At 44.7% G+C, this 144,179-nt stretch overlaps 2 protein-coding genes and 1 non-coding gene across 8 annotated transcripts; 2 read left to right on the top strand and 1 right to left on the bottom strand.

Annotated features, from left to right (window-relative positions):
- Nucleotides 1–33,782: 33,782 nt before the first annotated feature.
- On the top strand, nt 33,783–94,040 carry LOC123759324 (uncharacterized). Of its 4 annotated transcripts, none has more exons than XM_069328991.1 (3): nt 33,783–33,933; nt 34,221–34,398; nt 90,744–94,040. In XM_069328991.1, exon 3 carries the CDS (start codon nt 90,777–90,779, stop codon nt 93,618–93,620), a length of 2,844 nt encoding a protein of 947 aa, XP_069185092.1. In that variant the 5' UTR covers nt 33,783–33,933; nt 34,221–34,398; nt 90,744–90,776; the 3' UTR covers nt 93,621–94,040. The 4 variants fall into 4 exon arrangements, with proteins under 4 accessions (XP_069185092.1, XP_069185091.1, XP_045600180.2 ...); XM_069328990.1 differs by having other exon boundaries at nt 34,221–34,428; XM_045744224.2 differs by lacking the exons at nt 33,783–33,933; nt 34,221–34,398 and adding an exon at nt 52,379–53,015.
- Nucleotides 85,393–85,465, top strand: TRNAF-GAA (transfer RNA phenylalanine (anticodon GAA)). The gene has a single exon. It is a non-coding gene; the product is annotated as a tRNA-Phe (tRNA).
- Nucleotides 94,041–94,968: 928 nt separating the features above from the next.
- Nucleotides 94,969–130,496, bottom strand: Tfb1 (transcription factor B1). Of its 3 annotated transcripts, none has more exons than XM_069328994.1 (12): nt 130,361–130,496; nt 125,740–125,894; nt 123,021–123,154; nt 119,560–119,781; nt 116,994–117,237; nt 116,181–116,331; nt 114,202–114,346; nt 113,842–113,985; nt 111,803–111,953; nt 110,018–110,196; nt 109,759–109,868; nt 94,969–95,875 (listed from the first exon to the last, which is right to left on the bottom strand). In XM_069328994.1, exons 2-12 carry the CDS (start codon nt 125,891–125,893, stop codon nt 95,731–95,733), a joined length of 1,779 nt encoding a protein of 592 aa, XP_069185095.1. In that variant the 5' UTR covers nt 125,894; nt 130,361–130,496; the 3' UTR covers nt 94,969–95,730. The 3 variants fall into 3 exon arrangements, with proteins under 3 accessions (XP_069185095.1, XP_045600201.2, XP_045600192.1); XM_045744245.2 differs by lacking the exon at nt 130,361–130,496 and adding an exon at nt 130,138–130,262; XM_045744236.2 differs by lacking the exon at nt 94,969–95,875 and having other exon boundaries at nt 106,979–109,868.
- Between the last annotated feature and the right edge of the window lie 13,683 nt (nt 130,497–144,179).

The raw sequence follows: 144,179 nt of genomic DNA, 5'->3' as shown, positions 1-144,179 counted from the left end.
ATAATTATTATTATTGATCATTATTGTTCTTAATATAACGAATAATTTGCAATCTAGTAGACCTCGCCAAGCTCTCACCTGGAGTGCTTATAGACAGGATAACATTACGAACACGCGCACATTCACCAACATTACGAAACTGAACTAGAAATAATTCCGCATATTAACTGCGTGTGACCAATGTGAGAACAGTGATGTATACAGCACCAGCATGGAACCCGGACTCCTTGTTGAACTGGATCTGTCCCTACGTACGCTCCTTGATGAAGTAGATCTTTTTAATATATGTGTTTACGTGTTTCTGTTCCGGTGTTTGTGTTGTGTTGCCTCGCTGCCTGAGCACCTTCTCGTGATTACTTGATGTTGCGTGCACAAAATGTTGCACAAGTCCAGGGATTAGCAGCGACACGGACCCGTGGATGAGAGATGAGTATCAGTATTGACCGCGTCACCTCACCAACCCGTCCTCCTAAGGTTTCCCATCTTCAAAAAAGCGGTCAATTTAAAGTGACCTCTCCTAACCAACCAGAGAACACTAAACAGAAAACAGAACAGTACGTCACTTTCGCGAGCCGCTTCCATTTTCTACTACTTTTTCTGTCTGTGTGCGTGCGTGCGATGTGTGATAAGAGTGAACTGGGGAGGGGGGGGGGGAGAGTGGCCGCTGCTGCAGACCCCCCAACCCCCCCTCCTGGCCATCAGTGCAATAGGGGAGACTATGGCTCGTTAAACAAGGAATGTCTTGAGGCAGAATAGGTCTGGCAGGACTGTCATTTAGAGCTGGTTTTCTCGGCCTTGTGTTTTTTGTGTGTGGTGAGGCGGTGGTCACCCTGAGTACATAGGGAGGTGGTGGTCACCCTACCATAGGGAGGTGGTGGTCACCCTACCATAGGGTGGTGGTGGTCACCCTACCATAGGGAGGTGGTGGTCACCCTGCCATAGGGAGGTGGTGGTCACCCTACCATAGGGAGGTGGTGGTCACCCTGCCATAGGGAGTTAGGGTGGTGGTGGTCACCCTACCATAGGGAGGTGGTGGTCACCCTACCATAGGGAGGTGGTGGTCACCCTACCATAGAGAGGTGGTGGTCACCCTACCATAGGGAGGTGGTGGTCACCCTACCATAGAGAGGTGGTGGTCACCCTGCCATAGGGAGTTAGGGTGGTGGTGGTCACCCTACCATAGGGAGGTGGTGGTCACCCTACCATAGGGTGGTGGTGGTCACCCTACCATAGGGTGGTGGTGGTCACCCTGCCATAGGGAGGTAGGGTGGTGGTGGTCACCCTACCATAGGGAGGTGGTGGTCACCCTGCCATAGGGAGGTAGGGTGGTGGTGGTCACCCTGCCATAGGGAGGTAGGGTGGTGGTGGTCACCCTACCATAGGGTGGTGGTGGTCACCCTACCATAGGGTGGTGGTGGTCACCCTGCCATAGGGAGGTAGGGTGGTGGTGGTCACCCTACCATAGGGTGGTGGTGGTCACCCTGCCATAGGGAGGTAGGGTGGTGGTGGTCACCCTACCATAGGGTGGTGGTGGTCACCCTGCCATAGGGAGGTAGGGTGGTGGTGGTCACCCTGCCATAGGGAGGTAGGGTGGTGGTGGTCACCCTGCCATAGGGAGGTAGGGTGGTGGTGGTCACCCTGCCATAGATAGGTAGGGTGGTGGTGGTCACCCTACCATAGGGAGGTGGTGGTCACCCTACCATAGGGTGGTGGTGGTCACCCTGCCATAGGGAGGTGGTGGTCACCCTACCATAGGGTGGTGGTGGTCACCCTACCATAGGGTGGTGGTGGTCACCCTGCCATAGGGTGGTGGTGGTCACCCAGCTCGCCCCACGCTGATGACGGGTCGTCATTGTCATTCACGTTCTCTGCCTCATTGCTTGCCGTTAGCGGCCCTTTATTTGCATGTCCGCGAGTAATGAGCTCTGGTATTGCTCGACGGACTCTTTTATGTTCACGGTTGACCATGGGTGGGTCCATCTACCATGGGTGGGTCCCTCTACCATGGGTGAGTCCCTCTACCATGGGTGGGGTCCCTCTACCATGGGTGGGTCCCTCTACCATGGGTGGGGTCCCTCTACCATGGGTGGGTCCATCTACCATGGGTGGGTCCCTCTACCATGGGTGGGTCCCTCTACCATGGATGGGTCCCTCTACCGTGGGTGGCTCCCCCTACCATGGGTGGGTCCCTCTACCATGGGTGGGTCCCTCTACCATGGGTGGGTCCATCTACCATGGGTGGGTCCCTCTACCATGGGTGTGCCTCTACCATGGTTGGGTCTCTACCATGAGTGGGTCCCTCTACCATGGGTGGGTCTCTACCATGGGTGGGTTCCTCTACTATGGGTGGGTCCCTCTACCATGGGTGGGTCCCTCTACCATGGGTGGGTCTCTACCATGGGTGGGTTCCTCTACCATGGGTGGGTCCCTCTACCATGGGTGTGTCCCTCTACCATGGCTGGCTCCCCCTACCATGGGTGGGTCCCTCTACCATGGATCAGTCTTCACCTGTGACCAGTCCTCCACCATGTTAGCCACTACACCAAGGTCCAGTTGAATGGGTGAAGGGTAGAATTTTGTGCCAGTACCAAGGACCACTGTCATAATAAGGTGGCCTTCACCATCAATCCTCTGCACACCAAAGTATTGAATCTATAGGATGGATTCTAGCGGTAACAAGGATCTTTGCACGCCCTCTTGGTCAGCAATTTCTCCCGCTCTGAATGGGGATGTTAGTGTGCAACAATATTCCACCCTAGAGAGCACTAGTGTCATAAAATGAATCACCATTGGTATGGCATTTCTTGTTTGGAAGGTCCTTTTTATACAACCTCTAATTTTTCTTGTAGTCGTGATTGGTGTTTCATAAAGGTAAGGTCTTCTGACATCATTACGCCTAGATCCTTTACATTGCTTTTTCTTTATATAGTGATTTGATTCCGTTTATGTATGGTTTCCGTTTTTATGTGTTTATAGTTACACTACAGAATAAAAATAAGTTTTTCGTGTTCTACACTCAGCACCTACACTCAAACATACTTGAACTTGAATGTATTTATTGTAACAAAGTAACCGAAGATGATATGTGCTAGTAAAGATAATATGTAAACTGTACACCATGACGACGGTGAAACTGAAGCGTCGACAACCAGAACCAGAAGCCTGACGTGAAGACGTACACAACCTGCACTACCACAGCCCCTTAATCATACAGCAGCAGCTATAAACATCACAGTGGTCAGCTCTTTGACGAAGCGGGAGGCTCAAGTTACTGGGATTGCCAGGAGGGCAGTTCGAGTGTGGCTTACGACGCCCCCTCTTCCAGCCCCTCGTCGGCTGGTACACTAATTCTTATTAACATACTTAGTTATATTCACGCAGCTGTCGTAGACTATGAGGGTTACATAGTTTGCGTCAAGAGCTCTCTATGTGATACTTAAATCCCCCATCTCACAGATTTTGGAAAGCTTATGCGCATATCCTCAAGAACACGAGAGTTGATAAAGTATTTTGCAAGGTTCCAACAACTGGGCATTCAGTGATCTAGTGGGCGAGATAATGTCCCAGTTCCTGATCACAAGAGTTTGCACCTGGAGTGCTCAGGATTGAAAGATCCGTCATCTGTAGCCACCTGCCACAGGTAATGGTAACCCAACCTGATCCTGGTAACCACTGTGTCGCACAGTCTGGTCGACGTTTTGTACTGCCCATATATATAGGTGATAGATCTGAAAAAATAATATTTATACAAGTACCTTCAGGCCTTGAGTATGGGTACCCTAGGGCTGCGGCTTTCTGAGGCAGCTCGTCTCTGTGGTGGAGGATAAAGGTAATATGGCCTCACTGAATCAATCGACTGGTCTAGGGTCAAGTGGACATTGGAGGGTCGGTAACCCTATCGGTCTCTGGGATGCCATTCAATCCCTCCAGTGGTTACCCAGGCATGCTTCTGAGTTACCCTAAGACCCTCTCAGGTGCTTGTTTTCCCTTTCTGGAATTCATGGTGAGTGGGTACACAGTAAAGTGAAAAGGAAGAGGATATTTGTAGAGGCTACCCCCCCCCCCATTCTTAGTTTTAAAAACTGAGGAACTGGGAGTCACTGCATACCTTGAGGTAGTTAAGGTACTTCAGAGGATCTGTTCTCACGGCCCAGTGTATAACCAGACCGCCTGGCTGGTGGTCTGGTCAACCAGGCTGTTAGCCGGCGGTGCTTGCATTCTGAGGCATGAATCACAGTCCGGTTGATCGGGTATACTTCGGAAGTGTTTATCAAGTTCCCTTCTGAACACCGTGAGAACACCGTGGCTACTTATGCCACTTATGTATAGAGGGAGGGTGTTTAAGTCTCTAATTGTTAACGGGACTATTCTGTACGTCCTGTCATGCCCCCTAGTCTTGTCTGCATTAGACGGCTGACAATTTGAACCAGAGACCCAAGAGTTGAAGCTTCATTCTGCTAATTATTATGTAAAAAAAACATTCGTTATCAATGTGCTTGTATATGAGGATAACCGAGTGAGAAGAATAAAGGCGGGATGACTGCTGGCCTGGACAAGCTCCAGGATTGGACTAGTGGAATTCAACTACAATAAATGCGAGTTGGAACCTGATAAAGGCGAACAAGTACAGTCTACTGAGCCTCAGGCGGCCGATGAGCTCCGAGGACCTAACCTGATTGTCAACACCACCACACCTCTCTCTCCGACGGCAGTTATATTTATTAATATTGACGTCCCATGCAAATTGGTTTACATGAGAACAGTATTCTGAATAAAAATGTATCAAGAGCAGCCAACACCAGCGAGGAACCCTCGCCTCGCAAAACATTCACAAAAGAGAAAGTCCAGTGAGTTCCCAGACGACTATCAGGCCTACACCATGCGACGATTATAATACATAGATATGCAGTATAGAAGTGTGTGGGTGACCGATAGCTGAGAGGCGGTCAGGCGGGACCCCGAGAACTGGAACCCATTTCCTAAAAGCACATTTAGGCAGGAACACACGCCAAAGTCGAAGGTCAATGTTAAAAAAGTACCTTTTTTTCCTATCTGTGTAAATGAACAGTTTTTCGAATATGTAAATTGTGTAGTTTTATGGAGAGCACCGTAGTGGAGACGCGCTCTGGGATATAGAAAACGTGGCTGGCCGCCATATATTTGACGGGAGACTTGCTTGATATTCTGAGGCGCTGAGACCATTAACACAACGCTGCCGGAGACAGTAGTATTAAAGAACATCCCTGGAGACACCCCGATGAAATCCAATCGACCAATAATTGATGGTGTGTGTTCAGTCAGCGGATGACGCACAGTGACTAATATTGGCAGTTGTTCACGGATCAGTACAAGACTTATCACAACTTACATTAGACAGTAAGCGTACCCTATGAAAACGCCTACATATTTAATTTTAATTAGCAATTTACATGAAATGGCTGTTATATATCATACTGAAATATGTAATACTGTTATAGTGTAATACTGTAATATGTTAAATGTAAATTTAACTGTATGTAAAAATATTGTCCATGGGAGAGGTGCGAGTATGACAGGTGCAGGTGTATACCTGGAACACACCTGTAGAGGGTTTCATGAGTTCCTCTACTGTCCGAGCCCGGCCTGAGGCCAGACTCGACTTGTGATACCTTGTTCCAACAGGCTGTTGCTTGGAGCGGCCTGACAGATGTGACTGGATCAGGCGTGACTGGGTGGAACATGTATAAAACATTTAGATACGCTGGGGAAGAGGCCTAGGGAAAATATTTATGGGTTTGGTTAACATTGATAAGTTTGGCCATTAGCAGATGGTTGTGGCCCCCCCCCCTTCACCTGCCCCCCCCCTCCACCAACCCCCCCCCCTCCACCAACCCCCCCCCCCCCTTCACCTGCCCCCCCCCCTCCACCAAACCCCCCCCTTCACCTGCCCCCCCCCTCCACCTGCCCCCCCTCCACCTGCCCCCCCTCCACCAGACCCCACCCTTCACCTGCCCCCCCCCCTCCACCAGACCCGACCCTTCACCTGCCCCCCCCCTCCACCAGACCCGACCCTTCACCTGCCCCCCCCCCTCCACCAAACCCCACCCTTCACCTGCCCCCCCCTCCACCAGACCCCCCCCTTTCACCTGCCCCCCCCTCCACCAGACCCCCCACCCTTCACCTGCCCCCCCTCCACCAGACCCCCCACCCCTCCACCAGACCCCACCCTTCACCTGCCCCTCCCCTCCACCAGACCCCACCACATGAACCCTTGGAACACAGTGCTCAGTTTATAGTCCATGTCGCCGGCACCTTTGAGCGCTCCGACACCAAATCCTCTTCGCTACGCTCTTCCTTCTGGCTTTGTGGTGGTGAGGCGGTGTTGTTGGTGTATCATTGGTTGTGGTGGTGAGGCGGTGTTGTTGGTGTATCATTGGTTGTGGTGGTGAGGCGGTGTTGTTGGTGTATCATTGGTTGTGGTGGTGAGGCGGTGTTGTTGGTGTATCATTGGTTGTGGTGGTGGGGCGGTGTTGTTGGTGTATCATTGGTTGTGGTGGTGAGGTGGTGTTGTTGGTGTATCATTGGTTGTGGTGGTGTTGTTGGTGTATCATTGGTTGTGGTGGTGTTGTTGGTGTATCATTGGTTGTGGTGGTGAGGCGGTGTTGTTGGTGTATCATTGGTTGTGGTGGTGGGGCGGTGTTGTTGGTGTATCATTGGTTGTGGTGGTGAGGTGGTGTTGTTGGTGTATCATTGGTTGTGGTGGTGTTGTTGGTGTATCATTGGTTGTGGTGGTGTTGTTGGTGTATCATTGGTTGTGGTGGTGTTGTTGGTGTATCATTGGTTGTGGTGGTGTTGTTGGTGTATCATTGGTTGTGGTGGTGGGGTGGTGTTGTTGGTGTATCATTGGTTGTGGTGGTGGGGTGGTGTTGTTGGTGTATCATTGGTTGTGGTGGTGGGGTGGTGTTGTTGGTGTATCATTGGTTGTGGTGGTGTTGTTGGTGTATCATTGGTTGTGGTGGTGGGGCGGTGTTGTTGGTGTATCATTGGTTGTGGTGGTGAGGCGGTGTTGTTGGTGTATCATTGGTTGTGGTGGTGGGGTGGTGTTGTTGGTGTATCATTGGTTGTGGTGGTGGGGCGGTGTTGTTGGTGTATCATTGGTTGTGGTGGTGAGGCGGTGTTGTTGGTGTATCATTGGTTGTGGTGGTGGGGTGGTGTTGTTGGTGTATCATTGGTTGTGGTGGTGTTGTTGGTGTATCATTGGTTGTGGTGGTGTTGTTGGTGAATCATTGGTTGTGGTGGTGTTGTTGGTGTATCATTGGTTGTGGTGGTGGTGTTGGTGTATCATTGGTTGTGGTGGTGGGGCGGTGTTGTTGGTGTATCATTGGTTGTGGTGGTGAGGCGGTGTTGTTGGTGTATCATTGGTTGTGGTGGTGGGGCGGTGTTGTTGGTGTATCATTGGTTGTGGTGGTGGGGTGGTGTTGTTGGTGTATCATTGGTTGTGGTGGTGTTGTTGGTGTATCATTGGTTGTGGTGGTGTTGTTGGTGTATCATTGGTTGTGGTGGTGAGGCGGTGTTGTTGGTGTATCATTGGTTGTGGTGGTGGTGTTGGTGTATCATTGGTTGTGGTTGTGGTGGTGTTGTTGGTGTATCATTGGTTGTGGTGGTGGGGCGGTGTTGTTGGTGTATCATTGGTTGTGGTGGTGAGGCGGTGTTGTTGGTGTATCATTGGTTGTGGTGTTGTTGGTGATGTATCATTGGTTGTGGTGGTGGGGCGGTGTTGTTGGTGTATCATTGGTTGTGGTGGTGGGGCGGTGTTGTTGGTGATGTATCATTGGTTGTGGTGTTGTTGGTGATGTATCATTGGTTGTTTTACTTACCTAATTACTCACCTAGTTATGCTTGCGGGGGTTGAGCTTCGACTCTTTGGTCCCGCCTCTCATCTGTCAATCAACTGGTGTACAGGGTCCGGAGCCTACTGGGCTCTATCATATCTACATTTGAAACTGTGTATGGAGTCAGCCTCCACCACATCACTGCCTAATGAATTCCATTTACTAACTACTGTGACCCTGACAAAGTTTTTTCTATGTCCCTGTGGCTCATTTGGGTACTCAGTTACCACCTGTGTCCCCTTGTGCGTGTTCCAGCCGTGTTTAATGTCTTTATCTACCCCCCCCCCCCTTCGTCCTGAACTTTAAGGCCAAAGTCAACCAAGAACGTTATGATAGTTCAATTATAATGAAACAGCTGTAGGTGATCACTCCCCCGTACTCACCCACCCCACCTCAGCCAGCACTCAGCCCCACCCCACACCCGCCAGCACTCAGCCCCACCCCACCTCAGCCCCACCCCACACCCGCCAGCACTCAGCCCCACCCCACACCCGCCAGCACTCAGCCCCACCCCACACCCGCCAGCACTCAGCCCCACCCCACACCCGCCAGCACTCAGCCCCACCCCACACCCGCCAGCACTCAGCCCCACCCCACACCCGCCAGCACTCAGCCCCACCCCACACCCGCCAGCACTCACCCCACATGCACAGAAAAGAACCATAACGAGGGTGAATGGTCATGTACAAAGAAAATGGGTAATGAGCAAGGTAATTGGTCCAAAGCCCCCCCCCCCTCCTCCTTTCCCCAATCCTCTGCATCTAATTCCCCCCCCCCCCCCCCCCTATTCTCTTTGTCGGCAGGCTGGCCAAGTGATCCATCGCCGCTCTGGGTGTGTTATATTGCCCGGACCTCTGTCTCGCCCCGTCGTCACGTCCCTGTAAAACACGCTGCTTCACGCACCTCCTCGTCTTCAGCTCCGTGTTAGGCCATCCAACTCGCCACGATGTTGTCTTCACGCTGAATCCACGCCATTTCCCGCTCGACGGCTCCATGTGGCGTGATGGTGTTTGAAGGCGTCCACTGTGACAGACAGACAGACAGCCACAGGTGGTGGAGGTGTGACTGGTCGTCCTTGGTGTGACGGCTCCTCCGCCATAAAACACGCAGCTTCCCTCCCTGTGGGACGCCGCGCCCCGCCTCTGTGTTAGCGCCTCTCAACCTGATATTGAATATCTGTACGGCAGGTTAGGGACAGGTCACGGCCAGGATAGGGCTAGGCGAGGTGGGTGATGGAACCATCCCACCACACAACCATGCCATCACACAACCATCCCATCACACAACCATGCCATCACACAACCATCCCACCACACAACCACGCCATCACACAACCATCCCACCACACAACCACGCCATCACACAACCATCCCATCACACAACCATCCCCCATAACACTTCCTCCCAGCCATGTGTTATGTCCGGAAAGTAACCCAAATCATCACAATTGTCCTTGTGCAGACGATGAGTCACGTTAACGTGGCTGAAGTTATGATGACCAAACCCATCGGAACATGTTCTTGCTGAACACCGACAACATGTTATCAGGCACCTACGCATTCAAGACATTAACCTTCAGTGGGTTACACAATATCAATATCTCGGAGTGTGGATAAATTCTAAAATAACATTCAACAAGCAAATTCAATATCTGAAGGCGAGAGCAAAATCACGACAGAAGTCAATGAAGTCAAATGAGAGCAATCACAGGGGCAATTTACGGGGCCTCGTAGCCTGGTGGATAGCGCGCAGGACTCGTAATTCTGTGGCGCGGGTTCGATTCCCGCACGAGGCAGAAACAAATGGGCAAAGTTTCTTTCACCCTAAGTGTCCCTGTTACCTAGCAGTAAATAGGTACCTGGGAGTTAGTCAGCTGTCACGGGCTGCTTCCTGGTGTGTGTGTGGTGTGAAAAAAAAAGTAGTTAGTAAACAGTTGAGAGGCGGGCCGAAAGAGCAAAGCTCAACCCCCGCAAAAACACAACTAGTAAACACAGGGACCCCATCTAGGAGCGGGACACAAAGTTGTTATTGTTTTAGATATGCTACTCAGAACGAAATGTCCATGTAGCACGGGCTATGGTGAGCCCGTAATTGAGTTCGGTTATTCGCGATGACCTTGTTACTGTGATAATATGACACAAAGTGTTAAGAGTGTTTTACATAAAGGCTGTTCGTTCCCTAGTTGATTATGCAGCGCCTGACTTACTCTTTCTCCTGACCAGTGGGCAAATGTTGAGGTTATTCAAAATGATGCAGTGAGAGTCATAACAGGGGCTCCCAAATGGACTAAAATACTGAGCCTAAGACTAGAAATCAAGCTAATGTTGACTGAAATAAGAGTAAAAGGGATTGCTGCATGCATGCTGACCAAGATATTGACTAGACCTAAAATCAGTTCATTTGAAAATATAATCAATGGAGCATTAACTTGGGAGAGAAGAGCCTCCAATTGCAACAGGTGAACCCATTGTGCAATAAACATCATCAATACATTCGATATAACAATTACAGTCACTGAGAAGGGTGTCGACGAGATACATGCAGACTTCGTTATGCAAGCCCCTTGGGAGTCGCTGCCAGCAGACTTTAAGATTATGGAGCTTGAAGGAAAATGAACCAGACTAATCCTCATCTGCTACGTAATATTGTACAGATGCATATAGAAGCAAACTTGGCATCTGACGGCTTCACATACTTCACAGATGGATCAGTAGACCAGCAGGGACAAGAAACCGGAGCTGCAGTTAAAGCAGGAAACTCTGTAAATAGTTGAAGACTCTCAAATGGGTGTTCAACTCTACAAACAGAGATGCTAGCTATTCAAAAGGTTTTGGAACATGCTCTTGCTGAACACCGACAACATGTTATCATACATACAGATTCGAGAACTGCCATTGAAACCTTGCAACAAGAACACACATGTGACAACATCCATCTGATCACAAATGTCATATCATTAATGCAAACACTCAAACGACAAAGCCGTCGAGTACTTATCAACAGGGTGCCAAGTCATGTGGGAATAATAGGAAATGACATTGCAGACGAAGCTGCAAAAGTTGCAACTAAGATAAGAAATTTAGACATTTACATACCACAGAGTCTATCACAGATTGAGAAAGTAATAGAAACAGCAATGCAAAAGATGTACAGTGACCACAACACAGCAGTTGCAACATCAGAATCTGCGGGTTGGTACAAGAATTCAAGCAACTACAAACCATTTATTTTGAAGAACGGGAGCAGTAGAACAACAGAAGTACACTTACATCGCATCAGGCTTGGATTCCCATGTGCATGGGAAATAGGCTTACAGGTTCCGGAAGATGAGAGGAAATGTCAGCACTGTGGAGAAATGCCCGACAGACCACTTGAACATTACCTAACACAGTGCACAGTTACAAACCCATTAAGATTTCAACTTAGATTCAACAGAGCAGAAGAAGTTGTTAAACACATGGGACAGAATCTTACTGAAGCGACCATACGAGTCATAAATACTTCAACTCTGCCTAAGTAAAACAAAAACAAGCAACACTTAGTGGGCCAGCCAGAGGCTTAGGTCCCGCGCAGGAATTTCCCTGCCAAAAAAAAAATAGTTATCATACATACAGATTCGAGAACTGCCATTTTATACATCAGAAAATGAAGAAGCGACGACGTGTCGGTCCGTCCAGGACGACTATTATCAAGTATGATAGAAGAGAAGAGACGGGCATATAACTATCGTAGATGTTCCTCCCTCACTTCTGTGTGTACTTTGGTCGTCATAATATTTGTCCTCGCTACGGAAGGTTGGGTGTAGTACCGCAGGTGGGGTGGGGGGGGGGGTCCTGTGAAGGTGGTAACGGGGGTGGAATGATTGAGGAGGAATGCCATAACTTCCTCATCCCTATACACACACATTCCTAGTTTTCTTCATTCCTTCCTGCCTCCCCCCACCTTCACTTCCTGGTGTCAGGAGCGGTGTGTGAGGGTGGTGGGGTGGGGAGGGGGGGCATGAGCAGCACAACGGGCCAGGCTGGAGGGGACGGCATCACCCTGACACTAAGAAGAGGAGGGGTGACAGTCTCCCCCTTACACCCACCCCTTACTTTCCACGCCCCTACATGTGCTCCTCCCCACCTTCCTCACCCCCACCACAACACTAGATGTGGTTAGTGGTGTGGTGGGGGGGTGTAGAAGTGTCTGGAATTTGGGTAGCGGGGGAGAGGTGGCAGGGAGACCACGACGTTTCGGTCCGTCCTGGACCATTCTCAAGTCGATTTGGGTCCAGGACGGACCGAACGTCGTCGTCTCATCACTTTCTAGTGTGCGGTTTGGTCAACATATTTCAGCCACATTATTGTGACTCCTCGTCTGCATGTGGCAGGGGAGAGGTGGCAGGGAGAGGAGGAAGTGGTGTTGGGAGGAAGACTCTGAGGGTTAGTGACCACCTCCCACCGCTCTCTTGTTCCTCTTTATCTCTCTTGCATTAACCTCTTCTTTTATTGCTTCTCTCCCCTTCCGTCCGTCCGTCCGTCCCCAGCACCAGCCTAACCTCCGCCCCCGTCTCCTGCCACCCCACACCTACACCCATCCACCTACACCCGCCCGACACCCACTCTTACACAGCCTACACCACCAAACTCCACACATACCCCTCTCCTCCCTCCCCCCCCCCCCACACACACACTTGTTGCAAATGCCGCATTTTTTGCAGCACGTGACCATTCTTACACGTCATCTGGTGACATGTGTCAAGTGTTTCCACGCGGTGTGCTACCGAGAACTGGTGTATTTGTGTCCTGGGTGTTGGCGCTCTTGTTTGGTCTGCACACAATGGTTGTTTGCAGAGTCGAGAAGGTGCAACTGGTTGACACCTGTAGCTATCGTCACCATGGGGGGTTGTCGTCGCAGGTGTTGCGTGTTGCTGGCTTAGTTGCTTCAGGGAGTGGACGGGCAGGCGCGCGTGTCCTCAGTGCTGGCAGTCTGAGAGCCTTACTGTTGTTGTGTAGGTGTGGCGGACCTGGCCTCATTGTGCCCTTGATGGTGTGTATTGTCTCCCTCACCCTGGCTGTGGCTGCCTGCCTCCCTCACCCTGGCTGTGGCTACCTGTCTCCCTCACCCTGGCTGTGGCTGCCTGCCTCCCTCACCCTGGCTGTGGCTGCCTCCCTCACCCTGTTTACAGGGACCTCCTCATCCACTCGCGCTTGACCCTCGTTATTGTTGTGTAAATTGCATTGTTGCAACGGCTCGCTTATTGTTCAGTAATCAGCAGCGTTGTTATGGAAGACAACGTGTTGTTACAACCACTGGCTTGTTGTGCTAGGTCCTGGAGCCTTGCGAGGTACTGGAGCCTTGCGAGGTACTGGAGCCTTGCGAGGTCCTGGAGCCTTGCTAGGTCCTGGTATCCCATCATGCCCAGGGTTCGACCCTGGGTAATCAGGTTAGAAAGGCGAGCGAGTGAGGACAATATAACCACCTTACCTCAGGGCTCTGACTTATTGTTGAATAATGAGTTGTTTTGTTGTAAGGTTGGGTGTGTCCCCCCCTCCCCTCGTGCCTGGGGCCCTGCACCAAGCTTGTGTTAAGACCATTTAAAAGTATCTTTCAGAAAGATAATTATATGAATTCCAGAAATCTGTAATTTACTTTTCAGCTCTATTTCTGAGAAGTCTTACAATTAATTGTAACGGATGGACTCAGAATTCCCTAAAAGGTTGTAAACACATTAAGCATTCAAAAGTCACACATTCTCTTGCATATTTCGTGAAATTGTATGAAATTGGCGATAATTCGAGGAGGTTTTGTGTTTCCCTGAGCGCCCCTGGGGCCCCCTGGGAGCCTGTAGAGTGTGCGGTCCCTGCCAGGGACACCCTCCCGCCCACCGTTTATGATCCTTCTGCTAAACAAAACAAAACTATTTCAAATTCCTTTAACCCTTTGAGCGGGTGACCGCAGCGCGGCCGTGCGCGCTCTTATGTAGATTTCCGGCACAATGAAGTGGGTGAGGGCGGGCTCGGGTATATGGCCCCCGGGCCTTACAACTTTTACTGCTTCCCGATGTGTTTGTGGTGTGCCAGCGCAAACCTGAGTCCGCCTTCACAGTGCTAACACACACACGTCTCTATGGCTCAGTTTTCCTCAGTGGATGCCTGGGTTTGTAGCCCTTACGAGGGGTTGTTTCATGTTATAAATATTTCCGAATTGACAAAGTTACGATCGGGATGCGAAAATGACCCCCTGGTTTCTTAAGCAAATTATCTCAAGTGTTCGCTGAAGGGTCTTGGTCCTTCTCTCCCACGCAAATAAATCTCCCCGCTCGTAATCCCTCGGAAAGGGAAAAAATGACACCAGCTTGACAAAGCCTTTTGCTTATGGTCGAAAATTTTTGCACTTTGTGGGTGTAGGTCGGCTTCCGTAGAGAGAGAGAGAGAGAACCCAGAACCGGTTGTATGCCATTGTTGGAGAGGTATAGGCCTCTCACTCCCCCCCGCACACCTCTCCTCCACCAGCTAATGTATTCCCACCGCTCTGGGCCCCTTTTATTTGTCCATAATGCTCCAGAGAATGGCACATCATCATTACATCCTCAGTAGTCCTCTTATTTTCATCAAGTAAAAGTATTCTTATACTCAATATGGTATAAAAGTACTCTTATACTCAATATGGAATGCAATTAGGGTGCATTCGGGTTATGTTGTCAACCTAGGTCAACCTAGTTGACATAGCTGTACAAACTATACGATTACACACACACACACACACACACACACACACACACATCTTACACAGTTTGAAGTGTAGATATGATAGAGCCCAATAGGCTCAGGAACCTGTACACCTGTTGATTGACGGTTGAGAGGCGGGACCAAAGAGCTAATGCTCAACCCCCGCAACCACAACTAGGTGAATACACACACACACACACTGCAGACCTGTCTACTGCAGCCCATATCAAGAGGATAACATCAGCGGCATATGCCAGGCTGGCCAACATACGAACGGCATTCAGAAACTTGTGTAAAGAATCATTCAGAACTTTGTATACCACATATGTCAGGCCAATCCTGGAGTATGCAGCCCCAGCATGGAGTCCATATCTAGTCAAGGATAAGACTAAACTGGAAAAGGTTCAAAGGTTTGCCACCAGACTAGTACCCGAGCTGAGAGGTATGAGCTACGAGGAGAGACTACGGGAATTAAACCTCACTTCGCTGGAAGACAGAAGAGTTAGGGACGACATGATCACCACATTCAAGATTCTCAAGGGAATTGATAGGGTAAATAAAGACAGGCTATTTAACACAAGGGGCACAGGCACAAGGGGACACAGGTGGAAACTGAGTGCCCAAATGAGCCACAGAGATATTAGAAAGAACTTAGAAAGAAAAGAACACACACACACGCTTGCGACGAGGCTCGCACCAGAATAGCGATGGATAGCGGTATGAAGAGCAACTGAAGGAGCTGAACCTGACGACGCTGGGAACAAGGAGGGAGCGAGGAGGTATGATAGAGACGTTTTAAATACTTAGGGGGATATTGACAGTGGTAATAGACGAAATGTTCACACTGAATACCAACAGAACAGTGGAACATGGGTGGATCCTGGAAACTTTAAAGTTTCTATGGGAAACTCCGAGATTCTAGAAGGTTTTCATTTAGCGTAAGAACAGTGGGAAAAATGTAATGAGCTAAAGGAGCATGTTGTGGAAGTAAACTCTTCATAATTTTAAAAGTAGATATGATAGGGAAATAGGGCAGGAGTCGTTGCTTTCAACAACCGGCGGCTAGAGAGGCGGGGCCCAAGAGCCAATGATCAATCCTGCAGTCACAAATAGGTAAGTGGACACACACACAACATAAGCGGGTGTAGGTTACCATGTTGTGAAGGATGGGTGGTGACGGAGGTAAGTGTTGTAGTGTACATCTGTGGCCAGGAGACGTCCACAGAATGTCGGCTCATTGTAGACCAGTCATGCATTTCCAATTCTGAAAGGAAGAGACGGCCAGCCGCCTCAACCCACCCCGTCTTAATCTTCAACCATCCCAAACCTCCACATCCCTAATCTGGCTGCATTATTGTCACTCGTCCCTCAGTACTCTGTGTTTTATATCAGCTGGAAGAGCTTGGTGTGGGCCAGGAGTCGGAGAGATCCAACGGTGAAGGGACAATACTCGGGCCGTGGCGGCGGGGAAGCCGGGCCCGCTACGCCTTCCCTCAACCTGGTTAGTTTTATGTAAGGTCAGTTGGAACTAACGCGCCGTAAAACAATAAGTTTGGGGAGGCGGTCCAGGCTCAGTGTTTGGGCCATTATCTCCTCTCGGGCCCCGGGGTGGTCATCACACCCAGCTCTCGGTCACCACCACCATAACCAGGCACCACGGTGTCACCACCACAACACAGTCACTTCATCTAACCCATTTCACATATTTTCACACCGTGGTGAGGTCCAGTTCCTTCAGTCTTTCCTCGTAGCTCATATCCCTCGGCTCAGGAACGAGCCTTGTTGCATACCTTACTACCTCGGTGTCTACCTGTGGGTAAACGTCAGGACTTCATTCTCATGAGTGAGTCTCACGAAGATTCTCTATGTGATCCGGAAAGTAATTTGTTTACATTTGTGAAGGTTACAAAGACATTGGTTAGTTTGGCAAATGCCATTGGCGTTATTCTGGTGATGTCTGCCACTGGTATTACAGTTGGTGGGAAAAAACATAATCTATGAGACTGTGTGAAAGTACCCAACTGTCTTCCTAAGAACGGGGAGAGGAAGGAGATATACATGAACCTGCACAAGGAAACTCCAACATCCTGCAGTGAGAGATACGGTAGAAACTAAAATAATCATGTGAAAAGTTGGGGATACCGGGAGGAAACTTAAAAAACACGGCGTGAACATTAGAGAGCCACAACTCTTCGTTCTCTTGTCAACAGATAGAGGAAATTTCACTGGAACAACAGTAGAAACTTTCAAGAGAAACTGCACAAGGTTCATGTTTCAGCAGGAGTTGACGGATCAGCCTGCCTGTGATGGCTACGTGACCCTGGGGGCTTCAAGACGGTCTCATAGACCAAGCAATTGTTAGGGAAGGTTTGCATTAAGTCAGGCTGCAAGAGGGTGCAAAAGCGCCAAGCCATTACGACTATATAGCACTGCAAGGGATCAGGATTAAGAATGGGACGGGGGGAAGGAATGGTGCTCAACCATTTGGATGGTCGGGGATTGAACGCCGACCTGCAAGTAGCGAGGCCGTCGCTCTACCGTCCAGCTCAAGTGGTTGTGCTGGACGGTAAGTTTGGGAGCACACACTCTAGCGTGTGTATGTATGTATACACTACATGCATATATTATATATATATGCACGTATATAATTGTGTGTATGTATGGAAAGCACATTTCATTACCATGGTTATCGTATCTTTGCTCTATCAACCAGGCTGTGATTCATACGTCAGGCTGCGAGCAGCCGCGTCCAACAGCCTGATTGACCAGTCCAGCAACGAGGAGGCCTGGTCGAAGACCGGGCCGCCAGGACGTTGAGCCCCGAAATCATGGCAAGGTAATGCTCTCTCCTAGCCGTTGATCTGCTCCATACGCTGAGTATAATGAATTCGTTTTGTCTGGGGACAGGTAGCCAGTGTATGTGTACACGTTAAGCTGATATCGAGGTCCCCCAACCGCCCAACCACTTGGGGCTGGACGGTAGAGCGCTTCATGCAGGTCGGCGTTCAATCCCCGATCGTCCAAGTGGTTGGACACCATTCCCTTTCCCCCTCCCCCCCCGTCCCATCCCAAAATCTTATCCTAACCTTTTCCCAGTGCTATATAATCATAATGGCGTGGCGTTTTCCCTTGATAATTCCCTCCCTCCCCGCCCCCCCTCCACCCCCGAAGGTCGAACTCCACAACAGTTGACTTAACTTCTGGTTACCTATTTTCTGCTAGGTGAACAGAGGCATTAGGTGAAAGTTAACGTGCCCAACAATTTCTGTTCCGGCCGGGATTCGAACCCAGGATTTCCGACTGTGAGACGAGAACGAACCCAACTGTACTTCCGATTACAGTTGTCATCCATCAGTCTCTGAAGACTACAGAGTTGCTCTCTGGTTGTACTTCAGATAAACTAAAACTTCAGGTGTATAAACTATCAATTCTAAACGTATACACCAACCACGTATCATCTTTATAAATACACAATTTAACTGTATACTGATTTTTATTAGACTCTTATGTGTGGGTAGAGTTGCTTCAGGTGATCTCTAGTCAATACGGGACAAGCGGGAGTGGCCGCCCTCACCCGCCTGGGTGACCGTCCAGGCTCGTGTCCGGAGGGTGACGATCACCCCCCATCATGAGACCAGCCGCCCAGGTAATTATGATGACCACCAAAGCCTTGTAAGTCTGCCGCAGGACTCATCAACCTCCTACCACCTCTACAGCTTTTCTCAAACTTTGGCGACTTGTGTTGACATTTGTTAAAGAGTTTACGAAGAAAACTTGTCAATCAGTTGTTCTTGTTATAAACATCCTCCTGGTGCACAGTAACCACACTAACGTGACTGCATCGGTGAGGAAATCCGTAGGAGCCGTCTCATTGATGCAGTCACGTTGGTATGGTTACTCTCTGTGTAGTGAAAGAGGAGCGCCAGAGGTGGAACAAGTCCTAGATGACAGAGCCACAGTGCATGGGGGAGGGGGGTGCCGTTGTGCGAAAATCCTGTTCTGGCTTCAGTAGAAGCCTCAGGAAATCATTGTGTGTTCAGTAGAACTCCAGGTTGCAATCCTTATTACCATGACGTGGAGTAGTCGCTAGCGCGTGTGCTTGGGAACACCCACGGCACAGGTTTCGAACCCTCATCACTGCTCCTACGGATTTTCTCAACCTCCTTGTGCTCATAAACTGTTTAATAAATGTAAACAAAGACGCGGAAGATTAAGAAAAGATCTACAGGTTCCTAAGTACAGGCGTGTTGACTCCTGACCCTGGCTCGGGGTGTCTGCTCTGCAAGACCCCAGCTCTATAACAGCCTGGTGGATCAAGCTCTCACAAATCAAGCCTGACCTCTGGCCAGGCTTGGGGAGTAGACCTCCCAGAACCCCATCAACCAGGTATACAACACGAACTGGCAAAATGGTGGTGTTTGGTAGCGGGGGAGTGGGGGGGTGGTGACGCCGCCCCCCCGCTGACGACGTCATTCTGGACATCACTCTCTGTCTTACCTTGAGGGGTTTTCGTCCCCGCAGCTCGGTCGTTGACCAGGCCCCCCCCCCCTCGTTGCTGGACTGGTCAACCAGGCTGTTGGACGGGGCTCCTCGCAGGCTGACGCATGAATCACAACCTGGTTGATCAGGTGCAGGACTGTTGTTGTTGTTGTGTTGATTTAGGGGCGACGACGATTGTGGGATCGGATGCGCCCCGGCTGCCCGATACCGGGAAATAGCGGAGGGATGGGGTCCCTATAGTCTCTTCAGGCCATAGACCCTACAATCTCCTCAGGCCACAAATTTTAGTCTCTTCAGGCCACGGACATGACGGATGAAGCGGAAAGTATGGCGAAGGATGTCATGACGGACGTCTTCGTCTCTCGCACCTGCCCTGTCAAGGAGAACGGGAACTGTGAGGCGGGGAATATTCAGCCTACGAACGGCACTCTGTGGTTTGACGCGAGCGCTATGAAATCGAGGGCAGTGAAGTAGGTGCTCCACTGTATCCTCCTGGGTCGGACACCACTGGCAGTATGGGGAATCTACCAGCCGTAGACGATGGAGATGTGCGGCCAGGCAAGTGTGCCCAATCCGGAGACGAGTGATGGCAGTGTCGAGGAGTCGAGAATGATGACGAGTCTATGGACGCGGGGTGGAATCAAAATTGCGTCTTCTTAAAAAGGGAGCGGGCATTCCAAAACACCACAGTATTCTCAGGATGGGGCGCCATTATTCCTGAAATACAACAGCTAACTTTTTGACCACCAGTGCACAGACGTCTCCAAAGGGGGAACCACTAGAAAAAGCCATAAAACCCTCATACAAAGTAAGTAAAATGTGTGGTATCAATGACTTCCAGTCCAGAGGATGTTGATCTATGCTTCTCTCTGCCTGACGGAAGCGGTGGTCGGCTCGCGAACTCTCTTGACGGCGTCTGCGACTGTTGGGAGCCTCACTCTGGGCCTCATGTTCCCCCGGTGTCACAATCCCTTGGGAAAGTGCCTGGGGGACCAGAGGATCATCAGGACTGTCTGTTGGAGCAGTACCTCCTGATCGATGGGTGTGTCGACGACGCCGGTGTTGGCTTCTTTGAGGAGAGGCAGGAGGGTGACGAGTGCTAGGCTCCGGCCGAGACTGAGCGTCCATGTCTGTATCCGTGGATGAGTTTCCGTCAGTGTCAAGGCTACCCAGGAGGGAAAATCGATTAGCAACCTGGGCGTATGAGGCATGTGACTGGGACAGGCAAGAGCGCCTGCTAGTTCCTACTTGTGAAGAGACCCGACCAGGGGGAACCTGGAGGCGAGAAGCGATAGGCTGATTGAGGGTGCGCAACTTCTGGAACAGCTCATGTCGAGGTGTCCCCGCTGTTTTATGATCGATGTCCAACTGGAGGGCCTCAAGATATACAGGGCAACTCTTAGACGTAACCTTATGATGGCCATGGCATAAAAAGCAGCGAGGTGCAGCAGAGCACCCACGTTATCTCTGTCTGAATGGCCTGTTTTGCCGCAGTTTGCACAATGTGCTGCATTACGGCAGGTCAGGCGACTGTGGCCCAATAGATGACAAGCGTAACATCGTAACACAGGGAAATTGTAGGGCTGAACCTGATACGAGGTCCTGTGTAGTGCCACTCGGTCAGGGAGGTGCCCATCGAACTTTACACGGACCATGGATGTCGGCCCTGCTGCTCCGCGAATCCTGGTAACTTCCAATAATCTCGCTGATGCACCCCCTAATACCTGCAGAGCGGCCTGGATGTCATCCACATCTACACTCTGGTCAATTGGGCCAATCTTCCCATACCGGGCTCGAGACTCCTCCTGCGACAATACCTGTCGGCACCTGACAGGCCAGTCCCCCAACTTAATAATGTCGGATACACGGATGTGTGATAGAGCCTCCTTTCTGATGTGTAGCTTCAGTGCTGCACCCCTACCCAGGGTACGTATGGTCTCAGGCAGGCAATGTGGCCACAATACGGAAGCCTTGATTGCTGCACCTAAGGTACGAGGATTTGCAAAGACGCACTGACCTGATTCTGACTGGATTAGGACTACCACAAACGAGGAACGGGGTACCACAAGACTAAGGTCTTCTGAAGGGGAAGACATCCTCTTAGCATCTCGCTCTGGGGCAGCATCAGCCGACTCATTTTCCAGCAGACGTTTTCCTCTCTGGGGCTTGCTGTCAACATCCATGGCGCCCCCGCTCGGGGAGGCGTCCATTATGGAGGCTCCGGCCTCCCCCGGTCCTGTGAACCCCTGGGTAGCTGCAGTGAGCGCACACTGGCATAAAAGAAGCCAGCTGAATTCAAAGATGAGTTCCAGGTAAGGTGTGGAAAGAACGTCCAGCCAGGAGCGTTCAATCCGCGCGCCAAGATGGCCGACCTTCGGGCGGGAACCCAGGTGCAGGACTGCAGGTCCTCCACCGGCAGTCTGCATCTCCCATTTTCTCCCCAAAAAATCTGTGTTATCCGGGTGTCTGCATCTCCCATTTTCTGTCAAATTTATGTTCCGAATATTCCATTTCTATTTCCTGACCAAAGGGATTGGTAACGATAGAGATGGGAAGGAGGCTGTGTGGGGAGGGGGAGGGGGGGGGAGAGGTGGTCAGGGATTCAGGGAATAGGGAAGGGAACTATCAGGGGTAAAGCGCTCCACAGTGGGAGGTAACCATGGCAACACTACCTGTTGACATCCTGCCGCTCGCTCCCTGATCGTCACTATAGACCTACCTCAGCCATTCCCTCCTCCCGTCCCGCCCCCTCTGGTGCACAATTGTTCCCTTCTGTCCATTGATTGTCTAACACACTGGAGCCCCCGGGGGGGGGGTGAGGAGCCCAGGGGGTGGTGGTGAGGAGCCACGGGGGTGGTGGTGAGGAGCCCCGGGGGTGGTGGTGAGGAGCCCCGGGGGTGGTGGTGAGGAGCCCTGGGGGTGGTGGTGAGGAGCCCCGGGGGTGGTGGTGAGGAGCCCCGAGGGGGTGGTGGTGAGGAGCCCCGGGTGGTGGTGGTGAGGAGCCCCGGGTGGTGGTGGTGAGGAGCCCCGGGTGGTGGTGGTGGTGAGGAGCCCCGGGTGGTGGTGGTGGTGAGGAGCCCCGGGTGGTGGTGGTGGTGAGGAGCCCCGGGGGGTGGTGGTGGTGAGGAGCCCCGGGGGGTGGTGGTGGTGCGGAGCCCCGGGTGGTGGTGGTGGTGAGGAGCCCCGGGTGGTGGTGGTGGTGAGGAGCCCCGGGTGGTGGTGGTGGTGATGAGCCCCGGGTGGTGGTGGTGGTGAGGAGCCCCGGGTGGTAGTGGTGGTGAGGAGCCCCGGGTGGTAGTGGTGGTGAGGAGCCCCGGGTGGTGGTGGTAGTGAGGAGCCCCGGGTGGTGCGAGGAGCCCCGGGTGGTGGTGGTGGTGAGGAGCCCCGGGTGGTGGTGGTGGTGAGGAGCCCCGGGTGGTGGTGGTGGTGAGGAGCCCCGGGTGGTGGTGGTGGTGAGGAGCGCCGGGGGTGGTGGTGGTGGTGAGGAGCCCCGGGTGGTGGTGGTGAGGAGCCCCGGGTGGTGGTGGTGGTGAAGAGCCCCGGGGGTGGTGGTGGTGAGGAGCCCCGGGTGGTGGTGGTGGTGGTGAGGAGCCCCAGGTGGTGGTGGTGAGGAGCCCCAGGTGGTGGTGGTGAGGAGCCCCGGGGGTGGTGGTGGTGAGGAGCCCCGGGTGGTGGTGGTGGTGGTGAGGAGCCCCGGGTGGTGGTGGTGGTGGTGAGGAGCCCCGGGGGTGGTGGTGGTGAGGAGCCCCGGGTGGTGGTGGTGGTGGTGAGGAGCCCCGGGTGGTGGTGGTGAGGAGCCCCGGGTGGTGGTGGTGAGGAGCCCCGGGGGTAGTGGTGAGGAGCCCCGGGTGGTGGTGGTGAGGAGCCCCGGGGGTGGTGGTGAGGAGCCCCGGGTGGTGGTGGTGGTGAGGAGCCCCGGGTGGTGGTGGTGGTGAGAAGCCCCGGGTGGTGGTGGTGGTGAGGAGCCCCGGGTGGTGGTGGTGAGGATCCCCGGGTGGTGGTGGTGGTGAGGAGCCCCGGGTGGTGATGGTGAGGAGCCCCGGGTGGTGGTGGTGGTGAGGAGCCCCGGGTGGTGGTGGTGGTGAGGAGCCCCGGGTGGTGGTGGTGGTGAGGAGCCCCGGGTGGTGGTGGTGGTGAGGAGCCCCGGGTGGTGGTGGTGGTGGTGAGGAGCCCCGGGTGGTGGTGGTGGTGGTGAGGAGCCCCGGGTGGTGGTGGTGGTGGTGAGGAGCCCCGGGTGGTGGTGAGGAGCCCCGGGTGGTGGTGGTGGTGGTGAGGAGCCCCGGGTGGTGGTGGTGGTGATGAGGAGCCCCGGGTGGTGGTGAGGAGCCCCGGGTGGTGGTGAGGAGCCCCGGGTGGTGGTGAGGAGCCCCGGGTGGTGGTGAGGAGCCCCGGGTGGTGGTGGTGAGGAGCCCCGGGTGGTGGTGGTGAGGAGCCCTGGGTGGTGGTGGTGAGGAGCCCCGGGTGGTGGTGGTGAGGAGCCCCGGGTGGTGGTGGTGAGGAGCCCCGGGTGGTGGTGGTGAGGAGCCCCGGGTGGTGGTGGTGAGGAGCCCCGGGTGGTGGTGGTGAGGAGCCCCGGGTGGTGGTGGTGAGGAGCCCCGGGTGGTGGTGGTGAGGAGCCCCGGGTGGTGGTGGTGAGGAGCTCCTGGGGGGGTATGAGGAACCCCCTGAGGGCGGTTAAGACGTCATAAGCTGTGTTAATTGGGCAGCAAATGGACCTCTCGGCTCATGTGGCGTCTTCCTGTCCCCATTATGGATGCTCTCAGACACGTCAACCTCACTTTGTCTCCCTCACACTGGCTATCCTTCCCAGAGGTCTCCCTCACACTGGCTATCCTTCCCAGTGGTCTCCCTCACACTGGCTATCCTTCCCAGTGGTCTCCCTCACACTGGCTATCCTTCCCAGTGGTCTCCCTCACACTGGCTATCCTTCCCAGAGGTCTCCCTCACACTGGCTATCCTTCCCAGTGGTCTCCCTCACACTGGCTATCCTTCCCAGTGGTCTCCCTCACACTGGCTATCCTTCCCAGAGGTCTCCCTCACACTGGCTATCCTTCCCAGTGGTCTCCCTCACACTGGCTATCCTTCCCAGTGGTCTCCCTCACACTGGCTATCCTTCCCAGTGGTCTCCCCCACACTGGCTATCCTTCCCAGTGGTCTCCCTCACACTGGCTATCCTTCCCAGTGGTCTCCCCCACACTGGCTATCCTTCCCAAAGGTCTCCCTCACACTGGCTATCCTTCCCAGAGGTCTCCCTCACACTGGCTATCCTTCCCAGTGGTCTCCCTCACACTGGCTATCCTTCCCAGTGGTCTCCCTCACACTGTCTATCCTTCCCAGAGGTCTCCCTCACACTGTCTATCCTTCCCAGAGGTCTCCCCCACACTGGCTATCCTTCCCAGAGGTCTCCCTCACACTGGCTATCCTTCCCAGAGGTCTCCCTCACACTGGCTATCCTTCCCAGAGGTCTGATTATCTCCCAGATGGATGCTGGCGATTATCTGTGTTAGAGTACACTTAGTGGGCCAGCCACAGGCTTAGGGACCCCGCAGGAATATCCCGCAAAATAAAAAGAAAAAAATTCTGTGTTAGCCGGGTGTGGGTGTTGGGGGCGGGGCGGCGTGAACACGGAGAGAGAGCCCGGCGCTCCTCACATCTCATATCTTACGTTATCAGATGTGAACCAGTGTAACAGTGTTACTTCACTTGTATACACCAGCTTTGGCGGCTGAGGTACCGAGCCGAACCTCGTTCATCGGGACTTGTTCATCACGACTCGTTCATCAGTACTCGTTCATCAGGCAATTGTTCACGAGGACGGGCATGGCCTGAGGATGGGTTGCGACCGAACACACGGACGACCGAACGAACACAGGGCGCGTCGATGACCACACAGAACACATTAGTATTCCCCCTCCCCCCCCCCCCCTCCTTGCTCTCCCCCATACCCCCCTCCCCCCCATCAGGAGGGAGGTCTTATTTGACCCATGTCACTAGTAATTATATTCTGTGTGTTCTCCAGCGGCGACTTCTCCAGACTCATTTCCTGGTGTATTCATCAGGCAAGCGGGAGTGACGCGCCTTCTGTTCCGTCCGTCACTGTCGTCAGCGGCGCGGGACTCTCCTCACCTCTCATCTTACCGCAAGTCTTCTACTTACACTCGGGAGGGCTGTGGGTGGGGCTGAGGTTACTGGGAGGGCTGTGGGCGGGGCTGAGATTACTGGGAGGGCTGTGGGTGGGTCCGTGGTTACTGGGAGAGGCTGTGGGAGGGGCTGAGATTACTGGGAGGGCTGTGGGAGGGGCTGAGGTTACTGGGAGGGCTGTGGGCGGGGCTGAGATTACTGGGAGGGCTGTAGGCGGGGCTGAGGTTACTGGGAGGGCTGTGGGCGGGGCTGAGGTTACTGGGAGAGGCTGTGGGCGGGGCTGAGATTACTGGGAGGGCTGTGGGAGGGGCTGAGGTTACTGGGAGGGCTGTGGGAGGGGCTGAGGTTACTGGGAGGGCTGTGGGCGGGGCTGAGATTACTGGGAGAGGCTGTGGGCGGGGCTGAGATTACTGGGAGGGCTGTGGGAGGGGCTGAGGTTACTGGGAGGGCTGTGGGAGGGGCTGAGATTACTGGGAGGGCTGTGGGAGGGGCTGAGGTTACTGGGAGGGCTGTGGGCGGGGCTGAGATTACTGGGAGGGCTGTGGGTGGGGCCGAGGTTACTGGGAGAGGCTGTGGGTGGGGCTGAGATTACTGGGAGGGCTGTGGGTGGGGCCGAGGTTACTGGGAGAGGCTGTGGGTGGAGCTGAGATTACTGGGAGGGCTGTGGGTGGGGCCGAGGTTACTGGGAGAGGCTGTGGGCGGGGCTGAGATTACTGGGAGGGCTGTGGGAGGGGCTGAGGTTACTGGGAGGGCTGTGGGAGGGGCTGAGGTTACTGGGAGGGCTGTGGGCGGGGCTGAGATTACTGGGAGAGGCTGTGGGCGGGGCTGAGATTACTGGGAGGGCTGTGGGAGGGGCTGAGGTTACTGGGAGGGCTGTGGGAGGGGCTGAGGTTACTGGGAGGGCTGTGGGCGGGGCTGAGATTACTGGGAGGGCTGTGGGTGGGGCCAAGGTTACTGGGAGGGCTGTGGGAGGGGCTGAGATTACTGGGAGAGGCTGTGGGCGGGGCTGAGATTACTGGGAGGGCTGTGGGAGGGGCTGAGGTTATTGGGAGGGCTGTGGGAGGGGCTGAGGTTACTGGGAGGGCTGTGGGCGGGGCTGAGATTACTGGGAGGGCTGTGGGTGGGGCCGAGGTTACTGGGAGAGGCTGTGGGTGGGGCTGAGATTACTGGGAGGGCTGTGGGTGGGGCCGAGGTTACTGGGAGAGGCTGTGGGCGGGGCTGAGATTACTGGGAGGACTGTGGGCGAGGCTGAGATTACTGGGAGGGCTGTGGGCGGGGCTGAGATTACTGGGAGGACTGTGGGCGAGGCTGAGATTACTGGGAGGACTGTGGGCGAGGCTGAGATTACTGGGAGGGCTGTGGGAGGGGCTGAGATTACTGGGAGAGGCTGTGGGCGGGGCTGAGATTACTGGGAGAGGCTGTGGGAGGGGCTGAGATTACTGGGAGGGCTGTGGGCGGGGCTGAGATTACTGAGAGGGCTGTGGGTGGGGCCGAGGTTACTGGGAGAGGCTGTGGGTGGGGCCGAGGTTACTGGGAGAGGCTGTGGGTGGGCTGAGATTACTGGGAGGGCTGTGGGTGGGGCCGAGGTTACTGGGAGGGCTGTGGGCGGGGCTGAGATTACTGGGAGAGGCTGTGGGTGGGGCTGAGATTACTGGGAGAGGCTGTGGGTGGGGCCGAGGTTACTGGGAGGGCTGTGGGCGGGGCTGAGATTACTGGGAGGGCTGTGGGCGGGGCTGAGATTACTGGGAGAGGCTGTGGGTGGGGCCGAGGTTACTGGGAGGGCTGTGGGCGGGGCTGAGATTACTGGGAGAGGCTGTGGGCAGGGCTGAGATTACTGGGAGAGGCTGTGGGTGGGGCTGAGATTACTGGGAGGGCTGTGGGCGGGGCTGAGATTACTGGGAGAGGCTGTGGGAGGGGCTGAGATTACTGGGAGAGGCTGTGGGAGGGGGCTGAAGTTGTTGTGAGGGCTGTGGGCGGGGCTGAGATTACTGGGAGAGGCTGTGGGAGGGGCTGAGGTTGTTGGGAGGGCTGTGGGCGGGGCTGAGAATCCTGGGAGGGGCTGGGATTACTGGGAGGGCTGTGGGAGGGGCTGAGATTACTGGGAGGGCTGTGGGCGGGGCCGAGGTTACTGGGAGGGCTGTGGGCGGGGCTGAGATTACTGGGAGGGCTGTGGGAGGGGCTGAGATTACTGGGAGGGCTGTGGGCGGGGCTGAGATTACTGGGAGGGCTGTGGGCGGGGCTGAGGTTACTGGGAGGGCTGTGGGCGGGGCTGAGGTTACTGGGAGGGCTGTGGGCGGGGCTGAGATTATTAGGAGGGCTGTGGGCGGGGCTGAGATTACTGGGAGGGCTGTGGGCGGGGCTGAGATTATTAGGAGGGCTGTGGGCGGGGCTGAGATTACTGGGAGGGCTGTGGGAGGGGCTGAGATTACTGGGAGGACTTTGGGAGGGGCTGAGACTCCCTTTCCCATGGGAGTTCAAACATAAGTTTGGGGATTTATTGGATGTTACAAACCGTATGTTACGGAACACTATCATAGGTGAGGTATGTGAAGCGATGCCTCACTTCTGTGGTGTATTTTTACGCAAAGTGTCATATGACAAAGAGTGCTGGGAAGACGGGACACCACGAGCGTAGCTCTCATCCTGTAACTATACGGGTAATTACACTTAGGTAAATGCTGCTTAGGTAGATGCTGTGATTCCATGTATTTTGTGATGTTACTGCCGAGCACTTGGTTAAGAAGAGTAATACTCCGAAACGTAAAATATGAATTTCGAAAACTATTTGAGTATCCCAGAAAACACTTGTATCAAAGAAAACGAGTTTACCATAGACTTTCTACATTTTAAGTCACTGATATACATGTGTGGCTGACCAAAGTAGGCAGCCAGATGCTTGCAGTCTGTCCTCAGGGTACAGTGACTAGCACCAGGCACCACCAGCCTTGTCATGTTGCCTGGATGGTTATCTGCATGTTTGTGATGGTCTGAAAGCATATTATGGTTCCAAAATTATTCTACTTGTAAACATGCAAGTGAACCTTTGTCCTGAACAGAGAATAATCTCAAGTTATAAGCGGTTTATATTGTAAATCAGTGATTTAAAATGTAGAAAGTCTATGGTAAACTCGTTTTCTTTGATACAAGTGTTTTCTGGGGATACGCAAATAGTTTTCGAAATTCATATTTCACGTTTCAGAATATTACTCTTTTTAACCAAGTGCTCAGAAGTAACATCACAAAATATATGGAATCACAGCATCTCTATAATCCTGGGCAACAAGGTTTCAGAACAGGGCGCTCTTGCCTATCACAGACTCTGGGGGCCTCGCGGCTGATTGAACATTACTTGGGGGTCATAGCTCTAATGACCCGGGTTCGATTCCCGGTGGAGGCAGAAACAAATGGGCAGAGTTTATTTCACTTTGATGCCCCTGTTCACCTAGCAGTAAATACGTACCTGAGAGTTTAGACAGCTGCTGTTTCCTGCGTATGTGTGCGTGCGCGTGTGTTAGAGAAAAATATATAAAGTAGATATATTAGAGGTAAAATAGATTGGTTAGAGAAGGTTGGGGTCCAAGAGCTAATAGCCCTATTCTGCAGACACAAATAGTAAATACAATAGGTGGATTACTATGACATGACCTTACATGCCATGGAAGACAAGCAAAACGTTGATGTAATTTATACAGATTTCGCAAAAGCCTTCGACAAATGTGACCGTGGTGTTATTGCACATAAAATCCATTCAAAAGGAATTACCGGAAAAATGGCAGATGGATCTACAATTTCCTGACTAACAGAACCCAATGTGTAATTGTCAACAAATTAAAATCCGGACCATCAACCGTGAAGAGCTCAGTCCCCCAGGGTACTGTGCTTGCTCCAGTACTTTTTCTCATTCTCATATCGGACATAGACAAGGGCATAAACCTAAAGTACCGTATCATCCTTTCCTGATGACACTAGGATTTTTATGAGAGAGGACAACATAGAGGACACAGCAAACCTCCAATCAGATGTAAATCAGGTCTTTCTATGGGTTACAGAAAATAATAAAGTATTTAATGAAGATAAGTTCAGCTCCTGAGCTACGGAAAAATGAAAATATATAAACGGAAACCACGTACAATACGCAGTCAGATCATATCATAGAACGAAAAGGCAATGTAAATGATTTGGGTGTACTCATGTCAGAACACCTTACCTTTAAAGAACACAATAAAGTAGCCGTCACAACTGCAAGAAAAATGACAGGTTGGATAACAAGAGATGCTATACCAATGATGATACTTTTCAAGACGCTAGTGCTCTCTAGAGTGGAATACTGTTGCACAATGACAGCCCCTTTTAAAGCAGGAGAAATTGCTGATCTGGAGAGCATGCAGATTCCCTACTGCTAAAATCCACTCGGTAAAGCATATCAGTGGGACCGACTAAAATGCCTAAATTTGTATTCTTTAGACTAGAGGACAGGCGGGAGAGATACATAATAATTTACACGTGGAAACTATTAGAGGGGCTGGTCCCAAACCTGCACACAGAAATAACATCACATGAGACCAGAAAGCATGGCAGGATGTGCAGAATACCCCCGTTGAAGAGCAGAGGTGCAACAGGTACTCTGAGAGAGAACTCTATCAACATCAGAGACCCGAGACTGTTCAACACGCTTCCACTACACATAAGGGGCATAACTGGCCGACCTCTCACAATGAGAGAACTGGATAAGCACCTCCAAAGGATACCTGATCCACCAGGCTGTGATTCATACGTCAGGCTGCAAGCAGCCGCGGTTGACCAGGAAGGAAGGCATTATCAGGGGAAAGCGGGGACGTTGAGCCCCGAAATCATCGCAAGGTAACCACACGGTAATTTAACCTAACCTAATCTAACCTTACCTAAACATGGTTATAGAATAGGTAATAGTGCTAATTACTTAGTGGTTTTTAAAGTGATTACCACGAGGGTACAAACCCCCGTAGGACAGGCGATGCTTGGGGCCAGTCTCACTCACCTTTCACACTTGAGACATGGGAGTATGTGAGTGCCATGGCCAGGTCGGGGCCAACCCAAGTGATATACTTTTAAAAACATCGGCATCTTGAGTGCCTCTCCTCCCCCGTCCTGTATTTTTCATAACGTCTGAAGTAAAATCGGACATGTATTTTCCGTAGACATTTTATGCTTACTCCCGCCGTTTACCTGGGATAAATGGTGGGAAGGGAGGTATAGGAGGAAGGGGCGGGGTGAGAGGGGAAAAGAGGAAGGTGGAGAAGGGTAGAGGGGACATGTCTGGGGAGAGGGTGTAGCAGAGGGGTCACACGGAGAAGATCTGGCCTGAAAGTTACTATTGTGGGGTCAGAAAGACAAGCAACCTTATGGAAAGTGTTGACATTATATGCATTGCCTTTTCATAGGAATATCTCGGCTAGGATGTACTGTACACTTTGGTCATAAATGAATGTAAAACTTACCATGCCACGTCTTTGAATAATCATTGCAATCCAGTCGAGTACGCTGAGGGGGGCGGGGGGTGAAGTCAGGAAGGTGCGGTCAGGGAAAGGTTGAAGTCAGAAAGGTGCTTGAACAATTATCAAACAAATCTGTGTCGGTAACAACTGTGTTGTGAGTAGGAAGACTTGCAGACTGTGGCATCACGGGCTGGTAGTGTCGACAGTGTCAGGAGCGGGATCACGTCCCTCGCGAGGCGCGCCACCATAATACACGTCACTCCAACACCAGTCTTACTGTGTGACTACTTCAGTGACTACGACGCTTGGTGACGTGTGAGTACGTCGGTGCCCTCTACCTCCACCCACACACCCGCCCAGCTCCTCTTCACAACGGTGAGTGCTATTTCTTAATTCTCTTCCAGGAAAGCGCGTGAGAGGTTGTGCCATCACAGTACCGTAGACTGTGTAGGTTTGGAAATAGAGTAGTTGAGGAGGCGTAGAGGGGCGTGGCAGGGCGGGCGGGGACGGGTCATCTTACACTGGAATAGATTCATTTATTTCGCTTCCGGTGCGGCCTCCAGCCCCTCGAATCGCAACCTGTCAACGACCTAAGGGTGACATGCATGGCTTGTGCACGTGTTAAGAACCTGTGAAGACCTGAGCAAGTATTGGTCGGCATAGTCGTCCTGGAGCCGATCGGCAGGGCTCGGGCAAGAACTGACGAACTTGTCATGGACATTGGGATGAAGTGAAGGGCTTTTGGCAGGTTTGGGGACCTAAGGGCATCTTGAAAGGTTTATTGGTTGCTTCAGAACCTAGGAAAGCCCTGAAGAGTTTATTGTGGCTATGGGAATGCCCATAAAGGTTTGAGGTTAGCTTCGGAAAATCTGTATAAAACATGGAGGATCTGTCCACGATCTGAACGGTTTGTGGTCGATTTTGATGATCTGAACACGACGTGACGGGGTCATGGGGCGTCTTGTGTTCACTTGAAGATTATTTCAATAGTATTTCGATCAGATGGAGAACCGTGAACAACTTCCTTGATCAAGGAACTGCTTAAAGATGCTTTGTGTCGTTAACCATACACTACCACCCTCCAACAACCACTACCATCCCTCCAACAACCACTACCATCCCTCCAACAACCACTACCACCCTCCAACAACCACTACCACCCTCCAACAACCACTACCACCCTCCAATAACCACTACCATCCCTCCAACAACCACTACCACCCTCCAACAACCACTACCACCCTCCAACAACCACTACCACCCTCCATCAACCACTACCATCCCTCCAACAACCACTACCACCCTCCAACAACCACTACCACACTCCAACAACCACTACCATCCCTCCAACAACCACTACCACCCTCCAACAACCACTACCATCCCTCCAACAACCACTACCACCCTCCATCAACCACTACCATCCCTCCAACAACCACTACCACCCTCCAACAACCACTACCACCCTCCAACAACCACTACCACCCTCCAACAACCACTACCATCCCTCCAACAACCACTACCACCCTCCAACAACCACTACCACCCTCCAACAACCACTACCACCCCTCCAACAACCACTACCACCCCTCCAACAACCACTACCACCCTCCAACAACCACTACCACCCCTCCAACAACCACTACCACCCTCCAACAACCACTATCATCCCTCCAACAACCACTATCATCCCTCCAACAACCACTACCATCCCTCCAACAACCACTACCACCCCTCCAACAACCACTACCACCCCTCCAACAACCACTACCACCCTCCAACAACCACTACCACCCTCCAACAACCACTACCACCCTCCAACAACCACTACCACCCTCCAACAACCACTACCACCCTCCAACAACCACTACCACCCTCCAACAACCACTACCACCCCTCCAACAACCACTACCACCCTCCAACAACCACTACCACCCTCCAACAACCACTACCACCCTCCAACAACCACTACCACCCTCCAACAACCACTACCACCCCTCCAACAACCACTACCACCCTCCAACATCCACTACCACCCTCCAACAACCACTACCACCCTCCAACAACCACTACCACCCTCCAACAACCACTACCACCCTCCAACAACCACTACCACCCTCCAACAACCACTACCACCCTCCAACAACCACTACCACCCCTCCAACAACCACTACCACCCCTCCAGCAACCACTACACCCCTCCAACAACCACTACCACCCTCCAACAACCACTACCACCCCTCCAGCAACCACTACACCCCCTCCAACAACCACTACCACCCTCCAACAACCACTACCACCCCTCCAGCAACCACTACACCCCTCCAACAACCACTACCACCCTCCAACAATCACTACCACCCCTCCAACAACCACTACCACCCCTCCAACAACCACTACCACCCCCTACCAACCACGACCAACGTCCCCGATATCGACTTTCCTCCTCAACAGCGAAGACGAGAAATAGAGAGGGAAAAATCGAAGACAAGAATGGAGAGGATTAGTGGAGATTACGGAGAAGGATTACCAGGAGGTGCCAGTGTGAAGCTCAAGACGGAGGAAAGGCTGGATTAACACACACAGGAACCACAGGAAATTGCTTTACGGCTTTTTACACTCTGTCTCTCTCTCTCTCTCTCTCTCTCTCTCTCTCTCTCTCTCTCTCTCTCTCTCTCTCTCTCTCTCTCTCCACCACTTCTCCCTTTATAATTACAACCATTTTTTCCTAAATACCATCTTCAGTAAGATTTCAATTCAAGTTTAAGTACGTGTAATGAGACAATGAAATACATCTCGAAAGGATAGAGTAGCTTAGGCTAATTCTTCCCCCCCGCCTTCTCTTCTTCAGGTCCCTCAAGGTGCTCACAAGTCTATATTGTACACAAATTTTATTTTACATTTCACAGCAAAATGGTCAACACAGTACTTATTACAACCTGCAGTTTAGTGTTACACTCTTGGAGCAAAATGTTTGTACCTCCTAATTATTCTATAATTAATTATCATACATCTAATTTGATGTGGCACACTGCTGATTTCTTAATTTATTTCAGGATCTGAATTTATTTCAGATTCCCGCTGGCGCGATGGTTTGGTCCAGAGGAGACGAGCTCATCACACACCTGTGCCTCGGCGAGAGGTGCCGTCGGCGTGTGCTATTTTCCAGTAAGATTGAGGGATTGATTGATGAAGATTAAGCCAAGCAGGAGGTGGCACGGGCGTGAATAGCCCGTAAGTGATAGATTTTTTGGAGTTAATGTTGTCTTCGGTGGCGAATGTTTTCCCAGGGTGTGTGTGTGAGGTCACTTGTGAGGTGGAGATGGGTCGGGAGGGGCGGTGACCACACCTCCTCATGTGTTATTAGTTTTAACGTTGTCGAGGTTATTGGGCAGCGTCATTCTTCCTGTGAGTGACTTTAAATAATGTCTCATCCTCCCTTCATTACCATTTGTCATCCTCATGATTAAACGCGTTTGTCTCATGACTCCATGCATAACCCTCATGATCATTGTCTTCAGACAGAGCCAGCGGGACAAGACGCTACAGATGGAAGCTGGAGGCGCCCCTGAGCATGGGTGGGACGTAAGGAAGTACTGGCACCCTGCACGGGCAGTTAACACGTGGAATGTTAACATTCCAACGTGTTCTGACAGAGGAAGTTGTGGAAGCCACCTCCAACCTCAACTTTAAGGCCAGGTTCGACCGAGAATTTGAAAGTCAGAGTAGGTAGGTTGTAACCCAACAGTACCTCACCTCTTCCCCCTCACCCCCTCACGCACCTCCACGCCCCTCACCCCTTCCCCCCCTCACGCACCTCCACGCCCCTCAGCCAGGCCGTGTGTGGGGTCTAAAGGTATATTACAGCGGTGATTACCTCCATCAGGATCAGGTGGGCGGGAGGGTGGACAGGTGAAGGAGGGTCAAGAAGGGCTTATAAGCCTAATCTCCCACCGTGGGTGTTAGCAGGGGAGAGGGGAGGATAGTGTTATGAAGGTGGGTAGTTATGGACACCCATACACCTGTTGCACATTACCTTTCCATGCCTTCTTCCTTCCCTTAATGCCAACCTCTCTTCCCCAGCGTCTCCCGTTCTTCCTCAGTAACCCCTTCTCTTCCTCAGTACTTCCTTCCCACCTACATTTCTCCCTCAATATTTCTTTTCCCCCCGTTCTCCCCCCCCCCCTCCCTCCCCTTCCTCACGTGTGAGGCTGTGAGTTACCTGTCAGCCCCAGAGGTCGCCTGGGGGCGCCTGGTCTGGTTACCCCCATTACCACCCGTGTTATGATCCTGGGTGTTCCCGCCCCCCCCCCCCCCCTTCATACACTCACACACCTGGGTGTTCCTCTCCTTAATAGTGTGTTAAGACCGTTTAGAAGTACTGTGGAGCACTGTAGCTTTAAAGTACTGTAATATACAGTACTTCATTACTGTGTTATGAGTCCCAGGAGCCCCAGGAGTTTATCGTTTAAATTTTACTTTTAGGTACAATTCGCTTCATTGTATCGAATTGTCTGTTTCCAGACCTTCCTTGTCTGTTTCACAGTCACTGTTGCTACACTGCGGCCCACCTCACTGCTTCGCCACCAACATGTCCCAGAGTTCTCAGAGTTGAGATGACGTCCATGAGATTAAACACTGGAAAGTCACTATCGTATCAGTGCACAACTCACTGTTTCGCCAGGATGTCAACGAATTTTCAAACCACCACATTGCTGCTGAGAATAGTCACTGTAGATTTCCACAGAATTCTCAGATCACTGTCTTGATCTGAGAATTGACATCATAAACTATAGAGTTTTACGCCAAGTTGTCGCTGTTGCAAGCAAGCCTTCTTCACCTTCATTGTTCTTGCAATGTCTTGTTGGTCATCCTTATAGCTCCATACGTCGAAGAACACCAACCTACTCCTCTGACGGATGAACTCTCTCTCCTTGGCGTGGGACGCTGGTGCCCGCGACAGTGCAACTATAGTGCCCGCGACAGACACAGTGCTGGTCCTGGAAGGTCAGGTGTACTCCTGCGCCTGAAGAGTGCAAGAGTACAAGGGGTTTCTGTGGCTAGATTCTGGCTTCTTGTACCCCCGAAGACCTGGGATGACCGGGTCGTGAAGCAGCGCCTCTCGTGGTGAGGTCATCAGCTTCACTTGACATCACCGCTGGCACTGCAGGAGTTATGGTCTTGTAAATGGTTTGCTGGGGTTACCTGCTTCACTCAGTGACGTCGCTGCTCTACTTGATGCCGTCATTCTCGTTAGGACCACGTCACTCGCTTCTTGAGTCTAACTGGTGCTAGCATGATGCGTTAGTTAGTATTTGGCACCCATATTACCTCATCTCTACCTCCCTAACATCCTGTTCCCTCCCCCTCATTCCCTCACCTATTCCCCCTTCCTCTCATTCCCTCACCTACTCCCCCCTTCCCTACTTCTCCCCTCATTCCATCCTCTCTCTCCCTCCGCCCCCCCTTCTTCATTTTCTCACACCCTCCCCTACGCCTATCTCATCCGTGAGAACACACACATACGGAAGTGTGAACAAGGCTTATCCGCCAACGGCTGCTTGTTACGTGGATAATGAGGGTAGTTAAGGCTGTGTGGTGTGGCAGTGTAGGACGGTGTTGATCCCCGCGTGTCAGTGTCGGCACCTTCCTCGGCGGCCTCTTTTGTCCCCCCCCCCCTAGCTGCTGGGAGTGGGGGGGGGGAGTCTTAAGTTAAATGACCTGCATATGTAAATATATTATTGGGACCATGGCGGTAAAGTGTCCGTGACGTCGTAGTGTCAAACATCGGTCCGGAAATCGTCACACACGTTTAAAATAGTTAAATTATAGGATGTCAAGTATTTAAAATGATCAGAAAATATGTCTACGCTTGCTGCCTGCTTCAGGCCTCGGCGTCAGTCCCTCGCAACAACATTTTGTGACAAAATAATAATATTTTGTTTATATATATATCTCTCCACTCGGTCCATTGTGTGGTCTTGGTCTCATTTATTTCACATTTTCTTTTTTAGCTACATCACAATTTTAGTTTAATAATTTGAAAGGAGAAAGTCTATCTTGAAGGGAAATTTGTGTAAACAGTAGTTTATGGCAAGAAATTGTTGAGGTCATTACACAAGACGTCAACACATTCTTGTTTCTCAAGGTAAAGTCAACATGAGTAAACAGAGTTTGGCTGACTCACAGATGCCACTAACCCAACACACACACTTCAAGGCTCCTCAGTCAATACAAGTCACAACATTCTCTGTCTAACTGCCGAGGAATGATTGAATTTTTGAATGATGATCCGTTGATTTCGAACTGTAGAAGCGTTGCCATGGTTACCAGGACCGGAGTCAGGTGCTTCTGTAGTTATCAGTCAAAAATTCCAACAGAATTTTCCTTAAAGCTTCGGTATCACCAAATTAATAAATAAGAAACTACTGAATGTTTGAACGTTGCGCCTCTTAAGACCTGCCAGTCACTGCTGAGACCCAGCCCCCAGCAGGAGTCTCAGGAGTGACTGGTGTGTGCTAGGCGCCCCCATGCACTCAAATGTCCTTGTTGGGGTTGAGCTTCGGCTCTTGAGTCCCACCTCTCAATTCTTAATCAACATGTATACAGGTTCCTGAGCCTATTAGGCTCTATCATGTTTACATATGAAACTGTGTATAGAGTCAACCTCCACCACATCATTCCCTAATGCATTCCATCTGTTAACTACTCTGACAGGAGCCAGTAGGAGTGCTGGGGGCTGAGGAGTAGGTAGGTAGGATCGTGCCTGGCCTAGGAGTGGGATTATGACCCCAGATGGAGGAGTGTATCCTAGGAGCCAGTGGTCGTGCTGGGAGCTGAAAATTGTGGTCGTGCGTGCCCTGGAGAGGAGTCGTGGCCGCAGGTGGAGTAGTGTATCCTAGGAACCAGTGTGAGAGCTGGGAGCTAAGGAATGGAATCGTAGCGTCAGATTGTGTAATGTATGTGTCCCAGGAGCCGGTGGACGTGCTAGGAGCTGAGGAGTGGGATCGTTCGTAGCCCAGGAGCGAGATCATGGCCCCAGATGGTCGTCTTCCGGCACCCCAGGCGCTTCAAGACGTCCATCCCCCCCCCCCCCACCTCCCCCACCACCTGCTCCAGCACCCACTCCTCACTGTCACTCTTCTCTTCTTAGACCCTTTATTGTTCTTATCTGCATTCTCCTTCTTGTGTTCTTTTTTTTTTTGCCTCAACTGATTATTACACTTACACTGCTTTATCTGACCGCGAGTCTGTGCCTGTGCTTTACCTCCCCCCCCCCCCCTCATGCCCTTCGCGGCTCTCATCCAGGAAGGTCAAGGGCAAAGGGGGGGTGGGGAGCGGCAGGTTAGTGAACACCAAGTCATGTGTGGTGTAGTAGTGACCATATCTCCATGTACCAAAGCGTGTATACATGTATCTCCACATGCGGTATAATGTTTGTGAGGAGCGCTACAAGCACCAATTGTGAGGGGCGGGAGGTGGGTGAAGCACCTCCAGGATTAATCCAGGGATCCCATCACAATGTTTCATGTTACTGTTCAAATCACTTGTATTGTCCCGTCTTGAGTACTCCTCAGTACTCACTTCCCCCTTCAGAGCAGGAGAAATTGCTGAAATAGAGGGAATACAGAGAAGGTAAATTATTGGGATCGTCTCAAAGCTCTCCAAATGTACTCACTAAAATGGAGAAGAGAGATATCAAATAATATAAACATGGAAAATACTGGAGGGCGAGCTACTAAATCTACACAGTAAAATAACAACGTACTGGAGTGAACGATGTGGAAGAAAATGCGGAATAGAACCAGTGAAGAGCAGAGGTGCCATAGGCACAATCAGAGAACACTGTATAAACATCAGAGGTCCGCGGTTGTTCAACGTCCTCCCAGCAAGTATAAGAAATATTGCCGGAACAAACGTGGATGTCTCGAGACAAAACTAGATAGTTTTCTTCAAGAAGTGCCGGACCAACCGGGCTGTGGTAGATATGTGGGCCTGCGGGCCGCTCCAAGCAACAGCCTGGTGGACCAAGCTCTCACAAGTCAAGTCTGGCCTCGGGCCGGGCTTGGGGAGTAGAACAACTCCCAGAAACCCATCAACCAGGTATCTCGTCATCATGCACCTGTTGGGTCCGAATTTACACCGTAACAATACTCATGTGTTGTTAAGGATCCCTCTACACCTTTCTGAATACTCCTGCGTTACTTGCAGATTCAGAGATTCAAATTCTTTGAAATAAAAAAAAATTATTTGAATAGAATAAGGTACTCATAGAGGGTGTGTTTGTAAGTGGCGGCGTCCGAGGCTCACTTTTTACCTCGTATACCTTGAACCATGTCGGACGCAGCGCTGCGGGATCCAAATGCCGCTCTGAGTAGAAAAACTGTATTTATTATTTGTATCTGCAGAATCGAGCTATTAGCTCTTGGACCCCGCCTTGCTAACCCATATATTTTCCTTTATTATATCTACAACATATATTTCTAACACACATTCAGTGCCCAAATGAGCCACAGAGATATTAGAAAGAACTTTTTTAGTGTTAGAGTGGTTGACAAATGGGAGACATTAGACAGTGATGTGGTGGAGGCTGACTCCATACACAGTTTCAAATGTAGATATGATAGAGCCCAGTAGGCTCAGGAACCTGTACACCTGTTGATTGACAGTTGAGAGGCAGGACCAAAGAACCACAGCTCAATCCCCGTAAGCACAACAAGGTGAGTATACTTGTGGAGGCAGGTGGCTGAGTGGACAGTGTAACGGGGGGTGGGGGAAATAGCTCTATCTTGTCCATTATTCCACCCCCCAGTTAACTAACGAGGCCGGGGGAAACAGCTCTCTCTAGTCCGTTATCCCGTCCCCAGTTAGCTAACTATTCTAGAGCACCCTCCAGAGTTCCTAAGGCAACCTCTCTCGTTCAACACCTTGTAACCTAGGTATTTGACTACCTAGGTGCTAAGACTACAAGGCGCCGTAACTTGATCAGTTACCCGAAACTCTAGAGAGAACTCTAGAATACAGAATCATTGCCACAAACGTAAAAGAGATAACGAAAGGAAAGAAATGAATGGTGAAGTAATTAGTGAGGGTTTGGGGTGAGAGGGAGAGAGGTGGGAGGAGCGAGGAGGGTCATTAGTTGAAAGTGAGAGTTCAGAGAGGGGTGGAGGGAGAGGTGTAGATAGGTAGAAGTAGAAGAGTAGATAGTAGAAGTAGAAGAGTAGATAGTAGAAGACGAAATGCTGCCACCATCCATTCATGATCATTACATACAAGACAAGGAATGGAACTTGCCTGTATCACAAAATTCTCAAAGGATGTTATCATGAGTTCATTATTAGTATGTTCCCTCTGTACCATGTATCAACTCCAAACATGTACTCATTTATATCATGAACCCAGTAACCACAGAGGCTTTCTCACCTCAACTCAAAATCTCTAGGGAACAAAGTTAAACACAATTTAAATAATAAATTCATAATTATATTTCCCATGAAGTATCATAATTTAGCAATTCAATTAAAATGTTCCAGTTTAATATTTAAAGTGAGTCATCCTCCAAGAATCTGAGAACCCTACAACTTGACTGCCCCTGATCATCACACAACATATGTAAACACGACCAAGTCACCTTAATGCTCAACTCACCAAGTGTCTCTGCCTATAGCTGGATAGAGAGGGGGGGGGGGTCTGTAGTTGACAGAGACTCCCGCCCTGCCGGCCGACAGCCTCCCTGATAGGGCTGTCTTCTCTCTGCTCTCCTGGCTCGTCTGCTGCTCTGTCTGTTAATGCTCTATGCTCGATAGTTCTCCGAGTATTTATTGGGGAACCTAGTAGCTAACTCCGCCCACAAGTAGATAGCCTCCGGCACTACCAAGCCACTCCTTAAACGTCGGCATGTTTGAAGGCTACCCGGCTACAATTAAGAGCTTAGCGGAAGCAAGGTGAAATTCTCATGATCTGACCTCAGGTCACTTGAGGTCATTAACGGTTTGAGGTGTGAGATCTCAGGCAGACAACTGGCGCCTCTCAGATCCTTGTCTGTGACTCATGTACTCTATGTATGTATTAAACTAACCCAAACACTTTTACAGTGTTACATCTCCCCTTCTCCCCGAAATAAAGTTTTTGCAACACTGCTAAAGCAAGCTAGCTGTGTGCGACAACTTTATTAAGGAAAAAAAAAATACATCCTAGCTAAACAAATATACATCATCCTACTCTAAAAAATGAAATATATAGACAGACGTCCATTGTCTCTGGCTGGGCGACGTCACTGCTTGGTCTTGTAGATAATCCTGTACCACATTTCTTCAACACAACTGCCTCCGTCGCTTCTCCGTCGTTAACGCACAACAACACTTGGTCAACCCGAAAGCCGTTACTACTTGAACTGAGCACAGGACCGTGGAATTCGGTTGTCCCAGCTGATCTGTAATTGGCCCTACGTCAGTCACCATGAGAGACGTATATTGGGGTTCTTCACAGCTATAGGGACTACAAGTTTCGAGACCTTCATATAGTTGCCAACAGTAGAAATCCCATCCTACTCTTCTTCCTCCCTGTTGCTCCAGCACGCCTCCTTCAGAGAGCTGCTTCTGACAGCCACATCAAGTCCGCATGACACAGGAAGAATCACTCAACAGAGCAACATGCTTGTAGGAGGGGCGGCCAGTTAAGGCAAACGATCCTGTCTTGCAATTACGCTCCATGCAATGATGCTGACACCAGCAAGGGACACTAGGTATCGTGTCTCAGCTTGTCTTATCTTCTTCTTTCTTCTCTCTTCTTTTTTCTCTCTTCTTTCTTCTCTCTTCTTTCTTCTCTCTTCCTCCTCCCATGGGTCTTTGACAAGCGACCTGGGGTCCATTGGGGTCCGTCCTGGGTAGACCGATGTTGGTGGGACAGACTGGAGTCGTTGTTCCTCTTCCATCTTTACTGGGTCGTCTGGGTTCGTCTGCAGAACGACCTGGGGTCCACTGGGTAGACCAATGTTGACCGACCGAGAGGGCTGCATCTTGGGGTCCCCTGGGGTGGTGGTGGTGGTGGAGCCATGACCTCCAGGTAGTGGGCTGGTCGTGGTGGTGGTGATAAACGCCCCTGAGTGTGGTACACAGCAGCCGTCTCTCTCTTCTGCATATGCGTCGCGCCGCTCCTCTCTTCTGGCTCCCACCTGTGGATGAACATAAAGGCGACAATACCCGTGTTCCATCTTGTTGTGTGACCCTGTAGTTTGTATAGGGTTACACAGTCATAACATAACGCTCTCCTCCTGGCAACAACTACACTTAAATTTTTAAAATAATCCAATTAACACTGAATGATATTGACTTGGTGGAACATAAGACAGTAACAGAGGAAAGTTAGAGAAGAGAGAATAAGGTCATCACTACCTTTAACTTGTCACAAAAAAAAATCAACACTAATAGACAAACACTAGCCTAACTTAACTATACCTTTCCTAATCTTAAGTACATAAACCGCCGTTACTCCCACCCTTAACCTACAGCCACCTACGTGACCCAGAGTGTTTTCCTAGCTTCTCCGCCGGTCAACAACTCCCAAACTGTTGTCACCCCTGTGACCAGACTATCTAACGTCGAGCGTCCCCAACGTGAAGTCTACTGACATACTAAGGCTCCCCCTAGCATGCTGTACAAGACCAGTACACCTCGGGTTATTGCGTTCAAATGGAGTAAAACAGTCGATCGCAATAATCTGAGCAGAACCACTAAAAACTACTTAAAATCTATTTAAGAACTACACCTGCCACTCCCCACTGACCTGGAGACCAGCGGTGGCTGGGTGTCCCCGTGGGACATGCGAGGTCACCTGTCACACTCAGCTGACCTGCACTACCAACACCGCTAAGTTCCCAAATCGCCAAATCTTATTACTAACATGAATCACTACACACGCAAGTTCTGGTGAACATTCCCTGAACTACACAAAACTCACAAAATCACTAAACACAACACCAGAGAATCACCATCTCCTAACCTGAAAAAAAGTTCGCTAACTCGCGAAAGTAAAACACCTGTCAAGATCTCCCTGATAGCGCCTGAGCGGCAAAAGGACACGTGGGACTGAACAATGTTAAAAGAACACCAACTACCTACAACATTGTTCAACACCGCTGCCAACATTGTAACGGGGGGTGGGGGAAATAACTCTATCTTGTCCATTATTCCACCCCCCAGTTAACTAACGAGGCCGGGGGAAACAGCTCTCTCTAGTCCGTTATCCCGTCCCCAGTTAGCTAACTATTCTAGAGCACCCTCCAGAGTTCCTAAGGCAACCTCTCTCGTTCAACACCTTGTAACCTAGGTATTTGACTACCTAGGTGCTAAGACTACAAGGCGCCGTAACTTGATCAGTTACCCGAAACTCTAGAGAGAACTCTAGAATACAGAATCATTGCCACAAACGTAAAAGAGATAACGAAAGGAAAGAAATGAATGGTGAAGTAATTAGTGAGGGTTTGGGGTGAGAGGGAGAGAGGTGGGAGGAGCGAGGAGGGTCATTAGTTGAAAGTGAGAGTTCAGAGAGGGGTGGAGGGAGAGGTGTAGATAGGTAGAAGTAGAAGAGTAGATAGTAGAAGTAGAAGAGTAGATAGTAGAAGACGAAATGCTGCCACCATCCATTCATGATCATTACATACAAGACAAGGAATGGAACTTGCCTGTATCACAAAATTCTCAAAGGATGTTATCATGAGTTCATTATTAGTATGTTCCCTCTGTACCATGTATCAACTCCAAACATGTACTCATTTATATCATGAACCCAGTAACCACAGAGGCTTTCTCACCTCAACTCAAAATCTCTAGGGAACAAAGTTAAACACAATTTAAATAATAAATTCATAATTATATTTCCCATGAAGTATCATAATTTAGCAATTCAATTAAAATGTTCCAGTTTAATATTTAAAGTGAGTCATCCTCCAAGAATCTGAGAACCCTACAACTTGACTGCCCCTGATCATCACACAACATATGTAAACACGACCAAGTCACCTTAATGCTCAACTCACCAAGTGTCTCTGCCTATAGCTGGATAGAGAGGGGGGGGGGGGGGGGGGGTCTGTAGTTGACAGAGACTCCCGCCCTGCCGGCCGACAGCCTCCCTGATAGGGCTGTCTTCTCTCTGCTCTCCTGGCTCGTCTGCTGCTCTGTCTGTTAATGCTCTATGCTCGATAGTTCTCCGAGTATTTATTGGGGAACCTAGTAGCTAACTCCGCCCACAAGTAGATAGCCTCCGGCACTACCAAGCCACTCCTTAAACGTCGGCATGTTTGAAGGCTACCCGGCTACAATTAAGAGCTTAGCGGAAGCAAGGTGAAATTCTCATGATCTGACCTCAGGTCACTTGAGGTCATTAACGGTTTGAGGTGTGAGATCTCAGGCAGACAACTGGCGCCTCTCAGATCCTTGTCTGTGACTCATGTACTCTATGTATGTATTAAACTAACCCAAACACTTTTACAGTGTTACAACAGCACGCTGGACACGTAATCCTGTGGTCCGGGGTTCGATTCCTGGCGCCGGCGCGAAACAATGAGCCCCTGATGTCTTTCCCCCTGATGCCCCTGTTACCTAGCAGTAAATAGGTACATGGGAGTTAGACAGCTGTTACTGGCTGCTTCCTGGGGTGTGTGCGTGGCGAGAAAAAAATAGCAGTTAGTAACAGTTGATTGACAGTTGAGAGGCGGGCCGAAAGAGCAGAGCTCAACCCCCGCAAGCACAACTAGGTGAATACTAGATGAATATATCCCCAGGAAGCAGCCTGCAGCAGCTGTCTAACTCCCAGGTACCTATTTACTGCTAGGTGAACAGAAGGATCAGGGTAAGAGAAACTGCCATATTTGTTTCCGTCTCCGCCTGCGACCGAATCCGGGCCCTCACGACTACGACCTCAGATCGCTGTCCACTCAGCCACGAATCCCTTCTTGCGGGACAGACTAGCGTGCGCCCGTTGACTTATTGAGTTAGTAACTGTGCAGTGTGTTAGATAATGTTCCCGTGGTGTGTCGGGTCGTCCTTGTGCTTCACAATGTCACTAATGTGACCATGTGTCATACACTGAGGTGAGGCGACCTGGCAGGCTGCCTGCATCAACTTTGTGCTTGATTAAATTTTATATGTATATACATGTCGTACCTAATGGCCAACACTGCATTACTTGCCTTAGTTTGCGGAGAACGATTTGCCTAACAAGCAGAGTTATTTTCTAATGTTTCTTTCCAAAATTGGTTTATTTCAATTAATATTATTATATTAAGAACATGAATTACTGTCTTAGTTAGGTTAGGTTAGGTTAGGTTAGGTAGGGTAGGTTTGGTGGGTTAGGTTAGATTAGGTAGAGTAGGTTTGGTGGATTAGGTTAGAGTAGGTTAGAGTAGGTTAGGTAAGGTTAGGTAGGGTAGGTTAGGTTAGGTAGGGTAAGGTAGGATTGATCAATTTTTTTTTTTTTTAGTTTTGACTTAAATTAAAAAAAAGTTCAACTCATATATACAACGTAATGGAAATTTTATATTTCCACGACAAAGAGTTGTGAAAAAATATCATATTTCATGAAAATTCGATGATTTTTTTATTTTCTAACTTTAGAAAGATAAGGTGCTAATAATAATATATTATCCTGATGGGGTTCATAATTGTAATAGGAGGCGTTAGGAGCACAAGGCAGGACGTTGGTCAGGAAATTGGGGACTTCATCGGTTTATTTTTTAATAAAGTATAGGTTGAAGTTGTTTTATCTGCTCACTTATACTTAAGTGTGTATATCACGTTTTCTGTGAAAGGACCATTAAGCTCTTTAAGGACCTCAGTCACTAGTTATGTGGATATGCGTACACCATGTTGATGCCTTGAGCCTTTAGGTATGTAGGGCAGATATGTTATACGGGTATGTTGTTTTGGTACACCATGTGGGCACGTTGACCGCATGGGCACGTTGACCGCATGGGCACGTTGACCGCATGGGCACGTTGACCGCATGGGCACGTTGACCGCATGGGCACGTTGAGCGGGTACAAAGTGCGAGTAGTTATGAGGTAATGAGGAAGCTGACAGAAGGAGGTAGCAAGATTACCAGTTAGCAGGGCGGCTCTCGCCCACCACCTGCCACACACCGCCAAGATCTTCACAAGACAGCACTGCTCCTGTGCCAGGTGTAAGTCCACTACGGGCTCACCATAGCCCGTGCTACTTAGAACTTGTTCCGAGTAGCTGAATCTATAACAACAGACAGATCTTGGCCGGATATTGGTAACATCTAACTTACTGTACATATACACTGCAAGGTCTTGTGTATGAGTGTGTATAGTGAGTGATTGATTTATAGTGACAAATATACAAGTAGGGCTTATCCCTCCTGATAATGTGTTGTTAATCTCTAGTTTTCTGGTTTTGAAAACATTAATACCTTCATATTATTGAATTTGGATATAGTTGTTAATTACGAGAACACCATTGGAACATCATTAGTTAGTAATAACACTACCTTGAGATGGTTTCGGGGCTTAGCATATCCGCGGCCCGGTCCTCGACCAGACCACTAAGTGATAATTATCATATACAAATTACCATATATTGTGTGATTCACATTAAATTGCAGACAAAAAAATTGAAGCCATAATTGTTCAATATAAATATTTTGTTCAAAGGTGACGCGTCTGTCACGAATCTTATGACGATTCTGCCAATTCTCCCGAACCTCGTATTATGTTATTGTTTTCTCTACGTAAATATTGCTGTCAGTTGTATAAGATTTGTGTATATAGATATATATACATTATATATATATAACATAGATAGCTGGGTAGTGTGTGTAAGGTTGTTTTGGTGGTGGATGTCACGTGAAATTAGCCGTGTGGGCGGTTGACAATATTTGGGAATGGCCAGGGCGATTGTTGGCAAATCAATTGCCTATAGTTTTATATTTATTTATTCCCATATTTGGTAGCCGTAATATTTCAAGGAATGTGAGACCGGTAATTACAACTCTTAGTTGATAATGTTGGAGTTTAGGGCTAACCTTTGTAAATAGAATGTTCACAATGTTCATGCGAACGTTAATTGGTGTTTGGGTAGACGGTTAGTCGACGATGAGCCTGCGGACCCCGTCCTGGGCAGTAGAGTGGCGGCTGCGGTCGAGTGCAGTTGTGTTTAAGCTAAGTTCTTGGTTTTTGTTATTTTAAGCCCATATAAATATTAATTTATCTGGATAGACGATTTTATTGTATTTATGGCTTACTCCATATTCTGGTGATAGTGCTCAGGTCTAAAATAATTACTTGCATTCTATAGTATTACATGCTGATAAATATTTCTGAATACTAATTATTTAATGGTTAAGTTGTCACCCTTAGCAAAATATATTGTTCTCTCGTTTTTATACAGTGATTAATTATACCCCTAGACACCTATTGGCATGGCAGATTTTTATTTGTTCTTTACACTGTGGGGAGAAGAACATTATTTAGTCTCAAGGGTCGTGACAGCGTCACAATAACGGGGCTGAAGATATGATGACCAAAGAACACATCAGAAGATGATAAACCGACGTTTCGGACCGTCTCGGGCCATTATCAAGTCTGATGGACCGAAACGTCTCCGTTTCTTCATCTCACGTGTGGGTTTGGTCATCATTATTGGTAGAAACAGTCAACCGGCCATGTTCACTTTCCTCGTTTCTCTCAAAATTCTCGCCTAATTTTTCTTTCGATCATTAATTGGAACTGAAGTGAACGATATGGAAGAAAATGCAGAATAGAACCAGTGAAGAGCAGGGGTGCCATAGGCACAATCAGAGAACACTGTATAAACATCAGAGGTCCGCGGCTGTTCAACGTCCTCCCAGCGAGTATAAGAAATATTGCCGGAACAACCGTGGACATCTTCAAGAGGAAACTAGATCATATTCTCCAAGGAGTGCCGGACCAACCGGGCTGTGGTGGGTATGTGGGCCTGCGGGCCGCTCCAAGCAACAGCCTGGTGGACCAAACTCTCACAAGTCAAGCCTGGCCTCGGGCCGGGCTTGGGGAGTAGAAGAACTCCCAGAACCCCATCAACCAGGTATCAATTGTAAAAGATTTGTAATAAAGATATTTGTTAAAGCTGCTTGGATGCATCTTGCAAAATCTTGCGCTGGTAATATTAATTACGAATGTTTTTATTATTATTTTCTACCACAGACGTGGCCACACATTTACAATGCTAACCAGAATATATAAATATATATAAATATATATATATATAAAGGTCAACAAACTGATCGAAACTGTGAACGCCAAGAAATCCGGACTCCACCTGCCAAAGATCATTGGGGAATATAAACCTGGATATGCGTATGGAAATGTCAAGACGCACAAGCCTGGAAACCCACTTCGGCCAATCATTAGCCAGATACCCACACCCACGTACAGACTGGCGAAGCGACTCAACGGCCTGCTGACTCCTTATGTTCCTTGCGCCTTCAGCCTGAAGTCTCCAAAGGAATTTGTGGACTTACTACGGGGCGCACGGGCCACAGGGATAAGAGCCTCGTTGGACGTAGAATCGCTGTTTACCAACGTACCTGTGGACGAGACAATCGGAATGATAGCCGACAGAGTGTATCGTGATCCAGCCTGTACTCCTCTTGACATGCCAGAAAGTATTCTGAGGAAACTACTCCAAGCTTGTACTAAAGAGGCACCCTTCTTGAGCCCGGATGGGCACATGTATAAGCAAGTAGATGGGGTCGCCATGGGTTCTCCCCTAGGTGTCCTGTTTGCAAACTTCTACATGGGTACCATCGAGCAAAAAGTCTTAGTCGACATGAACTTGAAACCGGCCATATACTGCAGGTATGTTGACGACATTTTTACACAGGTACCTGATGTCAGACATCTGCAGGAGCTGAAGGAGGCATTTGAGCAGAGTTCCGTGCTGCGTTTCACTTACGAGACGGAAAAGGATGGGAAGCTGCCTTTTCTAGATGTAACAGTCATGGAAAAGGGCGGAGGTTTCCACACTGCAGTCTACACAAAGGAAACAAACATAGGAATGTGCCTAAATGCCAACAGCGACTGCCCTGACAGGTACAAGAGGAGTGTTGTTAACGCATACGTCGACCGTGCTCTCAGCCACAGCTCAGAATGGAAGCAAGTCGACGAAGAACTCTGTAGGGTAAGGCAGGTCCTAGTCAATAACGGCTTCTCCAATGGTTTCATCGAAGACATCATAAGAAGGAAAGTGAAAAGCCATGCAACCTCCGAAGAGACAACTAACACAACACCTATACCCCCTATTAGACTATTTTACAAGAACTTCTTTTCCACAGCTCATAAAACAGAGGAAAGGGTCCTGAAAGATATTGTTAATAGAAATGTTATCCCTACAGACAAAAATCAGAGGATACAACTGACGATTTACTATAAAACCAGAAAAACGGCCAGCCTACTCATGAGAAACTCTCCAGACACAAAACAGAAAGCTTTAAAAGAGACTAACGTCGTCTATGCCTTCAAATGCCCACTTGGGGACTGTAAGCTCCAAAAAACCCAGTATATAGGCAAGACAACAACATCTCTTTCTAGGCGTTTAACGATGCATAAACAACAGGGCTCCATTAAGGAACATATAATCTCTTCCCATAACCAAACCATCGCCAGAGAAATCCTAGTAAACAACACAGAAATCATCGATAGATACAGCGATAGCAGGCGGCTTGACGTTTGCGAGGCACTACACATCAAGAAGTCAACACCAGCAATCAACAGCCAATTATTGCACAACTATATTCTACCCACCTCAAGACTCCGCTCCAATATAGAAGCATCAAGAAATATGGACCAATAGGCTTTCTACAAACACTTCTATTCAATACCCATTGTTTCTGTTCTGTCTTGTGTTGATACTTTTAATACCCTATTAATATCCCCTAGTGTTCTGTCTTGTGTTAATGCCACATCACCCTTCCCACCTCACTCAAATGTAGATATAAAATCAGGGAAACGCAAGTTCTAATCAGTTGTGTATTTGTGAAGTCTTTGAAAATGTAATAAGTTTTACGAAACGCGCCCGTGTCGCGTCAGACTAGAAATAAAAATGAATTTTGGAGAAGTGATTTTTGATTTACCTCCAACAGTGAAGCGTAATGTACGAAAGATTGAGAAAATTCGTGTTAGAATTATTAATCTTACTTTTTCGGTCATATTTAATAATATATGTCTACAGGAAAGACTGCTACCAAAATATACTAATATATATATATATATATATATATATATATATATATATATATATATATATATATATATATATATATATATTATATTATTCTGCCCTCCATGGACAGGGTTAGATTATTACATTTTTACTTTACTGATTATTTATTTATTATTTTATTATTTACATTACTTATTACATTATTTACTTTACTTTACTTGATTATATACATTACTGATTATTACTCCAATTACGGATTGTACTTTCTAATAATTTTTAAGATTATTGAGGTTATAGGTGAGTGCCGTTGGAGGTGAGTGCCGTTGGAGGTGAGTGCCGTTGGAGGTGAGTGCCGTTGGAGATGAGTGCCGTTGGAGGTGAGAGCCATTAGAGCTGTGGAAAAAAGTTTGCAATGTCCCCAAATCTATAAGCTACTATGAACTATGACCCGACCAGGGCTCAAACCTGAATTCCCCGGGTTCATCTCAAGGCATACAAAGTAACATAACCACTTAGGCAATCGCTGGTAAAGTGGTTAATGTGCTGTATACGCCAGAGAGGCGAGCGCTGGTAATGTAGGTTCGAACCCTGTTTTGGGTTATAGAGTACTTAGTGATAAGTATATATAACATATTTTAACAGCAGTTTTTCATGAAGACGCGAGTTATTGAATATGACAGAGAAGGTTAGTTTAGTGGCTCTAGCACAAATCTGTATATTTCTTATATTCTTCGCCTGAGAAGGTTTAAAATGAACTCTCTAAAAGTTCATTTTGCAGTTGTATAATGCTTGACGCTAAGAGATGCGCTGTGTTCAAATGATCACATGTTAGCTGAAGCACCGGCATTAAAGACTCCATTAAAAAGAACACACAATTTCCACACACAAACAGACCATCACTAAATATATCCTGACGAACAACACTGACATAAGCGACAGATACAACGACAGTAGGAGATCAGACATCACCGAAGCTCTACATATCGAGCAATCTCAACCAACGTTTAACGTTCGGCTCACAATCGGTCACATTCTACTTAAAACCTAAAAACTTGGTCCATGCGACACCTTACCCCGATTGATTGATTGATTGATGAAGATTAAGCCACCCAAGACGTGGCACGGGCATGAATAGCCCGTAAGTGGTACAAATTTTTTTTTCTAAGGTTGCATTTAACCATCAACTATTATCGCGGGGGAGGATACTGCTTCAGTCTTTATGAGGGTGTCCAGCTGCTGGACACCTTTGTTGACCAGGAGGGTGGCTGTGTTGATGGCTTCAGGGTGGCCACTGCATGATTCAGGAACTCTTAAAGCTCTTCTATGGTCATTGGTTGCTTCACATTCCAGAAGATAGTGAAGTAAACCTTACCCCGCGTCCTTCTTGCTTATATATTGGGTCGCTCCACCTAACTTATATCCTCTTTACGCTTGCCTTTGAAAATGTTGACAGACTCAACGAAACACACATCTTAGTGTGAGGCCAGGTGTGTATGAACAAGTTATGACATACGACTGCACACCTGCCTGTGGTGGCTGTGCGATGAGTTAATTATGTGTCAGTGTTGTCAGTCAGGTATTGATGTGCGTGCGGTTATTTGGTATGTGTACATTTATAAGTACATATGATTTGTGCGTATGAGTGTATACAGTGGCGTCTATTCACCTGTCAGCCGTCATATGTGGAACGTGGGTGAGTGACGAGTCATTATATTATTGAACGTTCAGTCCTTAGACCACATATGTTCATATGCGTGACTATGAACATATTTGCGTGCATGTAAATTTGCATTGTTTATGTGTTTGTATTCACTACCACCCCCCCCCCCCCCATCAGGATGGGTATGGGGTGCATAATAACTGAAGTAAACTAAACTGTGTATTCCTAAGTTTTGAGTTTGAATACATAGATGAGTATATTCCGGCGAGCGACGCAAACAAGCGTATGGTTGCTGTAATAGATATATGGTCTACCAGTAACAACTGATAACAGTATGATATATATGTTTATAACTTAGAAAGAAGTTAGCGTTGCTACCCCCGTGGCGTACTGGCTGGGGTCGGTTTGAATCATATCTACTGTGTTGATAATATGTTTCCTGCCTGCCATGTTGAACTGTTTGTCAGCACATGGTATTGTTCGTGTTTATGACCAGCGCGTGAAGTTTATATTATAAAAAGGAAAGAGACTGAGGGTTTACGAGGCGGGGCACATGTATAGGCCTACTAAAAATAAAATTAAAATCCTGGCCTATGAAGACGCTTGGTTAGAGAGTTGCCATGTTAAGGTTTTTTAATATTAATGAATATGGTATAATTGAGTATAGGGCGTGGTTTAGGGGCGGCATAGATCACCGAGACTTATGGGTTGTCTAAGATCGGTTTGTTGTGGAGTAATTCCCAGTACGCTAGACGGGTACACAGTGGTGCCGCCTCACCCCCACCACCGTAATTATTTACACTCATTCACCATGCTTTAGGCTCGTCCAGGCTAAGCTTGAATCTAAGCTACTCTTTACAGCCTTTGCACCAGGCAGAATAGTTCACAGGAACGTTACGTGTTGGTCAGAAGAGAGAGAGAATATAGAGGAGGGCGAGCGGTGGCAACCCGGCCTGGCCAACCGCCCTGGGCTCCTCGCCGCCACACTTGAAATTTCTGTCTTAGGGCAGTGTTGGCGACTCTTGGGGCGGGTGTGCACGCGTCTCCGTGGCTCCTTACACACACACACACGCCAGGATCCTACCCTCCACAGCCCCGTACACATCAACTCTTGTAGCTCCTGTGTGTGTGCTCGCTGAACCCGCTCGTTGAAGGCCGCCTGCAGTTTTGCAACTGCTCGAACATTTGTGCTTGAAAACTTATTTCGGACGTGTACCATTGAAGTCTTTGAGTTAAAGAGATAGCCAACACTTGGACTGTAGTTCAAAACTTGTGAATTTGAAACTTTGCGTCGCCCTGCGAGTGACTACACTGCTGCGCTACTTGTTCCTGAAGGAGCCAGCCGCGTACCTGGGCGTGGAGGTGCCGTCACCTGCAGGGCCAGTGACAGGCAGTCACGACCTGTCCCGGACACACGCCTCCTCCTCGACCTTCGTCTGGTGAGTCTGCCTGTCCCTCTCTGTCCCCGTGTCTGACTGTCGACATGACTGTCTACACTACGTGTGTGTGTGTGTGCATGTGTACACAATCCTACATGTGTGTGTGCATGTCTACACAATCCTACGTGTGTGTGTGCATGTCTACACAATCCTACGTGTGTGTGTGTGTGCATGTGTACACAATCCTACATGTGTGTGTGTGTGTGTGTGCATGTCTACACAATCCTACGTGTGTGTGTGTGTGTGCAGGTGTACACAATCCTACATGTGTGTGTGTGCAGGTGTACACAATCCTACATGTGTGTGTGTGTGTGCATGTGTACACAATCCTACATGTGTGTGTGTGTGTGTGTGCATGTGTACACAATCCTACATGTGTGTGAGTGTGTGCATGTGTACACAATCCTACATTGTGTGTGTGTGCATGTGTACACAATCCTACATGTGTGTGTATGTGCATGTGTACACAATCCTACATGTGTGTGTGCATGTCTACACAATCCTACATGTGTGTGTGTGTGCATGTCTACACAATCCTACATGTGTGTGTGTGTGCATGTCTACACAATCCTACATGTGTGTGTGTGCATGTCTACACAATCCTACATGTGTGTGTGTGTGTGCATGTCTACACAATCCTACATGTGTGTGAAATTGAAATTGAAATTGAAATAAGTTTATTGAGGTAAAATACACACAAAGGGATGAGGTAGCTCAAGCTATTCTCACCCCATTCAGTACAACGTGTTAATATATACATAGACACACATCACAAACAATAAACATATTACCAAACATTCTGAGAGGTAAAAATATACATTTCCTCCCTCACAAGTAGTATGTTATCAGACGTACACACAAATACTTTTATGACCTAGGTATACTGTATAGACAATTTGCAAGACACCTGCAGATAATTCAACAAAATATTACAATCTTGGTGCAAAATTCTTATATCTCTCAAGAATATCATCAACCTTTCCGTTGTGACACATCCAGGCTATTTGTTCAGGAACAGTCCTTATCTCAGTGTTTCTATATACATTAATCAACGGACAATCAAGAATATAATGGGCAAGGGTGTGAGACCTTAACATACCACATAGTTTACACTTCGTGTCATTACCATGAACATCTATCCCATATTCCCAGTAATATTTGTACCCAAGCCTGAGCCGCATGTACACAGAGTCACTCCAAGCATTTCTCCTTTTACCATAAGTGAAATGGGTGTTTTGACTCACATACATGTAGTGTTGCATGGTTTGACTACTCTCATACATTATCTCTCTCCTCTCCACTCCCGCCTGTGCCTGAATATTTCTGATTTTGCTTCTTATTTGTCTCATTGTGAATTCACATTCAATGTCAACTTGTGGTTTTGATGTGGCACGTTTGGCCAAGTCATCCGCCACCTCGTTGAGCACTATTCCAACATGAGATGGAATCCACATGAATTTCACACTATAACCTTTCAGCTGTATCTCAGTTATTCTTCTCTTACAGTCCTCCACTATAGACATGAACATGTGTGTGCATGTCTACACAATCCTACATGTGTGTGTGTGCATGTCTACACAATCCTACATGTGTGTGTGTGCATGTCTACACAATCCTACATGTGTGTGTGTGCATGTCTACACAATCCTACATGTGTGTGTGTGCATGTCTACACAATCCTACATGTGTGTGTGTGTGCATGTGTACACAATCCTACATGTGTGTGTGTGTGTGTGTGTGCATGTCTACACAATCCTGTGTGTGTGTGTGCATGTCTACACAATCCTACATGTATATGTGTGTGTGTCTACACAATCCTACATGTGTGTGTGTGCATGTCTACACAATCCTACATGTATATGTGTGTGTGTGCATGTCTACACAATCCTACATGTATATGTGTGTGTGTGTGTCTACACAATCCTACATGTGTGTGTGTGTGCATGTCTACACAATCCTACATGTGTGTGTGTACTCGCCTATTTGTGCTTGCGGGGGTTGAGCTTTGGCTCTTTGGTCCCACCTCTCAACTGTCAAACAACTGGTGTACAGATTCTTGAGCCTACTGAGCTCTCGTATCTACATTTGAAACTGTGTATGGAGTCAGCCTCCACCACATCACTGCCTAATGCATTCTACCTGTTAATTAACTACTGACACTGAAAAAATTCTTTCTAACGTCCCTGTGGCTCATGTGGGTACTCAGTTTCCACCTGTATCCCCTTGTTCGCGTACCACCAGTGTTGAATAGTTTATCCTTGTCTACCCGGTCGATTCTCCTAAGGATTTTGTAGTTTGTGATCATGTCTCCCCTTACTCTTCTGTCTTCCAGTGTCGTAAGGTGCATTTCTCGCAGCCTTTCCTCGTAACGCATGCTTCTTAGTTCTGGGACTAGTCTAGTGGCATACCTTTGAACTTTTTCCAGCTTCGTCTTGTGCTTGACAAGGTACAGGCTCCAAGCTGGGGCCGCATACTCCAGGATTGGTCTTACATATGTGGTATACAAGATTCTGAATGATTCCTTACACAGGTTTCTGAAGGCTGTTCTGATAGTCAGCCTGGCATATGCCGCAGACGTTATTCTTTTAATGTGGGTTTCAGGAGACACGTTTTGTGTGATATCAACTCCTAGATCTTTCTCTGTCCATTTCATTAAGTACTTCATCTCCTATTCTGTATCCTGTGTCTGGCCTCCTGTTTCCGCCGCCTAGTTTCATTAATTTGCATTTACTCGGGTTGAACTTCAACAGCCATTTGTTGGACCATTCACTCAGTTTGCCTAAGTCATCTTGTAGCCTCCTAGTATCATCCTGTTTCAATCCTCCTCATAATTTTTGCATCATCAGCAAATATTGAGAAACGAATTTATACCCTCTCGGAGATCATTTACATATATCAGAAACAGTATAGGTCCAAGGACTGACCCCTGCTGGACTCATTGTATCTGACATTAAAGGTGTCTACAGGCGGCGTCCACCACTTCTTAAAGTATAATTACCGTGTTGATCACCCGTACAGGGTTCGCACATTTCCTCTCATTTCTTATATTCATGTGTATGTCCAACTTTTAGATAAATCTTTATCGATTTTATCTCATTTTAAAGAAGTCCTAGTGTACTCGGTATTTTGTAAATAATGATCTTTGCCACTCTATTTCTCTTCTCTATTGTTGTGGAATTTAGTTATCCCCTGACTCTTCCTGTTGCATAGTCAACATAATTCAGGCATTATTATTGTTAAAAAATGGATTTTATTAAATTTAGTTTTGTCTCACAAAGTGAGGCTTCCAGGTCTGTGCTGCATATTCTAGTGTCGGCCTCACGTAGGGAATATAATTCCAGTACTCCGCCGCCACCAGAGGTACATAGGCCTATAAACATAATATCGGCAACATGTGGGAAGATATCAAACATTAGAACCTCGTGTAAAGACACAAATAAGGACTTCCAAGACAATCCCTACAGCCATTATTAAACATATAACTCAAAATAACAAAGTGTGTGACAACATATATTTACTCAGGTCACAAGAGTTCGTGTAAGTTAGTATGAGGAGGCACAACCCAGGGCTCTGAGGGCGGCCGTCACAGTAATCTTTAATGAGTTCAGAAGGGTTTGGAGGAGTGAGGCGGGGCGCCACGATGGTAAGGTGCGTCTGGGGGGTCCTGGGCCTCCCTCTGGCCACACCTGTCGCTCTTCAGTCAGCGCAAAACCTCATTGTAAGACAAACATTTCCTAATTATGTAAATCGTTCCCGTTGTTGCTAGATTGAACAAGTGTAATGTACAGTCGTAACAAGTTGATCACGATGCGTAAATTGCAATGCGTGCAAAACAGTGTACTCGCCGAGTTGTGCTTGCGGGGGTTGACCTTTGGCTCTTTGGTCCCTCCTTTCAACTGTCAATGAACTGGTGTACAGATTCCTGAGCCTACTGGGTTCTATCATATCTACATTTGAAACTGTGTATGGAATCGGTTTCTACCACATCACTGCCTAATACATTCCATCTGTTAACTACTCTGACACTGAGAAAGTTCTTTCTAACGTCCCTGTGGCTCATTTGGGTACTAAATTTCCACCTGTGTTCTCATACCACCTGTGTTAAACTGTTTATCTATCCTGTCAACTCTTGAGAATTTTGTAGGTAGTGATCATGTCTCCCCTTACCCTCCTGTCTTCCAGTGTCGTGAGGTGCATTTCTCGCAGCCTTTCCTCGTAACTTAAGCCTCTTGTTGACGTAAATCATGTGCCTCTTAGTTCTGGGACTAGTCTAGTGGCATACCTCTGAACTTTTTCAAGCTTCGTCTTGTGTTTGACAAGGTACGGGCTCCATGCTGGGGCCGCATACTCCAGGATTGGTCTTACATATGTGGTATACAAGGTTCTGAATGATTCCTTACACGGGTTCCTGAAGGCAGTTCTGATGTTAGCCAGCCTCGCATACGCCGCAGATGTTATTGGTTTGATGTGGGCTTCAGGAGACAGATTTGGCGTGATATCAACTCCTAGATCTTTCTCTGAGCGCATGCGTCAGGTTTATTCTCCAGCAGTAATCACCTGCTAGAAACGTCTCGGCTGCTTCCTTCACACTGGTTCAGCGCCCGGCTATAGAACAAAAGCAATGCTAAACAAAATGTTCTATTTTACTATTAGTGGAGTCCACTAATTTTCAGTTCAATAAAAAAACACTAGTGGCCTATGCCTACAGTATTCATAACAATTTAGTTTTGTAAAATTATGCAAATTTTCTACTTGTGTTGAGAAAATGTTTCGGTAAATTACATGAAATTTATCTGTGATGTATTATCTAACAGAACTTAGTAGAGTTTAAACTAAATTTATGACAAAACATACCGGGTTTACGCCTAATTATGCAAATTTATGCTGGAGTGTGAGGCGGAGTTAAAACACAAGCTTAGCGCAGGTAGCGCAGTTCCATACGCGCGTGGGCTGACAGTCACAGGGGTTTGAATATTCCACAGATGTGGTTTATGGTGTGGAGGTGTATCCGTTACCAGCGGCCGAGTAGCTCTTGGGACGTGTTGGCGGGAGACCCCAGGGTCTTTGGGGGCGAGGGTTGGCCGGTGGGGCCGCAACCTGGCCTCTTACAATGAACGTCGCTTTTCGCTCGTATGCGTTACCCAAGGCCAATTTTTTTTTTTAATACATTAGATATATCTGCATTTATGCAGCTGCCCTAGACTATATGAAGGGAAGTACAGTGTGTCAAAAAGCTAGCTACGTGGTGCTAAAAAGTCCCTATCTCGCAGGATGGTTAGTCATGCAGGCCAAAAATTGTCGTACTAGAAAATGAAAGCGGCTCGCGAAAGTGACGTACTGTCCCGTTTTCTGTTTTAGGTCTTCTGGTAGGTTAGGAGAGGACACTTTAAATTGATCGTTTTCTTTACGTTGAAAACGATCAATTGACAAATCCAACTGACAAATGACAAATTCATTTGGCAACTGACAAATTCCCAGTTATCTATTTACAGCTAGGTGAACAGGGGCATCAGGGTGAAAGAAACTGCCCATTTGTTTCTGCCTCCACCCGTGATCGAACTCTGAACTTTAGGACTACGAATCCCGAGCGCTGTCCACTCAGCTGTCAGGCCCTGGCTATGTGTAGTATACATCAGTATGTTATGAGATGTTTCAGGATGGCTTTTGTGTTGTTCGGTGTATGTTAGTGTTTGTGGCTCGCCTAGTATCCCCCCCCCTCCCCCCACCACACACGTGAGTGTCAGGCCCTCCCTCGCTCCCCCTACGGTCCTCCCCACCTGTTGTATGTTGTGAATAACCTTTACTATTTTAATGCGTATCTTTTTTCCCCTTAAGTGTTCATATTTGACGCGTCACGCATAAATTGTTTACCTTTTTTCTCTTCCCGTTTTCCTCTTTTTCTTTGTTTTTTCTTCTCATTTTTTCTGTTTTCTTTTCTATCTTTCCCTTCCTCTCTCCACGGGTGTTGGAAAATAATGTGTCAGCTGTGGATCCGTGTCCATAACTCCTGGTGGGGGAGGTTGTTAATGTGAGTGACTACTCCACGGTCTCCCCCAACACTGCCTTACACAGAGTAAGCTGCCACCACAATGCTCTGTACCTCATCTTCCTAACAAAGACGAGTGTGAGGGGGGGGTGGAGGAAGGTGTTTGAGCGAGACAGAGAGAAGAGAAGAGAAGAGAAGAGAAGAGAAGAGGTGTTGAGTAAAGTCAAGGGGAAGACACCGGAGACTGTGACTAGTTTAGCGAATGTGGTGTGTGGTTGGTGTGTGGTGGGGGGTTGTGTTGAGACAAGGAATGGGTGGGTAACCCACGCTGGGTCACTGGTGTTCCTCCCTGGTGGGATACACTGTCTTAAGTGTTAGTCAAGGGGGTGGGGGTGTATCTCTTGTCTGTCTGTGGGCACGCCTGGATGAGAGGAGAGTGCGGCGGGCTCACGAGGGCGCCTCTCCCACTAGGCTTAGTTGCTGAGGCGAGATGCATGATCACCACGTACAAAGTATTCTGGAAAATTGAAATAGGAGAGACGCGGGCAACGTTACAGTATGCTAGGACTTCTTAAGTATCAGAGTTACACACAAAATGGAGTGAAGGGAACCTGTACACTTTCATAATCTACTGAAGGATGAGGCTCGGAGCCAAGAGCTGAAACACAATCCCCAAAGCTTTGCGAGCAGGCAAATTTGTTAGTTAAAACTTATTCGGAGATTTGTGTGTCTTTCAGTGTAGCTTCAGTGTACATCACAATATATGTTTACATATATGACTACTTTCAATATGACAATTCACCCTCGGTCACCTTTATACCCGAGGCAACTTACACCCAAAAAACAAACACACACACACACACACACACACACACACACACACACACACACACACACACACACACACACACACACACACACATATATATATATATATATATATATATATATATAATACACACACATGGCGCCTGATAACTTACCCGGTTCAAATACTTAAATCCAGATCTAAATCTCAACATTACTATATGAATTTTATTGGTATGTCTCTACTGATGATATTAGTGTAGTTTTATTGTCAGTACTTGTTGACGAAATGTTTACACAAGATTCCCGTACTGGGCGTAAAGTTGGTGTGTGATGATGCGCCTTGACCACTACCTGACAGTGTGTGAACATCTAAGATTCATTAGAAATTTGTAGAATAATGAACCACACATTGTTGGAGTTAGGAAAACACTATTTGTCAAATATAGATACTATTCTTAAAAGATAACCCCCCATTTTGCACCCGCAAGATAACGTAAGATGTTAAGGGCTGACGAATGTTAATCTTCCTGTTTGATAAGCTGTTCACTTGAGACAGTTAAGCAAGTCCCAGCTGTGTCTGGGTACAAGTGACAGTATGAACAATACAGCGGGTTTTCTTCCTATTGGGGAGTGTTGTACATGCTGCTATGCGGTGTGTCCACTCACAGGATGGGTGGCGCTGCCCAATAAGCTATCCCCTCGGGGCAAAATTTAAAAAAATTTACATGGAACTCCTCCCTCTTGGGGCGTCCCAGTGGGATACCCAAGTCATGAGAGCTTATATGGTATGTTGGTAGCTGTGCTCCCTGCTGGCAGGCGCGGTACCCCACCATACCGCGAAGCAATCATGCCGCTAATGGAGTTTTGGCAGGAAAGTGGGTTTATGGGTTGGGTGATTTGTGTGGCGAGGTTAGGGTTGGGTTGTGTTGGGGCATGTTAGTAAGTGTGAGAGTTGGGTAATCTCTCTCTCTGAGTGTCAGACTGGGAGTCTGGCACGGTACAGCTGTTAGCCTTGTGGCCCCGTGTGTGTTGGTGTTAGGAGGTGGGTGGCCCCGTGTGTGTTGGTGTTAGGAGGTGGGTGGCCCCGTGTGTGTTGGTGTTAGGAGGTGGGTGGCCCCGTGTGTGTTGGTGTTAGGAGGTGGGTGGCCCCGTGTGTGTTGGTGTTAGGAGGTGGGTGGCCCCGTGTGTGTTGGTGTTAGGAGGTGGGTGGCCCCGTGTGTGTTGGTGTTAGGAGGTGGGTGGCCCCGTGTGTGTTGGTGTTAGGAGGTGGGTGGCCCCTGGTGTACTGAGCGTCTGCCTTATATGGCTCTGATAACACGCAAGCTTCCAGACCCCCGGCAACACAACTCTCCACCAGCGTCCTCCCTACCACCAACGACCCCCTCCACTCCACCAGTGACACAAGGACCAACTCTTAAAGAGACCTTTGTATGTGCTCCCACTCCCACCAACGACTACGATTTTCTTTATTATGCACCCCATACCCATCCCGTGGGTGACAAGCATTTTTAGCCAAACCTGCTTTAAGCAGCGATCAAACGAGGCTGCCGACTTAGTATCACCATATATAGAATGGCCGTTGACCCACTCCACACCTTAAGTGGGTCGGTGGGCCGGTCACTCTTACCCTTCCTCCCTCGTCATGCCCGCCCCGTCACCCTCCTCTAACCTTCACCCTGGAATTTATTTTAAAGTATGTGAGAGATCACTGATCACACGGCCCTTAATGGAGGCAAGTTGCACCCTAGCTTACCTGCCGTGTTGTCTCAGGGTGACGTAAGACAAACTGCGGGTTGATAACTACCACCAGGGCTGGTGGTGGTTGTTGTTCTTGTCTACCGTCAACTACCTTACCTTTAGTACTCACCTAATTGTGCTTGCGGGGGTTGGGCTCTGGCTCTTTGGTCCCGCTTTAGTGGTTTCATGAATTTGTTTTCTGTACTTCAAAAGTACAGCATAACTGGTATTTGTGTTAATTGATTAATGTTGGTCTATTGTATTTGTAGTGATTAGCGCTGTTAGCTCAACATTCCTTGTGAAAAGTCTTTACTCCTGCGACTTGGTCTCTTACCAGGCCTCCTGGACGAGAGCCTGATCAATCAAACTGTTAGTGCCCACAGTCCGACATAGGCACCATAGCCCGGTTGATGAAGACGATTACCAATATCTTGAAGAGTGTTAAGGTCTGTTAATAGTTGTCCCCCCTAGACTTTGATTTAGGTGGAGGGTGTTGATATGCCTGAACCCTTTGTGTATTGTACCTGCTCTGTTGTGTGTACCCAAGCCCAGAGGGTGGAGATGGTGGCAGTGTTGGGAGGGCAGGCAGGTGGTGGTGGCTGTGGAGGGCAGGCAGGTGGTGAAGGGTGGGGCTGGAGGCCAGGGTCCACCCTCATTACCATACCAGCGCGTGTCCGCCCTGGTCAACACGTGGCCAAGCTTCCTAACCCGTCACTTGCTGCCCTGTATGGCATTATCCCACCAAACAATAATAACCGTGAAAATAACATTTCATTCACTCGCCACCATCGGAGCCTCGAACTCACTCACGACCACCAAAGTGGTGGGGGCAAGTAATTTCCTCGTTTGTGGCTTGCAAGTGACATGACTGGCACGCGACCCTCCTGGTGTGCCTGACTCAAGTGGCACCCCAGGAGAGGTTGACAGTCTGTTGGATACCAGGGGCGTGTCTCTGGGGTCCCTCTCTTGTTGTGGACATTCGTAGTCAGATCGGTAGAGCTCCTGTCTTCTCCACTCCGGTAGTCGGCAGTTCGAGGTTTCGGTGATGCAAGTGAATGCATAATATATATATATTTATTTTATATCGTTGTCAAAGGGATATAAATCTCTGACCCTGACCAAAGGCTGGCCCTTCTTTTATTCAGCTTCAGTAGCCCCTTTGCCCCTTGGCCTTAACGTATTGCTGACTAAAGGGAAGTGGCATAGGCCCCCCCCCTCTCCCTTTTCCTTAGGCATAGGGGAGCCCCCCTTGGTGTGGAGGGAAACTCCAGGCTTTAAAGAGTGTGTGACGGAAAATTACATTGAAATGGTGCACAAAGGTCCCGGATGTGGCTAGGCTTGTTACCCTCCAGGTCGAGGCTAGGGGGGGGGGGGAGACGGAGAGGGGGGAGAGATAAAGAGCGAAGTGTTCAATATTTGCCTCTGTTACTGTATAATAGTCGGTGAGAGTTGAGTATTAATGAGTGTGGGTACATTGTTGAGGCGTAGAGAGCGCGGGGTACACGCAGCACGGGGAGTTATGAATGACTTCCTCTCTTATTCATGTCCCAGGGGGGGGGGGAGGTATGTATGTGTATATATACGTATCGATTTGTATACTTATTACCGATACTTTGTGATGAGTTGTTTGTTTTCCATAGAGAATAAAGTTGTTTCAGTTGTAGGTCAAAAGTACATTTTTTGCCAATATTTGGATTGGATGAACTTGATGTGTGTGTGAAGATGGAGTGGTAGGGAAGCCTGGTGCTGTGGCAGGGGTGTCGTACTTGGGTCCCTTCCATCCGGCTCTCACCGTCCTCTCTTGTTAGTCACCAAGAATGGCCACGAGTGATGTCAGTTATCACATTATCGTTATATATCAATGAGAAAATCCGCAGGAGCCGTGATGAAGATTCGAACCAATCATTAGGATCGATTCCTCATCACGGCTTCTGTGGATTTTTTCACTTCCCCGTAATGTTCACACAGGAATGACGCCGCCAGGATTGGTGTTCATAGAGGTATAAAGCCGGACACATTTGGGGTGGTGGCAGGGGAGGGGGACCTGACGTTTAATTTAAATTTATTAAATTATATATAGGAAAGCTGAGAGAGAACTGATTCAGGACATTGCAGGTGAGAATATGTACAGCGCGTGCTGGCGTGAGCGGAGACAGTAAGGTGCCACCTGATGCCTCCACCGCCTTCCTGTCGTAACTTGAGAGGAGGAGGTCGAGTAGACGGGGGGGGGGGTTGGACTAGGGGGAGGTTTGGTGGGGTGATGTGAGGTGAGGCTGTGAGGGATGAGTTGTGGGGTGGAGGGTGGAGGAAGACCACGTAAGAATAGTGAGACACCTCGCTCTTTGTGTTCCAAGGTTCGTATCACATCTTCAGCAAGACGATACGCCTATTAATTATTGTCTTGTAAATTATCACTGGGATTATTGTTCTATCACTGTTGTGTGATGTAAATGTAGAAACATTATCCGAAACATTGTTCTTGACTCCTGCTGAATGACAGATACCGAGGAGACAATCCACCAGCTTAGCGGTGGTTCATGATAGATCCTTCACTGAACGAGTTTGATCTTGACCAATGAGTGAGGCTGGTGATAGTGACTCAAGGTGACCAGGATTCGTGCTGGCCTGGATATATATATCCTGGACTCTGTCTAGGGTGTTGCCAGGTGGCCGTGCACAGCTCCTGCAGAGTACCTTACTTGCTCCCTCACACCTCACACACTCCTGTTTTTTTTTCACAGCTTGTATCTCAATTTAGCGCTGGGGGCGTGTGCAGAATACATGTGCCTACCTACCTATGCCTACGGGAGCGGGGTCTAGCTCTACCCAGACCCCCGTACCTAATTTTGTTGTAATCTCTGAAATTTGAGTAAGTAAAATGAGAGAACCTGAACCATTATTTCAGGTTACAGTATTAGGAGGCGGCGTCAACCGGAGCTCTGGCAGCTGTAACCAGACCCCGTGATGAGTGGTGTGGGGGGGCCGGGGGGGCCCCCGTGATGAGTGGTGTGGGGCCGGGGGGCCCCCGTGATGAGTGGTGTGGGGCCGGGGGGCCCCCGTAATGAGTGGTGTGGGGCCGGGGGGCCCCCGTGATGAGTGGTGTGGGGCCGGGAGGCCCCCGTGATGAGTGGTGTGGGGCCGGGGGCCCCCGTGATGAGTGGTGTGGGGCCGGGGGGCCCCCGTGATGAGTGGTGTGGGGCCGGGGGGCCCCCGTGATGAGTGGTGTGGGGCCGGGGGGCCCCCGTGATGAGTGGTGTGGGGCCGGGGGGCCCCCGTGATCAGCAGTGTGGGGCCGGGGGGGCCTCCGTGATCAGCGGTGTGGGGCCGGGGCCTCCGTGATCAGCGGTGTGGGGCCGGGGCCTCCGTGATCAGCGGTGTGGGGCCGGGGCCTCCGTGATCAGCGGTGTGGGGCCGGGGGGCCCCCGTGATCAGCGGTGTGGGGCCGGGGCCTCCGTGATCAGCGGTGTGGGGCCGGGGCCTCCGTGATCAGCGGTGTGGGGCCGGGGGGCCCCCGTGATCAGCGGTGTGGGGCCGGGGGGCCCCCGTGATCAGCAGTGTGGGGCCGGGGGGCCCCCGTGATCAGCGGTGTGGGGCCGGGGGGCCCCCGTGATCAGCAGTGTGGGGGCCCCTGGTGTCGGGTTGTGTGGTGGTGGCGCGCCGTCTGGTCCACCACTGGCGCTCCTCGTCACTATTGTGTTTCCTCGCTGGTCCCGGGAAGACTCAGGGAAATGTATATAGTTTCATGGTCAAGACCGGCCTCGCTCCGCCATGTTTGTGTGTGTACTGACCTCAACAGGTGTGCCTGCGGGTGTTGAGCTTCAGCTCACAGTCTCGGCTGGAGTGGGTACATCTGTCCTTGAACCGACAGATGTACTGGTTCCTAAACGCGCAGTTTTATATTTACATTTAAGTCGTTGTATGAAAGCGCTCAGATAGTTCACCTTTTTCGTCATTCCATTTATATGCGTATTCGTGTGTGTGTCATTTAAAATAATGTCCATGTCGTCCCTCTCAAACTCCTTACAAGTATTTTGCATGTGGTAATCATTTCTCCAAGTAATGTGAGGTTTATCTCTTCTAGTCTCAACTCTGGGAATAATGTGGTTACATAGATCTATATTTTTATCTTGATTGAATTTGTATTCTATAATGATAGGGCCTCTATGCTGGTGCCACATATTCCAGAATGGCTCTGATATACACCTAATGCTCCCGTGTGTGTGTGTGTGTGTGTGAAGGCGGTCCACATGTTGGCCAGCCTCGCGCATGCAGTACAAGTTATCCGTTTGTGTGATTGATAAAGATTAAGCCACCCAAGAGGTGGCACGGGCATGAATAGCCCGTTTGTGTGCGTCAGAAGAGGAATTTAATGGCATGTTAATGTCCAGATCGGGTGTTCGCTTGTCCAACTTTAGGAGAGGTGCTCTTCCCATCCTGTACCGTCTGTATGCTCTCCGGGAACCCGTCCTGGTAACATTGCATTTGGGCTTACTTCAAGTAAACTCTAGCAGCCTCCTCTTACACCATTCTGTCAGTTTGTGAAGGCTCTCCTATGGTTTCTTGCGGTCTTCGTGCGTTTGTTAATCATCACACATTGATAGGAAAGATTCTATACCTTCTGAGAAATCCTTGACATTAATTAAGATTATGATGGTAATACTCCTGTGGGACCTCGCTGTCCTCACCGCCACTCTTGCTTGCTTGCAACTGGTGTACAGGTTCCTGAGCCTACTGGGTCCATCATATCTACATTTGAAGCTGTGTATGGAGTCAGCCTCCAGCACATCACTGCCTAATGCATTCCATTTGTTAACTATTCTGACACTGAAAACGTTCTTTCTAATGTGTGTGTGGCTCATGTGGGTACTAAGCTTCCACCTCAAACACTCAGTTTGTGTGTGTGTGTGTGAGAGGAGAGGGGAGGCGTGTGTGTGTGTATTGTGATCTGGACAGCCCCTTCGCTCATAATGTAAAGAGTTGGCTGATTTTCTTTTCTTCCCCTTTTTTAATAATGGTTGTTGTTGTTGTGGAGTGTAATGAAGGTATTTCTTCCCTGCCACATGTGGTCAGGTTTAAACTTGCACTCTGTGGTCACTCTCGGAGCTCTGGAGAGTGAGAGCTTCACCAGTTGGACTGACAATGCCTGTGAGAGCTACCCAGGGTCGGGATTGGGGGAATAAAAGAACTCCCAGAACCTCATCCAGGTACAATCCAGGTACAGCTTAAGTATGTCTACCATTAAGTATTTCTTTTGAGTCACTGGTTTAATAAGGTCATATTAATGACCCTTCATATTAATGGTGGGTTTAATATGAAGGTCAGTGAAATGTATGGTGTGTTGTGGTGATGTATGGTGTGAGAGTATGGCGGTGGATAGTTCAGTCATAGCCGTCAGTGAAGCCTAACTGGCCTAGACCGGTGTAGCAGACTATAAGAGTAGCGGTCTGCTGGCATCAAATCATACTTACGTCTGCTTTCCCGACCGTCGTAGGCAGAGCCACTGCTAGAAATGCCATTAATAACGTGTATATATATTTTGGATGAGGGATGATGGCGGGTCTCGGGCGAGACTAATCGTCACCCCGGGTGTTTTGTGGAGAATTTCACGCAGGGTCCCGGCATCAGCCTCCATCCCTCGCTGATTTATTTAGGCATTTACCCAATCTTTGTAACCAAAAAACACGTTGGGCATGTGGCGTTTATTTGCCCATATTGTTAGTGTGGTTGACAGCGGGGGGGGGGGGGTGACTTGGGCAGGAAGTGGGCGGTGGGTGGCCGGATGGCCTCGTGCCTCACAGTGGGGGTAACTGCGACTCCTGTATATACCAGGAGGTAATTTAGTCTCATTGGTTGAAGTGTGGTTAATGGTGCATATACAAGTTTGGTAGAGTGGTGGAGGAGCGGAGACGTGACTGGACTAGAAGAATGGCAGGATCAGGTCCTCCGTAATCAGCCGGTGTGGAGGCCATTCTGGCATGTGAATTGTGTTGTCCCTTTATGTGTGGCTGTGGGTCGTGGCAGTCATTGTGGCGGGCCCTCACTTGTTGGGTAATCCTGGGGGGGGGGCCCTGCCTCCCTGGCCAGGGCTTTGTTGCTGCCCCCCGGGGGTCCTCGGCCCCCCTCCCATTGCCACCACGCTCCCCCCCCTCCCCTTTTCAACCACCAAATACTACACTCGCCGTTCAACCGCACACTTTGCGTTCACTTCCCTCCACTGCAAGAGTTACAGGATCAGCTGGGTTGTGATGGCTATGTAAGTTTGCGGATGGAGAGCACGGACAGCCTCGCTGATCAGGCAAGAGCCAGGGAACCCAGGCTGGGCTGCCAGAGTAAAAAAAAAATATATATCCAGATCGACCAGAGGTAAACTCACTTCAATTCTACCGCACTTATCTTTTCACTCCACACTTTACATTCACTTGTCCAGCCTTCATTATTTCACTCATAACACTGTTTACTCTCAACCGAGATCCTGGCATCCCCCCCCCCATGTCCAATCCCCCCCCCATGTCTACCCCCCACCCCCCCCCCCTACACACGGCTCAATCCATTTAGTCCTTCACCACCACAAAAAATATATATAAACATAAAAAATTGTCTGATAGATATCTCCACCGACGGGTCCTGAAGGGCTGGAGATGAAAGGGCGGTGGTTTGATCCACACAACTCTTGTGGGATTGTAAAGTGAGAGGAGATAGATGTGTACTCTAGCATTATGAGCACACAATACATGCGAGGAGATGCCGGTGATGGAGGACAACCTCACCAGACGTCTCCTCCTCCCGGAGACCAAGACTCCGAGGGCAGAGAGAGAGAGAGAGAGGGAGGGACAGAGTGGGGGAGGGGCTTCTGTCTTTGGAGCAGGCTGCTGGTGTTTCACACTTATTACTTCAACTTTATTACTTAAGAGAAATGCAACTTTAACAATAATTTTAAACTATATATATAGGTCCGACAGCTTGGGTTATTTATCATTACAAATTGGTAAGGTTGTCATCTTATTCCAAACCTAAGACAAGGTATAGAGCGCAGACGCATCCAGGAGATTAGATGTAAGGATTTTATGAAGTATTAGTGTGTGGTGTTGATCACACCAGCAACACTTGTCATACCAAGAGCAGCACCTCATCAACTGTAGTGTCGCCAAACTCATCACCCAAGATAAAGCCTCATCAAACAGTGCACAGAATCTGCAGCTGCCGGATGCTACACCAGCACCAGTAAATAGGTACCTGGGAGTTGAGAGAGCTGCTACGGGCTGCTTCCTGGGGATGTGTAACAAAGAGGAGGCCTGGTCGATGACCGGGCCTCGGGGACGCTAAGCCCCGAAATCATCTCAAGATAACCATCATGCTCCTTCCCCCCCTTCCCCTTTCTCTATCTCGTCTTTTCCTGTCACACGACACTCAGCCTGGACAGTGGACAGTCGGTGTACAGGTTCAACAGTGGACGGTCAGCACACTTGTGTCTGTGAGCACAATGTGAACACTGGGGGGGGGGGGTTGATGGTAGAAGTGGCTCTGTGCTTCACGCTCGAGGCGGCCACATTCTTCGCCCCTTCTACAGTTTAAAGAGCAAAGTGTTCATTCGTGATGGACCCGAAGGGTTCATTTTTTTTTTAGCAAGTCCGTGGGGATGTGAACTGTGGGGTGGGGAATTCTCACCCCCATCAGTTCCCTGCCCACCTGTCAATCTATTTCCCTCTCACTTGCCCTTTCAATCATTCCTCGCATAATTCCTTGTTCTCTCAGTATCTTGCATACCTCCCTTTCCTCACCTGTTTGCCTCTCTCCCCCCCCCCTCACTCCCCTCTTCTTCCATATCAGGTTTCTGGTCCCTCCCCAAGCCTGCTACCAGGACCTCCCCTCCTACCTGCACATTCCACACTCTTACGTGCTATTAATGTGACGGTCTCTACCCATGCATTGTGGGGCTGCAGGAGTTTTGACCAGCGCCCCTCGCCGTGCCCAGGGCAGGGGCAAGGGGGTATGGTAGGCTGGTGGTGGTGGGGGGGATGGTATCTCTGTTGGGGACGGGCGGGGGGGGAGTGGTCACACTGGTGCATGGTCTTGTCCTCAACAGAACCAGAAATGTTCTATTCATCCCGTCTCTACTGTTGCGTGACGCAAATGTTATCATGTTCCTCCTTCGTGACACATCTGTTCTCCCAGAGTGTATCACCAGGCCTCTTTACCTCATGCTGATTTAATTATTTACTTATTTATTTTTTTAAGGGGGGGGGGCTTGGATGCTATTCTTATCGAGGCTAATTTCACAACTGTTTGGTTTACTCTAGTTAAATAGTCACTACTCAGCCCGTCCTCCTCAGGTTTCCCAACGTCAGGAAAACGGTCAAATTAAAGTGAGTTCCTAACCTACCAGAGAACCCAAAACAGAAAACGGGACAGTACGTCACTTTCGCCAGTCGGTCCCATTTTCTAGTACGACAATTTTTGGCCTTGTGTAACGCATACGTGCGAAAAGCGACGTTCTTTGTAAGAGGAGAGATTGCATTACTTCCAGAAGAGTTAAACGTCTTCAGGGATTCTCTGTTTTGGAAAGTAAAAAAAAATAATTATCAGTGGTCGTGAATCTGAATAGACATATTACTTTGATTTTATATTGTTCTTTTATCAAGAACTTTTGCGTGCCCCACTACACACAGAAATCACCATTGCGCGATGCATCAAATGGAACAAATCGATTAAGGCAGCGTCTGGGGGTGCTCTCGGACGCAGGTTCGAATCCTCGTCACGGCCCTTGTGGATTTGTTCAACTTTTGCGTGTCTTGCATTGGGTATTTTAACACGCGTATGTGTGTGTACTCGCCTAGTTGTGCTTGTGGGGGTTAAGCTTTGGCTCTTGGTCCCGCTTCTCAACTGTCAATCGACTGGTGTACAGATTCTGGAGCCTATTGGGCTCCATCACATCTACATTGGAAACTGTCTATGGAGTCAGCCTCCACCACATCACTGTTTAATACATTGGCGCTAGGATAAAGGAAGGATGAGGATGAAAGGTGAAGTATTATTTCGTTGAGAGAACTGGGTAATCTTGTCGTGTTTTAATTTGTCAGCAGAGGTGGGGGGGGGTGTAGGTGTGTGGTAGTTCTGTCTCCGTCTCGTAGATGGTAAGATGCACCTTAGTGTAAGTTGACTGTTGGTGGCTGGAAGTGTTTGCTGGGGTATAGCTTTGACTGTGTTTAATCTCTTATATCGTATATCTCCATTCTCCGTGCTGGTGGTCAAGATCTCTCTGGAGTGATGGTCAAGTGTTGCGAAGAAATGTGATCTCTGAAACTGACTCAGCCTCAGGAGATGTTCAAGAGAGCTTCAGTGAGAGCGTTCTTTACCGACACATGAAGCCCAATAAAATATTTGTAAAATTAACTCTGAATTAATTTTTCATCTTGCTCCCCAAGAGAAAACTATAAAGAAATAACAAAAGATTCGTGCTAGAAAGTCTTCTCTGAATACCTTTTATTCTCTTCTCCGAGGCTACGGGTCTGTGGGAAGAGATTGTTACTGATTGATAAAGATTAAGCCACCCAAGAGGTGGCACGGGCATGAATAGCCCGTAAGTGTTACTGAACGAAGAATCAGTTGAATATTACAGTTTGTGTCCACTAGCAGAGTCAGCAGGCTGGGTGTGTCGCGGCGCTTGTTCAGGTAAATCTCTGGAGGATTACAAGGATTGGTCGTGACGGGTCCTGGATTACCCAAGCCAGTCAGAATATAGGATTCTGGTCCCCCGAGATAGGATTTAAGGCGGGAAATAACGGATTTACTTACACGTTCATCGGCGGATTTAGGCGAAGGTGGATTATTTAATCTAAATTTAACAGAAGTGGGAGAATATATCTGACTATGGCAGTTATATTTGATGAGAAACTTTGAGGTTCTTAATACGTGCAGACGAGGCGTCACAATAACGGGGCTGAAGATGTGATATAAAAAACACATAAAAAATGAAGAAACGACGACGTTTCGGTCCGTCCTTGACAGCCATTATTAAGTCTTAATGTCTCTCAATATTATAAAATATAAAATAAATCTGACCTCCCAATATTGTGAATGAGATGTTCCCTTATGTCTCCTTACTTAAGAATGAACTTTGGAGGTTTGAAACTTTGTATAAATTATAATAAGTATAATTGATTCTACATGAAGTTCTTGTTCTTTTAAACAACCTTAACAAATGACACTTGGGGAAATCTTCTAATTAAACCAAGATCCGACCTCAGAAGTTTAGTGCAATAACTATTCACTCGTGTTTATCGTATCTATATTAAAACTGTGTGTGTGTGTGTGTGTGTGTGTGTGTGTGTGTGTGTGTGTGTGTGGCGGTCTTCATGTTAGTGAAGCGTGGTGGACACCCTTAATAACTGTGTGTGTGTGTGGCGGTCTTCATGTTAGTGAAGCGTGGTGGACACCCTTAATAACTGTGTGTGTGTGTGGCGGTCTTCATGTTAGTGAAGCGTGGTGGACACCCTTAATAACTGTGTGTGTGTGTGTGTGTGTGTGTGTGTGTGTGGCGGTCTTCATGTTAGTGAAGCGTGGTGGACACCCTTAATAACTGTGTGTGTGTGTGTGTGTGTGTGTGTGTGTGTGTGGCGGTCTTCATGTTAGTGAAGCGTGGTGGACACCCTTAATAACTGTGTGTGTGTGTGTGTGTGTGTGTGTGTGTGTGGCGGTCTTCATGTTAGTGAAGCGTGGTGGACACCCTTAATAACTGTGTGTGTGTGTGTGTGTGTGTGTGTGTGTGTGTGTGTGGCGGTCTTCATGTTAGTGAAGCGTGGTGGACACCCTTAATAACTGTGTGTGTGTGTCACGTTGTTCAGGGGCCTCGTAGCCTGGTGGATAGCGCGCAGGATTCGTAATTCTGTGGCGCGGGTTCGATTCCCGCACGAGGCAGAAACAAATGGGCAAAGTTTCTTTCACCCTGAATGCCCCTGTTACCTAGCAGTAAATAGGTACCTGGGAGTTAGTCAGCTGTTACGGGCTGCTTCCTGGTGTGTGTGTGTGTGTGTGTGTGTGTGTGTGGTGTGGGGAAAAAAAAAAAGTAGTTAGTAAACAGTTGATTGATAGTTGAGAGGCGGGCCGAAAGAGCAAAGCTCAACCCCCGTAAAAACACAACTAGTAAACACACTACCCGCCGGGAGGGTAGTCCAAGATGGAGGCGTGATGTTTGTTTACATTTCTGATGCAGAGACAAATGTCCGAGTATCTCCCCCCCCCCCCACTTCTCCTCCCCGGAGTCCTTTAAATTGAAGATGGAATCAACCTGTAGGTGCGAATAGTCTCATAGTGAACACCGTGAACAATTATGGTAAGATTATATTCAACATGTCAACCTCTACTGTGAAACCTAGCAGAATATGAGAGGAAATGTCGCTCAGGTCTGAATAGTTCCTGGTGTATTGTTGTTTTTAGATTTAGTTACTCAGAACGAAATGTCCATGTAGCACGGGCTATGGTGAGCCCGTATCCAGGTGTGAATGTTGCCTATTGTAATACCCTTCACAGTTGACCGACTCCCCCACCTCACCCACTCACTCGCTTTAAGAAACGAGCGAGGGAGATTTTAAACAGATTTTTTAAATCTGTTTAAAAAAAAAAATCGAACCTACCTTTGCACCACCTCGTAGCTGTTAATAGTAAAGATAAGTTCAAAGACCCATCAGAGTGACGAAGGCGGGTAAACCATAAGGAACGATAAGTATTTAGGCAGTTGTTCCCCAGGTAATATATGACATTGCATCACAACCAGTTGTTATAACTCGCATGTTCATCAAGAAGCCTCCTCAAGGTGAACCTCTAAGACGGGAGGGAGGTTCAGCTGTAAGGATGGGTGAGGTCTGGCGGTAGGGGGCAGCAGCTGCCTGGCCGCTCACCCACCTGGAAATCGCCGTTGATGTCCATTATCGCAAGTACATATTCGCCTTTGTCCCGCCACCTTCGGATTCACGGATTAGCTCGGTTTCCCTTGTTGGGCGTCGCTAAGTTATTTATGACAGGTCGTGTTTAGGGAAACTGGAGTACTGCACCATCCTGTCCGTAGGTTGTCCTGTCTCGTGTGATCAATCTCTCTTGTTGTGAGTTACGTCAGCCACTTAGGGCTGAGTACACGTGTGTGTGTGTGGATTGATTACACGTCCAAACTCGGCGCAATCTTCTTGAGGTTATCTTGAGATGATTTCGGGGCTTAGCGTCCTTTTTGTTACACCCCCCCCCCCCCCCCCCACCCAAGGAAGTAGCCCGTATCAGCTCTCTCTATTTACTGCTAGGTAAACAGGGTGCATCAGGGTGAAAGAAACTTGCCCATTTGTTTCCGCCTCCGCCGGAGGATTGAACTCGGAACCTTAGGACAACGAATCCCGAGCGCTGGCCACTCAGCTGTCAGGTCCCCCCCCAGCAAGTAGTGAACAACGTGTGTTTACGTTTTCTTTAATGCTGCAATCGGTTGAAGACATTTCTTTCGTAGACGTCTTGGAGCGTTGTTATATTCTTACTTCTTTAGTGAACTCCCCCCCCCCCCCCGCGGTGTCCAGAATGTTCTTACTTAAAAGGCCGTGTTGCCCGGGGGGGGGGGGGCGGTTAATGTGGCTCCTGTCAACACCTTCCCTCTCCACGCCATCCCTCTCCACGTATATTCCAACTCTGCTTGAAGCATTTGTGTGGATGTGCATTATGGTGGGCCGCCACACAGTTGCTGTTGTGTATGGTGTGTGGGGGTGGGGAGAGTGGTGAGGTGGGTGAAGGTGGAGAGAGACGGGTGTGAGGGAGGGATGGAGGAAAGAGGGAGAGAGGGGGGAGTGTGAGGGAGGGATGGAGGAAAGAGGGAGAGAGGGGGGAGTGTGAGGGAGGGATGGACGAAAGAGGGAGAGAGGGGGGAGTGTGAGGGAGGGATGGAGGAAAGAGGGGTAGAGGGGGGGGTGTAAGGGAGGGGGGAAGATGGAGAGGTTACGAGTGGGAAATGAGGGTGGGGGAGGGTATGAGGACCAGCTGAGTGGAATGAAGACAGAGACAAGTCCCATGTAGAAGTCAGTCGTCTTGCCACAGTAATATTGTGTGTTGCTCAAATACTCACGCGGCTCACAGCAAGAACAAAATTTTTGAGATATATACAAGAGTTGTTACATTCTTGTACAGCCACTAGTACGCGTAGCGTTTCGGGCAAGTCCTTAATCCTATGGTCCCTGGAATACGATCCCCTGCCGCGAAGAATCGTTTTTTCATCCAAGTACACATTTTACTGTTGCGTTAAACACAGGCTACAGTTAAGGAATTGCGCCCAGTAAATCCTCCCCGGCCAGGATACGAACCCATGACATAGCGCTCGCGGAACGCCAGGCGAGTGTCTTACCACTACACCACGGAGACTTCATGATTAAAAATATTACAATTACATTGTGTAAAGAACATCAACACGATTTCATAAGAGATTATCCGATAATATTTAAAGGTGGAAATAATCCAATAAACTCAAAATGGTGAGGAAAAAAAATGTAAGAGGATAGCCATCCCTGGATACATTTTTTGTAATGCATTGTGAGGTAGGGTAACTGTAGAGGCCCGAGGGAGGGTCAGGAAGCCGAGGTGTGGTGAGAGGGTAAGGAAGTGCGATCTGCCGCCCGGTTATAAAGGCCGTGAATCTCCCCACAAAGGCTCAGGTTACAGATCGATCACCCACTGAGGCTGATACGTGGCCAGATGAAAAGGATTGGAAACGCCTTGTCACAGTTCCAGCACTCGAGGCTGGTCACAATAAGTGTCCTTTTCCTGCCAAGTTCGTAGAAATTCTCTGGAAGTTTTAAATTATCTTCTTGTGCTTCCTCAGTTACTGCATATTCAAAGACTGGTCTAACGTATGTTGTGACTGTTGTTTTGAAAGACTCCAGCTAAATGTTCCGAATGTCATCGTTGTGTTTACAAGTTCAGCATATGGTGGTAATGTGTTGTTTACACATGTGTGGTGTTAAGGTGTTGTGGTGGCCACACCTTGGTCATCTCTCTTGGTCCAGTCTGGCAACTGTCTTCCTCTTGGGCTGTACTCTCCTGTGTGCTCACCTAATTGTGCTTGCGTTGGTAGAACTTCAGCTGTTTGGTCCCGCCTTTGTCTTCACTCGACTGGTGTATATTATCATGACCATATTAGCATAGGCACTAACATACCTACACAGGGGGGCCTGGCAGCTGAGTGGACAGCGCTTGGGATTCGTAGTCCTATGGCCCGGGTATCGATCCCCGGCGATGGTGGAAACACATGGGCAAAGTTTCTTTCAACCTGATGTACCTGTTCATCTAGCAGTAAATACGTACCTGGGAGTTACAATGGGTATAAATTGGATAAGTCTAGATTTGGGAAAGACCTGGGTAAACACTGGTTCGGTAACAGGGTTGTTGATTTGTGGAACCAATTACCGCATAACATAATAAACGTAGGATTCCTTGATTGTTTCAAGCGTAGGTTAGACATGTATATGAGTGAGTTTGGTTGGGTATAAATAGGTGTCACATATGGGCCAATAGGCCTTCTGCAGTTGACTTGATTCTTATGTTCTTACCTTAACAACATGGTAGGCCTGGTCGAGGACCGGGCCGCGGGGACGTTGAGCCTCGAAATCATTGCAAGGCAAGGTATGCCCGTGCCCCCACTTGTACACTCCAATCATGTCACCCTAACTCTTCACCTTTCTACAGAATGCTTTTTCAATGTCTTTCATAGGCTTTTTTACATTAGTTATTTCTAATTTGCACGATTAATATTGTCATCCTTCACTGAACGTATTCTAGATAATGTGTGTGTGCATTATTAACTATGACACCAGAACTGATCTGAACACTTTAACCTGGACCTGACAATATAAACAATGACTCTCCAAGCACTGGGTGTTTGCAGAAACTTACTACAGTGCTCTAGTGCTTGAATGGCGGTGAAGTTTAAGTGTTTAATACACTTAAATATAATTTGGGTCTTTCCTTCATTCACGGTTTTATTGCTAACGCTTCTAAAAATAAATCCCATTATTCTATTGGCTTTATTTCGAACAATGATTTGCATTGATATTTTTGGCGTTAAATTCCTACTAATCATGACCCTCCTCCAGCTCTTTCGCAGTCACACTTGGCAATTCCACTACCGCCCAGCTGCTATCTTGTTACTATCGGAGGATTTCAGTTTCAATTTGGCATCTTATGTCTGCCCTTATGTTCCAAATACCAAGGTTCAGGACTTTGCACTTGCTCGAGTTAAACTCTAGTATCCCGCTTGCTGGAAGGTTTGTCAATTTGTCCGAGTCATCTTCTAGTTTTGGTTTATTTTCTACTATTTACCATTCTCATAAATTGTGTTTACCGAGTGTGTGTGTGGAGGAGGGGGGGGGGGGGAGATCGGGATCAAGCTCTAGAGCCCCGCCCCTTTGTTATTGTATCTGGTATCTGCTTGATGGGGTTCTGGAAGTTCCTCTGCTCCCCAAGCCTGGCCCGAAGTCAGGCTTGACTTGTGAGAGTTTGGTCCATCAGGCTGTTGCTTGGAGAGGCCCGCAGGCCCACATATCCACCACGGCCCGGTTGGTCCGGCACTTCTTGACTAACAGACGTTGTCACAGCTCGAATAAGAAAGACAGGGACACATACTCGAACATTATATCTTGGATTGTAGCAAAATTGAGCCATTTAGAGATAAATTTAAGCTCACGTTGTATGATATGGCAACCTATCTTATTACTAAGGATAAAATACCTGAAATCCTTGTACTGTATCCATATTTCGCTTCCAGTACATAAACGACATATGAGATGAAGAAACATGTAGTGTATTGTGAAGACAAATACTAAACAGCAGCTCTCCTATGACTAATATCTCCACTGCTCAACAATTGTGTATTAGCGATAAGACCTACCATTAATGTATAATGACTTACTGTAAATATATAGCTCTTGAAATAGAACATTCTCCGTAACTATCCGACATTGTAATTATAAGGTGTGAAGGATAGATGAAATTGTTTATAATAATCTCCGTTGAGGTCTGATAAAGACCTCAACCCTCTGTGCCCTCTGTAATGCTTTTTGCGCTACCGCTCACAGGATGAGTATTGGGTGCACTAAACCAAGAACTGATCAAAAATCAGTTTTTGGAGTAATCTAGTTTTCTCTTGAAGATGTCCACAGTGCACAGATGTGCATAGAAACTTGCTACACTGAAGCTATGAACGGTGGTTGCATCCACTACCTGTAGTTGAGACATGGTAGGACACGTCCTTACCACACAGGGACACGGCAGGCACCGGCCAGCACGTGTCCAACGAACTCAGCGGTTATCGCTAAGGTAATCTCCCTCCCCAGTGACCATGGCCTTCAGTACTACATCGTTGTCTACCTGTGTTTTCCTCATGCTAGGCGCGCGCAGCGTGTGGAGGGCAGTGTAGTGCACACCATGGCCGTCCCCAGAGATGGGTATCTGGTGATGGGCTGGCCAGGAACCCATGAATGGTGCACGTCGGCGCTGGCTAAGCTGGCTATCTCGTGATCTTTTCCCAGGAGAAGTGTAGCAGGGTCGGTAGAGGCTACAGCGCCTTACTGGCAGGTTTATGGTGGTGTAGCCTGGCTCATGATGGATATTTTCACGTAGCCTCAACTAGCACGTATCAACAGTTTTGTAGCTCCGTTCGAAAGACTTTGCAATTAGTTTTGTCCTGTCGTTCGCTGTATCAACCTGTCCTCCCTACCTGGTTAACTGTCAGGTTGACGGCTCACCCTGCCTACCCCTCTCCTTTTTTTTAACCGTTTTCTCTTGCCGCTCCACGATAAAAAAAATATATAAATATATATATATTTTTTTTAGTGATGGGGGAGTGAGAGGATGATAGGGCCTATTGTGCCGTCAGCTAGCGGCATTTTCCCACGTATTCATAGAGAGGAGCACTTGTCTTTCCTCAGATGAGTTAAGCATACTGTGCGAGCGTTTTCTCTGACGAATCTCTTTGTTATTGACGGGTAACTCGCTCAGTTTGTCAGGTGAAGCACCAAGATCGCCGTTGAGCGCAATATAACATGTATATAGTGCAACTTCCCCCAGCGGCCATTTACAGTGCCCTCCCTGCACCTGTCCATCCCTTCGCTGACAGGTTCCCAGGCTACTCTTATTTTTTTTATCAGTTTCCTCTCACGAGGAATTCTTCCCAGCGGTCTGTTGGGTACCGCCCTCATTCTAAAGATTTATTCCTGTGCGTCAGTTACGGCGAAGCTAAATAGAATCCAACGCTACGTAGCAAGCCAATATACTCAAGACCTGAAGCCCAGTAAAGGCGGCCCTGAACCTTTATAGCGGGATTCCCAGCACCGTTATATGTGGTGGGGGCGCGTGTAGTGGCGGTGAGGCGTCCCGTATTCACCTGTCGCTCATATTTATCTGATATTGCGCCTGTTCTTTTGGCGGGGGATTTGGTGTAGTGTTTGGCCGCGCTGGTTCCGGGGAGTCGGGGGTGTGGAGCTGCCCTATCTGATTTGAATGGCGACCCATCTCTATTATTCCAGATTTCTTTTATTGTGTGTTACTGCGGCTAGCACCGCCTGGATCCTGTGTGACAGGATGGTTTACGAACATAAACCATACTGTCTGTCCGTTATCTCAGTACTCTCCAGGTGTTCTATCCATTTGGTTACAAAAAAAAAATCCAGTGTTTTGACTACCACGCTTGTTAATGATACGGGTGTTAATGATATAATTTAGAGGATCTTCTAGGTTTCAAGTGAACGTGTCAGTTCTATAGTACAGACGCCAGAACTGAACTGCATACTAACAAGTGCAAGATAAGGCTGAAGAATAAGATGTTGCAAACTTTTTCTGTAAATTAATCCTAATTGACAGATGGTGTATTCCAGATTTGAGTTTTGAGAGCCGCCAGATACGTCTATATCCCGGGCATATTCTGGCCACTATCACATTGCCGAGTTCTTGCTCTATTAGTTCCATATATAAATGACATCGCTGAGGGCATTATAATCGCCTAGTTGTGCTTGCGGGGTTTGGGCTCTGGCTCTTTGGTCCCGCCTCTCAGCTGTCAATCAACTGGTGTACAGATTCCTGAGCCTACTGGTTATCTTGAGATGATTTCGGGGCTTTTTAGTGTCCCCGCGGCCCGGTCCTCGACCAGGCCTCCACCCCCAGGAAGCAGCCCGTGACAGCTGACTAACACCCAGGTACCTTTTTTACTGCTAGGTAACAGGGGCATAGGGTGAAATAAACTTTGCCCATTGTTTCTCGCCGGCGCCTGGGATCGAACCCACGACCACAGGATCACAAGTCCAGAGTGCTGTCCGCTCGGCCGACCGGCTCCACTGGGCTACTGGGGCCGGATTCAGGAAGGTACTTACGAAGGTTTTTCCTCTTAGCTAAGAACGAATTCCTTCTTAGCGCCTTCGTGGCGGCTAGGTCCGTATTCAAAGAGCTACCCTAAGTGGAAAAACCTTCGTAAGTTCATTCCGGGATTTAAGTGTGGTTTCGACCACTCGTAGCTTTACGTAAACTGGATATAAGTCATTTTTTCTCTACTACATAACACTGGGATCGATTTATGATATTGGAACATGACCAAAATATTATAGCTGGTGAATCTAGTGAAGAGGAATCCTTCGTGTTAGTTATATATGCATTCTCTGCTTGAAACTTGAAGTAAATATGTGTTTGATGATAGTAGAATTAGTTTTATAATAGCAAGATATTATACCAGTAGTTATTAAGTAAATAAACACTGGTGAACATGAAATATGAGAGAAGGTGATGAGCCCTGCCTGATGGGATCATTTACTATCACCAAATGCCCCTGTTCACCTAGTAGTAAGGGTGTACCTTAGCTATACATACCCATTTCTAATTTATTTAGTTTGGTTTTATTTTGAAATTAAATCTGGGTGAGACATAAAATAAAAATATGCTGCACAAATGATGTTAGGTAAGGAGAAGGGTAAAAATGTCACAAACTTTATTCATTGAATACTTAAAGCTATTATTATGACTATATACTGTAGATTATTAAAAAAGAGAGAGGGAAGTAGGGGTCCAAAACCTCTTCCTGTTATACAATTTGGGTGTGGAACAAGTAATTATCAAAAGAAGGCACCATGCCGGGAAGGCTATGTAGCAGTAAGGCAGTGAGGCGAGGCAGCTACTTATTTGAGAAATGCTTATTTTATTTACCTTATAAGCTGAGGCAACTTATTTTATTTGAGGAATACTCAACTGATTCCTCTACATTTAGCATGGAACAAATTTGTGTCCAAGACCTCTTCCTGTTACTCAATTTGGCTGTGCGTAACCAAACTAGAAGTGCTCTACAAATCAAGGGACCCAGAATGTGGAATGACCTCCCGAATCATGTCAAAGGCTGTACCTCTCTCAACCAGTTTAAGAGTTAAACCAAGTACTGCCTAATTAACTCCATGTAACCTAACTTACCTCCTAAATGTCAACCCATGTCTTGCTATTTTTTAAACAACGCTGTTCACCAACATGTGCAATTGCTGAGTTATGCTATGCTAACCCCCATTTTTGTATTTTTTATTCCTTCTTTCAACACAATTTATACCTAATCCCGATTACTAAGTTTTAGTCTGTGTTTTTTCCCCCACACCTTGCCCGAAATGCTATGAGTATTAGTGGCTTTAGGTATTGTATGTACTAGCTCTGTCTATAAATCCAACATTATGTTTGTAAATCAACTGTATGTACTTTTCCTGAATAAAATGTATTTATTATTTATTTTTAATCAGTAAGTATTAAAAGAAGGCACCAAGCTGGGAAGGCTATGTAGCACCATTGTGAGTAACAATAAACCAAATTTTTTTTAACAAATAATGCACCTGTATGGTAAAACAAATCCTGTCAGCTGTAAAAATATTGATGCAGTTATTTAAATGAAAAATATAATGAAAGAAATATTACTGGTTTATTTTTATCCTATCTTTTTGTACTGTACAGTATATCCAAGGAAGTGAAAAATTGAGACATAATGCACAATTTAATGAATGATTAGCATGGATTAGCAGTTCAAAAGAAATATGACTTGTATTACATATCAACATGAGATCTTAATGATCCATGGTCAACATGATTTAATAAGGATAATACAGTACTGTATTTTGTAATAATACAAACTATAATTTAAAATCTTTATTACTGATTTTTTTTTTATTAAGAAGATTAGGTATACACAGCAATGTGCTGCTACCCTATTCTATATGGAATATTACACAGTGTAGATAAAAAACTAGCTATAAGTTTATCTAATACTCCCATCTCACAGGATGGTTAGACATACTGTACATGGAATCAATTTAGAAAATACCAGCCTCAATACAAAAAACAAATCAACTCTGACTAAACAACTCTAAGCAATTTTCACAAAAGGTAAGCACTGAATCATGGAAACATTATATTATAATTACTCTTACCAGTTTCTACAAAACTCTCAAACAATGTATTTTTAAACATGTTTAGGTATACACAGCAATGTGCTGCTTTCCTATTCTGTATAAAGGACCACACAGTGTAGATCAAAAACCAGCTAAAAGTTCAACCAACATCCTCACCTCACAGGATGGCCAGTCATACATGGAATTAGGAGAGAACAAAATACTTAATGCTGATCTATTAGCCTCCACTGGCAAAATCTGGGTGCAGCACAAGAATATCTTCCAATATTCCTGAGTGTATGAAGTAATTACAGAGCTCAAAATACCTCATACCATTTGGTATGAAGTCACTGATAACAGGACAATCACAGATATAGTGTTGGAGAGTACGTTCTCTCAAGTAGGACTGAAAACAGATGTTTTTTTTTCCACCAAGAGGGCTATAAACCCATGGAACCGCCTACCCGCTGAAGCCGTAAATGCCAAATTCCAGCTAAAAAATATCATTAAGACAATTGGCGGGCCCTTTAACAAGCCGCCGGCTTTCTGTCTTCTTCGAGGCCACTAAATAGTTAGTGGCCCTTGGGTAAATTCAGTAAATATATACAATAATTGTCAGCGCATCTTCCGAGCAACAAGGACAGCTACACAGTATCTCTTAGAATTACGTAGGTAAACAACAAATGTAACATATTTGTTTACTACAATGTCGGTGCTGGCTGTAGAAGTTGAAAAAAACATTGTTTTACTTCGAAATATACTAATTTTATAAGAAAATTCGACGTAAATAGGCGGCAGTAGAGCTCCGATAAGCCAGCGCTAAATCTTCAATATGAAGAATGTTGCTGCTCTCTGATTGGCCAAACGAAACACAGTAGTGACCTCTATCGGCACGCAGGTGAACCAACAATTTTCTTCCTAAGTATACCTTATTGAATCGCACCTAAGCATCTTCTTAGGGCGCACTTAGGAACCTTCGTAGCAAACCCACTTACGAAGAAATACACAGAGCTTCCTGAATCTAGGTCCTGGGCTCTATCATATCTACAATTGAAACTGTGTATGGAGTCAGCCTCCACCACATCACTGCCTAGTACATTCCATCTGTTAACTACTCTGACACTGAAAAAGTTCTTCCTAACATCCCTGTGGCTCATTTGGGTACTCAGTTTCCACCTGTGTCGCCTTGTTCGCGTACCACCCATGTTAAACAGTATCTTTACCTACCCTGTCAATTCCTCTGAAAATTTTGTAGGGAGTGATCATGTCTCTTAATTTTTCTATCTTCCAGTGTCGTGAGGTTCAGTTCCAGTAATCTTTCTATATAGCTCATTCCTTTCAGCTTGATGACTAGCCTTGCGGCATACCTGTGAACCTTTGCTAACTTCGTTTTGTGTTTGACTAGATGTGGACTCCACGCTGGAGCTGCATATTCCAGTGTTGTTCAGACATATGAGGTATACAAGGTTCTGAATGATTCCTTACACAAGTTTCTGATGGCAGTTCTTATGTTCGCCAGCCTTGCATACGTCACTGATGTTATCCTTTTTGATGTGGGCTTCAGGGGACAGGTCTGGTGTGATATCAATCCCCAGATCTTTCTCTTGTCTTCACTCCTGAAGGATATCATCTCCCAGCTGGTACCTTGTGTTTGACCTCTTGCACCCAACGCCCATCTTCATCACTTTGCACTTGCTTGAGTTAAACTCTAGTAGCCATTTGCTGGACCAGTCCTTCAGTCTGTCCAGGTCATCATGTAGCCTCTTGCTGTCCTCCTCTGTTTTAATCCTTCTCGTAATTTTAGCGTCATCAGCAAACATCGAGAGCGATGAGTCTGTATTTTCTGAAAGATCATTCACGTATATCAGAAACGGGATAGGTCTGAGTGAGTACAGAACCCTGTGGGACTCCGCTGGTGACATCACGCCAGTCTGAGGTCTCACCCCTCACAGTAACTGTCTGCTTCCTGTTATTTTTGCTTCCTCCCTTGTCCATTGGAGCACCCTAACATTTACTCCAGCTTGTTTCTCCTATTTATGCAACAGTCTCTTATGAGATACTATGTCAAAAACTTTCTGACAGTCCAGAAAATACAGTCTGCCCATCCTTCTCTTTCTTGTTTAATGTTTGTTACTTGGTCATAGAATTCTATTATACCTGTGAGACAAGACTTTCCTTCACTGAACCCCATGCTGGTGAAGTGTTAGTCCCTTCTCTCCAGATGTGGTGCCAGGCAGCCTCTCACAGTGCGCGTCGTTGTCGCCTGGTGTTTGACCAGGAATGGGGGACAGGAGGTGGGATCCTCACAGGGTGCAAAGTACCATTAAGATGAGGTAATGGGGGAAGAAGGAAAATAGGGGTTGAGGTGTGGGTTGGGGGGGGGGGGAGTCGAAAGTGGGGAACAATGAGGCAGTGTCATACAGACATGAGCATGCGTGGTGCCCCATGGCGGTTATTGGCTGTGTGGGGGAGGATGAACAGGTGGGGTAGGTGGTAGCTCTCGTGTGTGTGTGTGTGTGTGTGTGTGTGTAGGAATAGTGGGGGGGGGAGCAGTGTGCTCACCTAATTGTGCTTGCGGGGGCTCTAGTGTATCAATGATATGGAGGTGAAGTAGGGGGTGGATGTGGTCCTGTCCCGGTGTTGGTGGTGTTAGTGGCCCGTGGGACGCCAACATTGGGTTGCACGATGTTTATATTTACTGAAGTTAAGTTTACTAAGAAATATTAATGTGTGTTACCCCTCAGCAAGTGTGGCGGCTGCAGTGTCTGTTCCATGGTGCTTGTGCATGGGTCAGGTCGTATGAGACGTGTTATTGTTTTAGATCCATTAACTCGGAACAAAAAGTTGCAAGTAGCACGGGCTATGGTGAGCCCGTGGTGGACTTACCTGGCACAGGAGTGGGTGCTGTAACCCCCTGAGTATGAGGCATAGGACGGCGGTTGTATTCTTGTAGAGATCCCCCCCCCCCACACACACACACACACTAAACAAGAGCCAGAGTTTAACCCCCCGCAAGCACAAATAGGTACACACACTCAAAAAGTTATATCGACTACCTTATAACGCAATTAGAGTAAGAGCCTGGTAGTAGTAGTGTCAGGGTGAGAACTGGGGTGACATGAGGTGACGGAGGCGGCGCTACACAGGGGCAGGCGTGACGGTCACCCTCACAGTTTGTTGACAAGTTATATATTGACTGGTGTAGGACAGTGTTTCCCAGGCAATATGAGGGCTGAGGGGTTCCTGGGAACCTCATTCACTGACAAGTGGGACGAATGAAGGCCTGTCCGTTATGCATTCCCCCTCCCCCACACTCCTCTCATCTTTCTCTCCTTCTTACATATGTATATGTATTAAGTTCACATATTTGGAGATGCAATGCATTGCGGAATCACAGCGTAGTTCGTACCGTGTTTATGCAGTATGTGCCTAGATAGCTCAGTTGGGAGAGCGTTAGACTGAAGATCTAAAGGTCCCCGGTTCGATCCCGGGTCTGGGCAAAGTTTTGCTGCGCCACACGCCACGTAGGAGGGAAATACTGAACCTCGAGGCCGCTTGATGACGTAAACAAAGTGGCTTGAGACTAACTCATCACGATCTCGAAGCGTCTGTTGTTAATCGTAATATTGCCTTGATTTGTATATCTTAAACGCCGCTTTGAACAGTCATAACAACAATGCTAATTTGTATGTTAATGACCATTACAGTCTGGGCTCCCTGGGAATGACAGGACAAGCCACCATGTGTGAAAGCAATTTATATCTTTATCCTACACACCGCCCCCCCCCCCTTCCAGTGGGGCAGCGGTGGATAGGTTACAATCACTTAGTTACTACCTACAGTTAGCAAACTGGGGATATTTAGCCAAGACTTCTGGTAACAGATCATTTTGAATGAAATATTTACACATCTCTGGAACCTTTGTTATAGAACTGTCTCTGAATTCACGTATCTTTTCGCACTCCATCACATAGTGACGGAGGGTGTGCGAATAATTTTGTTGACACAGTTTACATTTGGTCAGGTCTACATCGGCAGACATTTAAAATTACCAGATACTGTTCTTGTAACAGTCTACATTCATTATAGTAATAGTCTACATCACTAATAGTGACCGGTTACATCATAAATGAGACGATCAGTATCAGCCCTTACTCTTCCATCTCATGTTAAAGTTATTATGAAATTCTTTAGAGAAAGCTTGATGAACACATTAAGCAAATGACGATGTTTCGGTCCGTCCTGGACCATTCTCAAGTCGATTGTGGGAATGGTCCATTCTCACAATCGACTTGAGAATAGTCTAGGACGGACCGAAACGTCGTCGTCCCTTCACCTTCTAGTGTGTGGTCTGGTCAACATACTTCAGCCACGTTATTGTGACTCAGCGCCTGCACATTAATTAAGCAAATTTAAAAATGCATCTTGTCGAGAAAAATCGGTTTGTAATTGTTCAGTATATTGTATGGTTAGAGTCCGGGGTGATGGGGGGGGGGGGGGCGCCTCCTAGGGTGTGTGGTTGGAGGGTTGAGGGCGCCATGACGTGTCCCCTCGGCCACTGTCCCGCCGGTCAGGGACCCGTCACGCCTTCTGGTTGTAATTTACACTGGGTGGTCCCCTACAATAACACTGACTGGGATCTTCTTCTCATCTATCCTGAGCTTCCCCCCTCCCCTCCTTCCCCCTCCTTCCCCCTCCTTCCCCCTCCTTCCCCCTCCTTCCCCCTCCCCCCCTCCTTCCCCCTCCCCTCCGAATGTCTATATTATACTTTTCCCGAGATGTAATAATAATAATTATTATTATGTATAAGCTGCTGAAATGTGCGACAGATGTGCCCGCGACGCAGAGTTTGAGGCTACATGATGTGCAAAATGATATGCAACCTCCCTTCTTAAGGAACGGTTATTGCCAGCCACTCAAGTCACTCTTGGGGAGGAGGGGAGGAGGGGGGGGGTGAGGAAGACCGTTACAGTGCCACACCACTACAGTGAGTCATGGGCAGGGAGGTGGGGGGGGGGGTGCTCAAGCAGTGCCACGTATGTTAGTAGCGGGGGGGGGGGGGGGAGGGGTAGGGTATGACCTTGTGTGGTGACCTTAATGGTTGTAACAATGGTTGAAACACTAGTGATGGTACCTTACCTTACCTTGAGGTACTTCCGGGGCTTCGCGGCCCGGTCGTCGACCAGGCCTCCCTCCTCCATATGATATAATCAATATGAATATTATATACCGTAGTTTATTGGGCAGCGTCACCCACCCTGAGTCAACCTACCCGAGCTGGTAGGAACCTTACTTGTAGTAGTAATCAAATGTTAATATTTTCTCAGGTTATATAATAGTTTCTTGGGTTCAGTTCCTGGGCTCTCCGCCGTCTAATAAGATTAATTTTGTTTTTGTAGTATCTACAACTTTAAAATTTATTTATGGAGTAAACTTGACTGTTTATCATTCTGGCTCCTCACATGCTGACTAGCTTTTATAGTGAAGAATGTTTTCCAGCGTCCATATGGTAGTTCCTTTGTGTATCCAGCCTCCCTCCACATGTTCATTATATTGTAAAGGAATGGTTGGGGAGTAGCTTTATATCATCCTATAGAGGATATAACCCAAGAGGTGCAGGCTTACTTTCTATTAAATAAACACGAGTCAGTACTAAAGTGCCAAGGAAGTTTCGAAGTTACGGTTCTCACACGGTGCAGGCCAAGGCTCACAGGGCGTGAATGACGCCCCCTTCCCTCATACATTTATCTTTCAGAATGTTCGGTAATACGTTTATTGTTTGTGATGTGTGTGTATGTATGTATTAACACGATGTACTGAACGGGGTGAGAATAGCTTAAGCTACCTCATCCCTTTGTGTGTATTTTACCTCAATAAACTTATTTAAATTTCCCTCATACATCACTACCAGTTTCTACTTCCCACTTATACTAAACATTTTGTTTTGCCCACATTGTCACTGTGACAGGACGAACAACCAGGTGGGGGTTATCTTCCTAGTGGCGACGCCAAACGAAGTGAACGTCAGATTTCCGCCACGCGTCATTATACAATTGTTTTTTTCCCGAATAAATTATGTTTTTCACTTTAGACATTCAGCACCAACAATACGGCGAACATGTTATATTTCTTGCGTACTTAATAAGGAGACTCGGTATTTCTACGGACCTGTCTGGTTCTCTCATACTCTACGGCTATGCTGGTCTTTTATCTCATTATCTTTAACCAAGTACTGTAAGGTTAGTCTGCAGTAATCACTAGCTCTTACTGGAATTTAATGTTCTTTATTCCTCGTCCTGGTAGGAAATGTTGAATTATGTCTTGATTCCTTTCTCTTCCGTGAGTAGCCTTTGACATGGTTTGATATTAAGGATAGAATACGTCAAAATGTGCAACAATTAGGTCATTCAGTGAGCCTCAGTTCCTGTCTCTTGTGTGATGTTTATTACAGCTCTGATGATGTCTTCATATTTGTGCCTCTCCTGGTATTTACAGATGGGTTGTGACGCGTATGAACCTCAAGTTTTCATCTACGCTCCTTTGTTCATCCCGACCACATATCCCTGAGAATATTATATATCTTTATCATATCTCCTCGATTCTATCTCCAAGTGTGGTGGTTCAGTTCGTCTCGACCTCATAGTTCAATCCTCACAGTTCTGGTAAGATATAAATAGGAGCTGCCTCGTATAAGCCAATATAAGCCAAATCTGCCGTTTTCAGTTCTGGTAAGAGCGTTGTTGGCAGCCTGTTATCTTCTTGAGATTATCTTGATATGATTTCGGGGCTTTAGTGTCCCCGCGGCCCGGTCCTCGACCAGGCCTCCACCCCCAGGAAGCAGCCTGGGGGTGGAGGGTGCTCATCAACAAAGGCCAAATGCTCGTTAATCTAGCGGCCAAACCCACTGTTTATGCATCTACTCGAGGAGGGAGAGCACAAGTTATTTGAATAGTAGGAACATTGTGGTGGCATTCCTAGACGTCAAGGTTATCATCCTTATCATTACCACATCTTGCTCAACTTCACACAAGTGGAACACCTCTCTGCCTCGTCTTCTCTCTTGTGCTCCCTAAACGTTAAGTCGCCTGACATTATTTCTAGAACTTTTATGCTAAATATAGTTTGGGGAGTTTTGCTTCTTTAAGTGGGGGATTCCAGGCAGGAACGGCATACACATGATGCTCACATACGTACAGTACCATAATACACCATTCTGATGATCTTTTCTAGTTTCCTAAATGTTATTAGTCTGTTGTGATTTACGAAAATTACATCAACCGCATGTGTAATTTTGTTTCAACCACTCATAGTTTTAGTTTATTACTATTTATAATGATAATAAGGAGGTGTACTACCTCTGCAATTATGGTGAAATCTGCATACGCTCGGAAAATCTTGCAATTTGTCTCTTAATAAATCAGAATACATTAATTGACTTACATATACGCTTATGTTGGGTAACATGAGTGGAGGAGCAGATGCACTAGACTCCAAACACCAGCTTGGTAGCGGGACCAGCCCGTTACCTCCAGTAACTAGTGGGTCGACCAGCCAATGTGTATTAACCCTTCAGCACTTGAAATTTGTTCCCCTCAACTGCCAGCCAGAAATGTGGCGCGAAGCAGCTCGATTTGAATGTGTGAATTTGAATTCCTCTATTATATTAGTGTGAATACTTTTAAGGGAAAAGTGGCTTTCATCCGAAAAATATTTCGGGTTGCATTTGGGGTGCAATAGATGGTAGTGTTAATGAGACGTTCATGACGGTTGCAACGGTCGTTATGAATCAGTCGAACCAGACAAGTGGTGACGTCACAAAGATGGCGGTGGGAGGCACGCGTCAACCACTGTAAATAAACTAATGCACTCCCCCCACCCCATGTGCTACCCCCCCAGGCTAACACTACACCCCATGTGCTACCCCCCAGGCTAACACTGCACCCCATGTGCTACCCCCTAGGCTAACACTGCACCCCATGTGCTACCCCCATGCTAACACTACACCCCATGTGCTACCCCCAGGCTAACACTACACCCCATGTGCTACCCCCAGGCTAACACTACACCCCATGTGCTACCCCCCAGGCTAACACTACACCCCATGTGCTACCCCCCAGGCTAACACTACACCCCATGTGCTACCCCCCAGGCTAACACTACACCCCATGTGCTACCCCCCAGGCTAACACTACACCCCATGTGCTACCCCCAGACTAGAGACTGTGTGACTGTGCTAGAGAGCGGTGAAGACCCTGGCGACTGACGCCCTCTGTTTCTCGCTGTTGTCTGGCATGTTGTTGTTGTTATAGATTAAGCTACCGTGAACAAAAAGTTCCAAGTAGCACGGGCTATGGTGAGCCCGTAGTGGACTTACCTGGCACAGGAGCGGTGCTGTGTTGTCTGGCAGGGAAGGTTGTTATATGGTGGTAAGTTGTGTAGCCCAAACACCACATCCCCCCCCCCCCCACGTGGGTCAAAATCAAGTATTGCGGCGGACATACAATTAAAACAGCGATTCTCTGTTACACAAATTACCTTAATTATAATTAAAATGTTAAAATATCTAACTGGTGAAGTTAAATTTTTTATAAAATTCATTTAGTATTTTCCTGAAGATACTTTTGGCTAATATTTAAATTTTTCAGTCAATTTCTTTAACTTTTTAACCATTAGGCTTAAATTATTAACATTAATTAAAACATTAATTAAAATTTAAAAATAAGTATTGACCAATTTTTATTTAAATGAATGATTTAATAAATGAATCTTAACTTACAGGCGCGTAGACTGACGGAGTGACAACCCCCAGTCATGGACGAGGTCTTCGGGAACAGCAGCAGCGAGACAGTCATGGAGGCTGACCTCTCCAGGGTACTTGCTAACATTAACCAGGACATAGCCGATCTCCAAATGCACAGGGACTTCCAACACTCACACAAGGCCACCAACCTCCAACAGCAAAAGCTCCTTCACCAACAGCAGACAATCATTCACCAACAGCAGCAGCAGACAATCATCCACCAACAGCAGCAACAGAGCACAACTACCAATATGGCGCACATTGTCAACAGAGCTGGAACAAAAATTTACGTTACCGTAGCACCTGTCACATCGCCGCGACGAGAAGATCCATCACACTTCGGTGACCCAGTGAAGCTAACGCCCAGGAATGCTGTGGCACACGTCCCTGTCATCACTAGTGTGGGGAAGCGAGTAGAGGAAGGACACGTGCAACAGAGGAGGTTCCTGCCGGGGGATGGGAACGGGGCCCTTAGACACACCCAGTCGGCCGTGGTGACTCGAGTGTGCTTCAACCAAACACCGCGACCCAGAGCCCTCAGCACAGGTGCCTCTACACACCACCTGCAGGAGACCAGGTATCGGAGTCACTACCAGCAGCCTTATCAACAACAACAACATCCTCAACAATATGAACACAGTTATGTTAATCTGCACTTACCTCAGCAGCAGGCACAGCCCGAACACCTGTTTGTTCGTCCATTGTCATCATATGACAACATTCCAGGTTGCTCAACACAGTTACCTCAGCCGTGCACGCCCTTGCCTGTACAGTCTGCTCCACCAGTGTTACAGTCCACACTAGTTGTCCCTTCCTGTGTAGTGTCGTCGATACCCCAAACAGCTGTGCCACAATACATGAATGTTCCTCTTCCTCAGAAGGAACCTGCCAAGACTCAGGTAGGCGGAGGCAGCAGCAGTGCTCCGTCAACCCCCAGGGGTGGAGGCAGTGGGTCTCAGCGCCTTCACCACAGCTACATTGAGCTGTGGTCTGGTGTCCATGAAGAGCGGGACTCTCTCAGCGATAGTGAGTGTGAGGAGCTGAAGCGTTCGTTCCAGGAGCCAAACGCTTCGTCACATCGACCTTCTCAAGGTTATGTTGAGATGAGTTCTCCATATATTAAGAGTCCCCAGGTGACTAGTCCCTTTAATGGCTCAGTACTGGCTGATTTAGCGACAAAGTTGGCCTCATACGCTGGTCACCAGCCAAGAAACATATTTTGTCCCTTCTGTCCACGCTACTTTGGCTACGAGAAAAGCCTAGGAAGCCACATACACAAGTTACATAAAGATGAGCTGAACTCAATGGTTGAAAATCGTTGTGGTGATATACAGCTTCAGTTTTGCCCCATCTGTCAAGCACAGTTCTTTAACACATCTGTTCTTCCAAAGCATCTTATTGATTTCCACAGGGCGTCTGTTATCGAGATACTTGAGAAGAACAATTGCATTATGTCTGACGCTGTAGGAATTCAGTGTCCCTTCTGCATTAAGAAGGTTCCTCATGGCAAGACCGGGGAGCAAGTGCTTCTGTACCACATGCAGCAGCTGCATCTCTCGGACTATGAAGACATTATTAAGGCTAAGTTCCGACCCTACAACGGGACCAGCCAGGAATCTTTAAAAAGTATATCATCTGGAGATGTCTCTCAACTAGCACCCTTTCAGCCCAAGGTCACCTCTACACCTGGCTTGAGTAATAAATTAGGCACCATGGCCCTCTCCACAGATGCAAGGCGAAGCGTAGAGGCACTTAATTTGGATGCAACATGGTCCTCGCACTGCAGGTCATTCAGGTCTCCAATGCCGCCGCCTCAGCCGCCACCTAAGGATTACCAGCAGATACAGCCACAGCAGGAAACTCGGCAAGAAGAAACACAATCAGATAAACAGTTACCATCGTCCACAAGTAAAGGAATATTGCGCCACCAAAGTGGGCTGAGCAGAAAGCCAAGTGTCAAACGGGAATTACGCTTCAGTGTACCTCCCGTTACCAGCGAAGAGGTGTTTGTTCCAGAATCGCCAGAACAGTCAACTCTTGAACGTTTGACTGATGAAATGCAACAACAGCTACAGCAGCAGCAGAATTTACACCAACAACCACAGCAACAGCAGCAAGAACACGATAATGGCTCTAAAAGAATAATTCCTATTCGCGTTGATAGTTTGTCTGCGGCAGATTTCATGGACCTGAACGAGAAGGCAGGTGGACAGCGCAAGAGACGGCGGCTTGGTCTTGGACTTCGCTCTAGGAAGTCCTTCAAAAAGAGAAACAAAGAGAATATTGGAGAGCGTGAAATAAGCACTATAGTAGCAAGCGCCAGTAAGATAGTGGATGGTGCCAAGAGATGCATCACAGAAGGCCATCACGTTGCCAAGAGTGATGTTGTACCCACTCCAGCCACAAGAACTTTCCGCCGACCCAAGCCCGTACCTGTTCCACGTGTTCCTGAGCTCCCGCCACCACCACCTTCCACAATCCAGGCAACTGTGGGTGAAAATGGCGGGAGTGTTGTTCAGCTCCAGGACCCTATTACCTCCATAGACAAGGAAGAGAATGGCTCCGATGCATCACCTTTCACAAACCTGAAGCTATACTCCCCATTACGTATGTTTCGCTGTAACACTTGCAGAGTGAAGTTTTGTGACAACGAGTCTCTGAGTGGACACATCGGGACCCGGCATAAAGGCTTGCTGTACCTCTTGCGACCGCAGTATGGGTGTGGTGTGTGTTCTGCAAAGTTTTTTGAGAATAAGTACCTGGTGAAGCACTGTCTGCAGCACCACACCTCTTTGCTAGAGATCCGTAGTCCGCGCAAACACAAAATCACTATTTACAGATTCACGCAAGACTAAATATCCTAATGTGTGTATTATATAAAAATAATTTGTATAAATTTATTTGCTTATTTTTAAAGTATAGTAATTGCATTTAATTACATTTACATATGTATTATTACACAATATTTTACGTTAAAACCTCATCTTATAATTCTGTCCTGTTTATATTAGTAGCACACTTTCCATGACATGGCATACATTTTGTTATCTAAACATAAAAGTGAGCTAATATTCTACATTATGGAAGCATGGCTAGTTTTCCCTGGATCAGCAAGCATGATGCCTGGTTTATTGAAGGGTCTTTAGTGAATCTATGCCAAATGCTCGGTGATGCCGCAGTGTAATTAAGTTATTTTTTTTTGTACATATTTAAAATGGGAGTGTTGCCTTCGACTGGTGGACCTCCAATGTGTGCCATATTAAATAATGTCTGCATAATTTGTATCTTTCACCTTCTCAATACTGAGTAACTTTGATGGTGCTACATAGCCTTCCCGGTTTGGTGCCTTCTTTTGATAATTATCTTACCTTACCTCAATACTGAGTAATTATTTCAACCCATCCTCCTGAGTACAGCCGTACTTATAGAAACTATTTGGTCGAAAATGCAAATTGTAGTGATAGACCACCAAAAATTTACTTTGTACTTTATATTTTGCTTGGAATACAAAATTAAAACCTAAAGCCAAACTTCAATGTTTTCTAGGCCAAGTATAGCATGTATATGAACTATATTAGGCATAATATCTAGGGATTCTTTGGTACATTATGCTTATCGGTTACATATATCGGAACATGTAATAAATTACGTTCTGGTATCAGTTATTAAAAATGTAATAAATTGAAAACAAAAACTGTAAATCCTTTTGGCAATTTATGCACATTTGATGTACAGTATTTGTGAAACTGTACTTGGACAATTTCTTTCAAATAAAAGAACCCGCATTTTTGTTATTGTGAATAGATGGAAAGATCCGATCTGCCTCCAACTAGAAATATAATACTTTTTATACTGGCATTTATGTACTGTAGCTACAAATCGATCACGCTGGTAATTGAGCACAGAATATCAAGACACAGCCAAAGGGTTAAACGAGTAGTAGGCCTAGTGTCTGATACAAGGTATACCCATACCATCAGCTGTGTGGCATACCTACAACTGTTCACATGCTTCACTTATATTAAAAAGAATCAGACAGCAGTCGTAAAAATAAAAGTAAAACTGCCCAAAATGCTATGCCTTCTAGTGGCTTTACAAGAATGTAAAACATCAATACTTTGTACTCTCATAAACCCAATGTACTTTCTTGTATATAAATAAATTTAAAACCATTTAACCAAAAATATCAGAAATAAATACACATTATCATATTTATTGCTTTATTTACTGGCGCTGTTGCTCAGAATATCCTTATAAATGTTCAAAAGGCACAATACAAGATATTTCTTCTGGTTGTTGGCACAATAATATTTTTACACACAATAAACAGTATACTGTACATACATAAATTAGAGCTGTATAAACATCTATCATTCATTATTTTAAAATCAGAGTATATAACTGTTTTTATTTACAATTAGGAAAGTACTGGTAACTAGAAATATACAAAGAGATAAGTATGGAAAACTCAAATGGCTTCAAAGTTACATCACTGACAAAGTAAATGTCATGATTTTGACATATAATGAAATTGAAACAATACTACTAGGTCTTGATCTGGGTGATTAAAAGTACAACAGTACCCAGGTTGCTAATGAGAGACTCTGTCAAGAGAGAATATTATATGGATATTCTTTAGCTTATTCCTTCCAAGACACTATGGGGTTGTACCAAGGCTTAAGGTTAGGGTGGCATTGGATAATCAATAAAGGACACTTTGTTCTATTCTCCAATACACATACAACACTTCTCAGCTATTCAGTAAACATAGAGAAAAACAAGTTATATACTGATATATAAACTACACAGAACCAAAACACTTCTATACTATGTCACACTTGCATTATACGGCATAAAGAATAATTCCAGTGGTATCTGAAGCTTTTAATTAAGCCAGTATTGACATACTGTAGCTGCAATCTTGTGCAATGCACATGACATTAAGTTAATAGAATATGTTCATTTTCATGTACACATTATGCATTGTAAAATATTTCTTGCAAAGCTTTTTAAATGTGAAATGGCTTGTGGAACTGCAAATAGTGGAGCCCAGGTTGTCATAAAGGAGTAGTTGACATATAAACAAATATTCTTTGTTTTAAGTTTTATGCTGTAATGAGAAGAAATATCTTATTGCAGAGAATGTCACAATAATGAGGCTGAGACTTACAACCCAACCCACACACGACATGACAAGTGAAGACATTTGTGTTCATCCTAGACCTTGTCAAGTTGCAATCTTTACCGTTTTGTAATTTAAAATGAAATATGAGATGACTTTCATTAAATCATTTAAATATTAGTCAATAACTTTTTATTCATTACTTTTACTGTAATTTTACATTTCATGTGGTATTCATAAGTTTATGTGGCAAATATTTCATTGGGAACAAAAATTATATGCCTGTCTTTTATTTACAATAATTTACTGTGTCTAGACAGTTATTTTATTTTGTCTACTATGTATTGGCATCAAATAGTATAAAGTAGTTACATAAAACTAACAATGTTCACAATATTCCTTTGTTACTGCTATACCAGCAGTAATACTACCACAGAGATCATACCAGCAGTAATACTACCACAGTGATCATACCAGCAGTAATACTACCACAGTGGAGATCATACCAGCAGTAATACTACCACAGTGGAGATCATACCAGCAGTAATTACCACAGTGGAGATCATACCAGCAGTAATACTACCACAGTGGAGATCATAACAGCAGTAATACTACCACAGTGGAGATCATACCAGCAGTAATACTACCACAGTGGAGATCATAACAGCAGTAATACTACCACAGTGGAGATCATAACAGCAGTAATACTACCACAGTGGAGATCATACCAGCAGTAACACTACCACAGTGGAGATCATACCAGCAGTAATACTACCACAGTGGAGATCATACCAGCAGTAATACTACCACAGTGGAGATCATACCAGCAGTAATACTACCACAGTGGAGATCATACCAGCAGTAATTACCACAGTGGAGATCATACCAGCAGTAATACTACCACAGTGGAGATCATAACAGCAGTAATACTACCACAGTGGAGATCATACCAGCAGTAATACTACCACAGTGGAGATCATAACAGCAGTAATACTACCACAGTGGAGATCATACCAGCAGTAATTACCACAGTGATCATACCAGCAGCAACACTACCACAGTGATCATACCAGCAGCAACACTACCACAGTGGAGATCAGAATCATGCATAAATCATATGCTAAACAAAGGAATGTCTCCAAAAATCATTACCTTTTTAATCTGTATGCATTTTCTAGCAAGGATATAACAATACCCAATGTTAACTTTTAATAATTATCTTGTTCATGACAATACACATCCTAAGATATATTTCTTTAAAAATTCATTTGATCAAGCAAATATACAAAGTTATATATATCCCTCCTGCACAAAAGTACTCAATGCTGTTGAGTGTGCACATACAATGCTAAGGTTCAGTGGTTAACCATATTTAAGTATTATCATCATTTTGTATTATACACGTTAACAGTGGTCTGTACAGTATACTAGTTGACATTACTGTATTCTTATGGTTCGGAACTGAACCATATATCACAGGGTTGAAATTTACATAAGAAATTGGTTTCCAGATAATGGGACAAGTACAAATGACTTCTGAAACATAGACCATTGGAGGTAACAGTGGTACCACTGTTACCTCCAATGCGGCCAGGAATGCAGCAAAACTTGACTTTCTTATACATGCTGAAGATGGAATACTGAACAACCAACGTTGAATTTCTATCATTGTGGGATGAGATGGGTCAAAACAAGTCTTGAAAACAAAATTATCTATATTACTACAGCTAACACCCAACCTTCCTTAATACAGTACGGTACTGTGTATTTATAACATTTTTTTCTATGCAAGCTTTATTTCAACTGATGTGTGGCGTTCATTTTACCACGGATAGCTTCGCTCTTCAGCTGACATCTGGTCAACCTAACCAGACTCGGGAGCTTTAATTATCATAACTCTGGGTTCAGTTAACATCAGGCAAATTTTTTTTTTTTAGAATTTTAACAAACAGTATTTTGAGTGAACTCTCATTCAGATTACCTCTGACTAAATTTATCGTTGATTTTCTTCTGTTTTTCCTACATTGATTTGTTGTCCTCTTGCCAATCTGTTATAGTTTCTTGTACACGTCTAATGTACAAAATTGTAATATGACTACAGTATATTACACAAGTCTTGAACAAGAAAAAGATTTTTACTGCACATACAAAAAATAGGTTCGTTCTCAACTCACAATCACGAATCAGAGGTTTGAATTCCAGCAACCAGGAGGCCTGGTCGACGACCGGGCCGCGGGGACACTAAGCCCCGGAAGCACCTCAAGGTAGGTAGGGAGAGAAGTGGTTGGGTACACTTTCTATCACCTAATGCCTCTGCTTACCTAGCAATAAATAGGTACCTAGGAGTTAGTCGACTGTTGTGGGGGATGCACCCTGGGAAGGATTAGTAATTTAACCTTGGAGGGACCTCAATAGTGTGTGTGTGTGTGTGTGTGTTCACACACACACACACGTGTGAATAAGCTTGAATGGTTGCCAAGTATATATGTGACTGAAGTCATTTATACACATATATACCACACAGACTGCTTTCCCACAACAAAATTAATTATATGCCAGTATTGGTAAATATATACCACACATTTGATTTTGCCACCAGCCTATGGCAGTATTTACCAGGTCCAGGGGCCTGTTTTAAAAGTCACAGAACCTGGTCGAACATTACATGTTTTGAAAATGTTTTCCTAGGCCCGTGGGTAGAGGTTGCTTATCATGTCTTGGGGCCATTTGTCCTTGTATTGACCCCCTCCTGCCCAGCATGACCAAAAGGTTTAAGCAGTGCTTTTCAGCCAGGGTTTTGCAAATCTTCTTCAGGAGTCCAGCCAGAAATGTAGAGCAAACAGGAAAAATATATATATACTGTATATATTTATCACAATACTGAATACTGTACACAAAAAATAATTATATACATGTGTAATTAACCCCCCCCCCAAAAAAAAATATATATATATATATATATTAAGGAAAATTATATACTGGTAACTTCCTCCATAAACACTTGTCTTTCCACAAAGAAATCACAATATATGATATATCAGTGAGAAAATTGTTTAGGGCAACGAGGTGACTTGATCCGACATTTAAGTGATTTCCTAGACAACTGCCTTAACCGACTCTGCCATGATACTATAAAAGCAACTTAACCTTGAACTCTGCTGAATTCACCAGGAGGGTCTGGATGCCCCAAACTGGTGCCACAAACAGAATTTAGTAAAATCCTGTTTGTGTTTCTTGGAGCCTCCAGACCCTTCCTGTGAATTCAGCAGAGTTCAGAGTTGAATGGCTATTGTCCTATCATAGCCAAGTGGGTTAAAGCAGGTGTCTGGGAATCACTAGAATGCCGGATCAAATCACCTCGTTGCCCCAAATGATTTACTAGTCTTTCCTTTCCACCCACATAACACCCACAACACAATAACACTCTTTGAACTCGCACATAAATGCAGAGAAACACTGGTAAATTCCCACAGTTACTTCAGAGTAACAATGGTACATTCTCACACCTCACTCCATGAAAACACTGTGGAAAGCAATGGCATAGCAAGGATGAAGTTGTGACACAAAAACCAAGTAATGGCAAGCTCAGTAAATTCATAGCAACAATACTCTGCCTTTTACTAGATACTGAGGACCCCAAAACTGTCAAAACGAGCTGTTAAATTCAGCAGACCACTAAATCAGAGGTCCTTAAACCTGGTGGATAGTGTATATACCGCATATATACTGTACAGTACATTCACAGTATTGTATATATGTCGTATCTATTATACAGAGTTGCCAACAAGCCAACTTTTCACAACTACTGTATTAAATTTTTCAATCATTTTCTCTTATGGAATGATAAAGTTTATTACTGTAATAACATACCTCAAAATAATAAAATCCTAATCATGTATAACTTTATATCATGGCCTAATCTAACCTAAGCCAAGTTAGAAATTCATGTTCTCACTACTGTATAGTGTAACTGGACAATATTGTTAGACTTGAACTTATTTGGGAACAAATAACAAATATTTAAAAATATGCAAATTGCTTTGCCTGTTAGGCAAAATGGATCTTGTTTACATGGCCAAGTAGTGCATTTATTTGACTATTAGTTATACAGTACATACATAGGGTGAGGGTTCCTCAGTACTGTATATGAAACAAAATATTATAGGGTTGTGCTGTGGTACGAAGGTTCAGAGTGATTGGGTTAAGGTGAAGCAAAGCTCTCAACCGGTTCTGCACAGAAAGGTTAAGATGACTTACTAATTGTATTAGTTTTAAGGATAAATGCTTTCAGTACTCTGTTTTAGCTCAACTTATAAACCTCAGGGAAAACTGATTTAAGAGTTTTCTTTCGTGTTACAGTACTGACAAAGTTTCTTACCTTATCACAGATTTGGAATTGTCCATTGTTTACAAGCACTATTTGAGTTGATAATTTGCTTGTCCTACTGTATTGTCCTCATGAACAAGTCTATTCTTGTGTTCTATACTGCACTGATTAATTCCTGGCTTTCCTTACTAGACTGATATAATAAAAACAGAACAGCAAATTTGCTCTTACACACATATACTGCTGGACTTGTAACACATACTGTGTGATTACATTTCGGAAACAAACAGAATGGAGTTAAGAGGTAAACTGCATCAAGCTGAAAGGCAAGTGATATGCCCTATAGTACCACAATTGTCTGTTCTATCACTACATAGATATGGATATGTGCATGCATGCTGTACATGTCAACACAATAACATTTCATGACATAACTCTCGCCACAACAGCTTAAATAAGTGAAGGAAATATGCAAATCCATTACTATGTGAGCACAAATGCACATCAAAATTCTATACAGTATCCTAATTTCTCAAGACACATTGAACTAACACATACAGTACAGCGCTTTATTTATAGCAAAGCCACAACTGGACATGTCGATTTTGTTTCATGCTATGAAGGCTCGTAAAGTTACCTTGCTCTATACAAGTACAGTACCGTAGTAATATAAATGCACTTAAGAATACTTTGAGAACAGAGAAATCACTGCCAACAGTGCACAGGTAACTTAACATTATGGTAGCACCTCACTGCTTAGTTCATCTCCTTGTGACAAATGTCAAGGGATGAGAAGGTCTTTCACAGTCTAACATCCTGTAAAGTAACTATGTCAATAACATGTTTAATATGAAGTGAAAACCTAACACCTAGTAACATTACAATTTCACTCCACCTTCGTAAAGTCCAATATCTGCCAAGACACGACAAGTAACACAAAATTTATACTCGCAAAAATACCTCCTGAAATATTTAGCATTTACAATTTCATTTGTGCTAATTTATTAATTCTTCATTCCTAAATATAGTTGAACACTTAAAAATTAAAACTATGAAAATAATTGAATAATTTAATTTAATTTAAAACAATGAAAATTGTGTACTTCAAGAAGTACAGTACAGGATTTAAAATTACAATTGTTATTATAGTTTACAAGTGATATATAAAAATATTCAGGAAGGATTATACATACCAATGGTAATATAGTTGTGAAACAATATTGACAAGGGAGTTTCCAACATGGAGGACTACCAGGGTATCAAAACATGAACTGGCTTCACTGGCTAATATAAACATAACAATGTCAGAACACTTACAATATTAAAACTGAATATGAATGGCTTTAAGTATTGCCAAACAAACCAAAAGTAAAGGAACGTCAAATAAAAGAGGTGGGAGAGGTGGTGAGGTGTAGGTACATGTGGCAGCACAATATACACGACACTCCTGCAACACCATCTGGAATGGTAGACTCGTAGAATACATCAGATAACCCAGAACTAACTAGTCAATTACAATGTTTTCACGAACAAGACGTAAATCTAGACTGACCTGCCTATAAAAATGTTGTCACAAAAACATCTTTTGTATACCGTTGAAGAAAAGTGGTTGAGCAGCGTACACATTGTGGGCACCTGAGACACTTCTACACTCAGCTGTCTTATGTATGAAGACCATGGATCATAACTATTCAAATCTTAAATAGAATTACTAGTATTAGCAACCATTCCCTAACTCTCAACTCTGGCTGCTACAATGTGCCTTGAAAATGTCTGGATTGAATGACCAACTATTGCCCACCCAGACCTTCTTGGAAAAACAATTATACATTACATGAAAGCTTTCCATTTGTACTCTTTTAGTGACATTAACACAAGTGGTTGATCATTGTGGTGGGTTTCTTCTGAAGGTACAACAGCTCTCTAGCAGAGCTCATTACAATGATCATCTAACATTTACCATTATCTAATATGATGTCTAACTATGCAGTCATTCTTAGTCTATTCTTCATAGTTTTCAAGTTTGGATAATGCCAATTGCATTCTTTTTATAGTAGCTCTTTATGAACAGATTAATTACCTGCTTCTATTGAAAAAATTGGACTGGTTAGGAAGTCTTTTCTAGTGACTCATTGGACCACCTTAATATATCCCAATTTTGTTGCTAGACTAGAATTACATAACACACTCATGTATTAGAGGGAAGACAGACAAAGAGAGAATAGTAAATTTAGGAAATCATTACAATATTAATACTGTATTGCTATATTAAGAAATATTAGAATACAGTATCATAAAGTTACTGTAAAAACCCAGTGTTAAATGTAATGAAACAGAAAATTGTCACCGACCACACCAGCAGAACAGCAGAGACAAAAAAATGAGCACTGCCATGTAGCAAGGCAAACATCCTTCAAACACGCAAGTAGTGAGTGAGAGTTCAGCGGATTGATCCATTATACGAGAAGTGTTGCAGACCCATGAGGTTTACGAGGAGCGGAATGAATAACCAAGCAGGACACTCAAGCACTAGGGATGCTCACTGATACTGAATGTAGCCTGCAGAATTAACACGGCTACGAAGGGTATCATTGGCATGCCATATGAACAACTGTGCAAACTCTAGTGCACCCTATAGCAAAAAGTTCTAAATGGCTCCAACCACAGGGCTTTGCAGAGGAATAGAGACTCTTGCACTACCCAGAGTAAGGCACTCTACACAGCAGCATAGCTGCTCAGGGGCAAACACCCAAACTCAGCAAAGTCACTCTGTCAGAGCAGGAGCAACACTAAATGAGCACTTGGGAAGAGCTGCCCTAAACACAGGCATCTCAAAGTGAAGAATACACCAAGTCCATGTAACAAGCAAGGCTCGAAACACATGCTTGTGAAACAAATACCAAAGTCAGAAACAAAATGAAAGCAAATGGTCCCTACAGGGCACTGTCTAAAGGATGGCCTGCACTTATCTTGGAAAGAAGCGAGACCTTCTACAACTGGAGCTTTGGGGCAGGTGTGTGTGCACAGACATCAGCCACAGGAAGGAGACAAAAATGGTGCGGAGGCCGAGAGCCTTTGGTGGAGCTGCCTCCTGTTGGCAGCCAGTAATAACTATGGGAGTTTGGGCTAGTTTCCGAGTGAATCGTTTGTAGTCATTTGGTTGTTTCAGTTCTTCATTTTATGTAAACCTTGCCTGTACTGTCGGTATTGTTTTGCTTACTTTCTGGTTGTTTTCTTGGTGACGGTAATCATAACAATCCTGTGCTCCATGCTTTGAGGTGGCCAGGTTCTGGTTCTAGTCCCTAGTAGGCAATATTGGTCTCCAATAGCTTATGTGACTCAATAGGGAAGAGTGGAAGAGTGAGAAAGTGAGATAGCGAGATGGTGAGCAATCTCACCGAGAAATTTGGTGAGATAGCTTCAGGGAGCCACCATTCGGTCCCTCCAGAAATAATTGATCCTTGTTTAATAGATCAAGTTAAACAATTCTGTTTATAAAGCACCATACATAAACACTCACCAACGTGGCACAAACATTCTTAGCTTAATTTGTGACAACCATAAAAGAATATCATAAAGAAAACAAAGAGAATAGCGCTCAAGGGAATACTGCATATCATTAACATCGTAATGGTGTGTTGATGTGTACAAGCCTCGCGAGGAGCACCATTATGTTACACCATATCACATGACATAGGATATACTCTATATACAACATTTGGTTCAATTAACTCCTTTAGTGAGTTATTGCACCTATCCAGATGCTGGTATATAAAGAACTGGAGATTTTCAGTTTATGATAATTTTGAAAAAGTCAGTTTGAACAGCACAAAATATTGAAGCAGTGTCCTAAGTCACAAAAGAAATTTTTGTTAAATTAATCATTATACTCTACTATATACGAGTTAAAACTTTACATTATAAATATGAATGAACTTTAAAATTGAGCCTTCCTGTCAATATCAGCCACCTAGCCATTACAAAATGACAGAAACTAATATGGGGCTATAAAAGAACTGATGTGAAATAAAATGATTATTAAGGTAACTGAAAGACACAATACTCACATAAACTAAGGCACTTAAGAAAATTCTGATACTAGAGTAAATGCTGGTCATCTTTTTGTACCTGTATTTCCATTTGAATATTTACATTGGTATGTTGATTTGCACAATCTTGCAGGTTGACAAGATTGTCTGTCTCCTTCACACACCCTCCCATCTATGCCCAACACATTCCCCTTCCATACTGCCAACTGTACCACCATACCACTATACCTTGCTTTCCTCCATACCACCATTTCCACCACCTTCCACCATCCACCGTCCATACCACCACCATCCACCATTTCTTGCTTGCACCATACCTCCATACCATCACCTTGCTTTCTCTCACACCATTTACTCTACTTATGTGTACTCTCACCACCAAGAGTATTCACATTGCTTCCTCTCTCTCTCTCTATAACATAGTTCTTACATCCTGGACAATCGGCTAAGTCCCTCAGACCACACAGATTTAAATTCCCACTCTCTCTGCTTCCCTCTCATCTTGTCTCCCTGACTACTCTTGCCCCCCAGGAAATTCTAACCAAATATTGCAACCCGTCCTCCTGTTTAGACAGTACTTTTTGTAACTATGTGGACCATCATACATACTAGATGAAATTGACAAATACTGTATATAGAATTTGGCACTATTCACTTTACAGCCCCCCCACAAAAAAATAAAGCTAAAATTAATCTTAAATATTTGAAGGCCCAGTATAGCACATATATGTACAGTACTATATTAACCCTCAGATAGTGTGTATTAGACCTAGGAAGGTTAGGTTAAGTTTTCTTTGCAACATCGGTACAAAAACTATTCCGGTTTGTCCAAATTCAATTTCTATTTTCTAATTGTCTTTTATGTCAATAGAATGGACCAAGACGGACCGAAACGTCGTTGTCCCTTCATTTTCTAGTGTGTGGTCTGGTCAATATATTTCAGCCTCGTTATTGTGACTCATCATCTGCTTATGTCAATACAGTAAATGTACGATGGTCCTCATCATTACTACCTGAACAGGAGGATGAGCTGAATACTGGCATATTTACTTACATGCAGATGAATCATGACAATAATGAAATAAAGAGTACCATAAAATCAACATATAAGCTACACAAGCAGGAATCTTAGTCTCTCTTACAGACCTGCCATATAATAACATTTCTTAATTTTTCTTCTGCAGATAACAAATGTCAAGATACGAAGCTCTTTACATTTGACAATGAAGCCAATTTCCAACATTTAAAGTGCCGAATATGATGGAGAAAAATAAAAATATGACTGATAAACTATAAATAAAAATATTTATGAAAATAACTGAATTAATCAATGCCATTATGCTTGGAAGCACAAACATAATTATATGGTTAAAGGTAAAATAAAGTGATCGCGTGATACAATAGAAGCAGCTTTAAGTTGCATCTTAAGATGTAACTGATAAACAGTACTGGAAAAAATGGCAACATCTTAAGGTACAGTATTCCTCAATAGGCGCACCAAACAATGAGAATAAATAGCCACAGTAGAGAACATACTGGGCAAGGTTCAACACTGGTCAACATATAAGCACCGTAGGTTCAAACAAAAATTTCTCTTCACTATGTTTTAATGCAGACATTCATAAATGCCTTTGTGTAATTTCAGATTATTATGCTTTTAGTCTATGGATTAATGGTTAAGGTATTATTAAATACAATCTAGTCCAGTTCAGGGAGTGTATGGGTTTCTGCCGGCAATTACGCAAGTAATATGTGCCAGTGCAATCACTTCTTGATACAGAAACTATTATGATAAAAAATGAATCAATAATTCAAAGCATTGTACCTCACAGTTCTATACAAGTCTCAAAATTATTGATGATAGTTACCATTATCGTAGGTGTCCTATAGGATTATTTCAGGCAGTTTAACACCTCTCCAGAAGCTACGGGTATATAGCTTTCTGAAGAGTTATGTACAATGCTCTGCCTCACGTTTTTGTTATCAGGCTAATGACCCAGCTGCTCTCACACTTACGAGAGTATGTGCAATAATGATCATGATAATCAAATACAGACTATGAATGGGTATTAGTATAGATTCTCGATGAATTTCTTCCACAAATAGAAATAATGGCAACATTTTAATTCTATGCAGCTTTCCAAATTAATACGTGAAATTACTGTATCTTAAAAGTTGGAATTATGGCATGCATTTATTATGTACCACAACATTCAATCTATGCCAGTTTCTGTTTAACAGCATTGTACGACTGTCAAGAGGTTTGATGCCGAATGATACTGATACAATATAATAATGCATGTGTTGATATCACCTCTTGCTGTGATGCCACTGCATACTGTGATATCACTGTGTGCTGTTAACATGTTTTTGGCAAAATGATCTTATTAGAAAATAACATCTATTTATACAACTTTTAATGTAACTGTGATAATGCTAATACAACAGCTGAAAATACTATACACAAAGGATTACCAGTATATGAAAAATAAATTTGTATAGTGTTTTTTTGAGACTTTTCAATAATCACTACTAAATTATACATTCTTATTTCCACATGGTCAAAATAAAGACGTTTCAAAATCAGGAAAAAATACAAAACATAATAAAAAAACATAAAAATAAAAATAAAATCTCAATCACGTGACTTTATTGCTAACATTTGAATCTGGAGATTTTTTTTTTACCAATAAGAGCAAAGCAAAGACATGGAGATCAACTTTATTAATTTATTAAGTTATAAGCAATTTTCATACAAACTGTATATACAGGTAGTATTTTGAATATAAAAATATTTGATTATTACAGCTTTAAAAATTAATTCCTAACAAAACAAGGCAAACTGACTCTCAAAAACTGTATTATAAAAGAATGTAGGTGGTTGTGGAGGTTCAAGGGGAAGACTATAGTGGGATGATAAGACTCGTTCTCTTCTTGCCACCTCACAGTGGTGTTCGTCCACTTAATGTGAACAAACGCACGCGTGTGTGTGTGTGTGTATTTGTGTGTGTGTGTGTTTGGGAGGGGGGGTGGGAAGGGCATATGACTTATTTTCTGTAAAAGAGATGCATGTTTTTATGTCTTTTGTTAATACCTTTATCAGCACACTTTGTGAAATGCGAGTATTTCAAAGCTTTCTGATTAACATAAATATGCCATTTTAATACTGAGAATTTGCTGGATCCTGCCACATTCATATCTTGCTGAAAATGTGTCCTATTAATGATACCTCATTCTAAAAGTGCTTATTATATTTATCCAAATACATTAGCCCTTAGTATGAAATGTATTCCAATTATATTACCTTAAAAAAATGAGTTTTTCTAATGCTGATGAATAAGTCGATGAAACACAAGTGATGCTGATAAAAACCCAAAAAGGAAGCCATTCTGAAATATGCATCATCAGCATCAAAAATAAGACTTAAACCACTCTGCTACTGGCATCACCATCAGCAAAGCTTTACCCTAAATATGGTAATTATCAAAAAGACAATTTTGATACCATTTCATGGGCTGCTTATTTAATAACTGTTAAGTCCTCTGTATGACAATGCGATACCGAATACAGTACTTGATGATGGGATACAGGATGAGGATAAGTGTCAGAACACTTTCTCTCTAGCGCTTAGATATGTGGTCAATGTCTAATATTTCAAGACAAACTTGATTAGCATGGATATCCCTTTCAAGTCCAAGCAGTTCAAATGTAAATTTTAGGACTTATTAGATCTATTCCAATAGCAGTGATATAAACCAATTTGTCGATAAGAATCAAACCATAAATGTTCCTCGAAGAGTAACATTCCATAATATATGAAGCGAAAAGGGTGAAGTAGTTGTGTTAATTTTAAATGAGGGGTTGAGAGTGGTCTAGCAATTATGAGTTAACATCACAGTTCTCTAAATGCTACAATAACAATTACTGTATTGGTAAATCATTTTTCCAGTTACATTTATCTGATGATTCAATTTTCTATTGCAACTGATAAAATATCTTGTTCCAGGGCATTACGGTAGACATTGCTGCCTGCAATCATCATCTTCCTTTCAAACGAATAGTGAGAAGAGAAAAATAGTAACAATTTCTGTAACTATTTTACACAAAGAGTTACTACTGTTACACAAATGAACTGTGTACTGTATCAACTTTTTGTCTTGTGATCAAATAAGGTCTATTTGTTGGCATTACGTAATTTTCTTGTAAAGAACTTAATATTAGCCAAGAAGTGACCAAGAATCTCTTACTGTAAACTCATTTGCTTGAATCTCCAGACAAATACCAATGAGACTTGGAAATCCAATAAGAACCAAGTTCAATCTCAAACATGAGTCGTCTTACTTTCACGATTACATCACCAGCTTAATTCCCCAAAATCTTGTTTTAGTTAAATTAAAAAAGATAAAATGTCTTTCTACCAATGCATTTTATCTATCTTGTAAAGATATTTTCTAAATACATATTATTTGCTTAATTTTTCAAGGCACAAAGTAGACTGTAAACAAGTGAAGATAACACCACACGTAAAGGAGAGACCAACATGTATCACATTTCAATATCATGACTTCATGGGGAATGACTGGGAATGGATATACTGTAGTGCGGGGCGTTGATTGGAAGGACCAACATGTTACATGGAAATCAATTGCCAATAAGTAAACTTATCAGAAATCCACAATAAAGGGGCTTGCCTAAAGCATAATTTTTGTAATTTGTAATGAAGTTGTTACAAATATCAACTTATGTAAATGCTATGCCATTTTTTTCATAAAATTATATTTATACTAAAATGGTTTCGATATATATATATATATCGAGTTGTAAGCACAACAGTTGTGCCAGACCGTCTCTGATCTGTGCCAACATACTCATGTTCTTGCTAGTCTTAAAGTTATACTGTATGATCATTCCCCTGGCACACAACCTTCTGATATTATACCCGACCCCCCATGACCTGTTCCTTGTTATTCCCAATTCCAAAGGCTGTCGTAAAAAAACCAGTGAATACACTAATGTTTCTCCTCTGCATTTGGGATTGTCTTCACTCACCTGCTACATCATGTGCAGCTTAAAAACAAAAACAAAGTCTTTCATTGGCATAGTTCTGACCATTAATGGACACAATGGAAGCAAGTTGTGCAACATTTAGAGCCACCGCAGTATTTCCCGTGCACACCTTGCGGCGTCTACCACCACACCAGTCAATACTGAACCATAATACTCTCAGATGGTGCACAATAATCAGGCTCCAACTACTCAACTTCCCATGGCTATAAGGTTACCGTGTAAGTTTAATTACCATAGAGTTTCTGAAATCATTTGACTATTTCTAAAATATTTACTAGTACAGTACTTTTGTTCAGGTTTGGCTCATTATAACACCACTAGTCATCTGGTGAGGTAGAGGTCAGTGCTTTTGCTCATGACTGTATAAAACCATTAAGTCTACATATAAAGTTTTACTAAATATTCTATATACAGATAAAGAAGTTCACCTGGTGTTTCGCGCCTTCCAGTTTTCAAACTTAGTATTAGCGATGTGAAACATTTCTATAAGGTGGTCTAAAATACTACTATTGCAGTTATAATCGTTTACTGCCATTTCCTGAAATGGAGAGAAAACACACTTATATTTTTTGCTACCAAAGTGTAAATATAATTTCCACATGTACATTTTTATTGCACTTAACTTTAACAATATCCGAGTAACGCTTCAAAACACTACCGTCACATGCAGCCTGCACGACAACGCACCTGGAATGGTCTTATAGTAACGTTGTGGTATCGACAGAGTGTCTCGTGCATCTTGTGGAGTTTCTCCTGTAACTGCGGAGTTCTGGGAGGGAAGCACGACCAGAAGTGACGCAACAGTTCACCAGCACTGCTATACACCTGACCCAATTCTTTATGCAAATTGCCTGGTAATTGATCTCCTGAAATGTGTCACACATATCAATAATGCAACTACTGTAACTCTCCTTTTATCAACAGCACATGTTCAGCATACAAATATGAAGCCTCGACACAATTCATATTACAGTATAAGGCACATCTCATTCACATACTGTATTTATAATAAAAATAAAAAATATTAATTAATCAAATGTAATGCAAGAATGACTCCACTTATTAGTAAATAAGAAACGAATCTCCAATATTTTTTAGTCAGCTACCATTCATCAATTATCAAATTTGCTGGCATATAAGATGCATCTATTTACCCTTAAAGTACAGCTATCATTCATCAATTCACAGTGCAATGCGGTTATCATACTTAATTTAAACTATTATAGTCTGGGGTTTACACCAATGATGCTATTATGAATATAATTGCTCAATGTGGACATATTGGAGTTTACCTTGACCCCATGAAAAAAATCCTGCCATTTTTTTATGATTACTGGATTATGAAAATGGGACTATCACCATAAATGTTGCTATGCCAATGCAGTACTCGTTATGGTGTAAAATTACATTATACAGTAATTATATGATATGTATACCAATTACTGTACATTCATATGGTTTTCACAACTCCATATGTTTGTAATGAAGTATACCAGCTCAACAAATCATCTGAATATTGTATAATAATAAAGGAACCACAGAAGGCCTATTGGCCCATACAAAGCAGCTCCTATTTATATCTAAATAAATAGGAGCTGCCTCATATGGATTAATCCTTAATTATTATGTTTAATTGATTGGTTGACCTCATATACTTCATCACAACCATACAGAGTCGTGAAAACCTTATGAACATAACTGTTATATGTATCATGTGATTATAATGGAATTTTATACCATTTTTATATTCATTCATACATTATCAGTGTAAAAATGATTGTCTGATATCTCAGGTCATTGAATGTCTGGCTCAGGTCAGTGTGTGTGTGTGTGTTGCCGACTGTGAGTGTTGACGATGAAAGAAGGGCGGGGTGGGCCGCCACACACCGAACTTGCTCAGTGCATGAACCTAGCTACAATGAAAATATTAGGTTTATTTCATGTTTTCCTATATTTTCCATTCAAGTCAACTAATCTAAAAACATATATTTTTAATTTTAAATTTTGTTGCGCATAGGCGGGTACAGTACTGTACTGTATTGTCTAAATTGCATTCTGCTCGTTAAGGGTTAATAAGGATATTTATTAATCCTTAACGAGCAAAATAATTCCCCAAAATTATTATTTTGTGGAATAAACAATTTTAATACATTTCATCATACATTTAAAGAAAGTAATTTTCAAGTGGTCTTGCAGGGAAAAATATATGATTTTGTGCATGTAAATATATTCTTGGTTGGTGGATTAAAAATGTGCGCCCCACCCTCTACCAAATATGGCAACACCAGTACAGTATTTCTGAATCCTATAGAAACTGGTGTTTTCTGGCTATACAATAATTAGAGCTTCTGGTCTCTCATACCGTGGCCATAGTATGAATGAAAATAAATATGAAAATGTGTTCCGTGCTTTCTTTATTATTTCTAAACCCATACATATCTACTTCACAACACTCCTTATGTCTCTACAAACCTGTACGAACCCCCACGCTAGATCTTCCTTTACGACACATTTCACTGAAGCGCTGTAAAGACTGGTACGCAGCATCTGGATCTTGGCTGATGTGTAAGTTTGGACACCAAGAGTTGACGTGCTCTGTTAGCTGCTCCTGTAAGACACACACCTGAAAAGAAGTGTTTGTTAATAAGGATATGTTAGGCCTAGGAAATTCACGCTTAAATTTTTTTATTCATGCATAAGCAGTCAAATGGCCAACCTATAATGAGACATGCTTTAACTGTCAATTGAAGAAAGAAATGAGTGTGTTTATCGCTCAGAATGTTCGGTAATATGCTTATTGTTTGTGATGTGTCTATATACAGTACTGTGTATATATATATATATATATATATGAACACGTTGTACTGAACATGGTGAGCATAGCTTGAGCTACCTCATCTCTTTGTGTGTATTTATGCCTCAATAAACTTAAGTCCTTCAATTGAGATTGAAATATCAAGTTCACAGTGTAACATTTAGCCAGGTGGGTGAACCTAGCCTGTACTTTCTTTCCTTTTTCAGAAAAATTGATTATTTCATATTTGTATATTGGATTGAATTTATTATTTTTGTATTATTCAATGCTTTTATACTTCTTGTATAATGAAAAATCATGGGTATTTAGATTTTTATAACAGATTCTTGCCAATTACATTCCTTCATACTAATTAAACAAAAACAATGCCAGCAAACTCCTCCCAGAGCTGAACAGAGAAGAGCTCCTAACAGACCAGGAGCTTAAGGATACCAGAGAGCTGAGAGTCCACCAGTAAGTCCATAGGAGGAAGCTGGAATGCCTCACTTTGCAACAACACAGGTACATATAGGGTCTGATGGCTCCCCTTCCCATCAGGAGCAGACTGCAGATACAGAAATCTTCCCTCCACTCAAGATCTAGCAACCTATAGAGCAGAAATGCTTACAGAGGCAGGAAGAAGCAGGGACCTGCTACTGCAACCACAATGAAAAGTTGTCTGTCATGAGCACGATGTACTCAGAACATCAGCACATACTAGTTTTAACACTTTAGTCCGGGCATGACGCAGCATTGTGTCATCCGTTTACTGTCAGTAATCTCGGGGATGACGCAGCATTGCGTCATCCACTAAAATAATTGCCAAAAATCAGGTTTTTATCCGATTTTTTTGGGACTGTTTGGTAACTGTCAACAAGCTGAATGCAATCTGTGACTACAATACAAACATGAAAGGTGTTGATCACTTTGACCAAATGATCAAATAATATCACTTCATAAGGAAAAATCACAAATGGACGAAGAAAATGATCATCTATTTTGTGCAAATGGCTATCTACAATGCTTATGTGATGTACAACTACTACACAAAAAATACTAAACTATAATACTACATATACTAAAATACTAAATACTGTACTAAACATTTGTGGGCAGGAATTGGGAGTGTAGCTGGAAGGCGTCTTGGCGCTCACTCGCGGTTAACGCGTGTCCCGTCTTCAACTCGTCAGCTGGTGGAGCGTGACCAGGTTTTTTATTATATATGCTAATGTTCCTCTAGAGAATTCTATTGCGAAGCCATTGATACCAAAATGAAAGACCTAGGACGAAAATTGAGGTGACCAGAGTGAAAAGAGTGAACACATTTTATCGCTTTTGTGCACTCCTGGGTAACTCGTTCGCACTTTCTCTGTTTGCTGCAGGAAATTAGCTGGGCTTTTGGAGTTTATATGCATTTAGTGCTGTAGAGAATTCTATTGCGAACACAATGATGCCAAATTTAATCTCGTAGGACGAGAATTAAGGTGACAAAGTTGAAAAGAGTATACACTTTTCAGAATTAACGCGTGCTCCCGTGAAACTCTGGGACCCAAATCGCACAGTTGAGGGGTGGTGGGCGGGGCACGCCAAAGTGTCAATTTAGGAAAAACTTCATACAACTAGGAATCTTGCTCTATGCATAGGATAAGTGTATTTTGTAGCTTAAGCATGCAAAGATAATATATACACATTTGCATATAATGGTAAGATGACTAACCTGGCGGGGCTGTAAGCTCTGGATGGTACTGTATTCTGTGGGCCCTGTGAGGTAGCGATCTCTTTGGTGGATGGTTAATGACGACGTTTCCACCTTGTTTGAGTCCTCTAGATCATCGTAAACTATTTTCTCCGTTAATCTAGCCTGCAATGTGAATTATAAGTACAGTATATGGCTTTTAAAGGACAAAATGTTTATCACGATTTAAGAGATTTAAGTGAATCTCTGAACTTTTTTAAAAGTGAATTTTTTTTTTGTACAAGAGAAGAAGTTACAGCAAAAACTAACATCCTAAATGGATATAGACACAAAAAAGTGAGGAGCACAATGGTTGCCATGCATGCTGGGGGTGTAACTTACCTTTTTAGACTTGTGTACTTCAGTATCCTGCTTCTCTTCACCATTGGGAATTCCATTTGGGTTTTTTGCCGCTAATTCATCCAGTACTTTCTCCTTTTCAGAATGTGTTTGTGATTTGATGATGTTGAGACTGTGTTGGTTGAATCTGTAACAAGGCAAGAGAGAACTATGTCAACATATATGTTGCATGCGTACATGATAAGATGTAATAGTACTAGGTGATGAGTGACAAATGCCAAAGTATTTTGCATTCTATGAATCCAACATCAAATTAATTACAACTTTACCACAGGCAAAATCCTAGTCTTGAGAGAGGAGAACACTGCTATTTTCAGATTTGCAGTTAAATGTAATTAGTACAAAATAAAGAAGTGAGTAAATACTAATTTAGTAAGAAGAGCATAAAGATTTTTGTTAAGCATGGCGTCTCAGCAGATGTCAGTGACATCCAGGTGAGAGGCAAGACGTCATGACTAAGGTTCTTCACGGATATCTTCCTATCAATGCAATTTTTTATCCAGCTTTATATTTTTATTTTTATCCATAAAACCGTATATTTATACAGTTTATTTACACATTAAGGATAATGTCACAAGCAAGAAAACTGCCCCTTCGAAGCCACTAGCAAGAGGTAAGGTATGACCTACCACCACCACCAATTCCCTCAACTTAAAGCTCTTCTAACTCCAACAATGAGTCAATATGGCAAACATTAATATGCCATATGAAATGAACTCTGAAAATTAAAACACAGCAAATTACTGGAAAATTGTAAACAAATAAAACAATGGTTAATGAAAAGAAGCAATCATCCTAAATGAGTCAAATCTGTCCAGAATAGCTTTTCAGTAATTTAGCTACAAGCTACAAGGATCCATTAAAGGGTCCTAAACCCCCCTAACTATGGGGGAACTATGAACCCCCCCTGTTCATAGTCATCATCAAGGACAATATAGCACATATTAACATTTGTGGATGAATTAACATTTACACAAAGATGGCAAGCAAAAAGAGGTCAACTCCTTTATTAAAACAAACTTTTGAACTCAAAGAAGACCAAAAAATGTTGTTACTGTATAACAAGATGTAAAACTCCACATGTGAGATACAAGACATGACAAGCCAAATTTGACAGAAATATGTCATTCTGCATAGAGAACAAGTTGGGTAACTTAGGACCAACCATTTTCTCAAGATGCTCATTATGACACATTCAAGACATATTCAAGCTTGTCAAAGCCACAGTGCAGAACAGACAACAGGAAATACTCATACCAGAATAATGAATCTAAGAAGGTGTGTGTCTCCAGAAGCTGCCAAAAGAAGAACAGTGTTCACAATTAAAATGCAACTGGCAAAATGTATATGATAAGAAAAGGGAAGTTGTTATTAATATAAAATTTTGTGTCCCTGCCAGAGCTGCCAACAACAGTGCATCAAGTATATTCATGCATGTGTTCTCACCTTACCTCTGGGTGCGTACAGGTAGGGAGTAACTCTTCCCCACCTCTCTTCTCAGTCTAGTACAGTATTTGGTGAAATTGCATACTCACAATTTTCTAATGCTGTTGTACTGACTCAAAACCATGGATCATATTGGATTAACCACTCTATGACTTATTTGCAATTCCAGTTTCCACTAACGTCCTCTAGTCCAGCTTCTCACTTAAAATAGCCTGTCCTTGTCCAATTTGTCTATGTATTTTAATATTGTGTGCTGTAACCATGTCTCTTTTGGCTCTTCTTTATTCCAGTATTTGTAGTATCAGTTTTTGAGCCTGTCCCCATAGTTCAAGTCTCATATTTTCAACATCAGTCTCGTGACAAATCTCTCAACATTAAATTTCGTTTTGCAGTGCACAAGGTGTGGCGTATTCCACATACAGGTATGAATATGCTTATGCACCATGATATTTATTATGAATAACTTATGGTTCAAAAGAATGTTAATAAAATACAAAAGATTTAAACCAACATACCTTTTGATCATTAAAGCATGAAAGACATTACTTCCAGCTTTGACACCAGCAACTCTCAGGTCACCCTCAATAGACATAGGCTTCTCCTCGTAGATGTCATTCAGATCAAACAACGGATCATTCTGAGTCGAGCTCACATCACGATTCCATTCTGGAAAATAAACAGTACTGTATACAAAATATATGGTTGAAAAAATTACAGTAATCTAAAATATTTTCTTATCAACTATTCTAATGTTCTAATAACTCTTATATGTACAGAGAAATTTAATTAATCTCAAATCCAAATCTTTCATTAAACCTCACATATCTTATGAGGTGTTCTTAACCAGTGTTTAAAGTAACTTAGATGGAAGCTCAAGATAATTCACATTACTGGCTCAGTTGGTATACAGTACTGTATATATTGCTTACATGCATGTTAATTTTCATGATACTGCATTACAATATACTACAATAAAACATAGTAATTGTTTTATGTAAGATGAAGTATTTAACCCTTAAACTCCAACTATTGCTATTGACAATCACTTGAAAATTAATTATATTGAATAGATACACATGAATTGATGATGCCATTGTGAGACTTGATCCCTTCACCACAGTCAAAGTAAGTTACATATCTTCTTCTAAGTTTAACATGACCAGGCAATGCAATTTAGCAATAGCAATAATAAAATCTGAATTTATTTTTTCCTGTGCACCAAGGGGGGTTTTCATAAATTGTTTGTACAGCCCGTTGGCTACTACAGACCTAGAGATCTAATGCAGTCTACATCATTATTACTAGTAAACAAAAAAGAAAAAGCTTACCTTTGTCATCATATTTTGAACACTCGGAAAAGACATTTTCAATGCGGCTGGTTGTGTGTACACTATAATAATGAGATTGGAAAAACAGCGTCCAGAACTCTGCCTCAGACATCCTGTGGGGAACGTACTCCCCGTGTTTCTTCTTCACAGCTGGGTATGTCTTAAAAACGGCAGTCATAATCTCTGGCGTCAGGTTGTACTGAACTTTTCCATTGTTGCCATCAGTGTGTGGCTTTATGTCCGCCTTAAAAGACAATAATATATCATGATTTAGATGAATATGTAACCTCAGTAACCATGCAGTGTATAAAAAAGAAAACAAGTTATTTAAAATATACTGTATTCAAGAGGGAGCTGGTGGCTGAGCAGACAGAGCACTGGACGCATGATCCTGTGGTCCCGGGTTCGATCCCGGGCGCCGGCGAGAAACAATGGCCAGAATTTCTTACACCCTATGCCCCTGTTACCTAGCAGTAAATAGGTACCTGGGGAGTTAGTCAGCTGTCATGGGCTGCTTTCTGGGAGGTGGAGGCCTGGTCGAGGACCGAGCAGCGGGGACACTAAAGCCCCGAAATCATCTCAAGATAACCTCCAAATAATGTTCCCCCTTCACACATAAGCCAACAACACAGGAAATTGATCATTTGTGTTAAAGATGTTCAGCTTCATGAAACTTCCTAAATAAATGACATGCGTGTATAAACAAAATGTGTAACTGTACTGTATTTGAAGGAAGCCTCAGTAAAGAGACCAATACTTCTCTAACGTGAGATGTGAGCCAAGGTCTTGAGAGCTTGAAGGGTAATACTCTACTGATACTCCATTATTCCATAACATATATCCACCATGAATGATAAGGGGACGCAACTGTATACCATTGAATTTATTTAGTACTTATAATACAGCATCAGTCATAACAAACACATCCCTCAAGAGGAAAATTGATCAAATAACACGGTCACAACGATACACACACGAGTGCACAGGCAGCAGCAGCATTAAGGAGAATGTTTATGTGCCTTGGTAACTAGCACACATAGTTGCATCATTGCTGTCAATCCACACAGAAACCTGTGCACCAGTTGATTGACAGTTGAGAGGCGGGACCAAAGAGCCAAAGCTCAACCCCCGCAAGCACAACTAGGCGAGTACAGACAATGATGGCAAGAAATAAATCCAAAATACAATCCAGCACTTTTCACTAACTTTTATTGAATCAACAGCATAACAGTAACCTAAACCTTCATAGTAAATGAAGTAATGAGATTATTATGAAAATAGTACCAGGCAGATGTGAAATTAGGCCACTAGAGGCCCAAGGCAGAAGCCAGCTCAAGCAACACTTTGACCATAGAGCGCAGAACACATGATAAACAAACCTCAGGAATGTATGAATTTATAACAACAATCAAGATGTTTGCACCTACAAAAAGAGAAAATGACATTAATTGAATTATATACTGTACTGTGTCAAGAACTTCAAATTATAACAAATTATGAGTTAATACAATCAATACTTTATTTTACTTTTATCTATACAAGATATAACATATCATATACATGTACTGTATATCTTAAATATAAAATATATTTATATATTACTATATAAATTACTATACTTATAGGAGTTCTTACATTCTTGTAAAGCCATTAGCGCGCACACAGCATTTCAAGCAGGCCTTAATTTTAATTTCCCTAGAATACGACCTGCCAAATCGTTTAACAACCAGGTATACATTCACTGTTGGGTGAACAGAGGCGTACAGTCAAGGACTGGCGCCTAGTCAATTCTCACCAGCCAGGATACGAACCCGGGCTAAATTGCTTGTGAAGCGTGGGACGAGTGTGTTACCACTGTGCCATGGGGACTATAAATAAACACCATCAAGCAGCACTCATCAGACTGCACCTGATTGTTGTTTTCAGTTGCATCTCATGGTTGCCGTAAGAAACACTGGAGTGGAATAACTCCAAATCAGACTTTTAGTGAAAAGATGATACTTCTATAGCAGCAAAACACTCAAATACTCCCGTTTCTTCCCAAGTCCTGGATTTCCATGCTCAGAATTATTTTCTTTACATCTGTCACTGAGACACCCATACAATAGTGGCCCTTTGTACTGACCAGGTGAAGCACTGATGATTTGAGTGTGCTACTTAGAAGATGGTGTGATGTCAAGACGGCCTTGGAAAGGTCGTGTGTTTATGAGTAAACCTTCTAGTCATCCTGGGCTGGACTGAGCTTATTCCCAGTGCTTCCCTAGCTCCAGCATTATCCAAAAGAAACATTTGTAAAGATTCCTGTTTGATCTGGTGACCAATGTTGCCCTGCCCTGATTCATGATTCGGTCCAATGGGACCTTTCAGCGCTCCTTGCATCAGAGAGCATCCGAGTTGAATAGGTCAGAAATATACAAGCAATCCATGACACCATGAAAATGGCTCTTTGCCTATACCTCCAAATAGGTACATAATTTCATAAGTCAATTGGAAAGCACATGTCCTTTATCAGTACACAATACAGGTCAATAAAATACAAATCAAAGATAAAAGAGACAATGCTTACCAGAAACGCCCCAGACACCCCCACATCTTGTTGTGGTCCCATATTTTGTTTGTATTGGCCAGCAATTTCTTTCCAAAATTCATCCACAGAGATGATAGATGTGGGCACCAGAGCACGGTACAGTTGCTGCAGTTGCTCATTCTCATCTAGCATTCTTTTCTTTTCCATCAATTCATCGGGTGGTTGACGTCTGTTTTGGGTCATCAGCTGACTAAGCCGTTCCTGCTCAGCCAGAGAGAAAATACAATTACAAACTCTGCCCACAACCTATGTCTAATATATATAATGCAACATTTATTAAGCACACTACAGTATAATAAAGATCGAAATGTAAACAAACATACCAGGTCTTTAAAGCTCAATATATACACACCATACAACCTAATTAACAGACTGTAGAGCCTACTATATCCGGCCACTTGCACAGAGACGTTGGAACATACCAAACAAATTTTACACCAGGTATGTATTTAACACCCAATTCAACACAGAATGATGGTGCAGAGGAACTCCAATGGGAAGACACAGATGTACAGTGTAACAAATATGTACAGTGTAACAAATATGTACAGTTAACAAATATGTATAGTGTAACATACATATGTATAGTGACAATGTCAGACCACGGAGGAAAAATGAAACAGGAATTTCCTTAAGTACTTTCGTATATTAATACATCTTCAGAAGGAGTCAGGAGTCACTCCTTCTGAAGATGTATTAATATACGAAAGTACTTAAGGAAATTCCTGTTTCATTTTTCCTCCGTGGTCTGACATTGTCACATTTTTAATCACGTGTTTATTTTCGTGATATACACATATGTATAGTGTAACAAACAGATTTACAGGTGTAACAAATAGAGGTACAGTATAACATACATGGATGTATAGCATAACATACAAGGGTGTACAGTGTAACATACACAGATGTACAGAGTAGCATACATGGATGTACAGTGTAGCATACATGGATGTACAGTGTAGCATACATGGATGTACAGTGTAGCATACATGGACATACAGTGTAGCATACGTGGAAGTTCAGTGTAGCATACATGTACATCTGTGTACTGTGTCTACACAGTAGACACAGGGTGACAGCTGAGTGAACAGCGCTTCGGATTCGCAGTCCTGAGGTTCTGGGTTCGATCCCAGTGGAAGCGGAGACAAATGGGCAAAATGATTATTTCACCCTGATACCCCTGTTACCTAGAAGTAAACAGGTACCTGGGAGTTAAGACAGCTGCTACAGGTTGCTTCCTGGGGGGTGGGGGTGGGGGATGTAACAAAAAGGAGGCCTGGTCGATGACCGGGCCACGGAGACGCTTAGCCCCAAAATCATCTCAAGGTAACCTCAAGAAGATACATGGAGGTACAGTGTAGCAGACATGGATAAGTTTAATACACATAAAGTGCAACAGAGATAGGTGTACGTACTGTGTAGTAGACACAAGTGTACAATGTGATAGATGCAGGTGTGCAACCTAATAGGCAAAGATCACAGATGTATAATGCTTACCAAACAGTAACTACAGGGAAGTGACATTAGCTGTCGATGCCCCGCCTGCTGGCCTTGTCGTACTCGTATTGTATTTGAACTTTCCCGACATTCATTTTCTTTGTCAAATCTGGCCTTAAAGTAGTAAAAACAAGTGGCTTCCACATCGTTTTTCAGTGCATTCCACTTGTTGATCATGCCATACAGGGTACAAGAATTTCTTTATATTTGACTCATTGCACTTTCAGCTTCCACCACTGTCTCTAGTCCTACTTTCTCTCTCAATTTAAAGGGGGGTTGTCCATGTCCACTTTGCCTATTCCCCACGATAAATTATATATGTTATGACCATATGCTCATCGTTTCTTTTTTCCCTTCAGGGTTGTGAAATTCAGTTCCCTTAACCTATCCCTCACTGCTGAACCCTCTTAGTACCGGGACAACTGTGTAACTCTCTGCCCTTTTCAAGTTTGGTTTTGTGCTTTACAAGGTGAGGATTCCCAGCTGATGCATCACAAGGTGAGGATTCCCAGCTGGTGCTTCACAAGGTGAAGATTACCAGCTGGTGCTTCACAAGGTGAGGATTCCCCAGCTGATGCTTCACAAGGTGAGGATGCCCAGCTGGTGCTTCACAAGGTGAGGATTCCCTAGCTGGTGCTTCACAAGGTGAGGATTCCCCAGCTGGTGCTTCACAAGGTGAGGATTCCCCAGCTGGTGCTTCACAAGGTGAGGATTCCCCAGCTGGTGCTTCACAAGGTGAGGATTCCCCAGCTGGTGCTTCACAAGGTGAAGAAGCCCAGCTGGTGCTGTGAATTCTGACTCTGGTCTAACATTGCTTGCATGGATTACTTTGGAAGTCCTCTTTTAGGCTTTTAAATTCCCATTCTAATGTGTACCCGCTTTCAATATGTTGTTGATGTTACCCAGAATTTTCTGCAATCTCCTTGATTTTTTTTCATTGATATATGTATGAGCTTCCCCTTTCTAAATCCATGCTGTTCATCCGTCACAAAGTTTATCCTTTCCAAGTGCTCTGTTTTTCTTAACCTCATTACTTTCTCCAGTACTTTACATGAAATACTCGTCAGTGACATCGGTCTGTAAATTATTGCCTCCTGTTTGTTTATGGCCCTTTTTTTTATTATTGAGATTACATTTGTCTTTTCCAGAATTCCAGATCTCCTGTTTCAAGTGTTTTATTTAAAAAATTGTTTAGCTGATGACAAAGTACTGCTGCAGTGTAACAGACACAGGTGTGGAATCTAACACACAGATATGTAGTGTAACAGACCATATAGTGTAACAGACCATATAGTGTAACAATGTCTAACACATGTACAATGTAACAGATATCAGTCCGTTACATTGTGCCTAGTTGTGCATGCAGGGGGATGAGGTCCAGCTCTTTGGTCCTGCCGCTGAACTACTAATCAACTGGTCTACAGGTTCTTCAGCCTAATGAGCTCTATCATAAGTACACTTGAAACTGTATATGGAGTCTGCCTCCATACCTCCCCCTTTCTTGTGCATTCCATTTGTTAACTACTACAACAATGAAAAATTCTTTTCAATGATTCTCTGGGCATCAAGCTGGACGTCAGGCGGCTCACAGCTGTGTCCGACAGCCTGGTTGACCACATCACCGGCCAGGAGGCCTGGTCGGGGACCGTGCCTCAGGTACCTTGAACCCCAGAACCACCACAAGGCAAGTGGTTCATTTGAGTACGAAATTTCCACCCGTATCTCCTTGTTCACATGTATTGTGTAACAGACACAGGTGAACTGTGTAACAGGGCACAGGTGAACTGTGTAACAGACACAGGTGAACTGTGTAACAGACACAGGTGAACTGTGTAAAAGACACATGTGTAGTGTGTAAAAGACACATGTGTAGTGTGTAAAAGACACAGGTGTAGTGTGTAAGACACAGGTGCACACACACTATGTGCCAGGGCACATCTTACCTTGACCTGGTTCCTCTCAGCCAACTGTTTTTCTCCTCCCTCTGGTGTGCAGAAGTGGAATGTGAACGAGGAAATATCATGGAGAACAAGTTGGAGTTGTACTTTAGGCTTTCCCTCTGGCGAGATTTTTTGAGCTGAAAAGGAACGGTGAGGAAAAAGATGATGTAAACATACACAGATATTAAGCCTGTAATTCAATTATTTTACATTATCAAAAAATGTTAGGTGAGAAAAAGACAAAAGCACCATAATTTTCTTGAAACAAGAAATTAATTTTTGCAAAGTTTGAATTCATTAAGGTGATTAACTATACTGGCTAATAAATGAATAAATATGAAAAAGATTACCACTAATCTATTTCACATTTCCATAGAAGATTAGAAACACTCCCTAAGAGAGGAGAGGCAGTAGTGTAGGAAAAGGTTACATATTGTGCAACACTCGACCTTTAATCTTATCTTTCATAACTGAATTCACTTTCTTCAGCACACCATAAATTGTTCGTGTTACATTTATAAACGAGTAAACGGGAAAAAGAACATCCTTCTGCTACAGGCTATTCATGTTCAATGTCTATTAAAGGAACACTGTCATTGGTTTCTTAAGTAAACTGTTAGAAAGTTCTGCTTCATTGAGTCTATTCCTCAAATTATCCACATTTAAATGGGGTGGTGCGATGATCAAGACATTGACAACCTTGTGGAGCACTTTTAGTGCTGGGGTTTATGCTGGAGAAGGCATCACATAATTTCATAAATAAACTGGAAAGCACAGCACTAATTGCTGTAATATAGCAGCTGCTTAAGGTAGTTGCATATATATATTGATAACATTGCTCTAAGTCCACTTTCAAATGCCATGATATATACTGTTTTTTCAATAGTGCCACCATAAAGGACAGTGATTACATTCACACATTTTACTAACAAATATCTGCATTAGGGTAAGGTTAGGTTGCCAGCCTTTAGCCATGTAAGAAAGCAATTACATAAACTATTTGTTTTCAAATTTGATAGCACAATTTAATCCTGTATCTTCTTGTCCTACTTTTTCTAAGATTAAAGAGACTGTCTTTATTTACTTAGTCTATTCAATTCAGTATCTTGTACGTATTGAACACATTCCCCCAGTTCCTTCTCGCCTCTAAGGCTGTAAGATTAGCTTCATTTAACCTGTCCTTGTAACTTAGTCATCTTAACTCTGGCACTAGCATTGTACTTAAACTGTACCTGAAATGGGTTCTGGGAGTTTGTGACGATATCCACGCCATCTGTGGAGTGAGGTGTGACGATATCCACACCACCTGTAGTGGCATGGCAAGGTGTGACAATATCCACGCCATCTGTGGAGGTGTGGCGATATCCATGCCACCTGTAGAGTGAGGTGTGATAATATCCACGCCATCTGTGGAGTGAGATGTGACAATATCCATGCCATCTGTGGAGTGAGGTGTATAACAATATCCACGCCAACTGTGGAGTGAGATGTGACGATATCCATGCCATCTGTGGAGTGAGGTGTGTAACAATATCCACGCCATCTGTGGAGGTGTGACGATATCCACACTATCTGTGGAGCACTACCAACCCCAATTCGTTTAGGTGGGGAGGGGGGGGGGGGTCGATGACAGTGCCCTCTGTTGAGGGAGGTGACGATATCAACAGCATCTATTGAATGCACCCGACCACATTTTCTGTTCCCCGGTGACAGGCTGTCATCATATCTTATCCCTGTGTAGTTCCTGTCTTGCTAATGATGTTTTTAGTCCGCAGAAGTGATGTGGAGAGTATCGTGGTCAGCAGGAGTCAGTTCACCCAGGGCAGTCCTGAACCCAAGATGTGTTCCAGCAGGAACAAGTGGCCGCATTGGTATAGGCAGTGATTTGTCTATAATACTAGCGAAGTATTAGTGATTGGACTAATGTATCTGAGATAGGCCAAGTTGAGTTACTTGACAGAAGTACGATTCATCTGTTAAGGCTTGTTGTAAGCCAGTGTGTTGCTGGAGACCTCTGCCAGCGTGTTGCTGGAAAGTAGACGTGGTGTTTTGAACACCATAACGATACAGTGTTGGACCGGCCCATGTTGGAATGAGTAAGGTGAACTCGCCAGCGTGAGGATTATAGAAGATAGAGTGGACTCACCGGGAAGAGAAGATTGTGGGTATTTTCAAGTGTCCTGTGTGAAAGTGACACTAGTATTGTGTAAATTTGTACATACATATATAAATCTATTTAAGAAGTACACTTGGCGAAGGTGCTGTTTCGTATTGTTTACCCTCTTTTCCTTTCACTATTAATTATTATTGCCAACACTTGATAACTTACCAATAACTCGGGGGTAGGATCAACTAAGAAGAGGCATTAAGACCCCATACACAGTTTTGTACTAAAGAACCCGGTTACTGGCTAAGTGAGGCTGTAACAGTTCTACTCCCTAAACCCACCTTGGGGTCAATCTTGACATTGTTGCAAGTCTCTGACATTAACTACTTTTGTGCTTGAAGAGGTGCGGATTCCATGCCAGTTGCAGTGTATTCTAGCACTGGAGGTGTGCAACAAGTGCTCATTTTAGTTCTAACTTAAATCTTATCATGTATGTAGAAGGCACAAAATGCTGACAACAATGTAGAGATAATCCAAAGAGTAAATAGATTTTATTTGTAGATAATGATTTGATTATAAGGGAGGGAGAATAGGGGTGGTATAAGTAACACTCACTTCTGATGTCATTGTACTGGACGCTCACAGCAAATGTGTCCGATTCATCCATCATCCAGCCGACTCGCGTTTGAGAAAGATACAACTGGCCATTATTCTTCTTATAGCGAACATGGTTCACCTGAAGAAGGATATCTTCCCGTTCTCCGCTCATTCTGAAAAATATGAGCAGTGATTACAAAGATAAATATCTCTATACAAGTACCAGGTGAGTACACTCAGACAAGCATGAAGACAAACACTATCAACTGAGCAGCAGTTCTAAGCAGGTCTCTAACAAACTTCAGTTCCTTGTCTAAGAAATACAGGTCAGAGGGTTATATTAGTGGTGACCCAACACACACAGTATGACCACATAAAAATGTAGCTATACACTTTTGCCTAACAGCCAATTTCCCACTCACTGTAGCACATAATCACAGTCTATAGAAATGTAGCCCTACACTTTACCCAACAGTCGATCTCTCTCTCAATACATAACTGTACAGTATATCAAAATATTATGTTACCAAAATTTCATAATGGTCAGAAAACAAATATATCCTAACAACAGATATTTATGAGTCAAAAATGCAAAGTAGTCATTCAAATTCTATTTGGTGGGAAAATGCTAAACTATGCAAAGTAACAATATTCTTTGAGAATTTCAGAAGTAATTCATGAAAACTCTCCAAATCCACATGAGTACAGTACAGTGTGTATATAATGTATGAGAATCTTGAAGCCCTTCAGCATCAATGACCAAGATATTGTGACTTCATACAGTAATATGGTTTCTCATTGTTATGGACAGCAATCCTGCTAGGTTCTTCAAGATGCCTCTCCCTAGCCTCCCTAGGCCGACAACTAAAATTGTTAAGGATGCAGACCCCAACACTTGCCTACTTCCCAAGTACTCATACTGAATACTGTTAGGTAAACAAAGGCATCAGGTTTAAGAAAACATGGCAAAATGCCTTGTCCTGTACGGGAATCAAACCCGGGATAAAGGCTTTATCTTGTAACTCCCTCTGAAGGCTTTCCTTGTAACTCATACCTCTCAGTTCTAGGACTTGTTTGGTGGCATTCAGTATTGAGACAACTGAGTTGAGACAATGGCAATACAGTATAGTATTTACAGCAAGTTCAGTAAGGTTTATAATAACTATCACCTGCAGCACTTTACCAAACCCTACCTAACCAATCCTAATGTAACTAAGCCTGATCTAATTAAAGCTAATCTAACTACAGTAAACCTAACCTAACTGAAGTTAAACATAACTAAACTTTAATAAACTGAACCTAACCAAACCTAACTACCTGTACACCTAACCTAACAAATAAAGCTACTCTATAAGAAAAAATTAATTATAAACAAAAGCACTTCTGATCTGATTACTGAATCATAAAAGATATTCACCCAAAAATGTGATTACCACACAATGAACAGTTCTTATCTCTGACTCGGTATCAGATTACTGCACAGTATTTGTTTGGTGACAGTGACTGGTGAACATGCCAATTCAACATTTTCATGCCAATTCCTCTTCATTAAATTAATGTGTTCAATTGTATCTATTCTCATCACCAAGGAACACCCATCACAACCAGATCTATGTTAATCTTTCTTTGTAGCCTAGGCCTATTGCCTTTGCATGGGCCAGCAACTGAGGCAAATTATTCAACTTTATCAACCATGTACATGGGGTGAAGAATTTTGTCTTTTGTTTTATCACTAATTACTGGAAGTATTCGTGAGTAAGCAAAAAAAAAATCGAAACTAAAAATTAAATATTAATAATAAAACAATTGATCAAGATAAAATATTTATTAGCTACTACTTGTGAGCCTACAGGTAAAAATTACCATAAATTAAGCTAACCTAATCTATACCCTCCAATGCGGTCTCTTTTTGCTCTGTTAGCCGAGGCCTTGATACCGTGCCCACACTCATGGCCTAAACCTGAATCAATATTTGTCTATCTCCCACTTACCAAAACTTAGTGGTCTGTGCTTAGGGAATATATTGTACAGTAATTCTTATATGTTGTATCAGACTAAATCATATCTTGTGCAAAACTCACATGTTTAAACTATCACAGCAAAGACAGAAGAAAGTGCAAGACAGTAAGTTACATGGTGAGTCACTCCACGTTAAAGTTCCTCCTAACCTAACAGACCAGGCCAGTCCAGCCTTAGCCTTAAATACAATAGAGTAATTTTGTCCAAGATTTGGTGGCAGGATAGAAGGACCAAATTGAAAGTGGGGCAACTAGTCATATCTTGCACATATCTTGCACATATCTTGCACACTAGTCATATCTTGCACATGCACATTCACACATCTACAAAAAAAAAAGTTTTTTGGGGGGTTTTAGCCAAATTAAAAATGCTATTTTTTTTTTCCTAAAATACTGTAATATTTGTACTGTTAACAAATATCAATTAAAGATTAGATAATAAAAAAATTGGAATGCAATATGTTAAATAATAATATTTATTTACAAGAACGTACAATGGATATGTGAGATTAGGAAAGATTGGTATTTTTACATTCTTGCAAAGCCACTAACCCGAATAGCGGTTCGAGCAGAAATGCCATGTATTTCTGCCCGAAATATTAAGGCTATATATTAAAGGCTTGTTACATTACAGGATTGAAACATTTATTCACTGATGTGCAGGAACCCAATATTATCTAATAGAAAATATAACTAACTGACTTAAATTAAACTTAACTTAAATTAACTTAACTGACTTAATTAACTTAAATTAACTTAACTAATTAAATTAACTGACTTAAATTAAATTAACTGACATTGCTAGCAGAGGGTTTAAGGTGAGGTTGGCTCAAAGTATGCATAGAGCAGCTGTGACATGAGTCCATCACATATTATATTGCAGTACTGAATCCATCTGTCATGGCCGACATAATTTTCATTACAACATTCACTAAGGCAATACAAAATACTGAATAAATGAGAGATTTAGAGGTCTTCAAAAAACATAAAACCCAAAATTCTCCCCACAAGCTACACTCCAATATTTAAGCTACAAAACAACATAAGACTTGGTTCTTCTTACACAAGACACCTCTTCCAGTTTAAAGACTAACATATCAATGAAGAATAAAGCAAAATCCCACATCTTTAAGAACGAATCAATTCACATTTCTCCTTGATGTACCACGTTCCTTCAACCATTGTTTAAGCTCATTATTTATCAATGTTACCAAAAACTATTCCATGCCCGTAAATCTCTCTAACATTTCCTTTGTAGTGCTGTTTTTACCTCAATTTATTTAATTTATTTATTTATTTACAAGAAGGTACATTGGGTTTGTGAGAGTATAAAACAATGGTGTGTTTTTACATTTTTGGGAAAAATATCCAATGTTTTTTACTAAGCCATTAACACATGTAGCATTTCAGGCAGGTCCTTAATCGAACAGATAAGGTAAGCTGAAAAAGTACATTGTTGCAAAATTTGATTTCAACATATAACTACAATATAAATTGATGGAGGTGATTACATTGGTGAAGATATATGTCTTAAGTTTATATTGGGGAAGAGGGTAGTACAAGATACAGTGAGAGTTTAAAGCACTAGGTAGGAAACTATGAGGATGAAATTAGTTACTTTTTGGGTTTACTTTTGAATAAGGCATAGGTTGGACAGCTTTTCTATTCACTAGTAAGTGAGTTCCATAGACTGGGTCCTTTTATTTACAATGAGTGTTTGCGCAGATTTAGTCTGACTCTTGGGGATATCTAGGAGATATTTATTTCTGGTGTGGTGCTCATGGGGTCTTTTACATCTATCAAGGATGAGTTTCAGGTCAAGATTAGCATTTACGAACAAGGTTTTGTACATGTAGATAGCACATGAGAATATGTGGAGTGTATGTTTAGCATATTTAGGGACTAAAACAGAGAGTTGTGCATTGCCTGAAGACAGAATTTGTTATAGTTCTGACAGAAGATTTTTGCTGGGTGATGATGGGCTTGAGGTAATTTGCAGTGGATGAACCCCATGCACAGATACCGTATGAAAGACAGGGATAGATTAGTGTGTAGTATAATGAGAGGAGAGCAGACTGGGGAACATAATATGATTTTAGAGAGTATACCATGAATAACAATGACAATAATCATTAATACATTTGTCCATCTATCTACTCCCAGCAAACTCATCTCCCCAAGCTGAGAGATGACCAGAACAGCACACGAGGGAGAACTGTGGCTGCTGGAGCTCTACTGTGTCCCTCAAGGCTCCCCTGAGCGTGTACCTGGCTCTGACAACTGGTATAAGTTTCCTCACTAGAACTGATATTTTCGTGACTCCTGGAGTGCCTGGCACCCTGACCCTCTCACCCTGGAGGGCACCCTAGACCCCGCAGCAGGCGGTAATTCCTCTCACCTGACGGGGAACACCCATTGTCGCAAGCAACTGAATGCTTCATCACAGTGACAGGCCACACAAAAAAAACACGACACAAACAAGGGGTCTCCAAGCACTGCACCTCGCAGTGATTTGAGGATTTCCAGCCAATTTAAGCTGGCGGTGGTGTCCCGCAGGCGTCCACGGACCGCCGGCGGGGCACCCGCTGGTACTTGGAGGGCCCCTGGAGGGCCAGGTTTACCTGTGTGGTAGTTATGAGTGAGCGGGTCGAGGTATCCTTGACCTGCCGCAGCTAAACCAAAACATGTGTGAGGCGCCGGAGCCACCTGGCGGCCGCTCCCGCAACCTCCCGTCACCATGGCAACCCACCACGCCGGAGCCTCCTACACCACATGATATATAACATACAATATTACAGCATTGTATCTATAGTTTCCTTCTGAAGATGTATTATTAAAATACGAAAGTACTTAAGGAAATTCCTGTTTCAATTCTTCCTCCGTGGTCTGACGCTGTCACATTTTTCATCACGTGTTAATTTTCGTGATTTACACACACAATATTACATTATATATATACTGTATATCTCTCTCAGTTTACTTGAGAGCCACTAACACTAGTGGCCACGACCAGGACAGGAAGCCGGTGGCTTGTCGAAGGTCCCCCCACACCCATTTGCCTTGCCGTATATTATGGACCAGTGTGCGCTATAAAACCTGGTGCGCTATAAAACCTGACCTATATAACAGATACCATGCACCACAGACTAATACTGCATTATACAACACCCTATATAGTTATAATATTATTATTATTAACATCTTTATTGACAAAATTAATTACAATTTTGCCTAATCTGAGGATTTTGATAGTCTTATTAAATTGAGGTTAATGCTAGTATTCACTGTCACGCAGGACAGAGGGTCATACATAAGACAATAGGTCTAAACTGTAGGCTGAAGCACATATATATCATGGTTACAATCAATGTTTTAATGTGTGGATATGTGAAAACAACTTTCTATTGTGCACTGCCACACAAGGGCAGGGATGGGTTCAAAAGTGATACAGCTTAGAATATAAATAAAAATTGTTCTTCATTCTTTAAAATGGACAAGCAAATTTTGGGTAAATTGTTAGGATGTCGTCCAGAACACCTGAGTCAATAAAATAGTTACACAGTTGGTGGTACAATAGGCCAGGAGGTCTAAAGTCCTTTACGGTTTCACATTCATCAATATAGTGTTCTAGTGAATGCATTAAAGGTTTATCACAGAGTTTACAATCTGAATATTCTGGTAGCGGCTCAGCCTCACTAACCTGCCAGATGTGTCTATAGCCAAGGCGAATTCGCGCAATTACTACATCACATTGCCTGGTCCGGTTACTGTGCTGACCATACAAATACCTATTATTACAGAACTTGTCATAACTTTTAATACTGTAGCTTTCAGGTCTCTGTGCATTTCTTAGTTCTTCTAAATCTGAATTAATTTCTTTAATTTGTATGTTTCTAATAACTGCATTAGATAGTCCAAAGTCATAATCAATGTTTTCTTTCCTGCAAGCCTCATTGGCCAATTGATCTACAAAGTCATGTTTTTCAACTCCAACATGGGATGGGATCCACACAAATTTTATACAAGAATTATTATCATTGGCAAAAATTACATTCCATTTAATATTACAAGCTACTTCCGACATACATTGTGATGGGTTATTTAAGGACTGCAGAGCACTTTTAGAGTCACAGAAAATAACTCCACCACCATTGAGCTTAAGGTATTCAGTGGCTAGATAAATACCCAATAGCTCGGTCTGTGTCGTGCTTGCCCAGTTGTTCAATCTCTGTGTACTAGTCATGATCATTTCATTCCCTTTATACACTGCACATGCACAACCTGTTCTATCAGTGCCTAACTGCACAGAGCCATCAGTAAAGGCATAGGATTCAGTCGGTTTGAGAATTTGAAGATGACTGTCAATAGCTTCTAATGTTATACATCTCAAAATGTCAGTGTTATACATTTGTTTTACACTGATGGGAGTATAATGCAGAGAGACCTCCACATCTTTCCAAGGGGGAATATAGTGAACAGTTTTATCAGGGTTAAGAGACACATTCAGTTTCTGAAGATTATAGGCACAACAACTGAGCCACACACTGTAGGGAGCTTTTTGCGGCGGATTGAGGGAACAGTCAGAATTGTTTAGAATGGATCTCAATTTAATTTGAATAGAGCTGGGAGACCATTATTTTTCAAAGTTTTGGCGCAAAACATAGTACTAAGTAGAACTATTCTTTCGTAAATGGAAGGTAAGTTTAGTTCCTTTCTCATGTTAACAATTCTGACAGTTCTAGGACAACCCAGGATGATGCGCATGGCATCATTCTGTACTACATCTAGGCCTTGTAATTGTTTAGGAGAAAAATTAAGAAGATGCAAGGCATAATAATCAACAACAGATCGTATAAAGGCAATATAAAAACTACGAGCATATTTTATGTTAATGCCAAATCCTTTGCCAACAAGAGTTCTGAGAGGTTTAAGACGCTCAACAAGTTTTTTACGCAGGTTGCTGATGAGATTTGTATCATTAACCTCGACTCCAAGATATTTATAAGACTCACAAGTCTCCACGGGCACTCCATTAATAGTATAGTTAGCATGAAGAGAATGGGGAATAAGAACCCTTGTTTTATCAACAGAGATTATGAGGCCACATTCTACTACTTTCTTGGAGAATGCATCAAGTAACATTTGTAGCCTTGGTTTACTGTGTGCCATAATACAAATATCAGCATAACATATAACTGTTTCCGTAGGTTGTACAGGTATGTCATGGATAAGTTTGTGCATAAGTATATTGAAGAGCATAGGGCTTAGGACACCACCTTGAGGTGTGCCTAGTTCGAATGCATCTGTTCTTGTACTTTTAACTCCTTTAAATAGGACACCAGCACGCCTGTTGGATAGGTAGCTCTTTATCCAACTCAGAAGATTACCTTTGATTCCAAATTCAGCAAGTTGCTCTAATATTATTTCGCCATTCGCTACATCGAAAGCTGACTTTAGGTCAATAAAGGCTGCCTGTGTCCCATCCTGGGAGTTTACAAAATATTCAGCAAAGCATGTTTGTGTGCTACACTTGGGCATGAACCCATATAGGTTTGGGGCCAGTTTTTCTTTGACCTGAAACATGACACGATTGAGAACAATTCTCTCCAAAACTTTACACATGCAAGATGTAAGGGAAATGGGTCTGAATTTTTGAGAGTTAGGTTTAGGAATTGGTATTATGAGACTTTGTGTTCATTTCTTTGGCAAGATACCTTGTGAGAGACTCATTTGATAGAGGTCAAGCAGAGGGTGGCTAGGGACATCATTCAGTAAGCTCAAGATGTTATAAGTTATACCATCCTCACCAGGGGCAGTTTGCTTAGGTTTTCCTAATGCTGATGTTAATTCAAAGGGGGTTATAGGAAACTGATCCGTTAAATCTGGTGAGGAGCGTGCTATTTCAATATTAAAGTTTCTGTTAATGTTGGTATGTCTTAAATGCTGCTGTATATCTGGGGGTAAGGAAGAAATTTGTGAGACACTAGACCATTGAGCTAGGAGCATGTCAGCATATTCTGCAGGAGTATGATGAAGCTGAACTGGGGCTGAAGGTTTGGTAATGTTTTTAATTTTGTTCCACATTTCTGATAATGTTGTAGTTCTATTGATACCTTGTAGGAATTGTTCCCAATATGTGTTCTTAACTTGACCCTTAAGCTCGCGAAAATCTCTGTTGGCATTAAGGAATGCAAGTAAATTGTCAGCTGTTTTGTCTCGTTTATAAGAGTCAGCAAGCTGAAGCACTTTAGCTCTGCAATAATAACAGGATCCTCTGTGCATGAGGAAGAACGAGTGTTCTTTTTTTTCCTTGATTTAACCCAGGTATCATAATAACTGGTAATGATACTGACAAGATCATTGTAAAAGTGGTCCACTGATACAGGTGTATACCCAGTGTACCACTTATGTACATAAGCCTTAAAGTGCTGTTTAAGATTGTCTGGAATGTTAATTTTAACTCTAGGATGAGGATTGGACCTAATATCCGCCACATTGTATTCACAATATATTGCAAAATGATCACTTACTAGTTCTGGGATGAGCTTAACGTTGACGTTGCTATCTATTAGGCTGTATCCAATCACATAATCCAGTCTACCCCCCAATAAATGGGTCTGTTTATCAGTATCATACACAGTAATATTATGATCATTAAGGTATTTCAAGAAGACCCTTCCATTATTGTTACACTGAACCTCACCAAGAGCAGTGTGACGAGCATTAAAGTCACCCATACATAACATAGCTGTGTTACCTGTAGGTTTCGGTAGCAGGTCTGCTTTAAGTACATTACATCGTCCATATATGTTATACAGTAGGAAATGGCTATTTGCAGTTTGCAATTTGAATTTTTGATAATGTATACTATCACTCCTATGATTTTTAATTAGTTTACAGATTAATCCACTCTTAATATACGTTAGTAAACCAGTTCCAATACTGTTGTTGTATGCTATATACCCAGGTATCCTGGGTGGGACCTTCTTGATAGTTGTGGTCGTATATGGTTCCTGTAAACAGATCACATCCACGTCTCTCATTTTAGCATACAAGATTACGTCATTTATCCGAAGATAAACACTTCGAATATTCCAAGAAAGAAACTTAATTGTTTTTGTTTGATGAGCCATGGTTAAGTGTCAATGGAATTAAGGTAACATTTAAGTTCGTAAAACACTTGGAGGACATAAGTAATTTTGTTCCGTGTGTCCTGAGTACTTTTGTTTAGGAGGCGTTTAACCTGAGTAGGAGTTGGTGTTCTCCTAAAGTCTTTATCTTTAAGCAAATCAAGGGTGTCTTGACGATCTAGTTGGGGTGCCAGTGAGGGATCAATGACTACTATAACACCATTCCCCACGGGGATTTGAATATCATGGACCAATGTTTACCTGAATTTACTCGAATTTACATAATGTAGTCGATACTGGTCCTTGACATATAGGCCTACTACATTAGTTTTAGTTTAGTTCATTTATTATCCACCCCATACCCATCTTGTGGGCGGTAGTGGAAAGGGTTACAGAGGCACATAATGGGCTCAGGGACTGAACCCCACAATTCATTTAGCTAAGCAAGTTACAATCTTGATGAACTAGTTACAAAATTCAATATAAGTCGTCTCTTGTAACGGATGTATACGACACGTGAGGGAACTGTGTATATGTGTGTAGCGAATATATTATGTACATAATATACTCGCTCCAAACTTTCATTAAGCTTTTGCGAATTCTCGTTAGCGTAATGAGATGAATTAGTTAAGTCTACTTAATCCACTAATGACAAAACTCATACCTATGTCTTGCCACTAGGCTCTCTACATATGTCAGTTGCTTAATTTAGAAACTGTACTTGTGGTACAGTTTGCAGAAATGCAGAAATGTTTGCAGAAATCCACCACTGCAGAAATTTTTTCTGCAGTGGTGGATCTCGAACCCATTGTTGATGTGACGACTTATACTGAATTTGTAACTAGCTCATCAAGATTGTAACTTGCTTAGCTAAATGAATTGTGGGGTTCAGTCCCTGAGCCCATTATGTGCCCCTGTAACTCTTTCCACTACCGCCCACAAGATGGGTATGGGGTGCATAATAAATGAACTAACCTAAACTATGTCTTACGATTTTCAAACAATATTGATTATTGACCAACTTATTTAACTACTGATATCTGCCGTGTATAAACTTAAAGAAAACTGTAATCTTCTGTTTATTTAGTTAAAATTCTTTCTGCTGTTCTGTTGTATTTTCTGCAGTTCCATCCATCATGTAGTTATTATCATTCTCTTGTTCTTGTTTTCCTTTTTTCAATTCAATTTATGCTTTTGATCTCAATTAGTGTTAAGTTTTAGTCACAATTTTTTTCCCCACAACTTGCCTGAAACGCAACTTTTCGAAAAAGCAACTTTCAGACCAAAAAAAAAGCACTAACGATGCTCTTCATACATGCAGCTCTTGATAAAAATGAGTTCCCTGTTGGGATATTTGTTGACCTACGTAAGGCTTTTGACACTGTCAACCACCAAAACCTTCTTAAATTACATCATTATGGAGTCAGAGGACACTCCCTCCAATACCTTAAGTCTTACCTTACTGACAGGCTCCAGTATGTTTCTGTGAATAATATAATTTCTCCCACCCTACCCATCAACATTGGTGTTCCTCAGGGCAGCATACTTGGCACTCTACTCTTTCTCATCTACATTAATGACCTTCCAAATGCCTTTCAACACCTCAAACCAATTCTATTTACTGACGACACAACCTTCATTTTCTCCAGTCCTGACCCTCTTGCTCTAAATGACACAGTGAATACTGAACTAAATAAAGTCCATCTTTGGCTAACTGCTACCAAACTCACCCTTAACATTGACAAAACTTTCTATATTTTGTAAGGCAATAAATCCTCAAATCAAATTAATCTAAGAATAAACACTATCCAAATTAGTAAGAAAGTAGATAGCAAATTCCTTGGTGTTCTCATCGGTAACAAGCTGAATTTCCAGGGACATATTCTAAATATATCAAAAAAAGTTTCTAAAACTGTTGGCATTCTTTCTAAGATTTCTTTCTATTATGTACCCCGCTATGCCTTGGTGACGCTCTATTACTCTCTCATCTATCCTTATCTCAACTATGGTATTTGTGCTTGGGGTTCTGCTACACAAAATCATTTACGTCCTCTAATTACTCAACACAAAGCTGCTATTAGGACAATATCCAACTCTGGCCCCAGACAGCACTCGGTACCCTTACTCAAATCTTTGAATATGTTAGATACTGCACATCACTGCAGATTAAAGCAGATTAAACTGCACATCCTCTCATGTATACTCTATATATTTAAAACTCTGAACTGCAATGTCAATCCTGATCTTAGAAACTTCATAGAAGGTTGTAACAGAACTCATGGTCATCACACCAGGAACAAATACTTATCTGATATTCCAAGAGTGCGACTTAACCAAACTAGAAATGCTCTACAAATCAAGGGACCCAGAATGTGGAATGACCTCCTAAATCATGTCAAAGGCTGTACCTCTCTCAACCAGTTTAATTTAAGAGTAAAACCAAGTATTACTTAATTAACTCTATGTAACCTGCCTTATCCCCTAAATGTCAACCCATGTCTTGTTTTTTTAACAATGCTGTTTGTTCTCCATCATCAATCATCTTGTACAATTGATGATTTCTGCCATGTTCCCCCACTTTTTTTATTATTCCTTTTTTTTCAACACAATTTATACCTAATCTCAATTACTATTAAGTTTTAGTCTAAGTGTCCCCCCCCCCCTCCCCCATACACACACACCTTGCCCGAAATGTTATGCGTACTAGTGGCTTTAGATATTGTATGTACTACCTCTTTTTATAAATCCAACTTTATGTTTGTAAATCAACTATGTGTGTAGTTTTCCTGAATAAAGAATTTGAATTTGAATTTGAATTTTTTGAGTATGTGTGTATGATTGCATTTTTTTAGCGTTTTGTGCAATCACATATGCGAATGCCTGTTGTATGGCAAACAACATTGCATTTGGCACAATCTACTAAAGATCTGTATGCAGGGTACATCATTTTGACAATTCTGACATTGGCACCATAGCCTGAGTGATAACCTGCAACAGCCTTGAGAGCTCGGAGCCTCTCTTTATACTGACGACAGAGTCTGAATACAACAGGACCATACAGTGGCACCTCAAGGCCAAGGTATTTGAATCTGTTAACATAGTGAAGCTGGGAGCCATCAGACAGTTGCATCTTGCGAACAGCTCCTCCCTGCCTGGGTGGGCGCCGATTTAGTATCTTTGTTTTCTCTGCTGAGATGACTAAACCTAGGTCCTGACATGAGTCTAATACAGAGTTAAGAGTGTTCTGCGTGTTAGCATACCCAGTGGTGTGTATCATTATATCATCAGCATAGCTAATAATGTGCACGTTGGGTTTGCTCGTTACAGAGTTTAACAGCGTATTTATTAAGATATTAAATAAGGTAGAACTGAAGACACCTCCCTGCGGGCTACCTAGTTCGAAGTCTCTTGTTACACTCCTATGCCCCTGGCTTGATACATTAATTGTAAGTGACTCTTTATCATCCTTAAATGCTCTCAACTCTTTAAGACATAACTGTAATATGCTCGTGTCCGAAGCTGGACACAAATGCAACCAAATTATTAAGGATGGTAACAGAGTCCATTTCATGTGGTCTCCATCTCATGTTGGCCTCCGAATGCATGATAGAGCTGATAAGTTAGCCAAAGAATCTGCCTTTACAGGAGACGTTGAGTGTAACCTTGGATTGTCAATGAGCAATCTGAGAGCAGCAGTACACCGAGAACTTCAACAAGATCTTGTAGATCTGAGGCAAAGTGAAATCGACACCAGTAATTCCATCTATCATCATACTATCATGCAAGAGGAGCCACACATCTATGGATCATACAATAAAATCAGCAGACTTCTAGATGTTACTACTGCTCGGCTTAGACTCGGTTACAAGTATCTCTGGGAATTCTCATTTTCTGCTGATGTAGACCTGACCAAATGTAAACTGTGTCAACAAAATTATTCGCACACCCTCCGTCACTATGTGATGGAGTGCGACAAGATACGTGAATTCAGAGACAATTCTATAATCAATGTTCTAGCAACGTGTAAATATTTCATTCAAAATGAACTGCTACCAGAAATTTTAGCCAATACTGAATTTTGTAACTAGCTCATCAAAATTGTAACTTGCTTAGCTAAATGAATTGTGGGGTTCAGTCCCTGAGCCCATTATGTGCCTCTGTAACCCTTTCCACTACCGCCCACAAGATGGGTATGGGGTGCATAATAAATGAACTAAACTAAAACTTTAAATTTATACATTGCAGATATCAGCAGTTAAACAAGTTGGTCAATAATCAATAATGTTTGAAAATAGCAAGACATAGGTTGACATTTAAGGGGTAAGGAAGGTTACATGCTGTTTATTAGGTAGTACTGTACTTAGTTTTTAAATTGTTTATATGAATTTTTTATAAAAAAGATTTGGCTATTGTTGTCCCCTAACTCCCCTTGCCACTTCGGGGGGGTATAGGGTGTTTATGTAGCTTCAGGGCACCAGTCCCCCCAGCCACAGGGCACCAATCCCCCCAGCCACAGGGCACCAATCCCCCCAGCCACAGGGCACCAATCCCCCCAGCCACAGGGCACCAGTCCCCCCAGCCACAGGGCATGGCGAGAAGGCACTCCTAAGCATACCTAATTCCCTATCAAACACAAACTAAAATACACATAAATGGCAGATCTCGTCACAACCCACAAGAGTTAGGATGATAATAATAATACACAATAATAACATGAAAATAACATACACAAAATGGAAAATTCATTTGTATTTTGTTTTTCTTATATGGGACACGTACACAAAGGGAGAGGTGCGCAGTATATCATTGAAAAAGAACTAAAGCTGAAGGCAAAAGAACAAGCTACCTAAGCGGCAGGATTGGTGACTTGACATCGCCATACATGGAAAAAATTATTCATAGTGGAAGCTCCTAACAAGGCCCCGGAGCGGGAGGGATATCATGTATGCGCATGGGGGTCCCTCCGGCCGCCGCCTTACCCACTCGTGGGCTCCGGCCAGGTCATCCACCCTCTTGTGAGACACCATTTGGAGAAGTAGTACTCCAGATGACGACTCTGCTTAGATAGTTGGCTAGCAGCTATCCTGGCTGCGGTTCACCTAAGCAAGACTATATTAAACTGGTTGAGAGAGGTACAGCCCTTGACTACATTACAGTTCAGAGTTTTATATATATAGACTTGAGAGAAAATTTTCAAACATGTGCATGACTTATCTAACATATTCAAAGATTTAAGAAGGGGGGGGGCCGAGTGCTGTCTGGGGCCAAAGTTCGTTATTGTTCTAATAGCAGATTTGTGTTGGGTAATTAGAGGACGTAGATGAATTTGGGTAGTAGAACCCCAAGCACAGATTCCATAATTGAGATAAGGATAGATGAGAGAGTAATAGAGCGTTACAAGAGCAGGGCGTTATTATTATTATTATTATTATTATTATTATTATTATTATTATTATTATTATTACTTAGGTAAGCTGGTTTGGGTGAGTTTAGGGTCATCTGGTCAGTGGTTCCGTTTTCTGTATCAGGCGGGATTGGGCTGGTTGGAGGTTTCTGGGGGAACTACAGTAGTCGTAGCACCTGAAGTCACGATATTTTGCGGAGTGTTGGTGAGAATGGAGCAGAGCGCAAGAGATGAGGAGGAGGGACAGAGATACTAGGGAGACCATTGTGAGTGAAAAATGAGAAGATACTCAGCAAAGTCACGCCTATCATTCTTAGCCTTCAGGCATGTAGCCTCTACACAGGCGGTGACTCGTTCATATGAGGGGTTCTGAAGAGGAGAATAAGATGTAGGTGGTGGGTGTGAGAAGAGAGGTGGAGCGGGGATAATTTTGATGGGCTGTGGTGAGGTGGTGAGAGGAGGCATGCAGGGCAATGGCATGCCTCGTTACACTAGGCATGCGTTACAACAATAATACTGTGACAACGAAGTTTAGGTGTTATAAGCTTACCATATAGACGGTGGAAATCGATTTATTAAAGAGGGATGTCGCGTGTTGAAATTTATATTTTATTGATATAGGGTATATTGTTCCAAAGACTTTAGAGCAGGTAAGCAGGGAATGGAAGAACGGGGCGAGGATGCAGAAATGTTGGGCGAGGAATAGGTGAAGAGAGAAGATAAAAATCGGTGGCCTAACCCAGTGTGTACTGAACTTGAGTGGATTGTAGTATAGTTGAGTGGGGCGTCCCCACAGAGAGGCTGTGCTCGCAAGCAGCTGTCAGCCGAAGGCATTTGATGGTAGCCGAAGGCAGTTGATGGTAGGTGCTGGTAGTATTTCTTCATTCTTGGGTCTTCATTGGTCTTCAGACCTCAGCGCTCCTCCCATTCTTTCCTCCTTCTTCCTGTAGTTTTCAGCAAACTTGTATCGTTGTTCTTTTTGGGTTTCACGGAAGTCGTGGCTGTCCTACTTATCGTTGACATTGTTGTGCTGTCGTTCGAGGTTGTAGGCGCGGTGTCCAGTAGCAAATCATCAGGTGTGTAGTGAACCTTCCGCCGAGGAGGGGATGGTGTTCCCATTGAGACATCTTCATCTGATGAATTAGTTGAATCAAAAGCTGAAGCGGAATTCATTGAAGGTTGAATGGTAGCATGTCGTGGAGAGGGTTGCTGCAACTACAGCTGGAGTAGAAGGTTCAGTGGGCGTATCCGTGGTTCGTTGAACATCGGTAGTAATCTTCGTAGAAGTGGAAGGAACGGCTGGAGGGTCGTCTTCATCTACTGGGTCAAATGGCTGGTCAACAGCAGGTGTTGCAGGCTGTGCAACTGACGAGGCCGTTTCCGTTGATGGTGAAGGCACCCGCCCTGCAGGAAACACTGTCTCAGGAACTCTGAATATTGTTAAGCCGTTTGCAGCATACAGTGAGTTGAGGGTTGTGACGAACATACTATTGTCTGACTCAGCAAAACACAGCAGAGCAGGTATCAGACCAGCGTCTGAAGTAGGTCGATAATTGGGATGCTGAAGACGTTGGGTCCCCAATGAGGTGGCTGGGAGGTCCATGGCCGGAAGGCCTCGCCTGGCAGAACAGGAAAATCTTCTAATTAGTTGATGGGTTCTGGAGGGTTGGGGCGGGCGCTGGCTGAAGCGGCGTCTCTGGTGGTGGAAGAAGGTCTCCTCGTATCAGCCATTTTTTTTATCTTCTCTTGTCGACGTGGGCAACGGTGGGAAATAGCGACATGGTAATCACCGCAAAGCAGACAACGCTGAATATTCGCCTTGCAAATGGAGTAATGATGGTCTTCTGCGCAGACGCTGCACTTGCTGACGCGCTCCGGACAATCCTTAGTGGAGTGTGTATACTTGTAACACTTGAAGCATTGTTGTAGTTCGTAATAGCGTTCCTTCTTGATCATAGATGATGGAATCTTGACTCCCAAGCACTGGATCCATTGAGTGGCAGCAAATTCCGCTTCAGCTATGGTGGCGTAGGTCAGCTTCATGGCCGCGTTCTTAGGGGTGACATGGATGTTGGTTGGTACCCACGTGGTGGGGGGGGAGAGGGGGTTCTCCGCTTCAATTGCGTCCACAAGTTCTTGAAAGTGTCGGTTGAAGAGCCAATTGTTGGATCTCCTGATGAAGACCAATCTCAGCAAGGTAGCGGCGAGAGAATTCAGAGGTGATATGCACTTCTCGGAGTGCATTGTGGATGGGAAGTGATTCAAAGTGGTCGATGTTATCCTCCTTTGAGTAGAAGAGAATAACCTCCGTATCCTCCTGAAGGAAATCAACTGGCGTGACGTTGGTGGAGGTGGAGAGGCTTTGCAGTAGGGTGGTCATGCTGGACGCATGGTCGTCCCAAATGGTCGCCCTCAGTCTCTCTGGAAGGTTCTCTTGGCTTTGTGGTGCATGATACCTCTCGATCAGTACCAGGCCAACTAGACATTACTGAAGAAGGCCTTCCGTCTCTTCCCGGTATAAGAAACCAGATTAAAGCGTTCCTGTTTGTTGTCTAGCAGAGCGGATACGTCTGCTCCCGATGATCGCCAAGTGAAGAATTGTTGGAAGTATTTGTAATTGATTGATTGATGAAGATTAAGCCACCCAAAAGGTGGCACGGGCATGAATAGCCCGTAAGTGGTGGCCCTTTTGACCCATTAGCAGTATCAAAAGATGATACTGGAGATCAGTGGAGGCGCAACTGCACCCTGCGTGACGGGAGATGTCTCCCGGACCAAATGGTGACCAAATGGTGAGTATTTTTAAAAGTTTCTTTTGCTTTATATATGAACGGAAGCACTGATGCTAATAAATATGTGGTGTGTTATGGAAATGCTAATATAGGTTTGTTAGATATTGTTATGATCTAGCTTGAGTTTAGTGAACGACTTGATTTGGTAATTGAATAGTATTTAATTCGACGTGGTAATTGTCAAAACAAACTATAAATAAATGTGTTTACTATGATCGATATAAGCTGTTTTTCAAAAGTAAAATAGTTACCCACTGATTGCGGCCCTTTTCATTAATTTGCATATTTTCGGTATAAAAAATCGTAATTTAAAACTCCAAATATGTGAATTCTGCTAAAAAATAATGTCCAAGAGTCATATTTCCGATATTTTGAAAACTGTAGGTCAATTTGGGAAAATTTCGCCCATCGGCGTCATCACTAATTTGCATACAGTTATTTTCATATATTCGGTATAAAAAGTTGTAATTTAAGAGAATAATTACATGATACAACAACAATAAAAAATAAAATAGAATTAAAAATAGAGATAGAGGGGAGTGAGAGACAGGAGTGGGGGGGGGTGAAGTAGACCCGGACAGAGCCGGGGATCTCCCTAGTCTATACATATAAGGGTGTTTGTTTGCCTGTCTCTCTGTAGAACGTTAGATGCCAGGTGCTTGGGGCGAGCCTCACCCAACTTTGCAGGGTGAATGGTATGGAGTATGGGACAGATATAGGCTGGACGGGTCCGGTCACATTGGTCATGTTAAAACAGGGTCGGCCCTAATAGTGACCTGACCCCCCCCCCCCCCCCCAACATGATCGATGAAAGGTAACTGGCAGAGTCCCTAGAGTTATTCACTGGAAATAATGAATGTGAATTCATTGTTACAGTTACTGAGAGAGAGAGGGATAGAAGGGGGGGGGACGGGGGATGGTGGAGTGGTTGGGATAGGGGAGGGGAGGAGGGAGATAGGGTAGAGAGGAGAGGGAGAGTTTGGAAGAGAGGTGGAGATAGGGAAAGAGAAATGAGAGAGAGCGGGAGATAAGGCATGGGATGAAAGGGAGGTGAGAGACCCGAGCGCAGCCGGGTACTCCTTCTAGTAGGGTTATAAACCCATGGAGCCGCCTA

Source organism: Procambarus clarkii, chromosome 22, assembly GCF_040958095.1.
Source record: "Procambarus clarkii isolate CNS0578487 chromosome 22, FALCON_Pclarkii_2.0, whole genome shotgun sequence".
In the NCBI taxonomy this organism is placed as follows: domain Eukaryota; kingdom Metazoa; phylum Arthropoda; class Malacostraca; order Decapoda; family Cambaridae; genus Procambarus; species Procambarus clarkii.
This window is presented reverse-complemented; position numbering and strand designations above follow the sequence as displayed.

Bases quoted from the DNA above. Each gene is read 5' to 3' on its own strand.
- Tfb1 (XM_069328994.1), bottom strand. From the start codon at position 125,893: ATGAGCGGAGAACGGGAAGATATCCTTCTTCAGGTGAACCATGTTCGC. The intron at 117,238-119,559 runs GTAAGCATTGTC...TTGTCTTTTAAG, and splicing joins GGGTGTCTGGGGCGTTTCTG to GCGGACATAAAGCCACACAC. The intron at 95,876-109,758 runs GTGAACTTCTTT...TTCTCATTACAG, and splicing joins TGGAAGGCGCGAAACACCAG to CATAAAACTTAAAACAAAGA.
- LOC123759324 (XM_069328991.1), top strand. From the start codon at position 90,777: ATGGACGAGGTCTTCGGGAACAGCAGCAGCGAGACAGTCATGGAGGCT.